Raw genomic sequence first — 139,960 nt, 5'->3', positions numbered from 1 at the left:
CTCCCACGCACAGTCTCAGCACTGCCCTCTTGGAGAAGGAAGGCCCTCCAGCCTGAGCTCAGCCTACTCACCGTTTCTCCTGCTCCCGGGGTCCGCCATCCTCCTCAGCCTCCGAATGGAAGCATCCGTATCTGGAGGAGGCCAGAAGGACATCATATGAGCTGTCCTGTGGATGCTACGTCTTGTCCTATCCAGAGTCCCTGACTGCTGACTAGAATGGAGCTCTGGAGGGGAGGGTACCGTCCGCTCTGCGCATTGGATCCCAGTCAGCTCCTACAGAAGTGCCTGCACCTAGTGGGGCTTCGTGCGTGTTTGAAGAATGATAGGGCCCGAGTCAGCTCCATCACACATATTGGTGTGGGTCTGGGCGTCCTGCTCATCCTGGGCATCGTTGACTGGTTTGAGCCAGGACTCAGACACACAGATAGAGCCTCCAGTCTCCTTTTCCAATGGGAAAACAGCCCAAGTCAACACCTGGCGACAGTGAGGGATGAGGCAGAAAGTTGATCATGGGCAAGAGGACAAAGATGACCCAGCAGAGACGCAGCCCTGCCAGCAGAGCTTTCCACAGGCCAGGGTGACTTTCCCTGCAGTGCCCCCACTGAGGACCTGGAGTGTTTCTACCCGGATCGGAGGAACAAAGTGAGAGGCCAGGACGTTTGGTGACTTTCCTGAGACTCAGAGCTTTCAGGGGCTGAATCACACTGGGCTGTGAAGGGCAGGGTGCTCACCTCATAAACAGTATTTCCAGGACCTACTGGGTGGTAGCAAAAGCTCTGTACGTGCTCAAGAATGTGAAGAGGTAGGAGGGGTCTCTACCCAGGAAAGCAGGTACCAGGTGCTCCACTCGCTGTTCCAGTAGCATCCAGCCTCCTTCGGTGGTCCCTTCCTCACGGTTCTCATTGTCGGGCATGGGTGAGATGTTCATACCCTGAGGTAGAACACAGGAGGGACACAGAGTCAGACACAGCACCATGGACATCAGGAGGCTTGGGGTCCAGAATGCAGACCAAACCCCCAAGCCGTCCGTGACTTGTGGCAAGAGTGAGACCTGGGTGCCCAGAGTCCGAAGAAGGATGTTGGCATTCACACGAGAATTTGAGGTGGGAAATGGCTGAACACGTTAGGATCTCCGATCTGACATCCCCACAGGTGAGGGAATTAAAAGCAAGAATGAACTACTGGGACCTCATGAAGATAAAACCTTCTGCACAGCAAAGGAAACAACCAACAAAACTCAAAGGCAACCAATGGATTGGGAAAAGATATTTGCATATGACATATCGGACAAAGAGCTGGTATCCAAAATGTCTAAAGAGCTCACCAAACTCCACACCTGAAAAACAAACAATCCACTGAAGAAGTGGGCAGAAAACATGAATAGACACTTCTCTAAAGAAGACATCCGGATGGCCAACAGGCACATGAAAAGATGCTCAACGTCGCTCCCCATCAGGGAAATACAAATCAAACCCACACTCAGCTATCACGTCACGCCAGTCAGAGGGGCCAAAATGAACAAATCAGGAGACAGGAACAGGACGACGTTGTCACTGCTCTAGTGCTGTGGGACGGTGGTCCCTTGGGGGTCTTGGGGATCTCGGACGAGCCCCCAAATGTTATGGCCAGAATCGTGATCCCCAAACACCGCCAGGGAGCCGAGTCCAATGTAAAAGCAAAGGAGCCTTTATTCCAGCTAGCTAGAGCTGACTTCCCTACCTGCACAGAGGCAGCGGTGAGATACCAGGGAGAGCAAGTTACCAAAGCAGAAAGGTTTTATTGGGGCTTAGGGGCAGTTGGTGAGGTAATGGCTATGGCCTCAGCCGATTGGCTGGGGAAGGGCCCCATTTCTGTTAGGTGGGGGAGGGGGTGGCTCAAGGGGAGCACCAACTCCCCTAGGGCAGTTGGTGAGGTAATGGCTATGGCCTCAGCCGATTGGCTGGGGAAGGGCCCCATTTCTGTTAGGTGGGGGAGGGGGTGGCTCAAGGGGAGCACCAACTCCCCTAGGGCAGTTGGTGAGGTAATGGCTATGGCCTCACCTGATTGGCTGGGGAAGGGTCCCATTTCTGTTAGGGGGGGGAGGGGGTGGCTCAAGGGGAGGAGGTGTGGTCAAGGTGAATGACACAGAACAAGATGAGGTCTGCCAGCATAGGCCAGCCCTTTCAGAATTACCCTCAGTGTTTTGTGGTGCATATCTAGGGATGCATTTTCTATGTTTTGTGGGACATAGGTTCTCACAGATCACTACTTAAAAATTCTTGCCTTTAAAAGAAGGAAGGAGTGAAAAGGTGGATATTTTAGGCATTCTAGACCAGGCTGATAACATGCTCCCATGTGCATTTCCTTGTTCTCTTTCCCTTTTATCACCCCTTGTGCTGCTGGCTGTGCAAGTACCTGATATCCTCAGGAGGGAGAAGGGAGAAAATGGAGGAACTCTGGGTTCTTCAGTGACCACATGAAGGACTTTAGTCTCCAATCTAAACACACACCCACCCTGAGTGCCCATGGAGGTCTGACTGGGTTGGTGGTTGGCGGGTGGAGGTAGGATCCTACGAAGGAAGGAACGAACTAACGAAGGAAGGAAGGAAAGCGTGGACCTGCGGTTGTGGGAAAGTGTCAAGGCAGGGCCAGGGAAGTGGTAGCCATGAGCAGGAAGAATCTTTCCTGCCTGTGAAAATGAAGTACAAGGGACCTGAGATTCCAGAGAAACATTCCAGGGAGAGTCAGGTTGGTGGGCCTGAGTTGCTGGAGGCCAGCAGGGGACGGTGTTGAAGGGATTGAGAGTGGAAGCAGCAGGTGAACACAGGCCTCCTGCCTCCCCCCTCCACACCTGCTCTCCTGCCCTGCCCAGCCCCGCCGCGCGCCCCGCCCCGCCTCTGGTGGCAGAGATGCACCCTCTGATGGGGAGGGGGAGATCTCACCCGGCTTGTGGCGAAAGGGGGTCCTCTATCGTGCGAGTCAGTGGGACTAGGGGGTAGGAGTCTGGATAAGGGCAAGTGCAACTCCCTGTTGAGCTCTTCGTTTCTGAAGGCAATGTGCATTCCATCAATGAACTCGGAGTCAGTGAGGCAGGAATAAGTGGCGCTTCTGTGTTTCAGAGGGTGGTGCAGACTCTTTCCTCCTTGGAGATGTGTGCTGAAGAGAACTGGGTGTTGTGGATGGCGTCCAAAGTCATCTCTTTGGGACATGTTGGGTGGGAAAGTCTTCTTCGCACTCTGGCGAGGAAGGTGGATGGAAAAGCTCCTTGTCCAAGGCAGACTTGTGGGTTTTGTTGTTCCTATCGGTGGGGCGTGGTGCTTCCCGTTTCCGTGGAGCACCTCCTGTCTTGCATTCGTTCCTTGTTTCAAGAGTTTCAGTCCTTGGCAATCACATCTCCTCCGGGACTCCCCAGGCAGCACGAGGGAGAAGTGACTCGGAGCCCACCGGGTCCCTAGAAACCAGTGCGTGTGCACTGGAGCAGGCAGTGCTCCTCTCTCAGCCTCTTTTGGAAATGAGGTCTTGAGCAAACGGTCTTTCATTGCATGGGTTGTACCTCTCCCCGGTTGTTGGGGGGGGGTGTGTGTGCGTGAGTGTGGTTTTGTGGCCCGTGTGGAGTCCAGACCGCTTCAGGGACCCAGTTCTTTGCAAGGAATGCGTTTTGTTGCATGGGAATATCTCAGTTCACTAGAGAGATCCAATCCTGTCTCAAAGGCTGATACCGTCCTGAAGGCAGCACCTTGACCTCACTGAAAGTAAAGGCCTAAGAGCAGAGGCTTTCCCACACTTCCATGTCGAGCTGACTGGTGCTTTATATTTTCAGGAAGATGGTGTGGTGTAGGCCACTTGGAGCAGCTCAGGCTCCTAAGCGTCTGTTGGGTCCCCGAGGGGTGAGTTGTGTCTCTCCGGAATGAAGGAGATTATGGTGACCTTGAGTATCATTACCTTCACGATTACCGTGATTATTCTGCCTGAGTCATCGCATGGATATTGTTCCGTGAGCTCGCCACGTGAGAGGTTTCCTTGGTAAAGTAGTCGCCGTGCGTGTCCTCGAAACTTGGTTGTGGTCCGAACACCTTTGATGCTTTGCAAGTCCTGAAGCGGCTCCACGGGTGTGCAGTCCCTGTTGCCATATAGGTGAGGAGGCAGAGTCTGTTGACCTGAAGCCCGTCCAAGTATCCGGGGAGATGTGCGACGGCCTCTCCCTGAGGCACTGGGTTCCTAGCCGGCACCACCCAGAATCAGGCAGGGAGGTTTTCTTGCTGCCAGCGGGAAGTCCTGAGGAGGGAGGGGGAGCCGGACACCGTCGGGGGAAGGAAGGGATCCCTCCCCTGCCTCACCAGCCTCAGCAGTTGCCTAGGTGCTGGCCACGAGGGAGGGGACTGCCTATGCGTGTTTGTTTTCTCGTTGGTCTTATCCCACCTTGGTAGGGCCCTTAGCCTGTTGCAGGCACTGTTCTGAGCACTTGAGAGATCTATGCTGACGACACAGAGTACCTCGGCAAGGACTCTGGTCCCCGTTCGTATTTCCAAGGGAAGATGTGAAAGAATGTGTGCCGGGGGTCCCTGCTGTGAAGGGGGAAGACTCGAGCCATGAAGCCAGGCAGTCGGGCTCCACTTGAGCTTGCTGCACCGCTGGCTTTCCCACTGCTGCCTGTGGAGAGGCAGGGAAAGCATTTGCACCTAGCGTGCGTGTCCTGCGAGCACAGGTGGGCTTGGAGACGTGCGTGTGCCCTCAAACGGGGAATCCAGCAAAATAGGCTCTGGGGCCTGAGTCACGCCCTCTGCGGGGAACCCTATCATTTCACATCCAGCGTGAGACACTTTGGAGAGTGACACGCGGAGCTCTTAGTGAGGGTGGCGGCACAGCGGGGGGCATGGGTCAGCGGGACCTTCCGAGGACCCCCGCCCCGGCCCCCCCCCGCCCCCGGTGCTGTGCTCCCCCTGAATCCCAGGCAGGGCTGGAAGGAGGAACAGGCTGTCGATGGCACCGTCCCTTCCGCAGGGAGGCTTCTTGGGAGCTGGTGACTGAGGTGACCTTTGCGAGTTCCCCCTCTGAATTGCAGGAGAAGCGGCCGAGGGCCCTCATTGCATGCGGTCCACACTCCCCGTCGCCCCGTGTGCCAGTCGCCAACGTCGCAGGCGCCCAGGTGGTGAACGTGGTCCCCGAGTAGGGGAACCCCAAGGCCGTGTCTGCGTCCTCAAATGCTGACGTTCTCTGCTTGTGTCCTGCGCCCCGGCTGGTCCGAGACCCTGAGCACAGGGCCTGCAGGAAGGGTGAAGGGTGCGAAGCTGTCTCCTGGTAGGGAGCTGCGGTGAGGTCGTGCCCGGTGGCCTGCGCTCAGCTGCAGGGCACCTTGGAACCCAAAGCCACGACGTTTCCCATGGGACACAGTGCGCTCAAGGGGAACCTGGGGAGTCATCAGGCCCTAAGGGTAGGCAGGCATGACCTTTATCCGTGGGCCTTTGGATCAGAGCGCCCGCTTTGCTACATATCGTCAGGGCAGCCTCTTTGGAAGACAGAGGGCAGGTTGTGGACAGTTGTAGAGCATCCTTCCTGGTGGTGTGTGTCGTAAGGGCTCTGACCTTGCGGAAATGGGCGGGGATGGATGGAGTGGACTCCTGAATGGAACCTTCCCCGGGCGCCTGGGTGGTTCAGTGGGTTGAGCTTCCGACTTGGGCTCAGGTCCCGCCCTCGCGGTTCCTGAGTTCCAGCCCCGCGCTGGGCTCTGTGCCCACAGCTCAGGCCCTGGGGCCTGTTTTCAGATTCTGTGTGTGTCTCTCTCTGCTTCTCTGCCCCTCCCCCACTGGCGGTCCCTGGCTTGCCGGCTTGCTCTCTGGCTCCCTGTGTCTCCAGAGTGAAGAAACATGAACAAATAGGAAATAGAACGTTCCCCAGGGCAGGTGCTGGCCACGGGCACAGCCATTCATTCGCTGTAGTCATGAACTCGACGGTGTTCCTTTAGTGTTATCATTTGAGGTTCTTTGTTTCTTTCATTCATTCTGAGACACGGAGAGAGAGTGGACGCATGCACGTGTGCCTGGGAGCAGGGATAGGGCAGACAGGGAGGGAGAGAGAGAGGAGGGCCAGCGGGCTCCGCATCGTTGGCGCCCATCTTGAGGTGGGGCTCCTTGTGGAGGCTCAGCCTCACAAACTGTGAGATCGTGACGTGAGCCGAGATCCAGAGCCACACGCTTTTGTTTCTTTTTAAATGTTCACGTCTGAGAGAAAGCGAGAGAGACAGAGAGAGCACAAGCGAGGGAGGGGCAGGGAGAGAGAGAGGAAACCCAGAAGGGAATCAGGTTCCAGGCTCTCAGCTGTCCGCACGGAGCACTAGGCGCGACTCAGCTCAGGAACCCTGAGAGCCTGACGTGACCCGAAGTCGGACCGTTACCCAGCTGAGTCATCCAGGCGGCCCACAGAGTTTGCAGTGTGTCTTTTCAAAAGAAAGAACAGCTACGTTTATATATAGATCTAGCTACCTGTGTGTCCGTATGGATACCTGTGTACATACACATACGTGTGTACATATACGTACACACATTCGTGTATGTGTATATATATGTATATGCATACACACTCGCGCACGCACGCACACACACACAGATGCACACAGAAACACATACACACGCACACACACACACACACACACACACATACACACACACACAAACCCCATGTAAACTGAGCCAAATGGTCTTCTCAGTGGAGACGCAGAGCCAGGAGGGAGGCATCAGCACAATGTTCAAAATGAAAGGGAAACGTCGTTCTCGTATGTATCAGTACGTGCCATGACAGGGAGACACACGTGCGGGTTCTGGAAGGACAGGAAGCTGCTCCCACGGACAATGCAGGCAAATGGTCCCTATGGAGCCAATGGAACCCTAGTGCACTTGTGGTAGGAGACCGATAAAGGAGGCCGAAAACTGGTGACCTTTCTAATGCTAGCAGAGGGCATTTGCATTTGTATAGCATGCGATCATTGACGTTGCCCCTGGGGGGAGAAGGGTTTTGCATCTCTAGTCTCCTAGGTTTGCGGCTTAGTTTTCTCTTCCCTTGTGCACTTGAAAGAGTCCTGACAGGTCCTGATGGTACACAGTAAGTCCAGGTCACCAGAGTCCAGAGTCCCTTGGTGGGGCTTGTGGGATGGTGTCCTTCCCATGACCATGAAGTCCACAGACCAGTGTTGTGCTTTGGCTGTAAGTCCTGTTTCTACCAGGTCCAGTCTGGGGGTGCCTCTTTGCAAGTCCTCAGGTGAGGACACGTGATGAAGGCTGCCCATTGGGACTGGCCTTCGATGATCCATATGTCCGTGACTCCCTGCTCTCCTTCCAGGGCTGCGTAGGTTCGTGCCCTTGATGCTCCTTTCGTAGAAAGCCTCGACTGCTTGGTCTCTCTACTCCTCCTCACCCTGGACGGTAGTCCAGTGGCTCCCCTTGAATCCTCAGGCATACGTTTCCTTGCCCACCTCTGCACACTGGCCCTCCAGAGCAGGGTCGGGTACGCCTTGCGCGTTCAGTCGATGCTTGCTGCACAATCGCATGGGTGATGGCCTCTCTCTCTCTCTCTCTCTCTCTCTCTCTCTCCAAAAGAAAGAAACGTTGAAAAGCAATTGAAACCCAAGGAAAGAAAAATGGCACGGAGGATTTGGGATCTGTGGCACCGTGTGAAGAAAACATGGGGGTTGGGAGGTAGTGGAGGTGGACAGGCGGTTCCACAGAGTTGAAGGACGTGCCACAGTCAGCGGTGGCAGGGTGGACTTGAGGGTGGGACCGCTGGTGGTGCAGTCCAGGTAGGGCCATGGGAAGGGCATGCAGAGCTGAAAAGCACTGGCCTTTCCAGGAGAAGGGAGGTGGAAGGAGTCTCGTGTGCCCAGTGTGTCTCCCTGTCCCTTAGGGCTGCCCTTGCGGTCACGGGTCACGAGCGAGGAGGGTGCACGGCTGTAGATGTCCCCGGTTGGCGGGAATGTGAGGCAGAGTGAAGAAGAAACACAGAGGCCTAGGATGCAAGAGGGATCACTGGGTTCACGTCCAGCCACCTCCCTGGGAAACCAGCTATGCAAAAGGTTCCTGGGTCTCTTGAGGGGTGACAGGGAGGTGTCCACCTTGGGAGGAGACACCTGCCAGTCCCTGTCCCACTGGCCTGGTCTCTGGAGCCCTCTGCCTGGCTCCCGGCTGTCAGGCTGGCGGGCAGTGGGTCAGAGCATCTGGTGGGCACAGGGAGGTGCGGTGGTGCAGACGGTGGCGCCAGGGAGCTGTGCCCCCTGCGGGGGGGTAGGGGTGGGGGTGGGGGTGGGGGGGATGGGGCGGCTTGGATCCTGGGCCCAAGCAGGTGTGCGGGAGCGCGCGCGCACGAGTGCGCGCATGCGCGTGGGCCGGGGCCGGAGCCCGGTGAGGGACACAGCTGAGGCTGCAGCGGTGCTGTGAGTCCTGGCTCCCAGCCCGCCTGCCGCCCCAAGCAAGCCCCCAAGTGTCTGGGCCAGCCAGGGACTGACGCCCACCTCAGCCCCCGACCGGGGACATGCTGCTGCCTGGCTCCTGCGACCCGGTAGCCATGGCATTGGCGGTAGGGGTAGCGGTAGTGCTCGCGGGAGCGCTGGCGGGAGCGCAGGCGGGGCCCCGCGTGGAGAAGACTGGGAGCCACGAGCCTCCAGCCTCGGAGGGTGGCGGCCCTGCTGCTCCTGCTGCTTTTGGAGCCACAGGCCTGGGAGCGGGACGCGCTTCCCGGGCGCCTCGGGGTTTGGCCGCGCTGGTGGAGTGCCAGCACTGGCTGGGGCAGAGCGCGATGCAATGCCCCCCGTCGCCCCCCAAAGACCATCTGGGAGAAGCCTAAAGGTGGAGCAGCTGAGACCCACAGCCTCCCTCCAGGACCTGCCTCAGTCGCGGTGCTGCCAAGGTAGGGACCCTAGCGACAAGGTCGCACGTGGCCTTCCCCCCTGCCCCTCTCTGTCTTCCCCTTCCATGAGCACCTCCCCCCCTCCCTGGTGCTCTGGGCTTCTTCTTGGGCTCCTTTGCGGCTGCGGTCTGGAGGCCTCAGGAGTGGGCTTTCTGGGTTGGACCCCGGTTCCCTGGAGGAGGAGGGCCCCAGATCGAGTAGGGGATTAGGCCCAGGCGGTGGGGAGTGTCTCAGGTCGAGAGGGGGGGCACCCTGAGTGCCCATGGAGGTCTGACTGGGTTGGTGGTTGGCGGGTGGAGGTGGGATCCTACGAAGGAAGGAAGTAACAACGAAGGAGGGAAGGAAAGCGTGGACCTGCGGTTGTGGGAAAGTGTCAAGGCAGGGCCAGGGAAGTGGCAGCAGTGAGCAGGAGGAATCATTCCTGCCTGTGAAAATGAAGTACAAGGGACCTGAGAGTCCAGAGAAACATTCCAGGGAGAGTCGGGGTGGTGGGCCTGAGTTGCTGGAGGCCAGCAGGGGACGGTGTTGAAGGGATTGAGAGTGGAAGCAGCAGGTGAACACAAGCCTCCTGCCTCCCCCCCTCCACACCTGCTCTCCTGCCCTGCCCAGCCCCGCCGCGCGCCCGCCGCGCCCAGCCGGGCCCGCCCCTGGTGGCAGAGTTGCACCCTCTGATGGGGAGGGGGAGATCTCACCCCGCTTATGACGAAAGGGGGTCCTCTATCATCGTGGGAGTCAATGGGACTAGGGGGTAGGAGTCTGGATTAGGGCAAGTGCAACTCCCTGTTGAGCTCTTCCTTTCTGAAGGCAATGTGCATTCCATCAGTGAACTGGGAGCCAGGGAGGCAGGAATAAGTGGCGCTTCTGTGTTTTAGAGGGTGGTGCAGACTCTTTCCTCCTTGGAGATGTGTGCTGAAGAGAACTGGGTGTTGTGGATGGCGTCCAAAGTCATCTCTTTGGGACATGTTGGGTGGGAACGTCTTCTTCGCACTCTGGCAAGGAAGGTGGATGGAAAAGCTCCTTGTCAAAGGCAGACTTGTGGGTTTTGTTGTTCCTATCCGTGGGGCGTGGTGCTTCCCGTGTCCGTGGAGCGCCTCCTGTCTTGCATTCGTTCCGTGTTTCAAGAGTTTCAGTCCTTGGCAATCACATCTCCTCCGGGACTCCCCAGGCAGCACGAGGGAGCAGTGACTCGGAGCCCACCGGGTCCCTAGAAACCAGGGCGTGTGTACTGGAGCAGGCAGTGCTCCTCTCTCAGCCTCCTTTGGAAATGAGGTCTTGAGCAAACGGTCTTTCATTGCATGGGTTGTACCTCTCCCCGGTTGTTGGGGGGGGGGGGGAGTGTGTGTGCGTGAGTGTGGTGCTGTGGCCCGTGTGGAGTCCGGACCGCGTCAGGGACCCAGTTCTTTGCAAGGAATGCGTTTTGTTGCATGGGAATATCTCAGTTCACTAGAGAGTTCCAATCCTGTCTCAAAGGCTGAAACCATCCTGAAGGCAGCACCTTGACCTCACGGAAAGCAAAGGCCTAAGAGCAGAGGCTTTCCCACACTTCCATGTCGAGCTGACTGGTGCTTTATGTTTTCAGGAAGATGGTGTGGTGTAGGCCACTTGGAGCAGCTCAGGCTCCTAAGCGTCTGTTGGGTCCCTGAGGGGTGAGTTGTGTCTCTCCGGAATGAAGGAGATTATGGTGACCTTGAGTATCATTACCTTCACGATTACCGTGATTATTCTGCCTGAGTCATCGCATGGATATTGATCCATGAGCTCGCCAAGTGAGAGGTTTCCTTGGTAAAGTAGTCGCCGTGCGTGTCCTCGAAACTTGGTTGTGGTCCGAACACCTTTGATGCTTTGCAAGTCCTGAAGCGGCTCCACGGGTGTGCAGTCCCTGTTGCCATATAGGTGAGGAGGCAGAGTCTGTTGACCTGAAGCCCGTCCAAGTATCCGGGGAGATGTGCGAGGGCCTCTCCCTGAGGCACTGCGTTCCTAGCTGGCACCACCCAGAATCAGGCAGGGAGGTTTTCTTGCTGCCAGCGGGAAGTCCTGAGGAGGGAGGGGGAGCCGGACACCGTCGGGGGAAGGAAGGGATCCCTCCCCTGCCTCACCAGCCCCAGCACTTGCCTAGGTGCTGGCCACGAGGGAGGGGACTGCCTATGCGTGTTTGTTTTCTCCTTGGTCTTATCCCACCTTGGTAGAGCGCTTAGCCTGTTGCAGGCACTGTTCTGAGCACTTGAGAGATCTATGCTGACGACACAGAGTACCTCGGCAAGGACTCTGGTCCCCGTTCGTATTTCCAAGGGAAGATGTGAAAGAATGTGTGCCGGGGGTCACTGCTGTGAAGGGGGAGGACTCGAGCCATGAAGCCAGGCAGTGGGGCTCCACATGAGCGTGCTGCACCGCTGGCTTTCCCACTGCTGCCTGTGGAGAGGCAGGGAAAGCATTTGCACCTAGCGTGCGTGTCCTGCGAGCAGAGGTGGGCTTGGAGACGTGCGTGTGCCCTCAAACGGGGAATCCAGCAAAATAGGCTCTGGGGCCTGAGTCACGCCCTCTGCGGGGAACCCTATCATTTCACATCCAGCCTGAGACACTTTGGAGAGTGACACGCGGGGCTCTTGGTGAGGGTGGCGGCACAGCGGGGGGCATGGGTCAGCGGGACCTTCCGAGGACCCCCGCCCCGGGCCCCCCCCCCCCCGCCCCCGGTGCTGTGCTCCCCCTGAAACCCAGGCAGGGCTGGAAGACGGAACAGGCTGTGGATGGCACCATCCCTTCCGCAGGGAGGCTTCTTGGGAGCTGGTGACTGAGGTGACCTTTGCGAGTTCCCCCTCTGAATTGCAGGAGAAGCGGCCGAGGGCCCTCATTTCATGCGGTCCACACTCCCCGTCGCCCCGTGTGCCAGTTGCCAACGTCGCAGGCGCCCAGGTGGTGAACGTGGTCCCCGAGTAGGGGAACCAAAAGGCCGTGTCTGCGTCCTCAAATGCTAACGTTCTCTGCTCGTGTCCTGCGCCCTGGCTGGTCCGAGACCCTGAGCACAGGGCCTGCAGGAAGGGTGAAGGGTGCGAAGCTGTCTCCTGGTAGGTAGCTGCGGTGAGGTCGTGCCCGGTGGCCTGCGCTCAGCTGCAGGGCACCTTGGAACCCAAAGCCACGACGTTTCCCATGGGACAAAGTGCGCTGCAAGGGGAACCTGGGGAGTCATCAGGCCCTAAGGGTAGGCAGGCATGACCTTTATCCGTGGGCCTTTGGATCAGAGCGCCCGCTTTGCTACATATCGTCAGGGCAGCCTCTTTGGAAGACAGAGGGCAGGTTGTGGACAGTTGTAGAGCATCCTTCCTGGTGGTGTGTGTCGTAAGGGCTCTGACCTTGCGGAAATGGGCGGGGATGGATGGAGTGGCCTCCTGAATGGAACCTTCCCCGGGCGCCTGGGTGGTTCAGTGGGTTGAGCTTCCGACTTGGGCTCAGGTCCCGCCCTCGCGGTTCCTGAGTTCCAGCCCCGCGCTGGGCTCTGTGCCCACAGCTCAGGCCCTGGGGCCTGTTTTCAGATTCTGTGTGTGTCTCTCTCTGCTTCTCTGCCCCTCCCCCACTGGCGGTCCCTGGCTTGCCGGCTTGCTCTCTGGCTCCCTGTGTCTCCAGAGTGAAGGAACATGAACAAATAGGAAATAGAACGTTCCCCAGGGCAGGTGCTGGTCACGGGCACAGCCATTCATTCGCTGTAGTCATGAACTCGACGGTGTTCCTTTAGTGTTATCATTTGAGCTTCTTTGTTTCTTTCATTCATTCTGAGAGACGGAGAGAGAGTGGACGCATGCACGTGTGCCTGGGAGCAGGGATAGGGCAGACAGGGAGGGAGAGAGAGAGGAGGGCCAGCGGGCTCCGCATCGTTGGCGCCCACCTTGAGGTGGGGCTCCTTGTGGAGGCTCAGCCTCACCAACTGTGAGATCGTGACGTGAGCCGAGATCCAGAGCCACACGCTTTTGTTTCTTTTTTAATGTTCACGTCTGAGAGAAAGCGAGAGAGACAGAGAGAGCACAAGCGAGGGAGGGGCAGGGAGAGAGAGAGGAAACCCAGAAGGGAATCAGGTTCCAGGCTCTGAGCTGTCAGCACGGAGCACTAGGCGCCACTCAGTTCAGGAACCCTGAGAGCCTGACGTGACCCGAAGTCGGACCATTACCCAGCTGAGTCATCCAGGCGGCCCACAGAGTTTGCAGTGTGTGTTTTCAAAAGAAAAAACAGCTACGTTTATATCTAGATCTAGCTACCTGTGTGTCCGTATGGATATCTGTGTACGTACACATACGTGTCTACATATACGTACACACATTCGTGTATGTGTATATATATGTATATGCATACACACTCGCGTGCGCGCGTACACACACACACAGACGCACACAGAAACACATACACACACACACACACACACACACACACACACACACATAGACACACACACAAACCCCATGTAAACTGAGCCAAATGGTCTTCTCAGTGGAGACGCAGAGCCAGGAGGGAGGCATCAGCACAATGTTCAAAATGAAAGGGAAACGTCGTTCTCGTATGTATCAGTACGTGCCATGACAGGGAGACACACGTGCGGGTTCTGGAAGGACAGGAAGCTGCTCCCACGGAGAATTCAGGCAAATGGTCCCTATGGAGCCAATGGAACCCTAGTGCACTTGTGGTAGGAGACCGATAAAGGAGGCCTAAAACTGGTGACCTTTCTAATGCTAGCAGAGGGCATTTGCATTTGTATAGCATGCGGTCATTGACGTTGCCCCTGGGGGGAGAAGGGTTTTGCATCTCTATTCTCCTAGGTTTGCAGCTTAGTTTTCTCTTCCCTTGTGCACTTGAAAGAGTCCTGACAGGTCCTGATGGTACACAGTAAGTCCAGGTCACCAGAGTCCAGAGTCCCTTGGTGGGGCTTGTGGGATGGTGTCCTTCCCATGACCATGAAGTCCACAGACCAGTGTTGTGCTTTGGCTGTAAGTCCTGTTTCTACCAGGTCCAGTCTGGGGGTGCCTCTTTGCAAGTCCTCAGGTGAGGACACGTGATGAAGGCTGCCCATTGGGACTGGCCTTCGATGATCCATATGTCCGTGACTCCCTGCTCTCCTTCCAGGGCTGCGTAGGTTCGTGCCCTTGATGCTCCTTTCGTAGAAAGCCTCGACTGCTTGGTCTCTCTACTCCTCCTCACCCTGGACGGTAGTCCAGTGGCTCCCCTTGAATCCTCAGGCATACGTTTCCTTGCCCACCTCTGCACACTGGCCCTCCAGAGCAGGGTCGGGTACGCCTTGCGCGTTCAGTCGATGCTTGCTGCACAATCGCATGGGTGATGGCCTCTCTCTCTCTCTCTCTCTGCAAAAGAAAGAAACGTTGAAAAGCAATTGAAACCCAAGGAAAGAAAAATGGCACGGAGGATTTGGGATCTGTGGCACCGTGTGAAGAAAACATGGGGGTTGGGAGGTAGTGGAGGTGGACAGGCGGTTCCACAGAGTTGAAGGACGTGCCACAGTCAGCGGTGGCAGGGTGGACTTGAGGGTGGGACCGCTGGTGGTGCAGTCCAGGTAGGGCCATGGGAAGGGCATGCAGAGCTGAAAAGCACCGGCCTTTCCAGGAGAAGGGAGGTGGAAGGAGTCTCGTGTGCCCAGTGTGTCTCCCTGTCCCTTAGGGCCGCCCTTGCGGTCACGGGTCACGAGCGAGGAGGGTGCACGGCTGTAGATGTCCCCGGTTGGCGGGAATGTGAGGCAGAGGGAAGAAGAAACACAGAGGCCTAGGATGCAAGAGGGATCACTGGGTTCACGTCCAGCCACCTCCCTGGGAAACCAGCTATGCAAAAGGTTCCTGGGTCTCTTGAGGGGTGACAGGGAGGTGTCCACCTTGGGAGGAGACACCTGCCAGTCCCTGTCCCACTGGCCTGGTCTCTGGAGCCCTCTGCCTGGCTCCCGGCTGTCAGGCTGGCGGGCAGTGGGTCAGAGCATCTGGTGGGCACAGGGAGGTGCGGTGGTGCAGACCGTGGCGCCCAGGAGCTGTGCCCCCTGCGGGGGGGTAGGGGTGGGGGTGGGGGGATGGGGCGGCTGGGATCCTGGGCCCAAGCAGGTGTGCGGGAGCGCGCACGAGTGCGCGCATGCGCGTGGGCCGGGGCCGGAGCTTGGTGAGGGACACAGCTGAGGCTGCAGCGGTGCTGTGAGTCCTGGCTCCCAGCCCTCCTGCCGCCCCAAGCAAGCCCCCAAGTGTCTGGGCCAGCCAGGGACTGACGCCCACCTCAGCCCCCGACCGGGGACATGCTGCTGCCTGGCTCCTGGGACCCGCTAGCCATGGCATTGGCGGTAGGGGTAGCGGTAGTGCTCGCGGGAGCGCTGACGGGAGCGCAGGCGGGGCCCCGGGTGGAGAAGACTGGGAGCCAGGAGCCTCCAGCCTCGGAGGGTGGCGGCCCTGCTGCTCCTGCTGCTCTTGGAGCCAGAGGCCTGGGAGCGGGACGCGCTTCCCGGGCGCCTCGGGGTTTGGCCGCGCTGGTGGAGTGCCAGCACTGGCTGGGGCAGAGCGCGATGCGATGCCCCCCGTCGCCCCCCAAAGACCATCTGGGAGAAGCCTAAAGGTGGAGCAGCTGAGACCCACAGCCTCCCTCCAGGACCTGCCTCGGTCGCGGTGCTGCCAAGGTAGGGACCCTAGCGACAAGGTCGCACGTGGCCTTCCCCCCTGCCCCTCTCTGTCTTCCCCTTCCATGAGCACCTCCCCCCCTCCCTGGTGCTCCGGGCTTCTTCTTGGGCTCCCTTGCGGCTGCGGTCTGGAGGCCTCAGGAGTGGGCTTTCTGGGTTGGACCCCGGTTCCCTGGAGGAGGAGGGCCCCAGATCGAGTAGGGGATTAGGCCCAGGCGGTGGGGAGGGTCTCAGGTCGAGAGGGGGGGCACCCTGAGTGCCATGGAGGTGTGACTGGGTTGGTGGTTGGCGGGTGGAGGTGGGATCCTACGAAGGAAGGAACGAACTAACGAAGGAAGGAAGGAAAGCGTGGACCTGCGGTTGTGGGAAAGTGTCAAGGCAGGGCCAGGGAAGTGGCAGCCATGAGCAGGAGGAATCATTCCTGTCTGGGAAAATGAAGTACATGGGACCTGAGATTCCAGAGAAACATTCCAGGGAGAGTCGGGGTGGTGGGCCTGAATTGCTGGAGGCCAGCAGGGGACTGTGTTGAAGGGATTGAGAGTGGAAGCAGCAGGTGAACACAGGCCTCCTGCCTCCCCCCCTCCACACCTGCTCTCCTGCCCTGCCCAGCCCCGCAGGGCCCGCCCCGCCCCTGGTGGCAGAGTTGCACCCTCTGATGGGGAGGGGGAGATCTCACCCCGCTTGTGGCGAAAGGGGGTCCTCTATCGTGGGAGACAATGGGACTAGGGGGTAGGAGTCTGGATTAGGGCAAGTGCAACTCCCTGTTGAGCTCTTCCTTTCTGAAGGCAACGTGCATTCCATCAATGAACTCGGAGCCAGGGAGGCAGGAATAAGTGGCGCTTCTGTGTTTTAGAGGGTGGTGCAGACTCTTTCCTCCTTGGAGATGTGTGCTGAAGAGAACTGGGTGTTGTGGATGGCGTCCAAAGTCATCTCTTTGGGACATGTTGGGTGGGAAAGTCTTCTTCGCACTCTGGCGAGGAAGGTGGATGGAAAAGCTCCTTGTCCAAGGCAGACTTGTGGGTTTTGTTGTTCCTATCCGTGGGGCGTGGTGCTTCCCGTGTCCGTGGAGCGCCTCCTGTCTTGCATTCGTTCCGTGTTTCAAGAGTTTCAGTCCTTGGCAATCACATCTCCTCCGGGACTCCCCAGGCAGCACGAGGGAGCAGTGACTCGGAGCCCACCGGGTCCCTAGAAACCAGTGCGTGTGTACTGGAGCAGGCAGTGCTCCTCTCTCAGCCTCCTTTGGAAATGAGGTCTTGAGCAAACGGTCTTTCATTGCATGGGTTGTACCTCTCCTCGGTTGTTTGGGGGAGGGGGAGTGTGTGTGCGTGAGTGTGGTGCTGTGGCCCGTGTGGAGTCCGGACCGCGTCAGGGACCCAGTTCTTTGCAAGGAATGCGTTTTGTTGCATGGGAATATCTCAGTTCACTAGAGAGTTCCAATCGTGTCTCAAAGGCTGAAACCATCCTGAAGGCAGCATCTTGACCTCACTGAAAGCAAAGGCCTAAGAGCAGAGGCTTTCCCACACTTCCATGTCAAGCTGACTGGTGCTTTATGTTTTCAGGAAGATGGTGTGGTGTAGGCCACTTGGAGCAGCTCAGGCTCCTAACCGTCTGTTTTGTCCCCGGGGGTGAGTTGTCTCTGTCAGTAATTCAGAATATTATGATTATCTTGAAGATCATTATTTTGTTGATTACCATGATTACTATATTCTGCATAATCCATGGCATGGCATTTGATAAGGAACTCGATACCCGGAACCTTTTCGTCACCAAAGCTCACTACAACAAGGAGTAAAACAATCACTGTTGTGCGATGGACAATGCACCTTACCTTTATTGTACTATTTTAGTGGTATGTCCATACGTTTAGAGTAATGAAAGTGTCCACTTAGATCTAAGGAGTTTTTTGTGACATCATGGTACTTCAAGAAACCATAAAAATAATGGAAAATCTAAGTTATCTAGTAATCTAAGCACTGTGTTCTTTTGGATATGAAATCCTAAGTAAAGAACTCATCTTGCAAAAACTGTCAAGACCTGACAATTCCTTATTATTCTAGTAGGTCTAGTGAATGGAATGGACTGAACTAAGGTCTCTGAAAAATAGGAAACTAGAATTTGAGATATTGAGTCACCTTACTCTCCCTTTCCCTGTTGACATGGTCTTATTTTATTCGGGGATGTCTTTTGACCTTTACCCTATTTCCCTCCTTCCTGCCCCCCCACCTTTGCAATCATCTTTATGTATTGATGGGCTTGTTTCATTCTGTTTTGAGGATATTTGTTTTTTGTTTTCTTAGTTTTTGTTTCAGATTTCCCATATATGTGCGAGCATTTATATGTGTTTTTCTCTGTGTGAGTTCTTTCACTTGGCATAATGCCCTCCAGGCTATTATAAACACTGTGGCATGATAACAGGTGTGAAGTCATTTTTGGGAGTTAGTGATTTCATGTGTTCTGAGTAGTACCTGGGGGGGGTGGGTAATTGAGGGAAGTTGCTGGATGATATGGATGTTCTCCTCTGAATTGTGTGAGGAAACTTTACATTGTTTGCGACTGCCTCTGCACCAAGTTCCAATGCCACCAACAGGGCCCAATGATTCGCTTTCTTCCACATTGTACCCGACGCTTGTGTTTTCTTGTCTTTTTGATAAGACCGTTCAGACAGGTTTCAGGTGATATCTCTTTGGCTTTGGACTTTCATTTCCCTAATGTGGAGTGACATGGAACTTCTCTTCATGTATGTGGTGGCCACCTGTATGTCTTCATTGGAAGAATGCCTCTTCCGGACTCTGCCAGGTCCGTCATTGCTCTTTGCTTTTGCATTGTTGCGCTGTAGGAGATCTTGATATCTTTTGTGTTTTAACCCTTGACCATGTATGTAGTTTCCAAGTATTTTCTCCCATTCACTATGTTGCCTTCCCATTCTGTGGAAGATATTGTTGCTGTGCAGAACTTGTTTTTTTAGTTTCATGTAGTCCCACTTGTTTAGTTTTCCTCTGTGGCTTTGGCTTCTGGTGTCAAATCTCTAAACTCAAGTCAAGACTGAGATCCAAACATTGTCGTGGGTTTGGCATTTGGCTTTGTCCAGCAAAGCCAAGGACAGCAGAAAGGGTTGCTTCAGACTCCACGCAAGTCAAGAGAGGTGAGGGAGTTTAAGGGACGTCTCCGCAAGCTCCTCTCAGGCTCCCACATTCATTAAGCCTACAAACGATGTACAACACGTCAGCGGGCCACATGCTAGAAAGAACGTATTGAAGATATTCTGCAAACCATATCTAGACAGGATAAAATATTCCATGCGACAACACGATCCAAGAACTTGGTGAGCCCATGCAGAACCCAACCCCTAGATACACATTCACTAGATCGGCCAAGTCTCGCCTGCCCCCCAGATACAAACCAACTAGGTAAGTGAGCTGCTGCTGGCTGTTTGCAGGAAGGCCAGAGAGCAGTGAGTGATCTGCTCTGCAAAGCGTTCCCTATAATCTCCCAACTCAGGACATCGTTGTGCGATTTCCCACACCTCCTGCCCAAGGTGTTATCCAGGACTTTCCGGTTTCAGGTCTCAAGTCTGTAATAGATTTTAACTTCATTTTTGTGTGTGGGGTTAAATAGGTGTCAAGTTGTTTTTCCGCGCCTGTTGTTTTTCTGTGCCCAGTGTTTCTGGGCACCACCTGTTGAGGAGACTGCCTTTGCCTCAGGTTATATTCTTGGTTCTTTTGTTGTGAAATAATTGGTTACATATGTGTGGGTTTCTTCCTGGGCCTTCAGTTCTGGTCCAGGGACCTCTGTCTCTGCTTTTACCCCAATACTGTACTGCTTGGGTTATTGTAGCTTTGATATCTAGTTTCAAATCAGAAAGCATGGTGCTTCCAGCTGTTTTCTTCCTTCTCAAAATGACCTGGTATTCAGAGCCTTTTGTGGTTCTGTCCACCTTGAAGGATTATTCTATTTTTGGGAACGTGCTTAAGCTTTGATAGGGATTGCACCTAGGGAATGTGTAGGTGGCTTTAAGTAGTGTGGACATTTTGATAATCTTAATTCTTGTGATCCACTAGCATAGAATGTCTTTCTGCTTATTTCTGTCTTTTCAAATTCTTTCTCCAGTGATTTCTTCTTTTCAGGAAAGAGGTCTCACCCCTTCATGGTTAAAGTCATTCTTTTCTTTTTTAAGTTTTCTATCTTTTTCTTGACAGAGAGAGATACATGGAAACACACACATACACACACACACACACACACACACACACACACAAACAGAGAAAGAGAGACAGAGAATGAGAGAGAGACAGAGAGAGCGCATATTAGTGGGGAAGAACTGAGAGAAAGGAGACACAGAATCTAAAGTAGGCTCCAGACTCTGAGTTGTCAGCACAGAGCCCCACACAGGGCTCAAAACAACATCATGAGATCACGACCTTAGCCAAAGTCAGATGCTTCACTGACTGTGCCACCCAGGTGTTTGTAGGCTAAATTTACTGTTAAGTTTTTTCTTCTCTTGCAGTGATTTTAAATTATTTTCTTAATTTCCCTCTCCGATACTTTAATATTCATGTATAGAATTGAAGGATGTTATGTACAACGACATAGATATCTTAACATGACTGAATTCATTTATTAGGTCTACCAGTAAGTTTGTGGAGTTTCTGCGGTCTCTCTAGAGCATATCATGCACTCCCAATAAGTGAAAAAGTACCTGGGAACATAGGATGATGTGATCGAATTTAGATGAGAGTAAGAAGATATATGGAGTGAGAGTATGCAAGTTTTCTGAAATGTTTTTTGGTTGATATAATCCAACAAGTCCATACACAAGGTTTGTTTGGATATATGTTTTGTTTAAACCAGACCCAGAGAGCTGTGACATAAATATATGCTTCCCAACACATATCCACAATGCGCCCTGTGCATTTGGGAGGTAGCCCCTTGTCTCTCTTTTCTGTCCTGGAACCCAGTGCCTGACTCCACCACTCAGTGAATTCATCTCAGAATACTGCATTTGGGAAGAGATCTACGTTTGTCATAGACTTCCTGAGAGCCACCTCAAAAACATTGGATTTTACAGAGTTGTGTCTGATCTGCGTGGAATCGTCTGAGGATGTGTCGGTTGGAATGGCACTTTCTTTGCTGGGAGATCAGGGAGCCCTGCAGTATTCCTGTGTGCCTTGTGATCGGTCACCAGAGGGTGCTGTGTGGCTGCTCATGACAGGGACACTGCTCCCCAAAGATGGGGCTGGCAGGTGGCGGGTGTCACTGCTGGAGGAGCCTGAAGGGTGGAGGGGCTTGACTCGCTATCAGAAGCCTGACTGAGTCTCCATCCTGCAGTCTCCTTGAGTTCCTGATGTGCTGTGTAAAGGACTCTCTGGCTTGCCGAGGTCCAGGTGGTTCTTGCTGTTGCCACTCAGTCGTCAGGATGAACACATTCAGGTCATGGTCTTTAACTCATTCACCTGACCTGCACTTAAGGTGCTTTCCTGAGAGTAAGCAACCCAGCCTGGGAGGAGAGCCAGCAAGCAGACAGCAGTGGCCCAGCCTGTATCCTCCACTGGCCTGAAAGCAGGGACTGGCTGCTCTACTGAGAAGCAGAGCTATGGAACAGGAGGTGCACAGGCAGTTGGGGTTTGTCATGGGATGGGGCCTGCATGGGTGTGTTCCAGGGCATGGGGCAGGTATGCTGTGCAGGAGGTCAGAATGAGGGAGTGTGGTTTCTTTCCTGCCCCATGGGTCACTCCTAGGTACCCTGATGGCCTCAGTGCTGGCTTGTCGTCCTGATTGTTCAGGGATCCACTCAGTCCCAGGGGTCCCTGCTTTCCACATAAGACCCCAACGGAATCAAGAGTCTGTAGATATTGGAACCTGGAGGCTACGCCCGAAAAATGCATATAAAGTATGTCCCCAAAGTTGTGCTAGGTGTACACACCTACAGAAAGGGAGAGTTTCGGTACACATGTACCTTTCTGTACAATGATGAGAGTCAAAATATTGCAATTGGCCCAGTCATTCAGCTTCTGGAGACGCAGAGTAAAGGATGATGTGTGGCCCTTGAGAATGCAGAAGGGGACAGGACTGTGCCTGTCCACTGTGGGGACATCCCATAGTACAAGACCATAGTCCTGGAGGGATGCCCAACCTGTCACACCACTCATGAACACAAACACAGACACCTGCTGCACTCAAAGCCAAAGGACTCTGAAGATGACACCGTATCTTCTGGGCCAATATTTCTTGAAAGAGTATACATTTTTTCTGCCTATGTACTTGTTGTTTCCTATTTATTTATTTATTTGGAGAGAGCGAGAAGAAGAATCCTGACCAGGGCTTCAAGCTGTCATTGTAGAGCCTGACTTGGGACTTGATCTCAAGTACCGTGCGATCATGACCCGAGCCAAATTGGACTCGGAAACTTGCCCATTGAGCCACGTTGGTGCCTGTCCTCATTATTAAATCTTCATTTTACTGAATACATGTCACCTGTAGGAAACCTTTCAGAACTTTATACTTTATTGCCTAATAGATTAGCATAAATGGAATATTGACGGTTTCATTTGGGTGTTTTTATAATATGCACGTTAGACCAATATCACCATGGCCAGTCGAGGAAAATGAAAGATTTTCAAGGTATTCGCTCTGGTCCAGACATTTCTCTTCTGGCTTCTGCTCTTGTGTCAAACCTCAGAGGGTCCCCATGCCAGATAATGAAGATATTTCAAGTGGGGGCTTCACCTAATCTTTGTTCTTTGAGGACTATTCCTCTGTCATAAAAAATATTAGTGCCATTGAATATTTAAGCAATTATTAATCAGTCTCCTGTCATGTAGCCAGACACAACAGGCCATGTTGTGTGTTTGCACACACATGGAAATCCCAGAGGACCTGAAGCAGCAGAAACCGAGATCGCTGGTTGCAGAGACTGGGGTGAGGGAATGAGCCGTGGGTGACTAGTAGTCCACGTGTCTCTGTGATGGAAATGTTCTAGGAGTACATAGTGGTCACGGGTGTAAAATCCTGCGAATGTACGTACTGACACTTGAAGTTGTAATTTCAAAGGATCAGAGTAAATTGTTTGGAACTTAGTTTATCTTTTATTTATAGAACACTAATATATAAGGACAGTAAATACCTCTATAAGAACTACAGAAATGACAAAGAACGCAATGACAGGGTCAGGGAATTCATCCTTTGGGGCTGCAGCGGACATGAGCCGCCGTTGGGGAGCAGAGGCTGGTTGCTCACCGGCAGGAGGTGGTTGTTTCAGCCCTTCCGTTACCCCGCCGGCTGGGGCTGAGGGCTGCTCATGCTCTGGGCCAACCAAAGGGGCAGGTGGCTCTTCCAGCTCCTGACTGTCAGCCAGAGCTGGGAGTACCTCCTGCCCTGTTGGGGACGCTGCAGTGAGGGTCTCCGATTCTCGTACGCGCTGAGCTCCAAGAGAACTAGTGGGTTCAGGCAGCCTGGGCTGCGTGGCTGCAGTGGGCACCACAGAGATAGCGGGGGCTCGCTCCTGAGGGACGTCTGAACGTGGCTCTGGAGCTGGTGCCATGGCTTCAAAAATAGAAAGTGTCATCACCGTGATTGCCATTCCATGGCAGGAAACCTCTCCCGCAGACATTGTCATCTGAGTCAAAGAACCCACCAGGAGGAAATCTCCCAGACGGCAGGCTAATGGAACAGTGATCTGAGACTAGTCCCTATGCCTGGCCCACCTGCAGTCTCAGGAAACATGTTCTCTGTGGCATACCACGTCCCTTCCACATGCCCACATCTCCCACCCAGAGTCCTCCTCGCCCAGAGACTCTGGCTCATTGGGCTCACGGTGTTTCCGCCATGAGTAGAGAAGGCGGGCGCGGCGCTGCAGCTCGGACCCCGGCATGTGGACCCCTACAAACGCCCACAGCAGCTTCAAGCTGGTGAAATCTGGAGGCCGGAAAAAGTCCTCGGGGTAGTGATCCAGCCAGGTGCCCAGGATGGAGGAGATGGCCCTGGGGATACAAAAGTAGCCAGAACAATCACCATGGGGTGTTCCTCCCACTGATGTCTCAGGACAGGCCCGTGGGACCTGGCCTTTATGCCTCCTGGTCTTGGACGTCCAGAGGGTGGTTCTGTACGTTGTCCACCTGTGATTTGGCAGTCCCGCCTACGAGTGACCTGGTCACTGAAGAGGGACCGTCAAGATTCTGTTTGACAGGAACCCCTTAACCAATGATGTGGTCGTCTCTGTCCTTCTTGGGGAAGCCAGCCAGACTCTTCGCTGTGTCCCGCTGCCTACCTCCCACTGGAATTCAAGTCCGTGCGTGAGTGGAGGGGTGGTGTCGGGGTGAGTCAGTGCCTTCACTGCATACCCTAGCGCTCCATGAAAATCTGCACAAATACGGGACAAGAGGACTCTGTCTCTTACCTGGGCTTGCTGGGACCCTCCTGATGCCCTCACGTGACGACCTGTGCCTCTGTGCTGCCTCATGCACTCAGTGCACATGTGGGTGTCCTCCCGCTGACACCGTTCTCCCATCGAGAGGGTGATATGTGCTCCTTGAGCCCTTAATGTGTCTCCTGTACCCTGGCTAAGCACGCACCGTGGATGTTCCCCAAGGTGGTGAGCGTGATGCTCCCCAAAACCGTTATTCTGGGTCCCCTGATGGGGGTCTAGGCAAGGCTGTGAGTGGGAAGGGATGGGGCTGGACTTTCTAAGGGGCTGACGCGGTCCTCTGGCGCCCTCTGCTGCCTCCCTGTGCCCACAGCCCATCCTGGACCAGACAGGACAGAACCCCTTTCCTTGCTTCCAAGAGAAAGCCCTCAGAACTTTGCCCTCTCACAGGACTCTCAGACGTGTGGGATGCTGGGTCCTACAGCCCCTCCCACGCACAGTCTCAGCACTGCCCTCTTGGAGAAGGAAGGCCCTCCAGCCTGAGCTCAGCCTACTCACAGTTTCTCCTGCTCCCGGGGTCCGCCATCCTCCTCAGCCTCCGAATGGAAGCATCCGTATCTGGAGGAGGCCAGAAGGACATCATATGAGCTGTCCTGTGGATGCTATGTCTTGTCCTATCCAGAGTCCCTGACTGCTGACTAGAATGGAGCTCTGGAGGGGAAGGTACTGTCCGCTCTGCGCATTGGATCCCAGTCAGCTCCTACAGAAGTGCCTGCACCTAGTGGGGCTTCGTGCGTGTTTGAAGAATGATTGGGCCCCAGTCAGCTCCATCACACATATTGGTGTGGGTCTGGGCGTCCTGCTCATCCTGGGCATCATTGACTGGTTTGAGCCAGGACTCAGACACACAGATAGAGCCTGCTATTCCTTTTCCAATGGGAAAACAGCCCAAGTCAACACCTGGCGACAGTGAGGGATGAGGCAGAAAGTTGATCATGGGCAAGAGGACAAAGATGACCTAGCAGAGACACAGCCCTGCCAGCAGAGCTTTCCGCAGGCCAGGGTGACTTTCCCTGCAGTGCCCCCACTGAGGACCTGGAGTGTTTCCACCCGGATCAGAGGAACAAAGTGAGAAGCCAGGACGTTTTGTGACTTTCCTGAGACTCAGAACTTTCAGGGGCTGAATCACACTGGGCTGTGAAGGGCAGGGTGCTCACCTCATAAACAGTATGTCTAGGACCTGCTCGGTGGTAGCAAAAGCTCTGTACGTGCTCAAGAATGTGAAGAGGTAGGAGGGGTCTCTACCCAGGAAAGCAGGTACCAGGTGCTCCACTCGCTGTTCCAGTAGCATCCAGCCTCCTTCGATGGTCCCTTCCTCACGGTTCTCATTGTCAGGCATGGGTGAGATGTTCATACCCTGAGGTAGAACACAGGAGGGACACAGAGTCAGACACAGCACCATGGACATCAGGAGGCTTGGGGTCCAGAATGCAGACCAAACCCCCAAGCCGTCCGTGACTTGTGGCAAGAGTGAGACCTGGGTGCCCAGAGTCCGAAGAAGGATGTTGGCATTCACACGAGAATTTGAGGTGGGAAATGGCTGAACACGTTAGGATCTCCGATCAGACATCCCCACAGGCGAGGGAATGAAAAGCAAGAATGAACTACTGGGACCTCATGAAGATAAAAAGCTTCTGCACAGCAAAGGAAACAACCAACAAAACCCAAAGACAATCAATGGATTGGGAAAAGATATTTGCAAATGACATATCGGACAAAGGGCTAGTATCCAAAATGTATAAAGAGCTCACCAAACTCCACACCTGAAAAACAAACAATCCATTGAAGAAGCGGGCAGAAAACATGAATAGACACTTCTCTAAAGGAGACATCCGGATGGCCAACAGGCACATGAAAAGATGCTCAACGTCGCTCTCCATTAGGGAAATACAAATCAAAACCACACTCAGCTATCACGTCACGCCAGTCAGAGTGGCCAAAATGAGCAAATCAGGAGACTATAGATGCTGGAGAGGATGTGGAGAAATGGGAACCCTCTTGCACTGTTGGTGGGAATGCAAACTGCTGCAGCCGCTCTGGAAAACAGTGTGGAGGTTCCAAACAATCAAAAATAGACCTACCCTATGACCCAGCAGTAGCACTGCTAGGAATTTACCTAAGGGATACAGGAGTGCTGATGCAGAGGGACACTTGTGCCCCAATGTTTATAGCAGCACTCTCAACAATAGCCAAATTATGGAAAGAGCCTAAATGTCCATCAACTGATAAGTGGATAAAGAAATTGTGGCTTATATACACAATGGAGTACTATGTGGCAATGAGAAAGAATGAAATATGGCCCTTTGTAGCAACGTGGATGGAACTGGAGAGTGTTATGCTAAGTGAAATAAGCCATACAAGGAAAGACAGATACCATATGTGTCCACTCTTTTGTGGATCCTGAGAAACTTAACAGGAACACATGGAGGAGGGGAAGAAAAAAAAAGAGCTTAGAGTGGGAGAGAGCCAAAGCATAAGAGACTCCTAAAAACTGAGAACAAACTGAGAGCTGATGGTTGGTGGGAGGGAGGGGAGCGTGGGTGATGGGTACTGAGGAGGGCACGTGTTGGGATGAGCACTGGGTGTTGTATGGAAACCAATTTGGCAATAAATTTCATATATATTTTTTTTAAAAACCATCAAGGAAAAAGAATCTCAGGTCAGATTGTTAGAAGAGTGTACGGCACCTCCCCACATGAACAGCAGTGTCCCTGTGATTTCTAACAGCACAGTCCATTCTGGGGATCCGAAGAGAGGGACAGTACCTGGCAGAGGTTGGATCAGGATAATAGGACATGTAGGATGTTCAGTGCAGCACTGTGACATGGCAAGAGAAGGGAATCCTGTCACAATCCCACATTTGTGAAGGGTTGAATGGGTGAGGTGAGTGGTCACATTTCCAGAATGTTGTCTAGGTGGTAAGGCCCTTGCTCCTGATCTGGAGGGGCCCCAGGAGCATGTTGCTTGGCCACCAAAGTGCAGAGCATTAGGCATAATGCAATGAGCCCCATGTCCTTTGGGTAAAAATCTCCCTGCTCCTCACGAACGTGTGTCAGACATGGAGAAGGTGTGGAAGGATGGTCGGGCGAACCGGGAGACCTGGGAACGTTCGTCCCGGGGAGGACCGGCCCCCATGTCCCCCTTTCCCCGAAACTGAACATGAGGGGATGGGGGTGCCCAGGGAAGGCTCTGAGCTGAGACATGACCTGACCTGGCCTGCTCTAGGCTGCTCTGTGTTACCTTATGTGACCTCCTGGAAAACATCCTGAGGCATCGCCAGCGTGGGTTAAGGAAACCTCTCCAACATCTGAGTAATCCTGCGCACTGGGGTTTCTGGCATCCAGAGCCCCGGTACCTGGGAAAACAACAAGAGAACATCCCAAAGTCTCTGTGTCTGGAGGCAAGTGAGCCTGGTATGGGACCTTCCTAGAACATGGGTACCAGGTTACAGGAGTTCCAAGCTTTCCTGGGGCCTACTGTGAGCAAAGTGATGTCACTGCCTAGGATCCACCTCCTGAGTCCCCCTCTGGGATAACACCTTTGCAAATAGTCCTCTCTTTGCTGACTGCTCACCCCCATTCTCCATGAAATGTCACATCGGTGCAGAGTTCCACCAATGCACCCCTCTCCACAGTCCCCTGGGAAGGTCTGGGGCAGGCAGGGTCCCAGCTGTGAGACCTATCTGGGTTGAGACAGAACTCTTCTTTCTTACCTCTTTCTGGTCCCAGATTCGCGACTGTGCTTCTCAGGGATGGTCCGTGTCTTTTCCGCCCAATGGAGATCATTCTAGCATGTCCTCAGGATGTCCTCAGGATGTCCTCAGGCATATGTGGGATGATACCTGTGAAATTGGAGCAGCGGTGTCACCTGTTGGAAGTTTATCCAACCACATTGACTTCAACTTCTCACCTCCTCTGATTCTGCTGCTCCTCTGATACCAGCCCACAGTCCTTCCAGGTGTGCGTACGTGCGTGAGTGTGTGTGTGTATGTGTGTTTACCAGTGCTTGTTTTCTGTGGTCCCAGAAGGTCACATGCCCACCTAGGGAAGGATGGCCAAACATTTCCTAGGAGCTTAGGTTCTCTACTTTCTAAAGCAATGCCTACAGAAGGGATTGGAGTTGGGGCCTAGGAGGACAGAACTCTCTTTTACGTAGACTTTGTCAGTAGTGTGCCACGAGCCATTCCCTGCCTTTCCACTGGGTGCATACAATGGGGACAGGGTGGCACTCAGTGGGTTGCCCTGGCCTGGGGGTCTTCCTCAGGGAAGAACGTGCTGGGATGTCTTCTGTGACGCTCCTCTTCAGCCTCACCCCCACGACACTTCCATGTCTGCACCCAGTGACAGTAACACACCCTTTTCCAGACCCCCTCCGAAATCCTGGGTCAAATCTAGGACCCCATTTTGAGGACATGAAGTTGGGGTCATGCCTGGTTCTGACTTTCTACCCGTCTGTGATTCTGGGCAAGGCACTGACCCTAGCAGGGTCTTCACTTTCTCCTCCTCTCAGTGGCTCCCTGGGATGCCCTCATCCTGTCAACACATCCTTGTGGGATTTCCTTCCTGGAGTGTGGTATGGACGTAGTGTTTGATTTCTGTTGCAAAGCACATGGCACCGTGACCCCAGACCAAACAAGTTTAGGTGATAAAATGTGCATGGCACGGCCACATGCTCACTGTCACTCTCTGTGTTGTCTCTCAGCTCCTCACAGTAGGGACCAACCCTCATGTTGAGTCGTGACACAGACCGGTACACACAGCCTAGCCCTGAGAGACAACAACAGACAGGGAAGAACTATGGCACTCGATGTTGACTGAATCCTGCCACCACCCTGAAGTGGGCTCAGGGGTTGAGTGAATCAGGTTCTGTCTGAGTGATGACAGCATCCCCAACCTCCTGAGAGGCTCTGGCAGGAGCGCTCAGCTGAGCCCTGCTGAATTCCTGGTCCCCTGGGCCTGTGAGGGGGGAAGTTTATGGGGAAGCCACTAACGGTGGGGGAATATTGTCCCACGGCACTAGAGCAGAGTAGTGACAACGTCCTCCTGCCCCAGGCCCTGGCTCTCCTCACCCTCCCTCTCTGCTGTCCTCCCTAGCTCTTTCCGGTCTCCCTGGTCTCCTTTCACACGTCCCCTCTGAAACAACGACCCCTGCCTCCGAGTGTCCGCCACACTGTGCCTTCTGCCAGGCTCCATACCCTCGGACTAGTGCAGGGCTGACTCGTTCTTGCATTGCGGCAGGAAATAGTAACGTTTTCTCAGCACAGCCTTGTCAGACCCTCCCCTGGTGGAGCTCAGGACCCAGTTGTCGCACCTTGAATTTTTCTATGGAGTCCTTGCTCATGTCATTCCCATTTTTGTTTCCTGTTCTTTCCATCTTCCTGGCTAGTCCTTGAACTCCTAGAGGGAAGATGTGGCTGCCTTACCAGCACTGGCACTATGTGAATGCTCAGCTGCTCATTCCCGGGGGCTGACTGAGGAGGTAAAGGGATCCCAGCCACCAGTTAGCAGCTCAGTCATTGTAGCCTAATTTACCTGGGTCATTTTCCAATACTTATTTTCTCGTATATGTTCAGTCCAGTCTAGTCGTAATTTGGGGCGTGAAATCACACTCCAAGATCAAGAGTCTCATGCCCTACTGACTGAAACAGCCAATTTTCATGGAACTAGACTGATCTCTAAGTTATCTTGCGGGTTAACATTTCGTACGTGTATTAGGTTATGCTGAATTACCAGAGAACGCGCCACATTTCAAAAAGCATGTCCCCATAGATTTCCTCACATGACAGAGCTGGGTGTGTGTTTAGATTGGAGACTAAAGTACTTCATGTGATGAATGAGGACCCCAGAGTTCCTCCATTTTACCCTTCTCCCTCCCGAGGATATCAGGTACTTGCACAACCAGCAGCACAAGGGGCGATAAAGGGGAAAGAGAACAAGGAAATGCACCTGGGAGCATGTTATCAGCCTGGTCTAGAGTGCCTAAAATATCCACCTTTTCACTCATTCCTTGCTTTAAAGGCAAGGATTTTTAAGTAGTGATCTGTGAGAACCTATGTCCCACAAACCATAGAAAATGCATCCCTTGATATACACCACAAAACATTCGAAGGTAATTCCTGAGCTGAAGGAAAATATTCTCCCTCCGGGACACATTGTATGAAGGAAATAAGAAGAGCAAACATCTATGTGTGTGTGTGTGTGCGATGTGTACATGTTCATGAATATCACGTTGTATCGCTATCTCTGAATATCTTTAAGAAGTGAAGGATCATTGACTTTTAAAAGGAGAATTTGGAAAACAATAAGTAAAAAATTGTAATTAGTGAGCTTACAGACATATAGTATTAAGATATGTGAGAGTATCGGGGCGCCAGGGTGGCTCTGTGGGTTGAGTGTCCGCCGTCTTCTCAGATCATGGTCTCACGGTTCGTGGGTTCGAGCCCCGCATGGGCTGTGTGCTGACAGGCTGTTTCCGATTCTGTGTCTCCCTGTCTCTCTGCCCCTCCGCCACTCACGCTTTGTCTCCCTCTATCTCAAAAATAACCATTTAAAAACATTTAAACAAATTGCATTAAGATCTATGCCAGTAGGAAGTAAACGACTGGTGGTTGAGAAGTCAATGAAGTGCCTCCTACGATGGATTGTTTTCAAGTAGGAAAACGCTCATAAACCACATGACTGCAAGTGTAGTGTGAATATTGAACCTGCAGCCCAGTTAGCCAGACAAATGGAAAGAATTCCATATATCTGTGTTCAGTTACACTTCGCCATCCATAGCCGGGTGTGGTATGCCTTGCCTTGCACGTTCAGTCGATGCTTGCTGCACAATCGCATGGGTGATGACCTGTCTCTCTCACCATAAGAAAGGAACATTGAAACGCAATGAAAAGCAAGAAAAGGAAAATGGCATGGAGGAGTTGGGATCTGAGGCACACTGTGAAGAAACCATGGGGGTTGGGAGGTAGTGGAGGTGGACAGGCGGTTCCACAGAGTTGAAGGACGTGCCACAGTCAGCGGTGGCAGGGTGGACTTGAGGGTGGGACCGCTGGTGGTGCAGTCCAGGTAGGGCCATGGGAAGGGCATGCAGAGCTGAAAAGCACCGGCCTTTCAAGGAGAAGGGAGGTGGAAGAGGTCTCGTATGCCCAGTGTGTCTCCCTGTCCCTCAGGGCTGCCCTTGCCGTCATGGGTCACGAGCGAGGAGGGTGCACGGCTGTAGATGTCCCCGGTTGGCGGGAATGTGAGGCAGAGTGAAGAAGAAACACAGAGGCCTAGGATGCAAGAGGGATCACTGGGTTCACGTCCAGCCACCTCCCTGGGAAACCAGCTATGCAAAAGGTTCCTGGGTCTCTTGAGGGGTGACAGGGAGGTGTCCACCTTGGGAGGAGGCACCGGCCAGTCCCTGTCCCACTGGCCTGGTCTCTGGAGCCCTCTGCCTGGCTCCCGGCTGTCAGGCTGGCGGGAAGTCGGTCAGAGGATCTAATGGGCACAGGGAGGTGCGGTGGTGCAGACCGTGGCGCCCAGGAGCTGTGCCCCCTGCGGGGGGGTATGGGTGGGGGTGGGGGTGGGGGGATGGGGCGGCTTGGATCCTGGGCCCAAGCAGGTGTGCGGGAGCGCGCGCACGAGTGCGCGCATGCGCGTGGGCCGGGGCCGGAGCCCGGTGAGGGACACAGCTGAGGCTGCAGCGGTGCTGTGAGTCCTGGCTCCCAGCCCGCCTGCCGCCCCAAGCAAGCCCCCAAGTGTCTGGGCCAGCCAGGGGCTGACGCCCACCTCAGCCCCCGACCGGGGACATGCTGCTGCCTGGCTCCTGCGACCCGGTAGCCATGGCATTGGCGGTAGGGGTAGCGGTAGTGCTCGCGGGAGCGCTGGCGGGAGCGCAGGCGGGGCCCCGCGTGGAGAAGACTGGGAGCCAGGAGCCTCCAGCCTCGGAGGGTGGCGGCCCTGCTGCTCCTGCTGCTCTTGGAGCCAGAGGCCTGGGAGCGGGACGTGCTTCCCGGGCGCCTGGGTGTTTGGCCGCGCTGGTGGAGTGCCAGCACTGGCTGGGGCAGAGCGCGATGCGATGTCCCCCCCCCCCCCGGCCCCCCCCAAAGACCATCTGGGAGAAGCCGAAAGGTGGAGCAGCTGAGACCCACAGCCTCCCTCCAGGACCTGCCTCAGTCGCGGTGCTGCCAAGGTAGGGACCCTAGCGACAAGGTCGCACGTGGCCTTCCCCCCTGCCCCTCTCTGTCTTCCCCTTCCATGAGCACCTCCCCCCCTCCCTGGTGCTCCGGGCTTCTTCTTGGTCTGCTTTGCGGCCGCGGTCTGGAGGCCTCAGGAGTGGGCTTTCTGGGTTGGACCCCGGTTCCCTGGAGGAGGAGGGCCCCAGATCGAGTACGGGATTAGGCCCAGGCGGTGGGGAGTGTCTCAGGTGGAGAGGGGGGGGCACCCTGAGTGCCCATGGAGGTCTGACTGGGTTGGTGGTTGGCGGGTGGAGGTGGGATCCTTCGAAGGAAGGAACGAAATAACGAAGGAAGGCAGGAAAGCGTGGACCTGCGGTTGTGGGAAAGTGTCAAGGCAGGGCCAGGGAAGTGGCAGCAACGAGCAGGAGGAATCATTCCTGCCTGGGAAAATGAAGTACATGGGACCTGAGATTCCAGAGAAACATTCCAGGGAGAGTCGGGGTGGTGGGCCTGAATTGCTGGAGGCCAGCAGGGGACTGTGTTGAAGGGATTGAGAGTGGAAGCAGCAGGTGAACACAGGCCTCCTGCCTCCCCCTCCACACCTGCTCTCCTGCCCTGCCCAGCCCCGCCGCGCGCCCCGCCCCGCCCCGCCCCTGGTGGCAGAGTTGCACCCTCTGATGGGGAGGGGGAGATCTCACCCCGCTTGTGGCGAAAGGGGGTCCTCTATCATCGTGGGAGTCAATGGGACTAGGGGGTAGGAGTCTGGATTAGGGCAAGTGCAACTCCCTGTTGAGCTCTTCCTTTCTGAAGGCAATGTGCATTCCATCAATGAACTCGGAGCCAGGGAGGCAGGAATAAGTGGCGCTTCTGTGTTTTAGAGGGTGGTGCAGACTCTTTCCTCCTTGGAGATGTGTGCTGAAGAGAACTGGGTGTTGTGGATGGCGTCCAAAGTCATCTCTTTGGGACATGTTGGGTGGGAAAGTCTTCTTCGCACTCTGGCGAGGAAGGTGGATGGAAAAGCTCCTTGTCCAAGGCAGACTGGTGGGTTTTGTTGTTCCTATCCGTGGGGCGTGGTGCTTCCCGTGTCCGTGGAGCGCCTCCTGTCTTGCATTCGTTCCGTGTTTCAAGAGTTTCAGTCCTTGGCAATCACATCTCCTCCGGGACTCCCCAGGCAGCACGAGGGAGCAGTGACTCGGAGCCCACCGGGTCCCTAGAAACCAGTGCGTGTGTACTGGAGCCGGCAGTGCTCCTCTCTCAGCCTCCTTTGGAAATGAGGTCTTGAGCAAACGGTCTTTCATTGCATGGGTTGTACCTCTCCTCGGTTGTTTGGGGGGGGGGGAGTGTGTGTGCGTGAGTGTGGTGCTGTGGCCCGTGTGGAGTCCGGACCGCTTCAGGGACCCAGTACTTTGCAAGGAATGCGTTTTGTTGCATGGGAATATCTCAGTTCACTAGAGAGTTCCAATCCTGTCTCAAAGGCTGAAACCATCCTGAAGGCAGCATCTTGACCTCACTGAAAGCAAAGGCCTAAGAGCAGAGGCTTTCCCACACTTCCATGTCGAGCTGACTGGTGCTTTATGTTTTCAGGATGATGGTGTGGTGTAGGCCACTTGGAGCAGCTCAGGCTCCTAACCGTCTGTTTTGTCCCCGGGGGTGAGTTGTCTCTGTCAGTAATTCAGAAGATTATGATTATCTTGAAGATCATTATTTTCTTGATTACCATGATTACTATATTCTGCATAATCCATGGCATGGCATTTGATAAGGAACTCGATACCCGGAACCTTTTCGTCACCAAAGCTCACTACAACAAGAAGTAAAACAATCACTGTTGTGCGATGGACAATGCACCTTACCTTTATTGTACTATTTTAGTGGTATGTACATACGTTTAGGGTAATGAAAGTGTCCACTTAGCACTGAGGAGTTTTTTGTGACATCATGGCACTTCAAGAAAACATAAAAATAATGGAAATTCTAAGTTATCTAGTAATCTAAGCACTGTGTTCTTTTGGATACGAAATCCTAAGTAAAGAACTCATCATGCAAAAACTGTCAAGACCTGATAATTCCTCATTATTCTAGTAGGTCTAGTGAATGGAATGGACTGAACTAAGGTCTCTGAAATAGAGGAAACTAGAATTTGAGATATTGAGTCACCTTTACTCTCCCTTTCCCTGTTGACATGGTCTTTTTTTATTCGGTGTTGTCTTTTGACCTTTACCCTATTTCCCTCCTTCCTGCACCCCCACCTTTGCAATCATCTTTATGTATGGATGGGCTTGTTTCATTCTGTTTTGAGGATTTTTGTTTTTTGTTTTCTTAGTTTTTGTTTCAGATTTCCCATATATGTGCGAGCATTTATATGTGTTTTTCTCTGTGTGAGTTCTTTCACTAGGCATAATGCCCTCCAGGCTATTATAAACACTGTGGCATGATAACAGGTTTGAAGTCAGTTTTGGGAGTTAGTGATTTCATGTGTTCTGAGTAGTACCTGGGGGGGGGTAATTGAGGGAAGTTGCTGGATGATATGGATGTTCTCCTCTGAATTGTGTGAGGAAACTTTACATTGTTTGCGACTGCCTCTGAACCAAGTTCCAACGCCACCAACAGGGCCCAATGATTTGCTTTCATCCACATTGTACCCGATGCTTGTGTTTTCTTGTCTTTTTGATAAGACCGTTCAGACAGGTTTCAGGTGATATCTCTTTGGCTTTGGACTTTCATTTCCCTAATGTGGAGTGACATGGAACTTCTCTTCATGTATGTGGTGGCCATCTGTATGTCTTCATTGGAAGAATGCCCCTTCAGGACTCTGCCAGGTCCGTCCTTGCTCTTTGGTTTTGCATTGTGGCGCTGTTGGAGTTCTTGATATCTTTTGTGTTTTAACCCTTGACCACATATGTAGTTTGCAAGTATTTTCTCCCATTCACTATGTTGCCTTCCCATTCTGTGAAAGATATTGTTGCCGTGCAGAACTTGTTTTTTAGTTTCATGTAGTCCCTCTTGTTTAGTCTTCCTTTGTAGCTTTGTCTTCTGGTGTCAAATCCCAAAACTCAAGTCAGACTGAGATCCAAACATTGTCGTGGGTTTGGCATTTGGCTTTGTCCAGCAAAGCCAAGGACAGCAGAAAGGATTGCTTCAGACTCCACGCAAGTCAAGAGAGGTGTGAGGGAGTTTAAGGGACGTCTCCGCGAGCTGCTCTCAGGCTCTCATAGTCATTAAGCCTACAAACGATGTGCAACACATCAGTGGGCCACATGCTAGAAAGAACGTATTGAAGATTTTGTGCAAATCACATCTAGACAGGATAAAATATTCCACGCGACAACACGATCCAAGAACTTGGTGAGCCCATGCAGAACCCAACCCCTAGATAGACATGCACTAGATCAGCCAAGTCTCGCCTGCCCCCCAGATACACACCAACTAGGTAAGTGAGCTGCTGCAACTGTTTGCAGGAAGCCCAGAGAGCAGTGATCTGCTCTGCAAAGCTTTCCCTATAACCTCCCAACTCAGGACATCGTTGTGCGATTTCCCACACCTCTTGCCCAAGGTCTTATCCAGGTATTTGTGGTTTTAGGTCTCAAGTCTGTAATACATTTTAACTTCGTTTCTGTGTGTGATGCTAAATAGGTGTCACGTTGTTTTTCCGCGCCTGTTGTTTTTCTGTGCCCGGTGTTTCTGGGCACCACCTATTGAGGAGACTGCCTTTGCCTCAGGTTATATTCTTGGTTCTTTTGTTGTGAAATAATTGGTTACATATGTGTGGGTTTCTCCCTGGGCCTTCAGTTCTGGTCCAGTGACCTGTGTGTCTGCTTTTACCCCAATAGTGTACTGCTTGGGTTATTGTAGCTTTGATACCTAGTTTCAAATCAGAAAGCATGGTGCTTCCAACTGTTTTTTTTCCTTCTCACAATGACTTTGGTATTCAGAGCCTTTTGTGGTTCTGTCCACCTTGAAGGATAATTCTATTTTTGGGAACGTGCTTCAGCTTTAATAGGGATTGCACCTAGGGAATGTGTAGGTGGCTTTAAGTAGTGTGGACATTTTGATAATCCTAATTCTTGGGATCCACTAGCATAGAATGTCTTTCTGCTTATTTCTGTCTTTTCAAATTCTTTCTCCAGTGATTTCTTCTTTTCAGGAAACAGGTCTCACTCCTTCATGGTTAAAGTCATTCTTTTCTTTTTTAAGTTTTCTGTGTTTTTTCTTGAGAGAGAGAGATACATGGAAACACACACATACCACACACACACACAGAGACAGAGAGAGAGACAGAGACAGAGAGAGAGAGAGAGAACACATATGAGTGGGGAAGAACTGAGAGAAAGGAGACACAGAATCTAAAGTCGGCTCTAGACTCTGAGTTGTCAGCACAGAGCCCCACACAGGGCTCAAAACAACATCATGAGAACACGACCTTAGCCAAAGTCAGATGCTTCACTGACTGTGCCACCCAGGTGTTTGTAGGCTAAATTTACTCTTAAGTTTTTTCTTCTGTTGCAGTGATTTTAAGTTATTTTCTTAATTTCCCTCTCCGATACTTTATTATTCATGTATAGAATTGAAGGATGTTATGTACAAAGACATAGATACCTGAACATGACTGAATTCATTTATTAGGTCTACCAGTAAGGTTGTGGAGTTTCTGCAGTCTCTCTAGAGCACATCATGGACTCCCAATAAGTGAAAAAGTACCTGGGAACATAGGATGATGTGATCGAATTTAGATGAGGGTAAGAAGATATATGGAGTGAGAGTATGCAAGTTTTCTGAAATGTTTTTTGGTTGATATAAACCAACAAGTCCATAAAGAAGGTTTGTTTGGATATATGTTTTCTTTAAACCAGAACCAGGGAGCTGTGACATTGACATATGCTTCCCAACACATTCCCACAATGCGCCCTGTGCATTTGGGAGGTAGCCCCTTGTCTCTCTTTTCTGTCCTGGAACCCAGTGCCTGACTCCACCACTCAGTGAATTCATCTCAGAATACTGCATTTGGGAAGAGACCTACGTTTTTCATAGACATCCTGAGAGGCGCCTCAAAAACATTGGATTTTACAGAGTTGTGTCTGATCTGCCTGGAATCGTCTGAGGATGTGTCGGTTGGAATGGCACTTTCTTTGCTGGGAGATCAGGGAGCCCTGCAGTATTCCTGCGTGCCTTGTGGTCGGTCACCCATGGGTGCTGTGTGGCTGCTCATGACAGGGACACTGCTCCCCAAAGATGGGGCTGGCAGGTGCCGGGCGTCATTGCTGGAGGAGCCTGAAGGGTGGAGGGGCTTGACTCGCTATCAGAAGCCTGACTGAGTCTCCATCCTGCAGTCTCCTTGAGTTCCTGATGTGCTGTGTAAAGGACTCTCTGGCTTGCCGAGGTCCAGGTGGTTCTTGCTGTTGCCACTCAGTCGTCAGGATGAACACATTCAGGTCATGGTCTTTAACTCATTCACCTGACCTGCACTTAAGGTGCTTTCCTGAGAGTAAGCGACCCACCCTGGGAGGAGGGCCAGCAAGCAGACAGCAGTGGCCCAGCCTGTATCCTCCACTGGCCTGAAAGCAGGGACTGGCTGCTCTACTGAGAAGCAGAGCTATGGAACAGGAGGTGCACAGGCAGTTGGGGTTTGTCATGGGATGGGGCCTGGATGGGTGTGTTCCAGGGCATGGGGCAGGGATGCTGTGCAGGAGGTCAGAATGAGGGAGTGTGGTTTCTTTCCTGCCCCATGGGTCACTCCTAGGTACCCTGATGGCCTCAGTGCTGGCTTCTCCTCCTGATTCTTCAGGGATCCACTCAGTCCCAGGGGTCCCTATTTTTCACATAAGACCCCAATGGAATAAAGAGTCTGTAGATATTGGAACCTGGAGGCAGCGCCCGAAAAATGCGTATAAATTATGTCCCCAAAGTTGTGCTAGGTGTACACGCCTACAGAAAGGGAGAGTTTCGGTACACATGTACCTTTCTGTACAATGATGAGAGTCAAAATATTGGAATCGGCCCAGTCATTCAGCTTCTGGAGACGCAGAGTAAAGGATGATGTGTGGCCCTTGAGAATGCAGAAGGGGACAGGACTGTGCCTGTCCACTGTGGGGACATCCCATAGTACAAGACCATAGTCCTGGAGGGATGCCCAACCTGTCACACCACTCATGAACACAAACACAGACACCTGCTGCACTCAAAGCCAAAGGACTCTGAAGATGACACCGTGTCTTCTGGGCCAATATTTCCTGAAAGAGTATACATTTTTTTTCTGCGTATGTACTTGTTGTTTCCTATTTATGTATTTATTTGGAGAGAGCGAGAAGAAGAATCCTGACCAGGGCTTCAAGCTGTCATTGTAGAGCCTGACTTGGGACTTGATCTCAAGTACCGTGCGATCATGACCCGAGCCAAATTGGACTCGGAAACTTGCCCATTGAGCCACGTTGGTGCCTGTCCTCATTATTAAATCTTCATTTTACTGAATACATGTCACCTGTAGGAAACCTTTCAGAACTTTATACTTTATTGCCTAATAGGTTAGCATAAATGGAATATTGACGGTTTCATTTGGGTGTTTTTATAGTATGCACGTTAGACCAATATCACCATGGCCAGTCGAGGAAAATGAAAGATTTTCAAGGTATTCGCTCTGGTCCAGACATTTCTCTTCTGGCTTCTGCTCTTGTGTCAAACCTCAGAGGGTCCCCATGGCAGATAATGAAGATATTTCAAGTGGGGGCTTCACCTAATCTTTGTTCTTTGAGGACTATTCCTCTGTCATAAAAAATATTAGTGCCATTGAATATTTAAGCAATTATTAATCAGTCTCCTGCCATGTAGCCAGACACAACAGGCCATGTGGTGTGTTTGCACACACATGGAAAACCCAGAGGAGCTAAAGCAGCAGAAACCGAGATCGCTGGTTGCAGAGACTGGGGTGAGGGAATGAGCCATGGGTGATTAGTAGTCCACGTGTCTCTGTGATGGAAATGTTCTAGGAGTACATAGTGGTCACGGGTGTAAAATCCTGCGAATGTACGTACTGACACTTGAAGTTGTAATTTCAAAGGATCAGAGTAAATTGTTTGGAACTTAGTTTATCTTTTATTTATAAAACACTAATATATAAGGACAGTAAATACCTCTATAAGAACTACAGAAATGACAAAGAACGCAATGAAAAGGTCAGGGAATTCATCCTTTGGGGCTGCAGCGGACATGAGCCGCTGTTGGGGAGCAGAGGCTGGTTGCTCAGCTGTAGCAGGTGGTTCCTCCAGCCCTTCCGTGACCCCACCGGCTGGGGCTGGGGGCTGCTCATGCTCTGGGGCCACCAAAGGGGCAGGTGGCTCTTCCAGCTCCTGACTGTCAGCCAGAGCTGGGAGTACCTCCTGCCCTGGTGGGGACACTGCAGTGAGGGTCTCCGATTCTCGTACGCGCTGAGCTCCAGGAGAACTAGTGGCTTCAGGCAGCCTGGGCTGCGAGGCTGCAGTGGGCACCACAGAGATAGCGGGGGATCGCTCCTGAGGGACGTCTGAACGTGGCTCTGGAGCTGGTGCCATGGCTTCAAGAATAGAAAGTGTCATCACTGTGATTGCCATTCCATGGCAGGAAACCTCTCCCGCAGACATTGTCATCTGAGTCAAAGAACCCACCAGGAGGAAATCTCCCAGATGGCAGGTTAATGGAGCAGTGATCTGAGACTAGTCCCTACGCCTGGCCCGCCTGCAGTCTCAGGAAACATGTTCTCTGTGACATACCCCGTCCCCTCCACATGCCCACATCTCCCACCCAGAGTCCTCCTCACCCAGAGACTCTGGCTCATTGGGCTCACGGTGTTTCCGCCATGAGTAGAGAAGGCGGGCGCGGCGCTGCAGCTCGGAGCCCGGCATGTGGACTCCTACATATGCCTGCAGCAACTTCAAGCTTGTGAAATCTGGAGGCTGGAAAAAGTCCTCGGGGTAGTGATCCAGCCAGGTGCCCAGGATGGAGGAGATGGCCCTGGGGATACAAAAGTAGCCAGAACAATCACCATGGGGTGTTCCCCCCACTGATGTCTCAGGACAGGCCTGTGGGACCTGGCCTCTATGCCTCCTGGTCCTGGACGTCCAGAGGGTGGTTCTGTACGTTGTCCACCTGTGATTTGGCAGTCCCGCCTACGAGTGACCTGGTCACTGAAGAGGGACCGTCAAGATTCTCTTTGACGGGAACCCCTTAACCAATGATGTGGTCGTCGCTGTCCTTCTTGGGGAAGCCAGCCAGACTCTTCGCTGTGTCCCGCTGCCTACCTCCCACCGGAATTCAAGTCCGTGCGTGAGTGGAGGGGTGGTGTCGGGGTGAGTCAGTGCCTTCACTGCATACCCTAGCGCTCCACGAAAATCTGCGCAAATACGGGACAAGAGGACTCTGTCTCTTACCTGGGCTTGCTGGGACCCTCCTGATGCCCTCAACGTGACGACCTGTGCCTCTGTGCTGCCTCATGCACTCAGTGCACGTGTGGGTGTCCTCCCGCTGACACCGTTCTCCGATCGTGTGGGTGATATGTGCTCCTTGAGCCCTCACTGTGTCTCCTGTACCCTGGCTAAGCACGCACCGTGATTGTTCCCCAAGGTGGTGAGCGTGATGCTCCCCAAAACCGTTATTCTGGGTCCCCTGATGGGGGTCTAGGCAAGGCTGTGAGTGGGAAGGGATGGGGTTGGATGGACTCTAAGGGGCTGACGCGGTCCTCTGGCGCCCTCTGCTGCCTCCCTGTGCCCACAGCCCATCGTCGACCAGACAGGACAGAACCCCTTTCCTTGTTTCCAAGAGAAAGCCCTCAGAACTTTGCCCTCTCACAGGACTCTCAGACATGTGGGATGCTGGGTCCTGCAGCCCCTCCCACGCACAGTCTCAGCACTGCCCTCTTGGAGAAGGAAGGCCCTCCAGCCTGAGCTCAGCCTACTCACAGTTTCTCCTGCTCCCGGGGTCCGCCATCCTCCTCAGCCTCCGAATGGAAGCATCCGTATCTGGAGGAGGCCAGAAGGACATCATATGAGCTGTCCTGTGGATGCTACATCTTGTCCTATCCAGAGTCCCTGACTGCTGACTAGAATGGAGCTCTGGAGGGGAGGGTACTGTCCGCTCTGCGCATTGGATCCCAGTCAGCTCCTACAGAAGTGCCTGCACCTAGTGGGGCTTCGTGCGTGTTTGAAGAATGATAGGGCCTGAGTCAGCTACATCACACATATTGGTGTGGGTCTGGGCGTCTTGCTCATCCTGGGCATCATTGACTGGTTTGAGCCAGGACTCAGACACACAGATAGAGCCTCCAGTCTCCTTTTCCAATGGGAAAACAGCCCAAGTCAACACCTGGCGACAGTGAGGGATGAGGCAGAAAGTTGATCATGGGCAAGAGGACAAAGATGACCCAGCAGAGACGCAGCCCTGCCAGCAGAGCTTTCCACAGGCCAGGGTGACTTTCCCTGCAGTGCCCCCACTGAGGACCTGGAGTGTTTCCACCCGGATCGGAGGAACAAAGTGAGAGGCCAGGACGTTTGGTGACTTTCCTGAGACTCAGAGCTTTAAGGGGCTGAATCACACTGGGCTGTGAAGGGCAGGGTGCTCACCTCATAAACAACACTTCCAAGACCTTTTGGGTGGTAGTAAAGGTTGTGTACGTGCCCAAGAAGGTGGAGACATATGTGGGGTCTCTCCCCAGGAAGGCGGGCACGAGGTGTTCCACTCGCTGCTTCAGCAGGGCTGCATCGATGGTCCACAGCACACAGTTCTCATTATCATCCCCGCGTGTGACCTTTGTACCCTGAGGTAGAACACAGGAGGGACATAGAATCAGACACAGCACTATGGCCAACAGGAGGGTTGGAGTCCAGAATGCAGACCAAACCCCCAGACGCCACTGACTTGTGGAAAGCCTGAGACGTGGTTGCCCAGAGTGGGAAAAGGATCTTGGCATTCACACGAGAATTTGAGGTGGGAAATGACTGAACACATTAGGATCTCAGGTCAGATTGTTAGATGAGTATGGACAGCAGCTCCCTGCATTAACAGCAGTGTCCCTGTGATTTCTAACCGCACAGTCCATTCTGGGGATCCCAAGACAGGGACTTTACCTGGCAAAGGTTGGATCAGGATAATAGAACATGTAGGATGTTCAGTGCAGCACTGTGACATGGCAAGAGAAGGGAATCCTGTCACAGTCCCACATTTGTGAAGGGCTGAATGGGTGAGGTGAGTGGTCTCATTTCCAGAATGTTGTCTAGGTGTTAAGGCCCTTGCTCCTGACTGGCGGGGCCCCAGGGGCGTGTTGCTTGGCCACCAAAGTGCAGAGCAGTAGACATAATGCAATGAGCCCCATGTCCTTTGGGTAAAATATCTCCCTGCTCCTCATGAACGTGTGTCAGACGTGGAGAAGGTGGGGAAGGATGGTCGGGCGAAACGGGCCACCTGGGAACGTTCGTCGGGGAAACGTGTACAACAATGCCAATATATTCTAGACAGAATGGGACGTGAAATGGTCTCACGCCTCCTTTCTGATCTTCCTCCAAATAAGTGGAGAGTGACGTTGCGTCTGGCCGTGGCAGGGGCTGGGCCCTGCTGGCATGTTTGAGGAGCAGATGGGGTTCCAGGTTCATCTGGGACCAGGAGTCTCCGAGCGCTACCAGGGGAGCAGCAGTGTGTTTTCTGGGCCCTGGGATTCTTTGCATTGCCTGTGGCCCCTTGGTGTTGGGTTTCCCTGGTACCTGCACTCACCCTGAGCCAGCGCGGCTTCGTGCTGATGGCATGGGGCTTCCTCCTTTCCTTCAGGGAAGTAGAGCAGGGGCTCTCATTCAGCTTCTCCTCCATCTGTGGCATGTGGCTCTGTCAAGACAGTGCCCAGCAGGCTGCAGGCAGGCAGGCAGGCAGGAGTCCTCAAAGCCGTGTCTGCTTGCTTTCGCTTGTCCTCAGACCCATATGAATTCATTCTAGATATGACACCACAGTGTGCACTCACCTCCCCCACGGAGGAGAAGCAAGGTGGCTTGAGGGCCTTGGATTCAACCTGTTACAGGTTAGAGGCACCTCAGAGATCCCTTTTCCCTCCTTCCCAGCATGACATGTGCATGGCCATGATGGGTCCACCAGGTGGTCCACTGCCATCGAACCTGCTCCGGTCCCGGGGAGGACCGGCCCCCATGTCCCCCTTTCCCCGAAACTGAACATGAGGGGATGGGGGTGCCCAGGGAAGGCTCCGAGCTGTGACCTGACCTGACCTGGCCTGCTCTAGGCTTCTCTGTGTTACCTTATGTGACCTGCTGGAAAACATCCTGAGGCATCGCCAGCGTGGGTTAAGGAAACCTCTCCAACATCTGAGTAATCCTGCGCACTGGGGCTTCTGGCATCCAGAGCCCCGGTACCTGGGAAAACAACAAGAGAACATCCTAAAGTCTCTGTGTCTGGAGGCAAGTGAGCCTGGTATGGGACCTTCCTAGAACATGGGTGCCAGGTTACAGGAGTTCCAAGCTTTCCTGGGGCCTATTGTGAGCAAAGTGATGTCACTGCCTAGGATCCACCTCCTGAGTCCCCCTCTGGGATAACACCTTTGCAAATAGTCCTCTCTTTGCTGACTGCTCACCCCCATTCTCCATGAAATGTCACATCGGTACACAGTTCCACCAATGCACCCCTCTCCACAGTCCCCTGAGAAGCTCTGGGGGCAGCCAGGGTCCCAGCTGTGAGACCTATCTGGGTTGAGACAGAACTCTTCTTTCTTACGTCTTTCTGGTCCCAGATTCGCGACTGTGCTTCTCAGGGATGGTCCGTGTCTTTTCCGCCCAATGGAGATCATTCTGGCATGTCCTCAGGATGTCCTCAGGATGTCCTCAGGCATATGTGGGATGATACCTGTGAAATTGGAGCAGCGGTGTCACCTGTTGGAAGTTTATCCAACCACATTGACTTCAACTTCTCACCTCCTCTGATTCTGCTGCTCCTCTGATCCCAGCCCACAGTCCTCCCGGGTGTGCGTACGTGCGTGAGTGTGTGTGTGTGTGTGTGTGTGTTTACCAGTGCTTGTTTTCTGGGGTCCCAGAAGGTCACATGCCCACCTAGGGAAGGATGGCCAAACATTTCCTAGGAGCTTAGGTTCTCTACTTTCTACAGCAATCCCTACAGAAGGGATTGGAGTTGGGGCCTAACAGGACAGAACTCTCTTTTATGTAGACTTTGTCAGTAGTGTGCCACGAGCCATTCCCTGTCTTTCCACTGGGTACATACAATGGGGACAGGGTGGCACTCAGTGGGTTGCCCTGGCCTGGGGGTCCTCCTCAGGGAAGAACGTGCTGGGATGTCTTCTGTGATGCTCCTCTTCAGCCCCACCCCCACGCCACCTCCATGTCTGCACCCAGTGACAGTAACACACCCTTTTCCAGAGCCCCCCGCGAAATCCTGGGGTCAAATCCAGGACCCCATTTTGAGGACATGAAGTTGGGGTCATGCCTGGTTCTGACTTTTTACCCGTCTGTGATTCTGGCCAAGGCACTGACCCTGGCAGGGTCTTCACTTTCTCCTCCCCTCAGTGGCTCCCTGGGATGCCCACATCCTCTCAACACATCCAGCTTTGCAGAAGCCTCCTGGGTCTCTTGAGGGGAGAAAGGGAGTAGTCCACCTTTGGAGGAGACACCTGCCAGTCCCTGTCCCACTGACCTGGTCTCTGGAGCCCTCTGCCTGGCTCCTGGGTGTCAGGCTGGCGGGTAGGCGGTCAGAGCATCTGGTGGGCGCAGCGAGGTGCAGTGGTGCAGACCCTTTCACCCAGGAGCTGTGCCCCCTGAGGGGGGCGGGGGTGGGGGGATGGGGGGATGGGGCGGCCTGGTTGCGGGACCAAGCAGGTGTGCGGGAGGGCGCGCACAAGTGTGCGCATGCGCTTGGGCCAGGGGCGGAGCCCGTTGAGGGGCACAGGTGAGGCTGTAGTGGTGTTCTGTGTCCTGGCTCCCAGCCTGTCTGCCGCCCCGAGCCCCCAAGTGTCTGGGCCAGTCAGGGGCTGACGCCCCACACCCCCCCTCCCCCGACCGGGGACATGCTGCTGCCTGTCGCCTGTGACCCGGTAACCTTGGCGGTTGCCCTAGGGCAGCCCTAGCGCTAACGGTAGTGCTCGCGCCCCCCACGCGATTAAGACTGGGAGCCATGAGCCTCCAGCCTAGGAGGGTGGTGGCCCTGCTGCTCCTGCTGCTCCTGGACCAGAGGCCAGGGCGCGCGACACGATCCCGGGTCGCCTTGGTTTTGGTTGCTCTGCTGGAGTGCCAGCCCTTGCAGGGACAGAGCGCGATGCGATGCCCCCCGGCGCCCCCGAAAGACCATCTGGGAGAAGCCTAAAGGTGGAGCAGCTGAGACCCACAGCCTCCCTCCAGGACCTGCCTCGGTCGCGGTGCTGCCAAGGTAGGGGTCCTAGTGACAAGGTCCCATGTGGCCTTCCACCCTGCCCCTCTCTGTCTTCCCCTTCCATGACCACGCCCCCTCACTCGTGCTCCGGGTTCTTTTTGGGCTCCTTTGCGGCTGCGGTCTGGAGGACTCAGGAGTGAGCTTTCTGGGTTGGACTCGGGTTCCCTGGAGGAGGAGGGCCCAGATCCATTAGGGGGTTAGGCTCCGGCGGTGGGGCGTGCCTCAGGTCGGGTGGGGGGCAACCTGAGTGCCCATGGAGGTCTGACTGGCTTGGTGGTTGGAGCGAACGAAAGAACGAACAAACGATGGAAGGAAAGGGTGGACCTGCGGTTGTGGGAAAATATCAAGGCAGGGCCAGGGAAGTCGCATCCATGAGCAGGAGGAAACATTCCTGCCTGTGAAAATGAAGCACAAGGGACCTGAGATTCCAGAGGAACATTCCACGGAGAGTCAGGGTGGTGGGCCTGAGTTGCTGGAGGCCAGCAGGGGACGGTGTTGAAGGGATTGAGAGTGGAAGGAGCAGGTGAACACAGGCCTCCTGCCTCCCACCTCCACACCTGCTGCCCTGCCCCGCCCAGCCCCGCCCCGCCCCTGGTGGCAGAGTTGCACCCTCTGATGGGGAGGGGGAGATCTCACCCCACTTGTGGCTAAAGGGGATCCTCTATCATGGGAATCAATGGGACTACAGGATAGGGGTCTGGATTAGGGCAAGTGCAACTCCCTGTTGAGCTCTTCATTTCTGAAGGCAATTTGCATTCAATCAATGAACTCACAGCCAGGGAGGCAGGAATAAGTGGCGCTTCTGTGTTTAGAGGGTGGTGCAGACTCTTTCCTACATGGACGTGTGTGCTGAAGAGACTGGGTGTTGTGGATGGAGTCCAAAGTCATCTTTTTGGGACATGTTGGGTGGGAACGTCTTCTTCGCACTGTGGCGTGGAAGGTGGATGGAAAAGCTCCTTGTCCAAGGCAGACTGGTGGGTTTTGTTGTTCCTATCCGTGGGGCGTGGTGCTTCCCGTTTTCCGTGGAGCGCCTCCTGTGTTGCATTCGTTCTGTGTTTCAAGAGTTTCAGACCTTAGGAATCACATCTCCTCCGGGACTCACCAGGCAGCATGAGGGAGAAGTGACTCAGAGTCCACCGGGTCCCTAGAAACCAGTGCATGTGTACCTGAGCAGACGGTGCTGGTCTCTCAGCCTCCTTTGGAAATGAGGTCTTGAGCAAACGCTCTTTCATTGCATGGGTTCCACCTCTGTCAGGTTGTTGGCGTTTGTGGTTGTGCATCTGTGTAAGTGTCTGCGATGCCGTGTCCTGTATTTGTCCGGACCGCGACAGTGTCCCAGTCCTTTCCAGAGACACAGTTTTGTTGCATAGGAAATTCTCATTTCAATAGTGTGTCCCAATGCTGTTACAACAGATGAAAACTTCCTGCAGGCAGCACCGTGACCTCACCGAAAGCAAAAGTCTCAGAACTGAGGCTTTCCCAAACTTACATATCAAGCTGACTGGTGCTTCATGTTTTCAGTAAGATGGTGTGGTGTAGGCCACTTTGAGCACCTGAGGCTCCTAGGCATCGGTTTTGTCCTCGGGAGGTGAGTTGTCTCTGTCAGCATTTCAGGAGATTATGATTCTCTTGACTATCATTATTTTCTTGATTACCATGATTACTATATTGTGCATAACCCATCGCATGGAATTTGATAAGGAACTCGATACCTGAAACCTTTTCGTCACCAAACGCTCCCTACAACAAGGAGAAAAACAATCACTTTTGTGCGATGGACAATGCACCTTACCTTTATTGTACTGTTTTAGTGCTATGTACATATGTTTAGAGTAATGAAAGTGTCCACTTAGATCTAAGGAGTTTTTTGTGACAGCATAAACCATAAAAATAATGGAAAATCTAAGTTACCTAGTAATGTAAGCACTCTGTCCTTTTGGATACGAAATCTTAAGTAAAGTACTCATGTTGCAAAAATTGCCAAGTCCTGATAATTCGTTACTATTCACGTAGGTCTAGTGAATGGAATGGACTGAACTAAGGTCTCTGAAATACAGGAAGCTAGAATTTGAGATATTGAGTCACCTTTACTCTGTCTTTCCCTGTTGGCAACGTCTTTTTTTATTCAGTGATGTCTCTTGACCATTAACCTATTTCCCTCCTTCATGCTCCCCCCCCCCACCTTTGCAATCATCATTATGTATTTATTGATGGGCTTGTTTCATTCTGTTTTGAGGATTTTTGGTTTTTGTTTTCTTAGTTTTGGTTTCAGATTCCCCATATACGTGCGAGCATTCTGTATGTGTTTTTCTCCGTGTGAGTTCTTTCACTTGGCATAATGCCCTCCAGGCTATTATAAAACACTGTGGCATAATAACAGGTGTGAAGGTATTTTTGGGAGTTAGTGATTTCATGTGTTCCGAGTCGTACCTAGGGGGGTAATTGAGGGAAGTTGCTGGATGATATGGATGTTCTCTTCTGAATTGTGTGAGGAAACTTTATATTGTTTGCAACTGCCTCTGCACCAAGTTCCAATGCCACCAACAGGGCACAATGATTCGCTTTCTTCCATATTGTACCCGACGCTTGTGTTTTCTTGTCTTTTTGATAAGACCGTTCAGACAGGTTTCAGGTGATATCTCTTTGGCTTTGGACTTTCATTTCCCTAATGTGGAGTGACATGGAACTTCTCTTCATGTATGTGGTGGCCATCTGTATGTCTTCATTGGAAGAATGCCTCTTCAGGACTCTGCCAGTTCCATCATTGCTCTTTGCTTTTGCATTGTTGCGCTGTAGTAGATCTTGATATCTTTTGTGTTTTACCCCTTGACCATATATGTAGTTTGCAAGTATTTTCTCCCATTCACTATGTTGCCTTCCCATTCTGTGAAAGATATTGTTGCTGTGCAGAACTTTTTTTTTAGTTTCACGTAGTCCCACTTGTTTAGTTTTCCTTTGTAGCTTTGGCTTCTGGTGTCAAATCCCTAAACTCAAGTCAAGACTGAGATCCAAACATTCTCGTGGATTTGGCATTTGGCTTTGTCCAGCAAAGCCAAGGACAGCAGAAAGGATTGCTTCAGACTCCACGCAAGTCAAGAGGTGAGGGAGTTTAAGGGACGTCTCCGCGAGCTGCTCTCAGGCTCCCGTAGTCATTAAGCCTACAAACGATGTGCAACACGTCAGCGGGCCACATGCTAGAAAGAACGTATTGAAGACATGGTGCGAACCACATCGAGACAGGATATAATATTCCACGCGACAACACGGTCCATGGACTTGGTGAGACCACGCAGAACCCAACCCCTAGATACACATGGCCCTAGATCGGCCAAGTCTCGCCTGCCCCCCAGATACACACCAACTAGGTAAGTGAGCTGCTGCAACTGTTTGCAGGAAGGCCAGAGAGCAGTGATCTGCTCTGCAAAGCGTTCCCTATAATCTCCCAACTCAGGACATCGTTGTGCGATTTCCCACACCTCTTGCCCAAGGTCTTATCCAGGACTTTCTGGTTTCAGATCTCAAGTCTGTAATACATTTTAACTTCGTTTCTGTGTGTGATGCTAAATAGGTGTCACGTTGTTTTTCTGCGCCTATTGTTTTTCTGTGCCCGGTGTTTCTGGGCACCACCTATTGAGGAGACTGCCTTTGCCTCAGGTTATATTCTTGGTTCTTTTGTTGTGAATTAATTGGTTACATATGTGTGGGTTTCTCCCTGGGCCTTCAGTTCTGGTCCAGTGACCTGTGTGTCTGCTTTTACCCCAATACTGTACTGCTAGGGTTATTGTAGCTTTGATATCTAGTTTCAAATCAGAAAGCATGGTGCTTCCAGCTGTTTTCTTCCTTCTCACAATGACTTTGGTATTCAGAGCCTTTTGTGGTTCTGTCCACCTTGAAGGATTATTCTGTTTTTGGGAACGTGCTTCAAGTTTGAAAGGATTGCACCTAGGGAATGTGTAGATGGCTCTAAGTAGTGTGGACATTTTGATAATCTTAATTCTTGGGATCCACTAGCATAGAATGTCTTTCTGCTTATTTCTGTCTGTTCAAATTCTTTCTCCACTGATTTCTGGTTTTCAGTAAAGAGGTCTTTCATCTTCTTGGTTAAATTCATTCTTTTCTTTTTTAATATTTTTATGTTTATTTATTCTTGACACAGAGAGATACATGGAAACACACACACATACACACACAGAAAGAGAGAGAGAGAGCACGTGTAGGAGTGAGGAAGAGCTGAGAGAAAGGGAGACACAGAATCTGAAGCAGGCTCCAGACTCTGAGCTGTCAGCACAGAGCCCATCAGAAGTCTCAGAACACAAATCATGAGGTCACGACCTGAGCCAAAGTCAGATGCTTCACTGACTGTGACACCCAGGTGCCTGTAGAGTGATTTATTGTCAAGGATTTTCTTCTTTTGGAGTTATTTTAAGTTATTTTCTTAATTTTTCACTCTGATAGTTTGTGATTCATGTACAGAAATGAAGCACATTATGGAAAACGACATACATATCTTAACATGACTGAAATCATTTATTAGGTCTACTAGTAATGTTGTAGAGTCACTGCGGTCTCTCTAGAGCATATCATGCACTCCCAGTAAGTGAAAAAGTATCTGGGAATATAGGATGATGTGATCGAAAGTAGATGAGAGTAAGAAGGTATATGGAGTGAGAGTGTGCAAATTTTCTGAAATGTTTTGTGGTTTATATAATCCAACAAGTCCATAAAGAAGGTTTCTTTGGATATATGTTTTCTTTCAACCAGACCCAGGGAGCTGTAACATAAATATATGGTTCCCAACACATTGCCACAACACGCCCTGTGCATCTTGGGAGCTGGCCACCTTGTCTCTCTTTTCTGTCCTGGAACCCAGTGCCTGACTCTACTGCTCAGTGAATTCATCTCAGAATACTGCAGTTGGGAAGAGACCTACATTTTTCATAGACTTCCTGAGAGGCGCCTCAAAAGCATTGGATTTTACAGAGTTGTGTCTGATCTGCCTGGAATCCTCTGAGGATGTGTCGGTTGGAATGGCACTTTCTTTGCTGGGAGATCAGGGAGCCCTGCATTATTCCTGTGTGTCTTGTGGTCACCCGTGGGTGCTGTGTGGCTGCTCATGACAGGGACACTGCTCCCCAAAGATGAGGCTGGCAGGTGGCGGGCGCCAATGCTGGAGGAGCCTGAAGAGTGGAGGGGCTTGACTCGGTATCAAAGCCTGACTGAGTCTTCATCCTACAGTCTCCCTGAGCTCCTGATGTGCTTTGTAAAGGACTCTCTTGCTTGCCGAGGTGCAAGTGGTTCTTGCTTTTGCCACTGAATCCTCAGGATGAACCCATTCAGGTCATGGTCTTTAACTCATTGACCTGAGCTGCACTTAAGGTACTTTCCTGAGTGTAAGCGACCCAGCCTGGGAGGAGGGCCAGGAGGCAGACAGCAGTGGCCCAGCCTGCATCCTCCACTGACCTGAAAGCAGGGACTGGCTGCTCTTCTGAGAAGCAGAGCTATGGACCAGGAGGCACACAGGCCACTGGGGTTTGTCATGGGATGGGGCCTGGATGAGTGTGTTCTAGGGCATGGGGAGGGATGCTGTGCAGGAGGTCAGAATGAGGGAGTGTGGTTTCTTCCCGGCCCCATGGGTCACTCCTAGGTACCCTGATGGCCTCAGTGCTGGCTTGTCCTCCTATTCTTCAGGTATCCACTCAGTCCCGGGGGTCCCTGATTTTCATATATGAACGCAACAGAGTAAAGAGTCTGTAGATGTTGGAAACTGGAGGCAGCCCCCGAAAAATGCCAGAAATTATGTCCCCAAAGTTGTGCTAGGTGTACACGCCTACAGAAAGAGAGAGTTCCGGTACACATGTGCCCTTGTGTACAATGATGAGAATCAAAATATTGGAATTGGCCCCGTCATGCAGCTTCTGGAGACGCAGAGTAAAGGATGATGTGTGGCCCCTGAGAATGCAGAAGGGGACAGGACTGTGCCTGTCCACTGTGGGCACATTCCGTAATACAAGACCATAGTCCTGGATGGATGCCCAACCTGCACACCACTCGTAGACACAAACACAGACACCTGCTGCACTCAAAGCCAAAGGACTGTGAAGATGACACCATGTCTTAGGGGCTATTATTTTCAAAGAATGTATATTTTTTCTCCGTCTGTATTTGTTGTTTCCTCTTTATTTATTTGGAAAGAGGGAGAAGGAGAATCCTGACCAGGGCTTCATGCTTTCATTGCAGAGCCTGACTTGGGACTTGATCTCAAGAACCATGAGATCATGACCTGAGCCGTATTCCACTCAGACACTCGACTGTTTGAGCCACCTTCGTGCCTGTCCTCATTATTTAAATCTTCCTTTTACTAAATAAACATCACCTGTAGAAAACCTTTAACAACGTTACACTTTATTGCCTAATAGATTAGCACAAATGGAATATTGACCGTTACATTTGGGTATTTTTATAATATGCACATTAGACCAATATCACCATGGCCTGTCCAGGAAAATGAAAGATTTTCAAGGTATTCGCTCTGGTCCAGACATTTCTGTTCTGGCTTCTGCTCTTGTGTCAAAGCTCAAAGGGTCCCCATGCCAGACAATGAAGATATTTCAAGTAGGGGCCTTCACCTAATCTTTGTTCTTTGATAAAATGTCCATATCATAGAAATTCCAGAAGAGTCAAGAGAAAAAGGGGCTGAGGGTGTACTTGAACAAATAATAGCTGAGAACTTCTCCAATCTGGGGAAAGAAATATACCACTTCTTCTTTATCCATTCACCTGTCTGTGGATACTTGGACTGCTTCCATATCTTAGCTCTTGTAAATAACGCTGCAATAAACGTAGGGGTGCATGTATCCCTTTGAGTTAGTGCTTTTGTATTTTTCGGGTAAATACCCAGTGGTGTGATTCCTGCATTGTAGGGTAATTCTATTCTAATTTCTTGAAGGACCTCCATACTCTATTCCTCGGTGACTCCACCCATTTGCATTCCCATCGACAGTGCACGAGGGTTCCTTTTTCTCTATATCCTCACAGACACTTGTTGTTTCTGGTGTTTTGGTTGAGGTAGGAAGAGTTTTGTTTCTGTGGGTGTGAGTGGTCTTTTCATACTATTTCATGGCCATGAAACGTTCCCAGAGAGGGGATTTATGATAGATTTATTCTCAATCTTCTTCCCATGAGTGGACGCACTCAGAAAATTTATGGCCTTTCCCAGCAGTTGCTGCTTTGAGTCACATCAGAGAAGCTCTGAGAAGATTCTTCTGTTGAATCTCCTATGTCTTTAGATCATAATAATCTCCACACCCACTCTGGGGTTCTGAGTGGTTTTCTGAGTCAGCCCCTCCCCTTTCCTTTCCTCCAACATCCTCACCTCAGTAACAGACTAGCCTCCTTACAAAGTCGACAAGTAAGGACCTTTAGGTGGTCACCCCAGCATAGACCTTAGATTCTCGTGTTGCCGTCTGTTTGCTTAAAAGTGGAAATTAGACAGCTGGAAATATGGAAGGTGTGGCAAGGCTAAGAGTAATTCCACTCTTATTTCTGTAAGGAATGACTCCTCCAGTCTTCCAGGGAAATCAACAAAGACTAAGCACATGAGAACAGGCAAAAGCTATGGACTCGGTGCCTGGGACAGCAAGGGAGTCTGCCGCGATCTCTCGTATTTGGCAGAGACTCCAAGTCAGGCAGAGGAATAGGAAAGCTTCAAGGCAGAAAACAAGGGAAGGCTTCTAGGATGCCCCGACTTAAGTGGAGGCTGTTGTCATGGAGAAACTGTAGGTGAGGTAACTAGAGGTGGGCCATACTATGGGACGGATTAGGGGACTATAAGTGGCTTTCTCCAGTTGATTCTAAATTGAAAGCGGGGACACAATGTATACAAGCTTCTGCCAGTCTGACTTCGAGATAGTAGCCTGGCCATTGTAGATAACAGGTTGGTTTCCTGAGCAAATAATTGCCACAGATTGCGGGTCCTATTTTGTCTTTGAATTCAAGTTCTACCACAGGTAGAGGGGAGCACAGGGCCTCACTGCACTGATCCTATTTGAAAGTGCCCAGGGCCCTGGCTGCTGGTAACTTAGGGCCTTCACTTAATAGTGCCATTCAGTTGTCCTGCCTCCCTTTAAGTCTCTGCTGCTGACAATTTGCCATAGAGGCCTGGCCTGCCTCTCCTATTCCCAGTGACACCTGCCATACCTCCTAAATGTGTCATGCAATTTAGTTTTCTTCCTGGCCAGTTACAACTTGACATCCGTTTGGTTCTTTATTCTAATTATCCATTACTCCCCCCTCACTGGATTGAAGTTTATACTTCAATCGAGAGGGTAAGCTACTATGTCTGTTTTGTTCACTGCTATGATCCCCAAGGACACAAGAATACTCAACTGAAAGAAGGTGTAGACACATATTGGTGGAATAAATGAAATGCATGTCCATCATTCAGGCAGACTCCATGCGAGGAGAGATGAGCTTTGCACGGGGGACTCCAGGTCGAGCCCAGTCGCTCGTGTATTTGCTTCCTGTGACAACCCAAAAGCCCAGGTTCTGGGATCTTCCCTCATCAGGGGCAGCTGAGTAGGCCTGGGGCATGTCTAGTCCTGTCCCAGACAACAGATCAGAGAATTTCTTGCAACTGCAAGTCGCATCCTCCTTGAGAGTTGTTGTACTAGAGTCGTCTTCACCTTGTTACTTTTTCAGAAATTTGTGCGCTCTCATGGTCTTTCCTTGGGGAAACAGCCTGGCCTGCCAGCCCTTACCCTATTACCAATTCCTGGAAGCAACCAGCCATCATCTAGAACCATGTAGAAGACACACAGGAGAGATACCAGGCTAGGAGGAAAGCATCGCAAAGTTTCACCTTTATTGTTTTTAATTTTTCTTAATGTTTATTTATTTTTGAGAGAGACAGAGACAGGGCATGAGTGGGGGAGGGGCAGAGAGAGAGAGAGGGAGACACAGAACCCAAAGCAGGCTCCAGGCTTTAGCTGTGTCCCCCGCCTGTGCTTGGATCCCGGTGCCCGCGGGCACGTGCCAAAGAGGGCGTGCCAGGCACGTGCGCACTTCCAGGCGGGGGGCGGGGGGGGGTGGTGGCAGAACGCAGAGAGGGCTGAGGTGTAAGTGCTCTAGGTACTGGCTCTGCGACCTCAAGCCGCCCGGATACCCCAACTCCCACCACCCCGGGCCGGCTGGGAGCTAAGGCCCTCCCTGCGTTCTCGACCGTCTCACGGGGGACATGCTGCTGACTGGCGCCTGCCACCCGGTAGCAGGGCATACCCGCAGAGGACTCGGAGCCATGAATACCCTTCACTTGCTCCTTACGGTAGATGTCTTCTCACAATCCTGCATATTCTGCTTTGTGAATAGTTTGTACATTGTGTGTTGCTATTATTTATGATATCTTGGAGAAATCTAGATGGCTATGCTTATTACTTTCATTATACACATGGGAGGAGTATTTATGAGTGCATGGAGGGCCTACCGTTTGCCCAGAATCTGGTAGAGAACCCTGGCTATTGAAGATGCCCATTCGGTAGCAGAGAGCAGCTGACGTGACCTCTCCTAACAAATATAGTTTCTTTTTCAGTAGATGGTCAATCCCTAAGAAGCCATGATAGTACCTTTGTAGAATGAGTAGGCCTACGTTTTGAGTGGACGGTGGTTTTCTCCCCCTAGTTTATATACTTAAATCTTGTTTTAGAGTGGGGCTTGTTTGCTTTAGAGAGATTTTGGAAAACTAAATACTGTGCAAATGTCAGATACTACATACTTAGGTTCTTTGTTCTCGACGGGTTTGAAAGCACTGCTTCTACTTGGATGATAGATGATCATAGTAAAGTGAGTCATGTGTTGCAGAGAAGTAGGAAAGCTTGTTTCAGGGCACCCATTTAGAGATGGAATTCCTGGCTGGGTGTGAGATTCAGTGGACTATACGCTGATCTGGTCAGGCATTTTGATGCATTCAATCTCACTGACTTCATAAAGCCATCTTATAAATTCAGTAGGGAAGACAGACGATCTTGTTTTAGAAATAAGACAGCTGAGGTGCAGACTGACTGGCACCATGGCTGATAAGTGGCAGTCAGCTTGAGAACCCAGCTGTGTTCTGATTCATCTTTCCTCAGTGGGATGAATCCACCCTTACCCCTTGATGCGGGTATGTTTTCCTAGTGGACCCTAACACAAATGCCTTCCTTCTGCCTCTCCCCATACCACCCATCCATTTGCTCACGAAGTCACTTCTGAGAGCCTTCGTTGGTAGACATTCACTTGGCGGAACCGGCTCTCAATCCTGGGTGGTTTCTAGCAGGGATCTTCCTTTCCACCTCTGGCCTACGGTACCTGATCTTCAGTCCTACCATGAAGCTCTTGGATTGGTGTGCAAGCTGACTTTGACACCTGGGATTCAGTTAACAAGCGTTTAGTGAAGGAAAGACTCGATGATGAAAATTCCCAGAACTTCTTAGTCCTCATTCAGTGTGTTCAGCTGACTCATGAAATATGTCATTCTGTGTTCTTCCAATTATCCAGCTGTAAAAAGGAATAATACCCCATTCTAACTTTAGGGAAGTATTATCTGTGTGTATTATTATATAACATTTCTTATACAAGAAAGCTGTGGTAAAAGTCCAGCTACCAAAAATAATGAAGAAGTTACCTGGATGTTTGCAAATGTCAAAAGCTTAAACTAGCTTCAAGTAGCGGTAAACGAAACTATGTTTTAATGGTAAATAGCTCAGCTTCAAAAGTGTTTATCTCTTCTGCTTCAGGAAATGTGGCCACAAAATGTTCTGTTTGGTAAAGATTATTTTTATTTATTTTGAGAGAGAGAGAGAGAGAGAGAGAGAGAGAGAGAGAGAGAGAGAGAGAGAGAGAGAGAGAGAGAATGAATGTGCACAAGCAAGGGAGGGCAGAAAGAGAGAGAGAGAGAATCCCAAGCAGGCCCCACACTGTCAGCACGGAGCCCAACACGGGACTCAATTTCAGGAACTGTGAGATGATGACGTGTGCTGAGATCAAGAGTCGGTTGCTTAACCGACTGAGCCACCCAGGTGCCCCCACAATAACATTTTCTGAAGAGAATGTTTTCTAAAGGAACAAATGGAGGTTGATACTTTTCAAACTAGGTTTTGTTTGACTAGCTTAATGAAAAATGGTAAAAAGGTGATTAGCAAATAACTGTGAACAAAAGCAATGACCAAGGAGGCTCCAGTGAGGTTATTGAAGATCTCAGCAAAAACACCAGAAATAACATTTTGAGATCAGAGGGAGAATGGGATGGAAATAGTGTCCTAACATCTGAGGGCATTGGGAGGGTGTGAAGAGGAGTGTGTTCTCCTCACAAGTTTCTTGTGAAGCTCTTCTAACTTCCCAGCTGTTTGCTGTGTCTGCTTCCTTCCGGCAAAAAAGTGATGTGTGCGTGCAGTGCCCTGATAGTCCTTAGTCGATTTTTGTGGTCTGAGAAGAGTAGATTTTGTACAAATTCTTTTTAACTTAACCTTATTTTTCTCAACGTGAAAGAATTTTACATGATTCCAAAGTCAAACTGTGAATAAAAAAGTATACACAGAGAAATGTGCCATCACTCTCTCTCCCATCTCCTAACGCAGCCCCCATGGGGTAAGCGTTCTCATTAGTTTTTACTATACCTTTCCTGTAATTCATTTATTAAGAAATTAACCAAATGTAGAATTTTCCTTTTCCGTAACAAGGAGCATAGTGGATGCACACTTTTGCCTATTGTCTTTTGAGTAACACTGCATCTTAGAAATCATTCCATACTGTTTCCGAGAGACCTCGGGACAAGAGACGTCTTGTTGGCCACGTCGTGTACATTTCTCGTCGTGTATTTTACCAGCCTGCTGTATGTGTGTCATTGCCAAGATTTTGCTATTAGAAATAATGCCATGATCAATAAGCCTTTGCATATTATGTTTCATATTTGGAGAGAGATAGTCAGTGGTTAAAGAGAAATACATTCATCGTTTTCCAGGCACTGCTAGATTTCCTTCCCAATCGTCATGTCTGATAGTGCCTGGGAGCTGTTCTGTACGTAACAGTTTGGTGCTTTTCGATACCCTGTCGTAGTTCTGAAGTTTCACACGTACCGCCATAGGTCCCATACACACATCTGTGCATGTCACATGCCCCACCACACGGGCAGCTGAGTGTCGAGAGCAGAGAGAGCCTCCTTTCACAGAGTCTGTCAGGCTTAGAGAGAGAGCTGGGAGCAGGATCCTGATGTCTTGGTCTGGATCTCTCTCTGCCACCCTGTAGTCATGGGGCAGGATGGGGAGAGCTGAGTGTCAAGTACTAAGAAGGTGTGCCTGTCTCCAATAGTGATGGAGAATAAAGAAGGAACATTGAACATGCCACCTGGAAGAATGCCCTGGTTGCTCAGCTTATAATGGAGGACTCTAGTGAAATAAATTGTAGTTTAGGGCAGACACTTGAAATTTCTCTTTCTTGCCAAAATAAATTAATTTCTTCAGCTGTCTGAATTTCCTTTCTTAAACTGGACAGGAACTAACAGAGTCTAAATTAAACTCATTTTCCATTCATACAGCTGGGTCACTTTGGGCTGCCCGAGTGTGCTTCTGGGTGTCCTAAAGCACATTTAAACCACCCCCCCCCGACCCCGGTGTTTCACGCTGTTTTCATAACCCATCTGATTTAGCCAGTGTAACACATAATATTTGCTTTCGCCTCTCCACTCTAGAGTCAGAGTCTATGTCTGAAACGTCTTGAGAGCTATTCGGGAAGCCTGTTGCGGGAAGGCATCGCCATACACCTGCTAGCACTGGGCAAGGCAGAGGGCAGATGGCGGGGGGTCAGGCTGGGGAGTTGGGTGAGACAGACCCTGCCTTGCCCAAAGAAAGCTTTGTTTTCGTGACGCCTTTCCCTGTGTTCCCACTGGTAGCTTTGCACTACTATTTGGGAGGTATTGTTTATACATAGGGTCCAATGAACTGGATCATGAATGTAGGGAGTTGTGAATTAAAAAAAAAGTGGTAGAACAAGCCGAAGAATTTTAGAAATACCTTGTTTAGGTCCAGGACAGTGTTTCTCCTTGGACCTGTCACTGAGCACTTGGTGCCGTCGGCTTGCTCTCACTTGTTGGAGGCGTGTGAGGCAGTGTGTCCACCAGGGCAGCATTTGCACCTGCTGTGCCCCCCATAAGGTCAAGTGTGACACTTCCTTGGAAAGCACTCGGGAAGCTCTTAGTGTCTTTCCTCATCACCCTCCCTGTTTCTCATCCCTGGGAATGAGGGCAGGGGGCAGTACTGATGCTGGCAAGTGAATCCTGCTTTACACAGTCTGCCAGATGTGGATCCTCATGGGAGGAGCCATGATTTGAATATGCCTTTTGGAATATTCTGAAATAGAAAGATCTGGAAAGGTCAAAACTGTGGGAAATACCTTTCAAACACGAAAGTTGGGGAGAAATTGAAATAATTATAATATCTTAGTTCTAGCATATTTTAGATTTTGGAGTATCGTAATATGTGAATTTTAAATTTTGTTAACTTGATTTATTTATTTTGAGAGAGACAGTGAAGGGGGGGGGGCAGAGAGAGAGAGAGAGGGAGAGACAGACTCTCAAGTAGGCTCTGTGCTGATGTGGGGCTTGAAACCACAAAACCGTGAGATCATAACCTGAGCCAAACCCAGAAGTTGGGCACTTAACCAACTGAGCCACCCAGGTGTCCCCATACTGTGTGAATTTTCAAAAACAGATTGTCTTTAGTTTACTTCTGAATGAAATGGTCATGCCTGTGTATGTAGGGAAATAGAAAGCTAGAAAAATTACAGGCAAAGATTTGTTTTCCTATGTTTTCTTCTTCCCTTTTAAGAAATATAAAGAAATAAAAAGTCATCGTAGAGGGTGAATCTCCCTCTGATTCATGGTCTCCACCAACCCTCTTTTCCCTGCTTTCCTCTGCTTTCCCTTGGATCCTGGGCCCAAGCAGGTGTGCCCAGGGTAGGTTCTGATACGCGCATGCGCATGGCCAGGGGCGGAGCCCGGTGAGGGACACAGCTGAGGCTGCAGCAGTGCTGTGAGTCCTAGTTCCCAGCCCGCCTGCCGCCCCAAGCCCCCAAGTGTCTGGGCCAGCCAGGGGCTGACGCCCACCCCACCCCCCCGACCTGGCACATGCTGCTGCCTGGAGCCTGCGAACCGGTAGCCATGGCATTGGTAGGGGTAGCGGTAGTGCTCGCGGGGAGCGACGCGGGAGCGCGGGCGAGGCCCGCGTGGAGAAGACAGGGACCCAAGAGCCTCCAGCCTCAGAGGGTGGGGGCCCTACTGCTCCTGCTGCTCCTGGAGCCAGAGGCCAGGGCGCCGGACGCGCTTCCCTGACGCCTCGGGCTTTGGCCGCGCTGGTGGAGTGCCAGCACAGGAAGGGGCAGAACTCGATGCGATGCGCACCCCGTCCCTGGGCCCCCGAAAGAGCATCTGGGAGAAGCCTAAAGGTGGAGCAGCTGAGACCCACAGCCTCCCTCCAGGACCTGCCTCAGTCGCGGTGCTGCCAAGGTAGGGATCCTAGTGACAAGGTCCCACGTGGCCTTCCCTCCTGCCCCTCTCTGTCTTCCCCTTCCATGACCACCCCTGCCTCCCTCCTGCTCCGGGCTACTTCTTGGGCTCCTTTGTGGCTGCGGTCTGGAGGACTCAGAAGTGAGATTTCTGGGTTGGACACGGGTCCCCTGGAGGAGGAGCGCCCCAGATGGACTAGGGGGTTAGGCTCCGGCGGCGGGGAGTGGCTCAGGTCAAGAGGGAGGGCGCCCTGAGTGCCCATGGAAGTCTGACTGTGTTGGTGGTTGGAGGGTGGAGGTGGGAATGAACGAACGAAGGAAGGAAAGCGTGGACATGTGGTTGTGGGAAAATGTCAAGGCAGGGCCAGGGAAGTCACAGCCATGAGCAGGAGGAATCATTCCTGCCTGTGAAAATGACGCACAGGGACCTGAGATTCCAGAGAAACATTCCAGGGAGAGTCAGGGTGGTGGGCCTGAGTTGCTGGAGGCCAGCCAGGGAACTTGTTGAAGTAATTGAGAGTGGAAGCAGCAGGTGAGCACAGGCCTCCTGCCTCCCGCCCTCCACACCCCCTGCCCTGCCCCGACCCACCCTGCCCCGCCTCTGCTGGCAAAGTTGCACCCTCTTAAGTGGGGGGGGGGGATCCCACCACACTTTTGGCTAAAGGGGGTCCTCTATCATGGGAGACAATGGGACTGTGGGGTGTGGAGTGTGAAGTAGGGGTAGTGCAACTCCCTGTTGAGCTCTTCATTTCTGAAGTCAATTTGCATTCAATCAACGACCTCGGAGCAAATGGGCCAGGAATAAGTGGCGCTTCTTTCTTTGAGAGGGTGGTCCAGACTCTTTCCTACTTGGACGTGTGTGCTGAAAAGAACTGGGTGTTGTGGACGGAGTCCAAAGTCATCTCTTTGGGACATGTTGGGTGGGAACGTCTTCTTCGCACTCTTGCGAGAAAGGTGGATGGAAAAGCTCCTTGTCAAAGGCAGACTGGTGGGTTTTGTTGTTCCTATCCGTGGGGCGTGGTGCTTCCCGTGTCCGTGGAGCGCCTTCTGTCTTGCATTCGTTCCGTGTTTCAAGATTTTCAGTTCTTGGCAATCACATCTCCTCCGGGACTCCCCAGGCAGCACGAGGGAGCAGTGACTCGGAGCCCACCGGGTCCCTAGAAACCAGGGCGTGTGTACTGGAGCAGGCAGTGCTCCTCTCTCAGCCTCCTTTGGAAATGAGGTCTTGAGCAAACGGTCTTTCATTGCATGGGTTGTACCTCTCCCCGGTTGTTGTGGGGGGGGGGGGGAGTGTGTGTGCGTGAGTGTGGTGCTGTGGCCCGTGTGGAGTCCTGACCGCGTCAGGGACCCAGTTCTTTGCAAGGAATGCGTTTTGTTGCATGGGAATATCTCAGTTCACTAGAGAGTTCCAATCCTGTCTCAAAGGCTGAAACCATCCTGAAGGCAGCACTTTGACCTCACTGAAAGCAAAGGCCTAAGAGCAGAGGCTTTCCCACACTTCCATGTCGAGCTGACTGGTGCTTTATGTTTTCAGGATGATGGTGTGGTGTAGGCCACTTGGAGCAGCTCAGGCTCCTAAGCGTCTGTTTGGTCCCCGAGGGGTGAGTTGTGTCTCTCCGGAATGAAGGAGATTATGGTGACCTTGAGTATCATTACCTTCACGATTACCGCGATTATTCTGCCTGAGTCATCGCATGGATATTGATCCATGAGCTCGCCATGTGAGAGGTTTCCTTGGTAAAGTAGTCGCCGTGCGTGTCTTCGAAACTTGGTTGTGGTCCCAACACCTTTGATGCTTTGCAAGTCCTGAAGCGGCTCCACGGGTGTGCAGTCCCTGTTGCCATATAGGTGAGGAGGCAGAGTCTGTTGACCTGAAGCCCTTCCAAGTATCCAGGGAGATGTGCGAGGGCCTCTCCCTGAGGCACTGGGTTCCTAGCCGGCACCACCCAGAATCAGGCAGGGAGGTTTTCTTGCTGCCAGCGGGAAGTCCTGAGGAGGGAGGGGGAGCCGGACACCGTCGGGGGAAGGAAGGGATCCCTCCCCTGCCTCCCCAGCCCCAGCAGTTGCCTAGGTGCTGGCCACGAGGGAGGGGACTGCCTATGCGTGTTTGTTTTCTCCTTGGTCTTATCCCACCTTGGTAGAGCGCTTAGCCTGTTCCAGGCACTGTTCTGAGCACTTGAGAGATCTATGCTGACGACACAGAGTACCTCGGCAAGGACTCTGGTCCCCGTTCGTATTTCCAAGGGAAGATGTGAAAGAATGTGTCCCGGGGGTCAGGGCTGTGAAGCGGGAGGACTCGAGGCATGAAGCCAGGCAGTGGGGCTCCACATGAGCGTGCTGCACTGCTGGCTTTGCCACTGCTGCCTGTCGAGAGGCAGGGAAAGCATTTGCACCTAGCGTGCGTGTCCTGTGAGCAGAGGTGGGCTTGGAGACGTGCGTGTGCACTCAAACGGGGAATCCAGCAAAATAGGCTCTAGGGCCTGAGACACGCTCTCTGTGGGGAACCCTATCATTTCACATCCAGCCTGAGACACATTGGAGAGTGACACGCGGGGCTCTTGGTGAGGGTGGCGGCACAGCGGGGGGCATGGGTCAGTGGGACCTTCCTAGGACCCCCGCCACGGCCCCCACCCCCGGTGCTATGCTCCCCCTGAAACCCAGGCAGGGCTGGAAGGAGGAACAGGCTGTGGATGGCACCATCCCTTCCGCAGGGAGGCTTCTTGGGAGCTGGTGACTGAGGTGACCTTTGCGAGTTCCCCCTCTGAATTGCAGGAGAAGCGGCCGAGGGCCCTCATTTCATGCAGTCCACACTCCCCGTCGCCCTGTGTGCCAGTTGCCAACGTCGCAGGCGCCCAGGTGGTGAACGTGGTCCCCGAGTAGGGGAACCCCAAGGCCGTGTCTGCGTCCTCAAATGCTAACGTTCTCTGCTTGTGTCCTGCGCCCTGGCTGGTCCGAGACCCTGAGCACAGGGCCTGCAGGAAGGGTGAAGGGTGCGAAGCTGTCTCCTGGTTGGTAGCTGCGGTGAGGTCGTGCCCGGTGGCCTGCGCTCAGCTGCAGGGCACCTTGGAACCCAAAGCCACGACGTTTCCCATGGGACACAGTGTGCTGCAAGGGGAACCTGGGGAGTCATCAGGCCCTAAGGGCAGGCAGGCATGACCTTTATCCGTGGGCCTTTGGATCAGAGCGCCCGCTTTGCTACATATCGTCAGGGCAGCCTCTTTGGAAGACAGAGGGCAGGTTGTGGACAGTTGTAGAGCATCCTTCCTGGTGGTGTGTGTTGTAAGGGCTCTGACCTTGCGGAAATGGACGGGGATGGATGGGGTGGACTCCTGAATGGAACCTTCCCCGGGCGACTGGGTGGTTCAGTGGGTTGAGCTTCCGACTTGGGCTCAGGTCCCGCCCTCGCGGTTCCTGAGTTCCAGCCCTGCGCTGGGCTCTGTGTCCACAGCTCAGGCCCTGGGGCCTGTTTTCAGATTCTGTGTGTGTCTCTCTCTGCTTCTCTGCCCCTCCCCCACTGGCGGTCCCTGGCTTGCTGGCTTGCTCTCTGGCTCCCTGTGTCTCCAGAGTGAAGAAACATGAACAAATAGGAAATAGAAAGTTCCGCAGGGCAGGTGCTGGCCACGGGCACAGCCATTCATTCGCTGTAGTCATGAACTCGACGGTGTTCCTTTAGTGTTATCATTTGAGGTTCTTTGTTTCTTTCATTCATTCTGAGAGACGGAGAGAGAGTGGACGCATGCACGTGTGCCTGGGAGCAGGGATAGGGCAGACAGGGAGGGAGAGAGAGAGGAGGGCCAGCGGGCTCCGCATCGTTGGCGCCCACCTTGAGGTGGGGCTCCTTGTGGAGGCTCAGCCTCACAAACTGTGCGATCGTGACGTGAGCCGAGATCCAGAGCCACACGCTTTTGTTCCTTTTTTAATGTTCACGTCTGAGAGAAAGCGAGAGAGACAGAGAGAGCACAAGCGAGGGAGGGGCAGGGAGAGAGAGAGGAAACCCAGAAGGGAATCAGGTTCCAGGCTCTGAGCTGTCAGCACGGAGCACTAGGCGCGACTCAGCTCAGGAACCCTGAGAGCCTGACGTGACCCCAAGTCGGACCGTTACCCAGCTGAGTCATCCAGGCGGCCCACAGAGTTTGCAGTGTGTATTTTCAAAAGAAAAAACAACTACGTTTATATGTAGATCTAGCTACCTGTGTGTCCGTATGGATACCTGTGTACATACACATACATGTCTACACATACGTACACAAATTCGTGTATGTGTATATATATGTATATGCATACACACTCGCGCGCGCGCACACACACACAGACACACACACAGAAACACATACACACACACACACACACACACACACACACACACACACCATGTAAACTGAGCCAAACGGTCTTCTCAGTGGAAACGCAGAGCCAGGAGGGAGGCATCAGCACAATGTTCAAAATGAAAGGGAAATGTCATTCTCGTATGTATCAGTATGTGCCATGACAGGAAGACACACCTGAGAGTTCTGGTAGGACAGGAAGGTGCTCCCAGGGAGAATGCAGGCAAATGGTCCCTATGGAGCCAATGGAACCCTAGTGCACTTGTGGTAGGAGACCGATAAAGGAGGCCGAAAACTGGTGACCTTTCTAATGCTAGCAGAGGGCATTTGCATTTGTATAGCATGCGATCATTGACGTTGCTCCTGGGGTGGAGAAAGGTTTTGCATCACTATTCTCCTAGGTTTGGGGCTTAGTTTTGTCTTCCCTTGTGCTCTTGAAAGAGTCCTGACAGGTCCTGATGGTACACAGTAAGTCCAGGTCACCTGAGTCCAGAGTCCCTTGGTGGGGCTTGTGGGATGGTGTCCTTCCCATGACCATGAAGTCCACAGACCAGTCTTGTGCTTTTGCTCTAAGTCCCGTTTCTACCAGGTCCAGTCTGGGGGTGCCTCTTTGCAAGTCCTCAGGTGAGGACACGTGAGATGAAGGCTGCCCATTGGGACTGGCCTTCGATGATCCATATGTCCGTGACTCCCTGCTCTCCTTCCAAGGCTGCGTAGGTTCGTGCCCTTGATGCTCCTTTCGTAGAAAGCCTCGACTGCTTGGTCTCTCTACTCCTCCTCACCCTGGACGGTAGTCCAGTGGCTCCCCTGAATCCTCAGGCATACGTTTCCTTGCCCACGTCTGCACACTGGCCCTCCAGAGCAGGGTCGGGTACGCCTTGCACGTTCAGTCGATGCTTGCTGCACAATCGCATGGGTGATGGCCTCTCTCTCTCTCTCACCAAAAGAAAGAAAGGTTGAAAAGCAACTGAAACCCAAGAAAAGAAAAATGGCACGGAGGAGTTGGGATCTGAGGCACACTGTGAAGAAAACATGGGGGTTGGGAGGTAGTGGAGGTGGACAGGCGGTTCCACAGAGTTGAAGGATGTGCCACAGTCAGCGGTGGCAGGGTGGACTTGAGGGTGGGACCGCTGGTGGTGCAGTCCAGGTAGGGCCATGGGAAGGGCATGCAGAGCTGAAAAGCACTGGCCTTTCAAGGAGAAGGGAGGTGGAAGGAGTCTCGTGTGCCCAGTGTGTCTCCCTGTCCTTTAGGGCTGCCCTTGCGGTCACGAGCGAGGAGGGTGCACGGCTGTAGATGTCCCCGGTTGGCGGGAATGTGAGGCAGAGTGAAGAAGAAACACAGAGGCCTAGGATGCAAGAGGGATCACTGGGTTCACGTCCAGCCACCTCCCTGGGAAACCAGCTATGCAAAAGGTTCCTGGGTCTCTTGAGGGGTGACATGGTGGTGTCCACCTTGGGAGGAGACACCTGCCAGTCCCTATCCCACTGGCCTGGTCTCTGGAGCCCTCTGCCTGGCTCCCAGCTGTCAGACTGGCGGGCAGTCCGTCAGAGCATCTGGTGAGCACGGGGAGGTGGGGTGGTGCAGACCCTAGCGGCCAGGAACTGTGCCTCGTGCGGGGGGTGCAGGTGGGGGGTTGGGGCGGCTTGGATCCTGGGCCCAGGCAGGTGTGCGGGAGCCTGCACAGGAGTGAGCACATGCACGTGGGTTAGGGGCGGAGTTCGGTGAGGGACACACCTAAGGCTGCAGTGGTTTTGTGAGTCCTGGCTCCCAGCCCACCTGCCGCCCCAAGCCCCCAAGTGTCTGGGCCAGCCAGGGACTGACGCCCACCTCAGCCCCCTTCTGGGGACATGCTGCTGCCTGGCGCCTGCGACCCCATAGCCATGGCATTGGCGGTAGTCGTCGCAGTAGTGCTCGCGGAAGTGCTCATGGAAGCATAGACAGGGGCCCGCATGGAGAAGACTGGGAGCCATGAGCCTCCAGCCTCAGAGGGTGGCGGCTCTACTGCTCCTGCTGCTTTTGGAGCCAGAGGCCTGGGAGCGGGACGCGCTCCCGGGGCACCTAGGTCTGTTCCCGAGCTGGTGGAGTGCCAGCACTGGGAGGGGAAGAGCGGGATGCAATGCCCCCGGCGCCCCCCAAAGTCCATCTGGGAGAAGCCTAAAGGTGGAGCAGCTGAGACCCACAGCCTCCCTCCAGGACCTCCCTCAGTTGCGGTACTGCAAAAGTAGGGACCCTAGCGACAAGGTCCCAGGTGGCCTTCCCCCTTGCCCTTCTGTGTCTTCCCCTTTCCATCCACATCCCCCTTCCCTCCTGCTCTGGGCTTCTTCTGGGCTCCTTTGCAGCTGCGGTCTGGAGGACTCAGTAGTGAGCTGTCTGGGTTGGACCTGGGTTCCCTGGAAGAGGATGACCCCAGATCGAGTAGGGGGTTAGGCTCCAGTGGTGGGGAGTGGCGCAGGTCGAGGGGGGGGGCGCCCTGAGTGCCCTTGGAGGTCAGACTGGATTGGTGGCTGGAGGGTGGATGTGCGAATGACCGAACTAACGAAGGAACGAAGGAAAGCGTGGACCTGCGGTTGTGGGAAAATATCAAGGCAGGGCCAGGGAAGTCGCTGCCGTGAGCAGGAGGAATCATTCCTGTCTGTGAAAATGAAGCACAAGGGACCTGAGATTCCAGAGAAACATTCCAGGCAGAGTCAGGGTGGTGGGCCTGAGTTCCTGGAGGCCATCCAGGGAAGGTGTTGAAGCCATTGAGAGTGGAAGCAGCAGGTGAACACAGGCCTCCTGCCTCCCCCCTCCACACCAGCTGCCCTGCCCTGCCCGGCCCCTGGTGACACAGTTTCACCCTCTGATGGGGCGGGGGAGATCCCATCCCGCTTGTGGCTAAAGGGGGTCCTCTATCATGGGAGTCAATGGGACTCTGGCGTTTGGGGTCTGAGGTGGGGGTAGTGCAACTCCCTGTTGAGCTCTTCATTTCTGAAGGCAGTTTGCGTTCAATCAATGAACTCGGAGGCAATGGGCCAGGAATAAGTGGCGCTTCTGTGTTTTAGAGGGTGGTGCAGACTCTTTCCTACTTGGAGATGTGTGCTGAAGAGAACTGGGTGTTGTGGATGGCGTCCAAAGTCATCTTTTTGGGACATGTTGGGTGGGAACGTCTTCTTCGCACTCTGGCGAGGAAGGTGGATGGCAAGCTCCTCGTTCCAGGCAGACTTTGGGTTTTGTTCTTCATATCCGTGGGGCGTGGCGCTTCATGTGTCCATGGAACGCCTCCTGTGTTGCATTCCTTCTGTGTTTCAAGAGTTTCAGTCCTTCGGAATCACATCTCCTCCAGGATTCACCAGGCAGCATGAGGGAGAAGTGACTCTCAGCCCACCGGGTCTCTAGAAACCAGTGCATGTGTACCTGAGCAGACGGTGCTGGTCTCTCAGCCTCCTTTGGAAATGAGGTCTTGAGCAAACGCTCTTTCATTGCATGGGTTCCACCTCTGTCAGGTTGTTGGCGTTTGTGTTTGTGCATGTGTGTAAGTGTCTGCGGTGCCGTGTCCTGTATTTAGTCCGGACCGCGGCAGGGTCCCAGTTCTTTCCAAAGACACAGTTTTGTTGCATAGGAAGTTCTCATTTCAACAGTGTGTCCCCATGCTGTCACAACAGATGAAAACTTCCTGCAGGCAGCACCGTGACCTCACTGAAAGCAAAAGTCAGAGAACTGAGGCTTTCCCAAACTTACATATCAAGCTGACTGGTACTTTATGTTTTCAGTAAGATGGTGTGGTGTAGGCCACTCTGAGCAGCTGAGGCTCCTAAGCATCTGGTTTGTCCTCGGGGGGTGTTGTCTCTGTCAGCATTTCAGGAGATTATGATTCTCTTCAGGATCATTATTTTCTTGATTACCATGATTACTATATTCTGCATAACCCATCGCATGGAATTTGATAAGGAGCTCGATACCCGGAACCTTATCGTCACCAAACGCTCGCTACAACAAGGAGAAAAACAATCACTTTTGTGCAATGGACAATGCACCTTACCTTCATTGTACTGTTTTAGTGCTATGTACATATGTTTAGAGTAATAGAAAGTGTCCACTTAGATCTAAGGAGGTTTTTGTGACATCATGGTACTTCAAGAAACCATAAAAATAATGGAAAAATCTAAGTTACCTAGTAATCTAAGCACTCTGTCCTTTTGGATACGAAATCCTAAGTAAAGAACTCATCTTGCAAAAACTGCCAAGACCCGATAATTCCTTATTATTCTAGTAGGTCTAGTGAATGGAATGGACTGAACTAAGGTCTCTGAAATACAGGAAGCTAGAATTTGAGATATTGAGCCACCTTTACTCTCCCTTTCCCTGGTGACATGGTCTTTTTTTATTTGGTGATGTCTTTTGACCTTTACCCTATTTCCCTCCTTCCTGCCCCCCCCCCACCTTTGCCATCATCTTTATGTATTGATGGGCTTGTTTCCTTCTGTTTTGAGGATTTTTGTTTTTTGTTTTCTTAGTTTTTGTTTCAGATTCCCCATATATGTGCGAGCATTCTATATGTGTTTTTCTCCGTGTGAGTTCTTTCACTTGGCATAATGCCCTCCAGGCTATTATAAAACACTGTGGCATAATAACAGGTGTGAAGGTATTTTTGGGAGTTAGTGATTTCATGTGTTCCGAGTAGTACCTAGGGGGGTAATTGAGGGAAGTTGCTGGATGATATGGTTGTTCCCCTCTGAATTGTGTGAGGAAACTTTATATTGTTTGCGACTGCCTCTGCACCAAGTTCCAATGCCACCAACAGGGCCCAATGATTCGCTTTCTTCCACATTGTACCTGACGCTTGTGCTTTCTTGTCTTTTTGATAAGACCATTCAGACAGGTTTCAGGTGATATCTCTTTGGCTTTGGACTTTCATTTCCCTAATGTGGAGTGACATGGAACTTCTCTTCATGTATATGGCGGCCACCTGTATGTCTTCATTGGAAGAATGCCTCTTCAGGACTCTGCCAGGTCCATCATTGCTCTTTGGTTTTGCATTGTGGCGCTGTAGGAGTTCTTGGTATCTTTTGTGTTTTAACCCTTGACCACGTATGTAGTTTGCAAGTATTTTCTCCCATTCACTACGTTGCCTTCTCATTCTGTTGAAGATATTGTTGCTGTGCAGAACTTGTTTTTTTAGTTTCATGTAGTCCCACTTGTTTAGTTTTCCTTTGTAGCTTTGGCTTCTGGTGTCAAATCCCTAAACTCAAGTCAAGACTGAGATCCAAACATTGTCGTGGGTTTGGCATTTGGCTTTGTCCAGCAAAGCCAAGGACAGCAGAAAGGCTTGCTTCAGACTCCACGCAAGTCAAGAGAGGTGAGGGAGTTTAAGGGACGTCTCCGCGAGCTGCTCTCAGGCTCCCGTAGTCATTACGCCTACAAACGATGTACAACACGTCAGCGGGCCACATGCTAGAAAGAACGTATTGAAGACATGGTGCGAACCACATCGAGACAGGATAAAATATTCCACGCGACAACACGGTCCAAGGACTTGGCGAGCCCATGCAGAACCCAACCCCTAGATACACACGCGCTAGATCGGCCAAGTCTCGCCTGCCCCCCAGATACACACCAAGTAGGTAAGTGAGCTGCTGCAACTGTTTGCAGGAAGGCCAGAGAGCAGTGATCTGCTCTGCAAAGCTTTCCCTATAACCTCCCAACTCAGGACATTGTTGTGCGATTTCCCACACCTCGTGCCCAAGGTCTTATCCAGGTATTTGTGGTTTTAGGTCTCAAGTCTGTAATACATTTTAACTTCGTTTCTGTGTGTGATGCTAAATAGGTGTCACGTTGTTTTTCCGCCCCCGTTATTTTTCTGTGCCCAGTGTTTCTGGGCACCACCTATTGAGGAGACTGCCTTTGCCTCAGGTTATATTCTTGGTTCCTTTGTTGTGAATTAATTGGTTACATATGTGTGGGTTTCTCCCTGGGCCTTCAGTTCTGGTCCAGTGACCTGTGTGTCTGCTTTTACCCCAATACTGTACTCCTTGGGTTGTTGTAGCTTTGATATCTAGTTTCAAATCAGAAAGCATGGTGCTTCCAGCTGTTTTCTTCCTTCTCACAATGACTTTGGTATTCGGAGCCTTTTGTGCTTCTGTCCACCTTGAAGGATTATACTATTTTTGGGAACGTGCTTAAGCTTTGATAGGGATTGCACCTAGGGAATGTGTAGGTGGCTTTAAGTAGTGTGGACATTTTGATAATCCTAATTCTTGGGATCCACTAGCATAGAATGTCTTTCTGCTTATTTCTGTCTTTTCAAATTCTTTCTCCAGTGATTTCTTCTTTTCAGGAAAGTGGTCTCACTCCTTCATGGTTAAAGTCATTGTTTTCTTTTTTAAGTTTTCTATCTTTTTCTTGACAGAGAGAGATACATGGAAACACACACATACACACACACACACACACACACACACAAACAGAGAAAGAGAGACAGAGAATGAGAGAGAGACAGAGAGAGCGCATATGAGTGGGGAAGAACTGAGAGAAAGGAGACACAGAATCTAAAGTAGGCTCCAGACTCTGAGTTGTCAGCACAGAGCCCCACACAGGGCTCAAAACAACATCATGAGATCACGACCTTAGCCAAAGTCAGATGCTTCACTGACTGTGCCACCCAGGTGTTTGTAGGCTAAATTTCCTCTTAAGCTTTTTCTTCTCTTGGAGTGATTTTAAATTATTTTCTTAATTTCTCTCTCTGAGACTTTGTTATTCGTGTATAGAATTGAAGCACATTATGTACAACCACATACATATCTTAACATGCCTGAATTCATTTATTAGGTCTACCAGTAATGTTGTCGAGTCACTGCCGTCTCTCTAGAGCATATCATGCACTCCTAGTAAGTGAAAAAGTACCTGGGAACATAGGATGATGCGATCGAATTGAGATGAGAGTAAGCAGATATATGGAGTGAGAGTGTGCAAATTTTGTGAAATGTTTTGTGGTTGATACAATCCAACAAGTCCATGAACATGGTTTGTTTGGATATACTTTTTCTTTAAACCAGACCCAGAGAGCTGTGACATAAATATATGCTTCCCAACACATTGCCACAACACGCCCTGTGCATCTTGGGAGGTAGCCACCTTGTCTCCCTTTTTTGTCCTGGAACCCAGTGCCTGACTCCACCACTCAGTGAATTCATCTCAGAATACTTCATCTGGGAAGAGACCTATGTTTTTCATAGACTTCCTGAAAGGCACCTCAAAAACATTGGATTTTACAGAGTTGTGTCTGATCTGCCTGGAATCGTCTGAGGATGTGTCGGTTGGAATGGCACTTTCTTTGCTGGGAGATCAGGGAGCCCTGCAGTATTCCTGTGTGCCTTGTGGTGGGTCACCAGAGGGTGCTGTGTGGCTGCTCATGACAGGGACACTGCTCCCCAAAGATGGGGCTGGCAGGTGCCGGGCGTCACTGCTGGAGGAGCCTGAAGGGTGGAGGGGCTTGACTCGCTATCAAAAGCCTTGACTGAGTCTCCATCCTGCAGTCTCCTTGAGCTCCTGATGTGCTGTGTAAAGGACTCTCTGGCTTGCCGAGGTCCAAGTGGTTCTTGCTGCTGTTGCCACTCAGTCGTCAGGACGAAGACATTCAGGTCCTGGTCTTTAACTCATTGATCTGATCTGCACTTAGAGGTACTTTCCTGAGAGTAAGCGACCCAGCCTGGGAGGAGGGCCAGCAAGCAGACAGCAGTGCTCCAGCCTGCAGCCTCCCCTGGCTGGAAGCAGGGACTGGCTGCTCTACTGAGAAGCAGAGCTATGGAACAGGAGGTGCACAGGCAGCTGGGGTTTGTCATGGGATGGGGCCTGAATGAGTGTGTTCCAGGGCATGGGGCAGGGATGCTGTGCAGGAGGTCAGAATGAGGGAGTGTGGTTTCTTTCCTGCCCCATGGGTCACTCCTAGGTACCCTGATGGCCACAGTGCTGGCTTGTTCTCCTGATTCTTCAGGGATCCACCTAGTCCCAGGGGTCCCTGATTTTCACATAAGACCCCCACGGAATAAAGAGTCTATAGATATTGTACGCTGGAGGCAGCCCCCGAAAAAATGCCTATAAATTAGGTCCCCAAAGTTGTGCTTGGTGTACACGCCTACAGAAAGGGAGAGTTTGGTACACATGTGCCCCTGTGTACAGTGATGAGAGACAAAATATTGCAATTGGCCCAGTCATTCAGCTTCTGGAGACGCAGAGTAAAGGATGATGTGTGGCCCTTGAGAATGCAGAAGGGGACAGGACTGTGCCTGTCCACTGTGGCAACATCCCATAGTACAAGACCATAGTCCTCGATGGATGCCCAACTTGTCACACTACTCGTGAACACAAACACAGTCACCTGCTGCACTCAAAGCCAAAGGAGTGTGAAGATGACACCATGTCTTGGGGGCCATTACTTCTTCAAAGAATATACATTTTTTTGCCGTATGTATTTGTTGTTTCCTATTTATTTTTTTGGAAAGAGCAAGAAGGGGAACCTGACCAGGTATGGCTTCAAGCTGTCATTGCAGAGCCTGACTTGGGACTTGATCTCAAGAATCATGAGATCGTGACCGGAGCCAAATTCCACTCGGAAACTCGCCCATTGAGACACCTTGGTGCCTGTCCTCATTCTTTAAATCTTCATTTTACTGAATACATGCCACCTGTAGGAAACCTTCCAGAACTTTATACTTTATTGCCTAATACATTAGTGTCAATGGCATATTGAAGGTTTCATTTGGGTATTTTCATAATATGTACGTTAGACCAATACCACCATGGCCAGTCGAGGAAAATGAAAGATTTTAAAGGTATTCGCTCTGGTCCAGACATTTCTCTTCTGGCTTCTGCTCTTGTGTCAGACCTCAGAGGGTCCCCATGCCAGATAATGAAGACATTTCAAGTGGGGGCTTCACCTAATCTTTGTTCTTTGAGGACTATTCCTCTGTCATAAAAAATATTAGTGCCATTGAATATTTAAGCAATTATTAATCAGTCTCCTGTCATGTAGCCAGACACAACAGGCCATGTTGTGTGTTTGCACACACATGGAAATCCCAGAGGAGCTAGAGCACCAGATACCGAGATCGCTGGTTGCAGAGACTGGGGTGAGGGAATGAGCCGTGGGTGACTAGTAGTCCACGTGTCTCTGTGATGGAAATGTTCTAGGAGTACATAGTGGTCACGGGTGTAAAATCCTGCGAATGTACGTACTGACACTTGAAGTTGTAATTTCAAAGGATCAGAGTAAATTTTTTGAAACTTAATTTATGTGTTAAGTGTAAGCCAATAGTACATAAGTACACTAAATATATCTATGCCCAATCCTAACATGACAAAGAACGCAATGTCAAGGTGAGGGAATTCATCCTGTGGGGCTGCAGCCGACATGAGCCGCTGTTGGGGAGCTGAGGCTGGTTGCTCAGCTGCAGCAGGTGGCTGCTCCAGCCCTTCCGTGACCCCACCGGCTGGGGCTGGGGGCTGCTCATGCTCTGGGGCCACCAAAGGGGCAGGTGGCTCTTCGAGCTCCTGACTGTCAGCCAGAGCTGGGAGTACCTCCTGCCCTGGTGGGGTCGCTGCAGTGAGGGTCTCCGATTCTCGTACGCGCTGAGCTCCAGGAGAACTGGTGGCTTCCGGCAGCCTGGGCTGCGAGGCTGCAGTGGGCACCACAGAGATAGCGGGGGCTCGCTCCCGAGGCACGTCTGGACGGGGCTCTAGAGCTGCTGCCAAAGCTTCAAGAATAGAAAGTGTCATCACCGTGATTGCCATTCCATGGCAGGAAACCTCTCCCGCAGACATTGTCATCTGAGTCACAGAACCCAGCAGGAGGAAATCTCCCAGACGGCAGGCTAATGGAACAGTGATCTGAGACTAGTCCCTACGCCTGGCCCACCTACAGTCTCAGGAAACACGTTCTCTGTGGCATACCCCGTCCCCTCCACACGCCCACATCTCCCACCCAGAGTCCTCCTCGCCCAGAGACTCGGGCTCATTGGGCTCACGGTGTTTCCGCCATGAGTAGAGAAGGCGGGCGCGGCGCTGCAGCTCGGAGCCCGGCATGTGGACCCTTACGTACGCCCGCAGCAGCTTCAAGCTGGTGAAGTCTGGAGGGCGGAAAAATTCCTCGGGGTAGTGATCCATCCAGGTGCCCAGGATGGAGGAGATGGCCCTGGGGATACAAAAGTAGCCAGAACAATCACCATGGGGTGTTCCCCCCACTGATGTCTCGGGACAGGCCTGTGGGACCTGGCCTCTATGCCTCCTGCTCCTGGACGTCCAGAGGGTGGTTCTGTACGTGGTCCACCTGTGATTTGGCAGTCCCGCCTACGAGCGACCTGGTCACTGAAGAGGGACCGTCAAGATTCTGTTTGACGGGAACCCCTTAGCCAATGATGTGGTCGTCTCTGTCCTTCTTGGGGAAGCCAGCCAGACTCTTCGCTGTGTCCCGCTGCCTACCTCCCGCTGGAATTCAAGTCCGTGCGTGAGTGGAGGGGTGGTGTCGGGGTGAGTCAGTGCCTTCACTGCATACCCTAGCGCTCCACGAAAATCTGCGCACATACGGGACAAGAGGACTCTGTCTCTTACCTGGGCTTGCTGGGACCCTCCTGATGCCCTCAACGTGACGACCTGTGCCTCTGTGCTGCCTCATGCACTCAGTGCACATGTGGGTGTCCTCCCGCTGACACCGTTCTCCCATCGTGTGGGTGATATGTGCTCCTTGAGCCCTCACTGTGTCTCCTGTACCCTGGCTAAGCACGCACCGTGATTGTTCCCCAAGGTGGTGAGCGTGATGCTCCCCAAAACCGTTATTCTGGGTCCCCTGATGGGGGTCCAGGCAAGGCTGTGAGTGGGAAGGGATGGGGTTGGACTCTGTAAGGGGCTGACGCGGTCCTCTGGCGCCCTCTGCTGCCTCCCTGTGCCCACAGCCCATCGTCGACCAGACAGGACAGAACCCCTTTCCTTGTTTCCAAGAGAAAGCCCTCAGAACTTTGCCCTCTCACAGGACTCTCAGACGTGTGGGATGCTGGGTCCTGCAGCCCCTCCCACGCACAGTCTCAGCACTGCCCTCTTGGAGAAGGAAGCACTGCCCTCCAGCCTGAGCTCAGCCTACTCACAGTTTCTCCTGCTCCCGGGGTCCGCCATCCTCCTCAGCCTCCGAATGGAAGCATCCGTATCTGGAGGAGGCCAGAAGGACATCATATGAGCTGTCCTGTGGATGCTACGTCTTGTCCTATCCAGAGTCCCTGACTGCTGACTAGAATGGAGCTCTGGAGGGGAGGGTACCGTCAGCTCCTACAGAAGTGCCTGCACCTAGTGGGGCTTCGTGCGTGTTTGAAGAATGATTGGGCCCGAGTCAGCTCCATCACACATATTGGTGTGGGTCTGGGCGTCCTGCTCATCCTGGGCATCGTTGACTGGTTTGAGCCAGGACTCAGACACACAGATAGAGCCTCCAATCTCCTTTTCCAATGGGAAAACAGCCCAAGTCAACACCTGGCGACAGTGAGGGATGAGGCAGAAAGTTGATCATGGGCAAGAGGACAAAGATGACCCAGCAGAGACGCAGCCCTGCCAGCAGAGCTTTCCACAGGCCAGGGTGACTTTCCCTGCAGTGCCCCCACTGAGGACCTGGAGTGTTTCCACCCGGATCGGAGGAACAAAGTGAGACGCCAGGACGTTTGGTGACTTTCCTGAGACTCAGAGCTTTCAGGGGCTGAATCACACTGGGCTGTGAAGGGCAGGGTGCTCACCTCATAAACAGTATTTCCAGGACCTGCTGGGTGGTAGCAAAAGCTCTGTACGTGCTCAAGAATGTGAAGAGGTAGGAGGGGTCTCCACCCAGGAAAGCAGGTACCAGGTGCTCCACTCGCTGTTCCAGTAGCATCCAGCCTCCGTCGATGGTCCATTCCTACAGAAAGGGAGAGGTTCGGTACACATGTGCCCTTCTGTACAGTGATGAGAGAGAAAATATTGGAATTGGCCCAGTCATTCAGCTTCTGGAGACGCAGAGTAGAGGATGATGTGTGGCCCCTGAGAATGCAGAAGGGGACAGGACTGTGCCTGTCCACTGTGGCGACATCCCATAGTAAAGACCATAGTCCTGGATGGATGCCCAACCTGTCACACTACTCGTGAACACAAACACAGTCACCTGCTGCACTCAAAGCCAAAGGAGTGTGAAGATGACACCATGTCTTGGGGGTCATTAGTTCTTCAAAGAATATACATTTTTTTTGCCGTATGTATTTGTTGTTTCCTATTTATTTTTTTGGAAAGAGCAAGAAGGGGAATCCTGACCAGGGATGACTTCAAGCTGGCATTGCAGAGCCTAACTTGGGACTTGATCTCAAGAACCATGAGATCGTGACCGGAGCCAAATTCGAGTCGGAAACTCGCCCATTGAGCCACCTTGGTGCCTGTCCTCATTATTTAAATCTTCATTTTACTGAATACGTGCCACCTGTAGGAAACCTTCCAGAACTTTATACTTTATTGCCTAATAGATTAGTGTCGATGGCATATTGAAGGTTTCATTTGGGTATTTTCATAATATGCACGTTAGACTAATATCACCATGGCCAGTCGAGGAAAAGGAAAGATTTTCAAGGTATTCGCTCTGGTCCAGACATTTCTCTTCTGGCTTCTGCTCTTGTGTCAGACCTCAGAGGGTCCCCATGCCAGATAATGAAGACATTTCAAGTGGGGGCTTCACCTAATCTTTGTTCTTTGAGGACTATTCCTCTGTCATAAAAAAATATTAGTGCCATTGAATATTTAAGCAATTATTAATCAGTCCCCTGTCATGTAGCCAGACACAACAGGCCATGTTGTGTGTTTGCACACACGTGGAAATCCCAGAGGAGCTAGAGCACCAGATACCGAGATCGCTGGTTGCAGAGACTGGGGTGAGGGAATGAGCCGTGGGTGACTAGTAGTCCACGTGTCTCTGTGATGGAAATGTTCTAGGAGTACATAGTGGTCACGGGTGTAAAATCCTGCGAATGTACGTACTGACACTTGAAGTTGTAATTTCAAAGGATCAGAGTAAATTTTTTGAAACTTAATTTATGTTTTGAGTATAAACCAATAGTATGTAAGGACACTAAATACCTCTATACCCACTACTAAAATGACAAAGAACACAATGACAAGGTGAGGCAATTCATCCTGTGGGGCTGCAGCCGACATGAGCCGCTGTTGGGGAGCTGAGGCTGGTTGCTCAGCTGCAGCAGGTGGCTGCTCCAGCCCTTCCGTGACCCCACCGGCTGGGGCTGGGGGCTGCTCATGCTCTGGGGCCACCAAAGGGGCAGGTGGCTCTTCGAGCTCCTGACTGTCAGCCAGAGCTGGGAGTACCTCCTGCCCTGGTGGGGTCGCTGCAGTGAGGGTCTCCGATTCTCGTACGCGCTGAGCTCCAGGAGAACTGGTGGCTTCCGGCAGCCTGGGCTGCGAGGCTGCAGTGGGCACCACAGAGATAGCGGGGGCTCGCTCCCGAGGCACGTCTGGACGGGGCTCTAGAGCTGCTGCCAAAGCTTCAAGAATAGAAAGTGTCATCACCGTGATTGCCATTCCATGGCAGGAAACCTCTCCCGCAGACATTGTCATCTGAGTCACAGAACCCAGCAGGAGGAAATCTCCCAGACGGCAGGCTAATGGAACAGTGATCTGAGACTAGTCCCTACGCCTGGCCCACCTACAGTCTCAGGAAACACGTTCTCTGTGGCATACCCCGTCCCCTCCACACGCCCACATCTCCCACCCAGAGTCCTCCTCGCCCAGAGACTCGGGCTCATTGGGCTCACGGTGTTTCCGCCATGAGTAGAGAAGGCGGGCGCGGCGCTGCAGCTCGGAGCCCGGCATGTGGACCCTTACGTACGCCCGCAGCAGCTTCAAGCTGGTGAAGTCTGGAGGGCGGAAAAATTCCTCGGGGTAGTGATCCATCCAGGTGCCCAGGATGGAGGAGATGGCCCTGGGGATACAAAAGTAGCCAGAACAATCACCATGGGGTGTTCCCCCCACTGATGTCTCGGGACAGGCCTGTGGGACCTGGCCTCTATGCCTCCTGCTCCTGGACGTCCAGAGGGTGGTTCTGTACGTGGTCCACCTGTGATTTGGCAGTCCCGCCTACGAGCGACCTGGTCACTGAAGAGGGACCGTCAAGATTCTGTTTGACGGGAACCCCTTAGCCAATGATGTGGTCGTCTCTGTCCTTCTTGGGGAAGCCAGCCAGACTCTTCGCTGTGTCCCGCTGCCTACCTCCCGCTGGAATTCAAGTCCGTGCGTGAGTGGAGGGGTGGTGTCGGGGTGAGTCAGTGCCTTCACTGCATACCCTAGCGCTCCACGAAAATCTGCGCACATACGGGACAAGAGGACTCTGTCTCTTACCTGGGCTTGCTGGGACCCTCCTGATGCCCTCAACGTGACGACCTGTGCCTCTGTGCTGCCTCATGCACTCAGTGCACATGTGGGTGTCCTCCCGCTGACACCGTTCTCCCATCGTGTGGGTGATATGTGCTCCTTGAGCCCTCACTGTGTCTCCTGTACCCTGGCTAAGCACGCACCGTGATTGTTCCCCAAGGTGGTGAGCGTGATGCTCCCCAAAACCGTTATTCTGGGTCCCCTGATGGGGGTCCAGGCAAGGCTGTGAGTGGGAAGGGATGGGGTTGGACTCTGTAAGGGGCTGACGCGGTCCTCTGGCGCCCTCTGCTGCCTCCCTGTGCCCACAGCCCATCGTCGACCAGACAGGACAGAACCCCTTTCCTTGTTTCCAAGAGAAAGCCCTCAGAACTTTGCCCTCTCACAGGACTCTCAGACGTGTGGGATGCTGGGTCCTGCAGCCCCTCCCACGCACAGTCTCAGCACTGCCCTCTTGGAGAAGGAAGCACTGCCCTCCAGCCTGAGCTCAGCCTACTCACAGTTTCTCCTGCTCCCGGGGTCCGCCATCCTCCTCAGCCTCCGAATGGAAGCATCCGTATCTGGAGGAGGCCAGAAGGACATCATATGAGCTGTCCTGTGGATGCTACGTCTTGTCCTATCCAGAGTCCCTGACTGCTGACTAGAATGGAGCTCTGGAGGGGAGGGTACCGTCAGCTCCTACAGAAGTGCCTGCACCTAGTGGGGCTTCGTGCGTGTTTGAAGAATGATTGGGCCCGAGTCAGCTCCATCACACATATTGGTGTGGGTCTGGGCGTCCTGCTCATCCTGGGCATCGTTGACTGGTTTGAGCCAGGACTCAGACACACAGATAGAGCCTCCAATCTCCTTTTCCAATGGGAAAACAGCCCAAGTCAACACCTGGCGACAGTGAGGGATGAGGCAGAAAGTTGATCATGGGCAAGAGGACAAAGATGACCCAGCAGAGACGCAGCCCTGCCAGCAGAGCTTTCCACAGGCCAGGGTGACTTTCCCTGCAGTGCCCCCACTGAGGACCTGGAGTGTTTCCACCCGGATCGGAGGAACAAAGTGAGAGGCCAGGACGTTTGGTGACTTTCCTGAGACTCAGAGCTTTCAGGGGCTGAATCACACTGGGCTGTGAAGGGCAGGGTGCTCACCTCATAAACAGTATTTCCAGGACCTGCTGGGAGGTAGCAAAAGCTCTGTACGTGCTCAAGAATGTGAAGAGGTAGGAGGGGTCTCCACCCAGGAAAGCAGGTACCAGGTGCTCCACTCGCTGTTCCAGTAGCATCCAGCCTCCGTCGATGGTCCATTCCTACAGAAAGGGAGAGGTTCGGTACACATGTGCCCTTCTGTACAGTGATGAGAGAGAAAATATTGGAATTGGCCCAGTCATTCAGCTTCTGGAGATGCAGAGTAGAGGATGATGTGTGGCCCCTGAGAATGCAGAAGGGGACAGGACTGTGCCTGTCCACTGTGGCGACATCCCATAGTAAAGACCATAGTCCTGGATGGATGCCCAACCTGTCACACTACTCGTGAACACAAACACAGTCACCTGCTGCACTCAAAGCCAAAGGAGTGTGAAGATGACACCATGTCTTGGGGGTCATTAGTTCTTCAAAGAATATACATTTTTTTGCCGTATGTATTTGTTGTTTCCTATTTATTTTTTTGGAAAGAGCAAGAAGGGGAATCCTGACCAGGGATGACTTCAAGCTGGCATTGCAGAGCCTAACTTGGGACTTGATCTCAAGAACCATGAGATCGTGACCGGAGCCAAATTCGAGTCGGAAACTCGCCCATTGAGCCACCTTGGTGCCTGTCCTCATTATTTAAATCTTCATTTTACTGAATACGTGCCACCTGTAGGAAACCTTCCAGAACTTTATACTTTATTGCCTAATAGATTAGTGTCGATGGCATATTGAAGGTTTCATTTGGGTATTTTCATAATATGCACGTTAGACCAATACCACCATGGCCAGTCGAGGAAAAGGAAAGATTTTAAAGGTATTCGCTCTGGTCCAGACATTTCTCTTCTGGCTTCTGCTCTTGTGTCAGACCTCAGAGGGTCCCCATGCCAGATAATGAAGACATTTCAAGTGGGGGCTTCACCTAATCTTTGTTCTTTGAGGACTATTCCTCTGTCATAAAAAATATTAGTGCCATTGAATATTTAAGTAATTATTAATCAGTCTCCTGTCATGTAGCCAGACACAACAGGCCATGTTGTGTGTTTGCACACACATGGAAATCCCAGAGGAGCTAGAGCACCAGATACCGAGATCGCTGGTTGCAGAGACTGGGGTGAGGGAATGAGCCGTGGGTGACTAGTAGTCCACGTGTCTCTGTGATGGAAATGTTCTAGGAGTACATAGTGGTCACGGGTGTAAAATCCTGCGAATGTACGTACTGACACTTGAAGTTGTAATTTCAAAGGATCAGAGTAAATTTTTTGAAACTTAATTTATGTGTTAAGTGTAAGCCAATAGTACATAAGTACACTAAATATATCTATGCCCAATCCTAACATGACAAAGAACGCAATGTCAAGGTGAGGGAATTCATCCTGTGGGGCTGCAGCCGACATGAGCCGCTGTTGGGGAGCTGAGGCTGGTTGCTCAGCTGCAGCAGGTGGCTGCTCCAGCCCTTCCGTGACCCCACCGGCTGGGGCTGGGGGCTGCTCATGCTCTGGGGCCACCAAAGGGGCAGGTGGCTCTTCGAGCTCCTGACTGTCAGCCAGAGCTGGGAGTACCTCCTGCCCTGGTGGGGTCGCTGCAGTGAGGGTCTCCGATTCTCGTACGCGCTGAGCTCCAGGAGAACTGGTGGCTTCCGGCAGCCTGGGCTGCGAGGCTGCAGTGGGCACCACAGAGATAGCGGGGGCTCGCTCCCGAGGCACGTCTGGACGGGGCTCTAGAGCTGCTGCCAAAGCTTCAAGAATAGAAAGTGTCATCACCGTGATTGCCATTCCATGGCAGGAAACCTCTCCCGCAGACATTGTCATCTGAGTCACAGAACCCAGCAGGAGGAAATCTCCCAGACGGCAGGCTAATGGAACAGTGATCTGAGACTAGTCCCTACGCCTGGCCCACCTACAGTCTCAGGAAACACGTTCTCTGTGGCATACCCCGTCCCCTCCACACGCCCACATCTCCCACCCAGAGTCCTCCTCGCCCAGAGACTCGGGCTCATTGGGCTCACGGTGTTTCCGCCATGAGTAGAGAAGGCGGGCGCGGCGCTGCAGCTCGGAGCCCGGCATGTGGACCCTTACGTACGCCCGCAGCAGCTTCAAGCTGGTGAAGTCTGGAGGGCGGAAAAATTCCTCGGGGTAGTGATCCATCCAGGTGCCCAGGATGGAGGAGATGGCCCTGGGGATACAAAAGTAGCCAGAACAATCACCATGGGGTGTTCCCCCCACTGATGTCTCGGGACAGGCCTGTGGGACCTGGCCTCTATGCCTCCTGCTCCTGGACGTCCAGAGGGTGGTTCTGTACGTGGTCCACCTGTGATTTGGCAGTCCCGCCTACGAGCGACCTGGTCACTGAAGAGGGACCGTCAAGATTCTGTTTGACGGGAACCCCTTAGCCAATGATGTGGTCGTCTCTGTCCTTCTTGGGGAAGCCAGCCAGACTCTTCGCTGTGTCCCGCTGCCTACCTCCCGCTGGAATTCAAGTCCGTGCGTGAGTGGAGGGGTGGTGTCGGGGTGAGTCAGTGCCTTCACTGCATACCCTAGCGCTCCACGAAAATCTGCGCACATACGGGACAAGAGGACTCTGTCTCTTACCTGGGCTTGCTGGGACCCTCCTGATGCCCTCAACGTGACGACCTGTGCCTCTGTGCTGCCTCATGCACTCAGTGCACATGTGGGTGTCCTCCCGCTGACACCGTTCTCCCATCGTGTGGGTGATATGTGCTCCTTGAGCCCTCACTGTGTCTCCTGTACCCTGGCTAAGCACGCACCGTGATTGTTCCCCAAGGTGGTGAGCGTGATGCTCCCCAAAACCGTTATTCTGGGTCCCCTGATGGGGGTCCAGGCAAGGCTGTGAGTGGGAAGGGATGGGGTTGGACTCTGTAAGGGGCTGACGCGGTCCTCTGGCGCCCTCTGCTGCCTCCCTGTGCCCACAGCCCATCGTCGACCAGACAGGACAGAACCCCTTTCCTTGTTTCCAAGAGAAAGCCCTCAGAACTTTGCCCTCTCACAGGACTCTCAGACGTGTGGGATGCTGGGTCCTGCAGCCCCTCCCACGCACAGTCTCAGCACTGCCCTCTTGGAGAAGGAAGCACTGCCCTCCAGCCTGAGCTCAGCCTACTCACAGTTTCTCCTGCTCCCGGGGTCCGCCATCCTCCTCAGCCTCCGAATGGAAGCATCCGTATCTGGAGGAGGCCAGAAGGACATCATATGAGCTGTCCTGTGGATGCTACGTCTTGTCCTATCCAGAGTCCCTGACTGCTGACTAGAATGGAGCTCTGGAGGGGAGGGTACCGTCAGCTCCTACAGAAGTGCCTGCACCTAGTGGGGCTTCGTGCGTGTTTGAAGAATGATTGGGCCCGAGTCAGCTCCATCACACATATTGGTGTGGGTCTGGGCGTCCTGCTCATCCTGGGCATCGTTGACTGGTTTGAGCCAGGACTCAGACACACAGATAGAGCCTCCAATCTCCTTTTCCAATGGGAAAACAGCCCAAGTCAACACCTGGCGACAGTGAGGGATGAGGCAGAAAGTTGATCATGGGCAAGAGGACAAAGATGACCCAGCAGAGACGCAGCCCTGCCAGCAGAGCTTTCCACAGGCCAGGGTGACTTTCCCTGCAGTGCCCCCACTGAGGACCTGGAGTGTTTCCACCCGGATCGGAGGAACAAAGTGAGAGGCCAGGACGTTTGGTGACTTTCCTGAGACTCAGAGCTTTCAGGGGCTGAATCACACTGGGCTGTGAAGGGCAGGGTGCTCACCTCATAAACAGTATTTCCAGGACCTGCTGGGAGGTAGCAAAAGCTCTGTACGTGCTCAAGAATGTGAAGAGGTAGGAGGGGTCTCCACCCAGGAAAGCAGGTACCAGGTGCTCCACTCGCTGTTCCAGTAGCATCCAGCCTCCGTCGATGGTCCATTCCTACAGAAAGGGAGAGGTTCGGTACACATGTGCCCTTCTGTACAGTGATGAGAGAGAAAATATTGGAATTGGCCCAGTCATTCAGCTTCTGGAGACGCAGAGTAGAGGATGATGTGTGGCCCCTGAGAATGCAGAAGGGGACAGGACTGTGCCTGTCCACTGTGGCGACATCCCATAGTAAAGACCATAGTCCTGGATGGATGCCCAACCTGTCACACTACTCGTGAACACAAACACAGTCACCTGCTGCACTCAAAGCCAAAGGAGTGTGAAGATGACACCATGTCTTGGGGGTCATTAGTTCTTCAAAGAATATACATTTTTTTGCCGTATGTATTTGTTGTTTCCTATTTATTTTTTTGGAAAGAGCAAGAAGGGGAATCCTGACCAGGGATGACTTCAAGCTGGCATTGCAGAGCCTAACTTGGGACTTGATCTCAAGAACCATGAGATCGTGACCGGAGCCAAATTCGAGTCGGAAACTCGCCCATTGAGCCACCTTGGTGCCTGTCCTCATTATTTAAATCTTCATTTTACTGAATACGTGCCACCTGTAGGAAACCTTCCAGAACTTTATACTTTATTGCCTAATAGATTAGTGTCGATGGCATATTGAAGGTTTCATTTGGGTATTTTCATAATATGCACGTTAGACCAATACCACCATGGCCAGTCGAGGAAAAGGAAAGATTTTAAAGGTATTCGCTCTGGTCCAGACATTTCTCTTCTGGCTTCTGCTCTTGTGTCAGACCTCAGAGGGTCCCCATGCCAGATAATGAAGACATTTCAAGTGGGGGCTTCACCTAATCTTTGTTCTTTGAGGACTATTCCTCTGTCATAAAAAATATTAGTGCCATTGAATATTTAAGTAATTATTAATCAGTCTCCTGTCATGTAGCCAGACACAACAGGCCATGTTGTGTGTTTGCACACACATGGAAATCCCAGAGGAGCTAGAGCACCAGATACCGAGATCGCTGGTTGCAGAGACTGGGGTGAGGGAATGAGCCGTGGGTGACTAGTAGTCCACGTGTCTCTGTGATGGAAATGTTCTAGGAGTACATAGTGGTCACGGGTGTAAAATCCTGCGAATGTACGTACTGACACTTGAAGTTGTAATTTCAAAGGATCAGAGTAAATTTTTTGAAACTTAATTTATGTGTTAAGTGTAAGCCAATAGTACATAAGTACACTAAATATATCTATGCCCAATCCTAACATGACAAAGAACGCAATGTCAAGGTGAGGGAATTCATCCTGTGGGGCTGCAGCCGACATGAGCCGCTGTTGGGGAGCTGAGGCTGGTTGCTCAGCTGCAGCAGGTGGCTGCTCCAGCCCTTCCGTGACCCCACCGGCTGGGGCTGGGGGCTGCTCATGCTCTGGGGCCACCAAAGGGGCAGGTGGCTCTTCGAGCTCCTGACTGTCAGCCAGAGCTGGGAGTACCTCCTGCCCTGGTGGGGTCGCTGCAGTGAGGGTCTCCGATTCTCGTACGCGCTGAGCTCCAGGAGAACTGGTGGCTTCCGGCAGCCTGGGCTGCGAGGCTGCAGTGGGCACCACAGAGATAGCGGGGGCTCGCTCCCGAGGCACGTCTGGACGGGGCTCTAGAGCTGCTGCCAAAGCTTCAAGAATAGAAAGTGTCATCACCGTGATTGCCATTCCATGGCAGGAAACCTCTCCCGCAGACATTGTCATCTGAGTCACAGAACCCAGCAGGAGGAAATCTCCCAGACGGCAGGCTAATGGAACAGTGATCTGAGACTAGTCCCTACGCCTGGCCCACCTACAGTCTCAGGAAACACGTTCTCTGTGGCATACCCCGTCCCCTCCACACGCCCACATCTCCCACCCAGAGTCCTCCTCGCCCAGAGACTCGGGCTCATTGGGCTCACGGTGTTTCCGCCATGAGTAGAGAAGGCGGGCGCGGCGCTGCAGCTCGGAGCCCGGCATGTGGACCCTTACGTACGCCCGCAGCAGCTTCAAGCTGGTGAAGTCTGGAGGGCGGAAAAATTCCTCGGGGTAGTGATCCATCCAGGTGCCCAGGATGGAGGAGATGGCCCTGGGGATACAAAAGTAGCCAGAACAATCACCATGGGGTGTTCCCCCCACTGATGTCTCGGGACAGGCCTGTGGGACCTGGCCTCTATGCCTCCTGCTCCTGGACGTCCAGAGGGTGGTTCTGTACGTGGTCCACCTGTGATTTGGCAGTCCCGCCTACGAGCGACCTGGTCACTGAAGAGGGACCGTCAAGATTCTGTTTGACGGGAACCCCTTAGCCAATGATGTGGTCGTCTCTGTCCTTCTTGGGGAAGCCAGCCAGACTCTTCGCTGTGTCCCGCTGCCTACCTCCCGCTGGAATTCAAGTCCGTGCGTGAGTGGAGGGGTGGTGTCGGGGTGAGTCAGTGCCTTCACTGCATACCCTAGCGCTCCACGAAAATCTGCGCACATACGGGACAAGAGGACTCTGTCTCTTACCTGGGCTTGCTGGGACCCTCCTGATGCCCTCAACGTGACGACCTGTGCCTCTGTGCTGCCTCATGCACTCAGTGCACATGTGGGTGTCCTCCCGCTGACACCGTTCTCCCATCGTGTGGGTGATATGTGCTCCTTGAGCCCTCACTGTGTCTCCTGTACCCTGGCTAAGCACGCACCGTGATTGTTCCCCAAGGTGGTGAGCGTGATGCTCCCCAAAACCGTTATTCTGGGTCCCCTGATGGGGGTCCAGGCAAGGCTGTGAGTGGGAAGGGATGGGGTTGGACTCTGTAAGGGGCTGACGCGGTCCTCTGGCGCCCTCTGCTGCCTCCCTGTGCCCACAGCCCATCGTCGACCAGACAGGACAGAACCCCTTTCCTTGTTTCCAAGAGAAAGCCCTCAGAACTTTGCCCTCTCACAGGACTCTCAGACGTGTGGGATGCTGGGTCCTGCAGCCCCTCCCACGCACAGTCTCAGCACTGCCCTCTTGGAGAAGGAAGCACTGCCCTCCAGCCTGAGCTCAGCCTACTCACAGTTTCTCCTGCTCCCGGGGTCCGCCATCCTCCTCAGCCTCCGAATGGAAGCATCCGTATCTGGAGGAGGCCAGAAGGACATCATATGAGCTGTCCTGTGGATGCTACGTCTTGTCCTATCCAGAGTCCCTGACTGCTGACTAGAATGGAGCTCTGGAGGGGAGGGTACCGTCAGCTCCTACAGAAGTGCCTGCACCTAGTGGGGCTTCGTGCGTGTTTGAAGAATGATTGGGCCCGAGTCAGCTCCATCACACATATTGGTGTGGGTCTGGGCGTCCTGCTCATCCTGGGCATCGTTGACTGGTTTGAGCCAGGACTCAGACACACAGATAGAGCCTCCAATCTCCTTTTCCAATGGGAAAACAGCCCAAGTCAACACCTGGCGACAGTGAGGGATGAGGCAGAAAGTTGATCATGGGCAAGAGGACAAAGATGACCCAGCAGAGACGCAGCCCTGCCAGCAGAGCTTTCCACAGGCCAGGGTGACTTTCCCTGCAGTGCCCCCACTGAGGACCTGGAGTGTTTCCACCCGGATCGGAGGAACAAAGTGAGAGGCCAGGACGTTTGGTGACTTTCCTGAGACTCAGAGCTTTCAGGGGCTGAATCACACTGGGCTGTGAAGGGCAGGGTGCTCACCTCATAAACAGTATTTCCAGGACCTGCTGGGAGGTAGCAAAAGCTCTGTACGTGCTCAAGAATGTGAAGAGGTAGGAGGGGTCTCCACCCAGGAAAGCAGGTACCAGGTGCTCCACTCGCTGTTCCAGTAGCATCCAGCCTCCGTCGATGGTCCATTCCTACAGAAAGGGAGAGGTTCGGTACACATGTGCCCTTCTGTACAGTGATGAGAGAGAAAATATTGGAATTGGCCCAGTCATTCAGCTTCTGGAGACGCAGAGTAGAGGATGATGTGTGGCCCCTGAGAATGCAGAAGGGGACAGGACTGTGCCTGTCCACTGTGGCGACATCCCATAGTAAAGACCATAGTCCTGGATGGATGCCCAACCTGTCACACTACTCGTGAACACAAACACAGTCACCTGCTGCACTCAAAGCCAAAGGAGTGTGAAGATGACACCATGTCTTGGGGGTCATTAGTTCTTCAAAGAATATACATTTTTTTGCCGTATGTATTTGTTGTTTCCTATTTATTTTTTTGGAAAGAGCAAGAAGGGGAATCCTGACCAGGGATGACTTCAAGCTGGCATTGCAGAGCCTAACTTGGGACTTGATCTCAAGAACCATGAGATCGTGACCGGAGCCAAATTCGAGTCGGAAACTCGCCCATTGAGCCACCTTGGTGCCTGTCCTCATTATTTAAATCTTCATTTTACTGAATACGTGCCACCTGTAGGAAACCTTCCAGAACTTTATACTTTATTGCCTAATAGATTAGTGTCGATGGCATATTGAAGGTTTCATTTGGGTATTTTCATAATATGCACGTTAGACCAATACCACCATGGCCAGTCGAGGAAAAGGAAAGATTTTAAAGGTATTCGCTCTGGTCCAGACATTTCTCTTCTGGCTTCTGCTCTTGTGTCAGACCTCAGAGGGTCCCCATGCCAGATAATGAAGACATTTCAAGTGGGGGCTTCACCTAATCTTTGTTCTTTGAGGACTATTCCTCTGTCATAAAAAAATATTAGTGCCATTGAATATTTAAGCAATTATTAATCAGTCCCCTGTCATGTAGCCAGACACAACAGGCCATGTTGTGTGTTTGCACACACGTGGAAATCCCAGAGGAGCTGAAGCAGCAGAAACCGAGATCGCTGGTTGCAGAGACTGGGGTGAGGGAATGAGCCGTGGGTGACTAGTAGTCCACGTGTCTCTGTGATGGAAATGTTCTAGGAGTACATAGTGGTCACGGGTGTAAAATCCTGCGAATGTACGTACTGACACTTGAAGTTGTAATTTCAAAGGATCAGAGTAAATTTTTTGAAACTTAATTTATGTTTTGAGTATAAACCAATAGTATGTAAGGACACTAAATACCTCTATACCCACTACTAAAATGACAAAGAACACAATGACAAGGTGAGGCAATTCATCCTGTGGGGCTGCAGCCGACATGAGCCGCTGTTGGGGAGCTGAGGCTGGTTGCTCAGCTGCAGCAGGTGGTTGCTCCAGCCCTTCCGTGACCCCACCGGCTGGGGCTGGGGGCTGCTCATGCTCTGGGGCCACCAAAGGGGCAGGTGGCTCTTCGAGCTCCTGACTGTCAGCCAGAGCTGGGAGTACCTCCTGCCCTGGTGGGGTCGCTGCAGTGAGGGTCTCCGATTCTCGTACGCGCTGAGCTCCAGGAGAACTGGTGGCTTCCGGCAGCCTGGGCTGCGAGGCTGCAGTGGGCACCACAGAGATAGCGGGGGCTCGCTCCCGAGGCACGTCTGGACGGGGCTCTAGAGCTGCTGCCAAAGCTTCAAGAATAGAAAGTGTCATCACCGTGATTGCCATTCCATGGCAGGAAACCTCTCCCGCAGACATTGTCATCTGAGTCAAAGAACCCAGCAGGAGGAAATCTCCCAGACGGCAGGCTAATGGAACAGTGATCTGAGACTAGTCCCTACGCCTGGCCCACCTACAGTCTCAGGAAACACGTTCTCTGTGGCATACCCCGTCCCCTCCACACGCCCACATCTCCCACCCAGAGTCCTCCTCGCCCAGAGACTCGGGCTCATTGGGCTCACAGTGTTTCCGCCATGAGTAGAGAAGGCGGGCGCGGCGCTGCAGCTCGGAGCCCGGCATGTGGACCCTTACGTACGCCCGCAGCAGCTTCAAGCTGGTGAAGTCTGGAGGGCGGAAAAATTCCTCGGGGTAGTGATCCATCCAGGTGCCCAGGATGGAGGAGATGGCCCTGGGGATACAAAAGTAGCCAGAACAATCACCATGGGGTGTTCCCCCCACTGATGTCTCAGGACAGGCCTGTGGGACCTGGCCTCTATGCCTCCTGCTCCTGGACGTCCAGAGGGTGGTTCTGTACGTGGTCCACCTGTGATTTGGCAGTCCCGCCTACGAGCGACCTGGTCACTGAAGAGGGACCGTCAAGATTCTGTTTGACGGGAACCCCTTAGCCAATGATGTGGTCGTCTCTGTCCTTCTTGGGGAAGCCAGCCAGACTCTTCGCTGTGTCCCGCTGCCTACCTCCCACTGGAATTCAAGTCCGTGCGTGAGTGGAGGGGTGGTGTCGGGGTGAGTCAGTGCCTTCACTGCATACCCTAGCGCTCCACGAAAATCTGCGCACATACGGGACAAGAGGACTCTGTCTCTTACCTGGGCTTGCTGGGACCCTCCTGATGCCCTCAACGTGACGACCTGTGCCTCTGTGCTGCCTCATGCACTCAGTGCACATGTGGGTGTCCTCCCGCTGACACCGTTCTCCCATCGTGTGGGTGATATGTGCTCCTTGAGCCCTCACTGTGTCTCCTGTACCCTGGCTAAGCACGCACCGTGATTGTTCCCCAAGGTGGTGAGCGTGATGCTCCCCAAAACCGTTATTCTGGGTCCCCTGATGGGGGTCCAGGCAAGGCTGTGAGTGGGAAGGGATGGGGTTGGACTCTGTAAGGGGCTGACGCGGTCCTCTGGCGCCCTCTGCTGCCTCCCTGTGCCCACAGCCCATCGTCGACCAGACAGGACAGAACCCCTTTCCTTGTTTCCAAGAGAAAGCCCTCAGAACTTTGCCCTCTCACAGGACTCTCAGACGTGTGGGATGCTGGGTCCTGCAGCCCCTCCCACGCACAGTCTCAGCACTGCCCTCTTGGAGAAGGAAGCACTGCCCTCCAGCCTGAGCTCAGCCTACTCACAGTTTCTCCTGCTCCCGGGGTCCGCCATCCTCCTCAGCCTCCGAATGGAAGCATCCGTATCTGGAGGAGGCCAGAAGGACATCATATGAGCTGTCCTGTGGATGCTACGTCTTGTCCTATCCAGAGTCCCTGACTGCTGACTAGAATGGAGCTCTGGAGGGGAGGGTACCGTCAGCTCCTACAGAAGTGCCTGCACCTAGTGGGGCTTCGTGCGTGTTTGAAGAATGATTGGGCCCGAGTCAGCTCCATCACACATATTGGTGTGGGTCTGGGCGTCCTGCTCATCCTGGGCATCGTTGACTGGTTTGAGCCAGGACTCAGACACACAGATAGAGCCTCCAATCTCCTTTTCCAATGGGAAAACAGCCCAAGTCAACACCTGGCGACAGTGAGGGATGAGGCAGAAAGTTGATCATGGGCAAGAGGACAAAGATGACCCAGCAGAGACGCAGCCCTGCCAGCAGAGCTTTCCACAGGCCAGGGTGACTTTCCCTGCAGTGCCCCCACTGAGGACCTGGAGTGTTTCCACCCGGATCGGAGGAACAAAGTGAGAGGCCAGGACGTTTGGTGACTTTCCTGAGACTCAGAGCTTTCAGGGGCTGAATCACACTGGGCTGTGAAGGGCAGGGTGCTCACCTCATAAACAGTATTTCCAGGACCTGCTGGGTGGTAGCAAAAGCTCTGTACGTGCTCAAGAATGTGAAGAGGTAGGAGGGGTCTCCACCCAGGAAAGCAGGTACCAGGTGCTCCACTCGCTGTTCCAGTAGCATCCAGCCTCCGTCGATGGTCCATTCCTACAGAAAGGGAGAGGTTCGGTACACATGTGCCCTTCTGTACAGTGATGAGAGAGAAAATATTGGAATTGGCCCAGTCATTCAGCTTCTGGAGACGCAGAGTAGAGGATGATGTGTGGCCCCTGAGAATGCAGAAGGGGACAGGACTGTGCCTGTCCACTGTGGCGACATCCCATAGTAAAGACCATAGTCCTGGATGGATGCCCAACCTGTCACACTACTCGTGAACACAAACACAGTCACCTGCTGCACTCAAAGCCAAAGGAGTGTGAAGATGACACCATGTCTTGGGGGTCATTAGTTCTTCAAAGAATATACATTTTTTTTGCCGTATGTATTTGTTGTTTCCTATTTATTTTTTTGGAAAGAGCAAGAAGGGGAATCCTGACCAGGGATGACTTCAAGCTGGCATTGCAGAGCCTAACTTGGGACTTGATCTCAAGAACCATGAGATCGTGACCGGAGCCAAATTCGAGTCGGAAACTCGCCCATTGAGCCACCTTGGTGCCTGTCCTCATTATTTAAATCTTCATTTTACTGAATACGTGCCACCTGTAGGAAACCTTCCAGAACTTTATACTTTATTGCCTAATAGATTAGTGTCGATGGCATATTGAAGGTTTCATTTGGGTATTTTCATAATATGCACGTTAGACTAATATCACCATGGCCAGTCGAGGAAAAGGAAAGATTTTAAAGGTATTCGCTCTGGTCCAGACATTTCTCTTCTGGCTTCTGCTCTTGTGTCAGACCTCAGAGGGTCCCCATGCCAGATAATGAAGACATTTCAAGTGGGGGCTTCACCTAATCTTTGTTCTTTGAGGACTATTCCTCTGTCATAAAAAAATATTAGTGCCATTGAATATTTAAGCAATTATTAATCAGTCCCCTGTCATGTAGCCAGACACAACAGGCCATGTTGTGTGTTTGCACACACGTGGAAATCCCAGAGGAGCTGAAGCAGCAGAAACCGAGATCGCTGGTTGCAGAGACTGGGGTGAGGGAATGAGCCGTGGGTGACTAGTAGTCCACGTGTCTCTGTGATGGAAATGTTCTAGGAGTACATAGTGGTCACGGGTGTAAAATCCTGCGAATGTACGTACTGACACTTGAAGTTGTAATTTCAAAGGATCAGAGTAAATTTTTTGAAACTTAATTTATGTTTTGAGTATAAACCAATAGTATGTAAGGACACTAAATACCTCTATACCCACTACTAAAATGACAAAGAACACAATGACAAGGTGAGGCAATTCATCCTGTGGGGCTGCAGCCGACATGAGCCGCTGTTGGGGAGCTGAGGCTGGTTGCTCAGCTGCAGCAGGTGGTTGCTCCAGCCCTTCCGTGACCCCACCGGCTGGGGCTGGGGGCTGCTCATGCTCTGGGGCCACCAAAGGGGCAGGTGGCTCTTCGAGCTCCTGACTGTCAGCCAGAGCTGGGAGTACCTCATGCCCTGGTGGGGTCGCTGCAGTGAGGGTCTCCGATTCTCGTACGCGCTGAGCTCCAGGAGAACTGGTGGCTTCCGGCAGCCTGGGCTGCGAGGCTGCAGTGGGCACCACAGAGATAGCGGGGGCTCGCTCCCGAGGCACGTCTGGACGGGGCTCTAGAGCTGCTGCCAAAGCTTCAAGAATAGAAAGTGTCATCACCGTGATTGCCATTCCATGGCAGGAAACCTCTCCCGCAGACATTGTCATCTGAGTCAAAGAACCCAGCAGGAGGAAATCTCCCAGACGGCAGGCTAATGGAACAGTGATCTGAGACTAGTCCCTACGCCTGGCCCACCTACAGTCTCAGGAAACACGTTCTCTGTGGCATATCCCGTCCCCTCCACACGCCCACATCTCCCACCCAGAGTCCTCCTCGCCCAGAGACTCGGGCTCATTGGGCTCACGGTGTTTCCGCCATGAGTAGAGAAGGCGGGCGCGGCGCTGCAGCTCGGAGCCCGGCATGTGGACCCTTACGTACGCCCGCAGCAGCTTCAAGCTGGTGAAGTCTGGAGGGCGGAAAAATTCCTCGGGGTAGTGATCCATCCAGGTGCCCAGGATGGAGGAGATGGCCCTGGGGATACAAAAGTAGCCAGAACAATCACCATGGGGTGTTCCCCCCACTGATGTCTCAGGACAGGCCTGTGGGACCTGGCCTCTATGCCTCCTGCTCCTGGACGTCCAGAGGGTGGTTCTGTACGTGGTCCACCTGTGATTTGGCAGTCCCGCCTACGAGCGACCTGGTCACTGAAGAGGGACCGTCAAGATTCTGTTTGACGGGAACCCCTTAGCCAATGATGTGGTCGTCTCTGTCCTTCTTGGGGAAGCCAGCCAGACTCTTCGCTGTGTCCCGCTGCCTACCTCCCACTGGAATTCAAGTCCGTGCGTGAGTGGAGGGGTGGTGTCGGGGTGAGTCAGTGCCTTCACTGCATACCCTAGCGCTCCACGAAAATCTGCGCACATACGGGACAAGAGGACTCTGTCTCTTACCTGGGCTTGCTGGGACCCTCCTGATGCCCTCAACGTGACGACCTGTGCCTCTGTGCTGCCTCATGCACTCAGTGCACATGTGGGTGTCCTCCCGCTGACACCGTTCTCCCATCGTGTGGGTGATATGTGCTCCTTGAGCCCTCACTGTGTCTCCTGTACCCTGGCTAAGCACGCACCGTGATTGTTCCCCAAGGTGGTGAGCGTGATGCTCCCCAAAACCGTTATTCTGGGTCCCCTGATGGGGGTCCAGGCAAGGCTGTGAGTGGGAAGGGATGGGGTTGGACTCTGTAAGGGGCTGACGCGGTCCTCTGGCGCCCTCTGCTGCCTCCCTGTGCCCACAGCCCATCGTCGACCAGACAGGACAGAACCCCTTTCCTTGTTTCCAAGAGAAAGCCCTCAGAACTTTGCCCTCTCACAGGACTCTCAGACGTGTGGGATGCTGGGTCCTGCAGCCCCTCCCACGCACAGTCTCAGCACTGCCCTCTTGGAGAAGGAAGCACTGCCCTCCAGCCTGAGCTCAGCCTACTCACAGTTTCTCCTGCTCCCGGGGTCCGCCATCCTCCTCAGCCTCCGAATGGAAGCATCCGTATCTGGAGGAGGCCAGAAGGACATCATATGAGCTGTCCTGTGGATGCTACGTCTTGTCCTATCCAGAGTCCCTGACTGCTGACTAGAATGGAGCTCTGGAGGGGAGGGTACTGTCCGCTCTGCGCATTGGATCCCAGTCAGCTCCTACAGAAGTGCCTGCACCTAGTGGGGCTTCGTGCGTGTTTGAAGAATGATAGGGCCCCAGTCAGCTCCATCACACATATTGGTGTGGGTCTGGGCGTCCTGCTCATCCTGGGCATCGTTGACTGGTTTGAGCCAGGACTCAGACACACAGATAGAGCCTCCAGTCTCCTTTTCCAATGGGAAAACAGCCCAAGTCAACACCTGGCGACAGTGAGGGATGAGGCAGAAAGTTGATCATGGGCAAGAGGACAAAGATGACCCAGCAGAGACGCAGCCCTGCCAGCAGAGCTTTCCACAGGCCAGGGTGACTTTCCCTGCAGTGCCCCCACTGAGGACCTGGAGTGTTTCCACCCGGATCGGAGGAACAAAGTGAGAGGCCAGGACGTTTGGTGACTTTCCTGAGACTCAGAGCTTTCAGGGGCTGAATCACACTGGGCTGTGAAGGGCAGGGTGCTCACCTCATAAACAGTATTTCCAGGACCTGCTGGGTGGTAGCAAAAGCTCTGTACGTGCTCAAGAATGTGAAGAGGTAGGAGGGGTCTCCACCCAGGAAAGCAGGTACCAGGTGCTCCACTCGCTGTTCCAGTAGCATCCAGCCTCCTTCGGTGGTCCCTTCCTCACGGTTCTCATTGTCGGGCATGGGTGAGATGTTCATACCCTGAGGTAGAACACAGGAGGGACACAGAGTCAGACACAGCACCATGGACATCAGGAGGCTTGGGGTCCAGAATGCAGACCAAACCCCCAAGCCGTCCGTGACTTGTGGCAAGAGTGAGACCTGGGTGCCCAGAGTCCAAAGAAGGATGTTGGCATTCACACGAGAATTTGAGGTGGGAAATGGCTGAACACGTTAGGATCTTCGATCAGACATCCCCACAGGCGAGGGAATTAAAAGCAAGAATGAACTATTGGGACCTCATGAAGATAAAAAGCTTCTGCACAGCAAAGGAAACAACCAACAAAACTCAAAGGCAACCAATGGATTGGGAAAAGATATTTGCAAATGACATTACGGACAAAGGGCTAGTATCCAAAATGTCTAAAGAGCTCACCAAACTCCACACCTGAAGAACAAACAATCCACTGAAGAAGTGGGCAGAAAACATGAATAGACACTTCTCTAAAGCAGACATCCGGATGGCCAACAGGCACATGAAAAGATGCTCAACGTCGCTCCCCATCAGGGAAATACAAATCAAAACCACACTCAGCTATCACGTCACGCCAGTCAGAGTGGCCAAAATGAGCAAATCAGGAGACTATAGATGCCGGAGAGGATGTGGAGAAACGGGAACCCTCTTGCACTGTTGGTGGGAATGCAAACTGCTGCAGCCGCTCTGGAAAACAGTGTGGAGGTTCCAAACAATTAAAAACAGACCTACCCTATGACCCAGCAGTAGCACTGCTAGGAATTTACCCAAGGGATACAGGAGTGCTGATGCAGAGGGGCACTTGTGCCCCAATGTTTATAGCAGCACTCTCAACAATAGCCAAATTATGGAAAGAGCCTAAATGTCCATCAACTGAGAAGTGGATAAAGAAATTGTGGCTTATATACACAATGGAGTACTACGTGGCAATGAGAAAGAATGAAATATGGCCTTTTGTAGCAATGTGGATGGAACTGGAGAGTGTTATGCTAAGTGAAATAAGCCATACATGGAAAGACAGATACCATATGTGTCCACTCTTTTGTGGATCCTGAGAAACTTAACAGGAACACGTGGAGGGGGGGAAGAAAAAAAAAGAGCTTAGAGTGGGAGAGAGCCAAAGCATAAGAGACTCCTAAAAACTGAGAACAAACTGAGAGCTGATGGGGGGTGGGAGGGAGGGGAGCGTGGGTGATGGGTACTGAGGAGGGCACGTGTGGGGATGAACACTGGGTGTTGTATGGAAACCAATTTGGCAATAAATTTCATATATATTTTTTGAAAAAAACCATCAAGGAAAAAGAATCTCAGGTCAGATTGTTAAATGAGTATGCACGGCACCTCCCCACATGAACAGCCTTGTCCCTGTGATTTCTTTTTTTTTTCAATTTTTTAAAAAAATTTTTTTTTCAACGTGTATTTATTTTTGGGACAGAGAGAGACAGAGCATGAACGAGGGAGGGGCAGAGAGAGAGGGAGACACAGAATCGGAAACAGACTCCAGGCTCTGAGCCATCAGCCCAGAGCCTGACGCGGGGCTCAAACTCACGGACTGCAAGATTGTGACCTGGCTGAAGTCGGACGCTCAACCGACTGCGCCACCCAGGCGCCCCATTGTCCCTGTGATTTCTAACAGCACAGTCCATTCTGGGGATCCGAAGAGAGGGACAGTACCTGGCAGAGGTTGGATCAGGATAATAGGACATGTAGGATGTTCAGTGCAGCACTGTGACATGGCAAGAGAAGGGAATCCTGTCACAATCCCACATTTGTGAAGGGTTGAATGGGTGAGGTGAGTGGTCACATTTCCAGAATGTTGTCTAGGTGGTAAGGCCCTTGCTCCTGATCTGGAGGGGCCCCAGGAGCCTGTTGCTTGGCCACCAAAGTGCAGAGCATTAGGCATAATGCAATGAGCCCCATGTCCTTTAGGTAAAAATCTCCCTGCTCCTCACGAACGTGTGTCAGACGTGGAGAAGGTGTGGAAGGATGGTCGGGCGAACCGGGACACCTGGGAACGTTCGTCGGGGAAACGTGTACAACAATGGCAATATATTCTAGACAGAATGGGACGTGAAATGGTCTCACACCTCTTTTCTGATCTTCCTCCAAATAAGTGGAGAGGGACGTTGTGTCTAACCGTTGCAGGGGCTGGGCCCTGAGGGCATGTTTGGGGAGCAGATGGGGTTCCAGGTTCATCTGGGACCAGGAGTCTGTGAGAGCTACCAGGGGAGCAGCAGTGTGTTTTCTGGGCCCTGGGTGTTGGGTTTCCCTGGTACCTGCACTCACCCTGAGCCAGCGCGGCTTCGTGCTGATGGCATGGGGCTTCCTCCTTTCCTTCAGGGAAGTAGAGCAGGGGCTCTCATTCAGCTTCTCCTCCATCTCTGGCATGTGGCTCTGTCAAGACAGTGCCCAGCAGGCTGCAGGCAGGCAGGCAGGCAGGCAGGTGTCCTCAAAGCCGTGTCTGCTTGCTTTCGCTTGTCCTCAGGCCCATATGAATTCATTCCAGATATGACACCACAGTGTGCACTCACCTCCCCCACGGAGGAGAAGCAAGGTGGCTTGAGGGCCTTGGATTCAACCTGTTACAGGTTAGAGGCACCTCAGAGATCCCTTTTCCCTCCTTCCCAGCATGACATGTGCATGGCCATGATGGGTCCACCAGGTGGTCCACTGCCATCGAACCTGCTCCGGTCCCGGGGAGGACCGGCCCCCATGTCCCCCTTTCCCCGAAACTGAACATGAGGGGATGGGGGTGCCCAGGGAAGGCTCCGAGCTGTGACCTGACCTGACCTGGCCTGCTCTAGGCTGCTCTGTGTTACCTTATGTGACCTCCTGGAAAACATCCTGAGGCATCGCCAGCGTGGGTTAAGGAAACCTCTCCAACATCTGAGTAATCCTGCGCACTGGGGTTTCTGGCATCCAGAGCCCCGGTACCTGGGAAAACAACAAGAGAACATCCTAAAGTCTCTGGGTCTGTAGGCAAGTGAGCCTGGTATGGGACCTTCCTAGAACATGGGTGCCAGGTTACAGGAGTTCCAAGCTTTCCTGGGGCCTATTGTAAGCAAAGTGATGTCACTGCCTAGGATCCACCTCCTGAGTCCCCCTCTGGGATAACACCTTTGCAAATAGTCCTCTCTTTGCTGACTGCTCACCCCCATTCTCCATGAAATGTCACATCGGTACACAGTTCCACCAATGCACCCCTCTCCACAGTCCCCTGGGAAGCTCTGGGGCAGCCAGGGTCCCAGCTGTGAGACCTATCTGGGTTGAGACAGAACTCTTCTTTCTTACCTCTTTCTGGTCCCAGATTCGCGACTGTGCTTCTCAGGGATGGTCCGTGTCTTTTCCGCCCAATGGAGATCATTCTAGCATGTCCTCAGGATGTCCTCAGGATGTCCTCAGGCATATGTGGGATGATACCTGTGAAATTGGAGCAGCGGTGTCACCTGTTGGAAGTTTATCCAACCACATTGACTTCAACTTCTCACCTCCTCTGATTCTGCTGCTCCTCTGATCCCAGCCCGCAGTCCTCCCGGGTGTGCGTACGTGCGTGAGTGTGTGTGTGTATGTGTGTTTACCAGTGCTTGTTGTCTGGGGTCCCAGAAGGTCACATGCCCACCTAGGGAAGGATGGCCCAACATTTCCTAGGAGCTTAGGTTCTCTACTTTCTAAAGCAATCCCGACAGAAGGGATTGGAGTTGGGGCCTAGGAGGACAGAACTCTCTTTTACGTAGACTTTGTCAGTAGTGTGCCACGAGCCATTCCCTGCCTTTCCACTGGGTACATACAATGGGGACAGGGTGGCACTCAGTGGGTTGCCCTGGCCTGGGGGTCCTCCTCAGGGAAGAACGTGATGGGATGTCTTCTGTGACGCTCCTCTTCAGCCTCACCCCCACGCCACCTCCATGTCTGCACCCAGTGACAGTAACACACCCTTTTCCAGACCCCCTCCAAAATCCTGGGTCAAATCCAGGACCCCAATTTGAGGACATGAAGTTGGGGCCATGCCTGGTTCTGACTTTCTACCCGTCTGTGATTCTGGGCAAAGCACTGACCCTGGCAGGGTCTTCACTTTCTCCTCCCCTCAGTGGCTCCCTGGGATGCCCTCATCCTGTCAACACATCCTTGTGGGATTTCCTTCCTGGAGTGTGGTATGGATGTAGTGTTTGATTTCTGTTGCAAAGAAGATGGCACTGTGAACCCAGACCAAACAAGTTTAGGTGATAAAATGTGCATGGCACGGCCACGTGCTCACTGTCACTCTCTGTGTTGTCTCTCAGCTCTTCACAGTGGGGACCAACCCCCGTGTAGAGTCGTGACATGGACAAGTACCCACAGCCTAGGCCTGAGAGAAAACAACAGACAGGGAAGAACTAAGGCACTCGATGTGGACTGAATCCTGCCACCACCCTGAAGTGGGCTCAGGGGTTGAGTGAAGCAGGTTCTGTCTGAGTGATGACAGCAGCCCCAACCTCCTGAGAGGCTCTGGCATGAGCGCTCAGCTGAGCCCTGCTGAATTCCTGGTCCCCTGGGCCTGTGAGGTGGGAAGTTTATGGGGAAGCCACTAAGGGTGGGGGCATATTGTCCCACGGCACTAGAGCAGAGTAGTGACAACGTCCTCCTGCCCCAGGCCCTGGCCCTCCTCACCCTCCCTCTCTGCTGTCCTCCGTAGCTCTTTCCGGTCTCCCTGGTCTCCTTTCACACGTCCCCTCTGAAAAAATGACCTCTGCCTCCGAGTGTGTGCCCCACTGTGCCTTCTGCCGGGATACATTCCATCGGACTTGAGCAGGGCTGACTCGTTCTTGCACTGCGGCAGGAAATATTAACGTTTCCTCAGCACAGCCTTGTCAGACCCTTCCCTGGTGGAGCTCAGGACCCAATTGTCGCACCTTGAATTTTTCTATGGAGTCCTTGCTCATGTCATTCCCATTTTTGTTTGCTGTTCTTTCCATCTTCCTGGCTAGTCCTTGAACTCCTAGAGGGAAGATGTGGCTGCCTTACCAGCACTGGCACTATGTGAATGCTCAGCTGCTCATTCCCGGGGGCTGACTGAGGAGGTAAAGGGATCCCACCCACCAATTAGCAGCTCAGTCATTGTAGCCTAATTTACCTGGGTCATTTTCCAATACTTATTTTCTCGTATATCTGTTGAGTCCACTCTAGTCGTAATTTGGGGCGTGAAATCACACTCCAAGATCAAGAGTCTCATGCCCTACTGACTGAAACAGCCAATTTTCATGGAACTAGACTGATCTCTAAGTGATCTTGCGGGTTAACATTTCGTACGTGTATTAGGTTATGCTGTCTTACCAGAGAACGCACCACATTTCAAAAAGCATGTCCCCATAGATTTCCTCACATGACAGAGCTGGGTGTGTGTTTCGATTGGAGACTAAAGTCCTTCATGTATTCATTGAGGACCCCAGAGTTCCTCCATTTTGTCCCTTCTCCCTCCCGAGGATATCAGGTAATGGCACAACCAGCAGCACAAGGGGCGATAAAGGGGAAAAAGAACAAGGAAAATGCACCTGGGAGCATGTTATCAGCCTGGTCTAGAGTGCCTAAAATATCCACCTTTTCACTCATTCCTTGCTTTAAAGGCAAGGATTTTTAAGTAGTGGTCTGTGAGAACCTATGTCCCACAAACCATAGAAAATGCATCCCTAGATATGCACCAGAAAACATACAAAGGTAATTCCTGAGCTGAAGGAAAATATTCTTCTTCCGGGACACATTGTATGAAGGAAATAAGAAGAGAAAACATCTATGTGTGTGTTTGTGTGCGATCTCTACATATTAATGAATATGACGTTGTATCGCTATCCCTGAATATCTTTAAGAAGTGAAGGATCATTGACTTTTAAATAGAAGAATTAGGAAGACAACAAGTAAAAAATTGCAATTAGTGAGCTTACACACATATACTATTAAGATGTATGAGAGTATCGGGGCGCCAGGGTGGCTCCGTGGGTTGAGCGTCCGCCTTCGTCTCAGAACATGATCTCACGGTTCGTGGGTTCGAGCCCCGCATCGGGCTCTGTGCTGACAGGCTGTTTCCGATACTGTGTGTCCCTCTCTCTCTGCCCCTCCCCCACTCACGCTTTGTCTCCCTCTGTCTCAAAAATAAATAACCATTCAAAAACATTTAAAGAAATTCCATTAAGATCTAGGCCAATAGGAAGTAAACGACTGGTGGTTGAGAAGTCAATGAAGTGCCTCCTACGATGGATTGTTTTCAAGTACGAAAACGCTCATAAACCACATGACTGCAAGTCTAGTGTGAATATTGAAACTGCAGCCCAGTTAGCCAGACAAATGGAAAGAATTCCAAATATCTGTGTTCACTTACACTTCGCCGTCCAGAGCAGGGTCTGGTACTCCTTGCACGTTCAGTCGATGCTTGCTGCACAATCGCATGGGTGATGGCCTCTCTTTCTCTCACCAAAAGAAAGAAGCGTTGAAAAGCAATTGAAACCCAAGAAAAGAAAAATGGCACGGAGGAGTTGGGATCTGAGGCACACTGTGAAGAAAACATGGGGGTTGGGAGGTAGTGGAGGTGGACAGGCGGTTCCACAGAGTTGAAGGACATGCCACAGTCAGCGGTGGCAGGGTGGACTTGAGGGTGGGACCGCTGGTGGTGCAGTCCAGGTAGGGCCATGGGAAGGGCATGCAGAGCTGAAAAGCACCGGCCTTTCAAGGAGAAGGGAGCTGGAAGGAGTCTCGAGTTCCCAGTGTGTCTCCCTGTCCCTTAGGGCTGCCCTTGCGGTCATGAGTCACGAGCGAGGAGGGTGCACAGCTGCAGATAGATGTCCCCGGTTGGCGGCAACGTGAGGCAGAGTGAAGAACACACACAGAGGCCTAGGATGAAAGAGGGAGCACTGGGTTCACGTTGAGCCACCTCCCTGGGAATCCAGCTTTGCAGAAGCCTCCTGGGTTTCTTGAGGGGAGAAAGGGAGTTGTCCACCTTTGGAGGAGACACCTGCCAGTCCCTGTCCCACTGACCTGGTCTCTGGAGCCCTCTGCCTGGCTCCTGGGTGTCAGGCTGGCGGGTAGGCAGTCAGAGCATCTGGTGGGCGCAGCGAGGTGCAGTGGTGCAGACCCTGTCGCCCAGGAGCTGTGCCCCCTGAGGGGGGGCGAGGGTGGGGGGATGGGGGGATGGGGCGGCCTGGTCGCGGGACCAAGCAGGTGTTCGAGAGGGCGCGCACAAGTGTGCGCATGCGCTTGGGCCAGGGGCAGAGCCCGTTGAGGGGCACAGGTGAGGCTGTAGTGGTGTTCTGTGTCCTGGCTCCCAGCCTGTCTGCCGCCCCGGGCCCCCAAGTGTCTGGGCCAGTCAGGGGCTGACGCCCCACACCCCCCCTCCCCCGACCGGGGACATGCTGCTGCCTGTCGCCTGTGACCCGGTAACCTTGGCGGTTGCCCTAGGGGTAGCCCTAGCGCTAAGGGTAGTGCTCGCGCCCCCCACGTGATTAAGACTGGGAGCCATGAGCCTTCAGCCTAGAAGGGTGGTGGCCCTGCTGCTCCTGCTGCTCCTGGACCAGACGCTTGGGCGCGCAACGCGCTCCCGGGTCGCCTCGGTTTTGGTTGCTCTGCTGGAGTGCCAGCCCTTGCAGGGGCAGAGCGCGATGCGATGCCCCCCGGCGCCCCCGAAAGACCATCTGGGAGAAGCCTAAAGGTGGAGCAGCTGAGACCCACAGCCTCCCTCCAGGACCTGCCTCAGTCGCGATGCTGCCAAGGTAGGGATCCTAGTGACAAGGTCCCATGTGGCCTTCCACCCTGCCCCTCTCTGTCTTCCCCTTCCATGACCACGCCCCCTCACTCGTGCTCCGGGTTCTTCTTGGGCTCCTTTGCAGCTGCGGTCTGGAGGACTCAGGAGTGAGCTTTCTGGGTTGGACCCGGGTTCCCTGGAGGAGGAGGGCCCAGATCCATTAGGGGGTTAGGCTCCGGCGGTGGGGCGTGGCTCAGGTCGGGGGGGGGGGCAACCTGAGTGCCCATGGAGGTCTGACTGGCTTGGTGGTTGGTGGGTGGAGGTGGGAAGGAACGAACGAAAGAACGAACAAAGGATGGAAGGAAAGCGTGGACCTGCGGTTGTGGGAAAATATCAAGGCAGGGCCAGGGAAGTCGCATCCATGAGCAGGAGGAAACATTCCTGCCTGTGAAAATGAAGCACAAGGGACCTGAGATTCCAGAGAAGCATTCCAGGGAGAGTCAGGGTGGTGGGCCTGAGTTGCTGGAGGCCAGCAGGGGACGGTGTTGAAGGGATTGAGAGTGGAAGCAGCAGGTGAACACAGGCCTCCTGCCTCCCCCCCTCCACACCTGCTCTCCTGCCCTGCCCAGCCCCGCCGCGCCCCGCCCCGCCCCTGGTGGCAGAGTTGCACCCTCTGATGGGGAGGGGGAGATCTCACCCCACTTGTGGCTAAAGGGGATCCTCTATCATGGGAATCAATGGGACTACAGGATAGGGGTCTGGATTAGGGCAAGTGCAACTCCCTGTTGAGCTCTTCATTTCTGAAGGCAATTTGCATTCAATCAATATACTCACAGCCAGTAAGCCAGGAATAAGTGGCGCTTCTGTTTTTTAGAGGGTGGTGCAGACTCTTTCCTCCTTGGAGATGTGTGCTGAAGAGAACTGGGTGTTGTGGATGGCGTCCAAAGTCATCTCTTTGGGACATGTTGGGTGGGAACGTCTTCTTCGCACTCTGGCGAGGAAGGTGGATGGAAAAGCTTCCTGTCAAAGGCAGACTTGTGGGTTTTGTTGTTCCTATCCGTGGGGCTTGGTGCTTCCCATGTTCCGTGCAGCGCCTCCTGTGTTGCATTTGTTCTGTGTTTCGAGAGTTTCAGACCTTAGGAATCACATCTCCTCCAGGATTCACCAGGCAGCATGAGGGAGAAATGACTCTGAGCCGACCGGGTCTCTAGAAACCAGTGCATTTGTACCTGAGCAGACCGTGCTGGTCTCTCAGCCTCCTTTGGAAACGAGGTCTTGAGCAAACGCTCTTTCATTGCATGGGTTCCACCTCTGTCAGGTTGTTGGCGTTTGTGTTTGTGCATCTGTGTAAGTGTCTGCGATGCCGTGTCCTGTATTTAGTCCGGACCGCGACAGTGTCCCAGTCCTTTCCAGAGACACAGTTTTGTTGCATAGGAAATTCTCATTTCAATAGTGTGTCCCAATGCTGTTACAATAGATGAAAACTTCCTGCAGGCAGCACCGTGACCTCACCGAAAGCAAAAGTCTAAGAACTGAGGCTTTCCCAAACTTACATATCAAGCTGACTGGTGCTTCATGTTTTCAGTAAGATGGTGTGGTGTAGGCCACTTTGAGCAGCTGAGGCTCCTAGGCATCGGTTTTGTCCTCGGGAGGTGAGTTGTCTCTGTCAGCATTTCAGGAGATTATGATTCTCTTGACTATCATTATTTTCTTGATTACCATGATTACTATATTGTGCATAACCCATCGCATGGAATTTGATAAGGAACTCGATACCTGAAACCTTTTGGTCACCAAACGCTCCCTACAACAAGGAGAAAAACAATCACTTTTGTGCGATGGACAATGCACCTTACCTTTATTGTACTGTTTTAGTGCTAGGTACATATGTTTAGAGTAATGAAAGTGTCCACTTAGATCTAAGGAGTTTTTTGTGACAGCATAAACCATAAAAATAATGGAAAATCTAAGTTACCTTGTAATGTAAGCACTCTGTCCTTTTGGATACAAAATCTTAAGTAAAGTACTCATCTTGCAAAAACTGCCAAGTCCTGATAATTCCTTATTATTCTAGTAGGTCTAGTGAATGGAATGGACTGAACTAAGGTCTGTGACATACAGGAAGCTAGAATTTGAGATATTGAGTCACCTTTACTCTCTCTTTCCTTGTTGACATGGTCTTTTTTTATAATCTAAGTTTTTTTTTTAATTTTTTTTTCAACGTTTTTATTTATTTTTGGGACAGAGAGAGACAGAGCATGAACGGGGGAGGGGCAGAGAGAGAGGGAGACACAGAATCGGAAACAGGCTCCAGGCTCTGAGCCATCAGCCCAGAGCCCGACGCGGGGCTCGAACTCACGGACCGCGAGATCGTGACCTGGCTGAAGTCGGACGCTTAACCGACTGCACCACCCAGGCGCCCCTCTTTTTGTAATTTAAATGTTAGTTAGGAGGTGCCTAAATTGCTCAGTTGGATAAGCATCCGACTTCAGCTCAGGTCATGATCTCACAGTTTGTGGGTTCGAGCCCCAAATTGGGCTCTGTGCTGACAGCTCAGAGCCTGGATCCTGCTTCTGATTCTGTGTATCTCTCTCTCTCTCTCTCTCTCTTTCTCTCTCTCTCTGTGCCCCTCTCCCACTCATATTCTGTCTCTCTCTCTCTCTCTCTCAAAAATAAATACACATTTAAAATTTTTTCTTAAATAAAAAAAAGTTAGTTAACATGTTTTCAGAAGTAGAATTCAGTGATTCATTACTTACATATAACACCCAGTGTTCATCACAAGTGCCCTCCTTAATAACCATCACTCATCTAGCTCATCTCTCACCCACCTCTGTCCATCAATCTGCAGTTTGTTCTCTATCATTGTCTCCCTTTCTTCTCCTCCCCACCTTCCCATATGTTAAATTCCATGTATGAGTGAAATCATATGATACTTGTCTTTCTCAGATGACTCATTTCGCTTAGCATAATACATTCTAGTTTCATCCACGTGTTGCAAATGGCAAGACTCCATGCTTTTTGATGGCTGAGTAATATTCTCATCAAGATAACAAGCATTTGCACAGTGAAGGAAACAATCAACAAAACTCAAAGCAGCCTGCAGAATGGGAGAAAATATTTGCAAGCGACATATCTGATAAAGGGTTAGGATCCAAAATCTAGACACGACTTATCAAACTCAACACCCAAAATTCAAACAGCCCAGTTATGAAATGGGCAGAAGATATGAATAGACACTTTTCCAAAGAAGACTTCCAGATGGCAAACAGACACATGGAAAGATGCTCAACATCACTCATCATTAGGAAATGCAAAGCAAAACCATGATGAGATTCCACCTCACACCTGTTAGAATGGCTAAAATTAACAACAGAAAAGACATCAGTTGTTGGTGAGGATATGGAGAAAGGGGAACACTCTTGCGCTGCAGGTTGGAATGCAAACTCGTGCAGCCACTTAGGTATGGTTTATTTAAGGAAAATGTTAGAGAGTATTCCTTCTATGGTTACTTGTTGTTCTCATTTCTGTGTACTATTTAGGGCACTGTCATCAGGTGAAGATTATTCTTTATGATGACTAGAGTAAAAAAGGTTGACAACCAATATAAATGGATATTTAAAGATATGGACTTGAATTTACCCTGTTAAAATGAAAACAATACAATAACAAAAACAAACAAAAACAAAAACAGTTTACTCAACCAAATGACCTAATTCACATTGAGATTCCACTCTGAAAATAATGTTCATATGTAGAAAAATAACCTAGGCTGTGATTGCCTTCGAATGCCAGGATTTTTATTTTCTTCCTTATCCTTATTTTGTCTTTCTAAATAGCACATCAAGCTACTGGAAAATGTAACATGGTTTGTAAGCTGCTTAGAGTTTGGATTCAGGATCCACAAGATAGTGTGTGCCAAGGTTAGGCAAGGACCTTAGGCAAGGACCATCTCCTCCTGCAGTTCCATCCTGGTCATGGAAATGTTGTGGTGAAATGCTGGCTTCCAGGCTGAGATATTCCCTGTTGTCCACCTGGACAAATCTATTCTTTTCTCAGACCTCGATGGCAGGGCCACTTAGGGTCATAGTCCAGGCTAGGATTAGGAAAAGGACCCAGGAGGCACTGGGAGTTGAACTACCAGCAGCACAGTGGTCTCCAAGGTGGGCTGGGTTGAGGGCGCATGGTCTGATACGAGTCAGGCTTAAGATTTGAATTCCAGAGCCACAGGATTGTGTGGACCAGGGTTAGACAAAGTCTTGGGATCCCCTCCAGCAGCTCTATTCCAGCCATGGAAATGTCATGGCAATATTCTGGCTTCCACACTGAGATATTCCCCGTTGGCCACTGGGACAACATCTATTCTTTTCCCAAACTTCCATGTGGGCCCCCGTAGGACCAGAGCACTGCCAAATGTTCAGGTTAGGTCCCAGGAGGCACCAGGGCCTAAAAGCTCAGTAGTGCAGTGGTCTCCCCAGAACACTGAGTTGAAGGCACATGGTAGGGTGCGGGTCAGGCTTAATCTTTGGGTTCCAGGGCAGGTCTTATCCATGGCAAAGCTTAGATTTGCCTTCATGATGCCCTGTGAACAGTTCCTTCCCTGCTTTGGAAATTGCATAGCGATTTTCCAAATCCCATGTTGAATATTCTTGCACTGTTTGTGGGCCCCAAAACTGTTCTGCTCTTAGACCAAGGAATTGTACCCCCATCATGAAAGAGCATTGGCTAGTGTTATGGTTAGGTCCTGGAAGTTTTCAGGTACAGAACCATACTAGTCCAGTGATCTTCCAGAAGGGCATATTTGAGTGTGACTATTAGTGTGCTGGACAGGCACAGGATTTGGGTGCAGTGGATGGCCCCATTATGTGTTCCATGCTTAGCACTTTGCCCCACTTTCAGGCTTTAGAAAACCCATGGTCAACTCCAGTGTTACTCGCTGAGTATTTCAACACCCATCATGTGGTCCAAATCTGTTCTTTTGGTAAAAGGCGGGCCCTCTTAGAAGCAGAGCCATGGCTAAGGTTAAGGATGGCTCCCTGGAAGTGCCAGAGACACAAACAACAACAATGTGGTCATCTGCCTTGAAGGCTGAGTTGAGGGTGCATGGTTGGGTACATGTCAACTTTTGGGTTTAAATACAGGAGCCAGAAGATTTGTGGGCCAAAGTTATGTAAGGTCTCGGCATCATCTCGTGCAGATCCACCCCTCCTTTGGAAATGTCACGGTGAAATTCTGACTTTCACCCTGAGATATTCCCCATTGGTCATTGAACCTAAATCTGTTCTTTTTGCACATGTCCGTGTTGGGCTCCCTTATGGCCAGAGCCTTGGCTGGGATTATCATAAGGTCCCTGGAGGCTCCAAGGGCTGAAACCCCAACAGCACAGGGTTCTTCTCCCTGGGGACTGTGGTGAGGGCGCATGTCAGGGTGTGAGTCAGGTTTTGCCTTTGTGTTCAAGGACCAGCCCAAGGTATGTGCCAAGCTTAGCTTTGGCCTCAGGATCCCCCTTGGGAATCTCCATCCTTGTTTTGCAAATGGTCTGATGAGTTTACAAGTTCCATGCTGAATAATCTTGCACTGGTTATGGGCACCAAATCTATTTTCTATTCTCAGACCTACAGATTGGTCCCCCATAGGGAAAGAGCCTTGGCTAGGGTCAGGGTTAGGTCCAGGAAACTTCAGGAACAGAACCTACACCAATACAGGGATTTCCCAGGAGGGGTGAGTAAGTGCACCTGTTAGGGTGCGTAACAATAATAGGCTTTGGGTGCAGTGAACAGCCAATTGTGTGTTCCAGGCTTAGATTTAGGCACTGGATCCTCTTTGAAGCTCCATTCAGGGCCTGGAAATCCCAAGGTCAAATTCAGCATACCTCACTCAATATTTCAGCACCCATCATGAGTCCCAAGTCTGTTCTTTTTTCAGACCTAGGACGTGATCCCTCTCAGAAGCAGAGACATGGCTAGGGTTAGGGTTGGCTCACAGGAAGTGCTAGGGGCACAACCACCAACAGTGCCTTGAATTTGCTGGAGGGCTGAGTTGAGTGCTCAAGGGAGGCTGTGGGTCAGGCTTAGTCTTCGGGTTCAAGGGCCAGCCTATGATGTGGGCCAAGCTCAGGTTGGGCTTCAGGATCCCCCTTGTGCAGCTCCATCCTTACTTTGGATATGACATGGTGATTTCACAACATCCATGCTGAATAATCTGCATCTGTTATGGGCCCCATATCCATTCCTTTCAGACCTGCAAATTTGGCCCCCATAAGTAAAGATCCTTGGCTAGGGTCAGGGTTAGGTCCCAGGAGGTTTCAGGGACAGAACTGATACCAGTGCACAGATCTCCCTGGAAGGCTGAATTGACCATGCCTGATAGAGTGTGGGAGAGGCATGAGGATTGGGTGCATTGGACAGCCAATTTTGAATGCCAGGCTCAGCATTTTTTGTAAACATAACCCAATTCTTGTCCTTAATGAAGAACTCTTGCTTTAGGTATATCAAGTTTAATGACATTGTTTATTATCCATCAAGATCTTCTCAGGGTCTATACAAATTCAGTCTTTCAGAGTACTATCTCTGGCTTGGAGATGTCCAATGTGGATCAGCCCTTGTGACTGTGGGGTAGGTTGAGCCAAATGAACCCTGACCTTCTGGTTTCAGGACTACTTCGACATGTAGAGCCATAGGGCCTTGGCAGTGGTCCACCCGAGACCAGTTTGTTTGGAGGCTGGGCCAGACAGTATTAGAAGGGAGCTGGCATCCTTGCTGCACCTAGGGGACATGAAGAAACACATCTCCATGCCACATTGGTTTCACTCCCATTGTGGAAATATTGAATGCCCTTTGGTCATGGCTGTAGCCATTCCATCACCCTTACTGTGTCTCTGACTCTGCCTTCATTCATGCTTAGGAGCCATGGAGCTGGCACACACTCAGTGGGCTCCTAGGGATGGATGTTGTGTTCTCACTGTCCCGTGCTCAGTGACAGCCATCAGCATCGTATATACCAAATGAGAATAGCCCTCCTATTCCTGAGCTTAGTGCTTGGCTGTTTTTAGCAAGGGGTGGGGGGAGTGTAGACAGCTTGACCCATTGCTCTGCCTGATTGAGGTTTCTTCCCCCTGAAAGGCAGACAGTTCACACAAGAGCAGTAGCTGGTGAGCTGGTGAGCTCCAGAAGCTGGTGAGCCCAGAAACTTCCCTTGACAGGAAGTGGGCACCAATGCCTCTCTCCACACTTTGGAGCCACATCTGGGGCACCTCCCAGCTAAAACACTGTCAGAGCTCACTCCAGTCAATGATGGAGAAAGCAAGAAAGGCAGACCAAGTCCCAGGGCTCTCTAGGTCCTTCTGAAGGCAGAAGTCAGGCCTGGTGCCAACACAGCTCCCAAATGGAGATTCTAGGGAGCATATTTCCCTAAGACCTCTGGTGTTTCTTCTTCTTCCCACAGCCATGTTACCAGAGCTCTTGCTGGGCACTCACTTTTCCATAGAATTCCCCTTCCAATCTTTGAAGAGTTCTGGTTTTCCTTATTCAACTTCACACATCTTTGCTCCTTCTCTAAAAACAAGGTTCTTCCCACAATCCGTTCAGAGTCAATGTCTCCAGGTCCTATCCTCTGCCTTCCACCTGGGAGTCTGGTCCAGTCCTTGTGACTGGTGGAGAGATTTTGCCACAGGGCTCCTATTCAAAAGCCTTGTGACTGGCTTTCAGAAGGATACAGCCATTCAGGGCATTTTTAGCGGCCAAGCAAAGGATGTTTCATATGTAGGCTGGGCCAGAGGTCTGGCCAGGGAGCTGGTATCTTTCTGGGCTGAGAGCAAATGAAACAAGACATCTTCTTTCCAAGTGTATCCCCATTCCCACTGGAAGTGTTGAGCTTTGGCTCTCCTTGCATTTCCTTTTCCTTTCTGTATTTTGATAATTTTTTCTCCCTTAGGAGCCACGGGGCCATCACTCACTCAGCTGGCACTACTGGGTAGGCTACAAACTCCCACTATGCTCCTGTGCTAAGTGAGAGCTATCAGGCTTTGTTCTACCAAAGGAAAGAAAACCTTTACTCCCTTGGTGCTTGGTGGTTGGCCTGCTGTGCTATGTAAGGTAAAGGGGAGCCAGCTTGCCTGACTGACCTGGACGATTGAGTTTTCTTCATTCTGAGAAGCAGAAAGTTAGCACATGGGCAACATGAATGGGAGGGGGTCAGCACTAGAAGAGCCCTTGCCAGGATGGAGGGAACCAAATCCTTGTTCCAGAATCCTGAGCAAGAGCCAGCAGAACCCAACAGCTACAGCTCAAACACTGCTGCCTCGCTCAACTGATTGAAAAAGGGGGAGGGATACCCAAAGCCATAATTCACTGGTTCCTATGGAAAAAAATGCAGGCTTCTTGCTGACAGGGCTCCCAGATGTAGTCCTTCAGAGGCTTCTTTTGTCCTAAGCCCACAGGCATTTCTTATTCCGGATATAACTTGGTTGAGAGGAGACTGCACTGGGTACTTCATTCTCAACATTCTCCAAATCTCATGCGTGATGAAGAACTCTCGCAGTCTGTGTCTCCATCTCCACCACTTAACCCTTTTTGTGAAGAAACATTCTGCATATAATTTATTCAGAGCCAGTTTCTCAGAGCAATGTCCTCTTGTTTCAGCTTGGGAATTTGGTGGTATCTTTGTGATGTTGATATAGGTATTGCTCTGGGTCCTTCTTAATTTCATTTTATAATTACGTGGCCACCCCAAACCTAAGGTGTGTAAAGATGCCCACGGAGAATCCTTGAGGGTAGTTTAAGCCAGCCAGTGTTTAGGGGAGGATCCTGCATCCTGGGTGGGACAAGAGGAAGGGATGTTAGAGATATCTCCTTCCTCAATTAGACCTGTGCCCATTTGAATGGAGAACTTTGGCCTTGTAGTCATTCCTCTCCCATTGCTGCTTTTCTAACTTGCTCTCTGTTCACACAGAAAGACAATGTGGCTGTCTATACCCAGCCATGTTCCAAGGATTGGAAGTCAGTTTCAGTCAGTTCCTGAGCCAGTGGAGGACTCTCAGAGTCTGATGTCTCAGAGAACAACTGACCCTCATGTCCTCAAACTCTTCTTGCTTAGCGGGCTATTATAGGAATAGTGAATAACTGCTCTTCTTTTGAATCAAGGGATTCCCTGGAATCCTTTCAGAGCCAGTGTCTCAGAGTCATATCTTTTCCTATTAAGCAGGGAGTCTGGAACAATTTTGGTGAGTGTGCAATAGGTTTGGTCACAGGGACTTTGGGAGTTGTGTTTCAGAATTTGTAGACATCGCCAGGCCTAGAGCATTTGCAGGTGCCCACTGGAAAATGCTTGTGTGTAGGCTAAGCCAGAGGTTTTAGGAAGGGAACCATCCTACTATCTGCATCAAGACTTAATTAAGAAAGATATCTCCTTTGCAGATGGATGCTATTCTCTTTGGAGATGAAGAACTTTGTCACTGCTTGTACTCATACACATCCCATTGCTGATTTTCTAGCTAGGTCTCAGTTCATGTTCCAGGACCATAGGGCTGTTATTAACACAGCCATGACTATATGAATGGTGCCAGGTTCCCAGTCAGTTTCTGTAAATTGAAGGTTCTCTGGGTCTAATATCTAAGAGGAAACCTGGCCCTTCTGTCCCTGAGCACATGGTGTTGCTTAGCTGGCTAGTGTATGCACAAGCATCACTATCCAGTTGCCCTCCCTCCCCTCACTAATATAGATCCATTCATTTTGAAGAACAGGCAGTTTTCATGTGGGCATGATGCTCCAAGATCTGATCACCACATAAAGTCCCCTTGGATGGAATCCTGTACCATGTACTGCTTCCAAACACTTACCCATCGGCTGGGAGTACATCCCTGCTACAGCTGTATCACCACTGCCCCTATGTCCTGATGGCAAGGATAGAGCACATAAGTAGAACCAGGTCTTTCCCTCTGATTCTGAAAAAACAAGATCGGAAGGCTTCTTGATGACAGGGCTTTCAGGTGGAACTTATACATGGCACTGTTGGCCAAATCCTGCTGGCGTTTCTCTTTCCTGAGTCAGTCAGTGAACTGGGGAAGACTGTGCTAGTCACATAACTTCCTATATTATCTCATTCTTATCTCTGATGCAGACTTCTTGGATTCCCTCTATGTGTTTTCACCCCTTTGCTCTATTTTAGTGCTGAGCCCATGCTGGGGTCCATTCCATGTGATTGTCTTACTGTCATATCCTGGGCTCTCCACTGGGGTTCTGGTCCATTTATTGTGAGTGTGGCATATGTTGTCCCAAAGGGCCCCAGGGTCTTTACAGGATAGACTTCCCTATATGCTTGTTCATCTCTGCATGAGTCTCAAACTCAGGTTTCTGGCCAAGTAGGCCTATGTTTTTCTTTTTGTTTTGCCATGAACAGATCCTCAGAGCCTCTTGGGTTTTGAAACATCTTGAAAAGACAAGAATAACTATAAAATGGGAAGGTGTTACAGTGTCTGAATGATGCTCAGGTCAGTATCTATTTATTTTAAACCAGTGCAACCTTAGTAATATGGGAATAGACAAAGCAACCCTGTTCTAGTTCGTTCCTCTGCATTTCTCCAGGCATACTGCACACTGGCCAGCATCTTGACTAAGTATCTCCTCACATAGTTTATTCCTGGTCCTCTTACACATCACAACATGCATATCCATTTCATGTGAGGGTAAACATGTGAAAGCACTTTAATCCTCCAAATGTGGGCTGGGAGAGGTGAACTGGTAAGGAGGCAAACACTAAGTATTGCTCTAATGGGTTCCACCCTATCTGCCAAGCCCTGCCTTCTGCCACTGTCCTTGAGGCTGTTGTGGAACTAGTCCTGCCAGCCAGAACTATCACTGTTGTTACTGTTGAGTATGTTGAAGGAGGACAGTACTGCATAGGCCAATGCCATGGCTGCCACACCATGACCACAGGATGGCTTTGCTGGGCCACTGAGGCTGCTATGGAACTGCCTGATGCACAGGGTTGTTCATGCCTTGGCACCTGACGCAGAAACCTCATTGTGGTGGTGACCTGCACCCACCACTGATGCCTGTGGTCCTGCTGAGCCCTCTGTGCCCCCAGATGGAAGGTAAATCCAAGTCTGAATAAGTGCAAGTGCTGCCATTAGCAGTGGCTGGGCTGCCTTGCTTGCTTGCCAGTGGAAGTGGGCTGCCCACTTCCAACATGCACAGGCTTGGGTGAAAATCTATGCCTGGGCGCCAGTTGAGTTAGTGACAGCTCCAACACTCCTAAGTCTAAACAGGTACATAGTTAGACATAGAACCATGGAAAGCAAGTGTCCATTATGAGGGCCAATATTTCCAATGGGAATGGGAACAATCTGGAAAGGGGATGTGTAACTTCATGTCCCCTCAGCCAAGAAAGGAGGCCAGCTCCCTTCCCAGTCCTCTGGCCTAGTCGAAGTGCAAAGGTTCCAACCTGGGCTCTTCCATTTCCCTAGGCATCTGAATGCCTGAATGGTTTTGACACCAACTTCCCAGGGGCCCTGTTACCAAACCTATTCCACAGTCACAAGGATGGGACTAGGATCCCCAACTGAACACCAATTTGCCAGGCTACGTTTACTCAGACTTGTGCAGGGATGACTCGTTCTTGCACTGCTGCAGGATATATTAACGTTTCCTCAGCACAGCCTTGTCAGACCCTCCCCTGGTGGAGCTCAGGACCCAGTTGTCACACCTGGATTTTTTTTCTATGGAGTCAGTGCTCATGTCATTCCCATTTTTGTTTCCTGTTCTTTCCATCTTCTTGGCTAGACCTTGAACTCCTAGAGGGAAGACGTGGCTGCCTTACCAGCACTGGCACTATGTGAATGCTCAGATGCTCATTCCCAGTGGCTGACTGAAGAGGTAAGGGGATCCATCCCACCATTTAGCAGCTCAGTCATCGTAGCCTAATTTACCTGGGTCATTTTTCAATACTTATTTTATCGTATATTTGTTCACTCCAGTATAGTCATAATTTTGGGTGTGAAATCACACTCCAAGATCAAGAGTCTCATGCCCTACTGACTGAAAGAACCAATTTTAATGGAACTAGACTGATTTCTAAGTTATCTTGCAGGTTAACATTTTGTACATATATTAGGTTATGCTGAATTACAAGAGAACGTGCCACATTTCAAAAGCATGTCCCCATAGATTTCCTCACATGACGGTGCTGGGTGTGTGTTTAGATTGGAGACTAAAGTCCTTCATGTGGTCATTGAGGAACCCAGAGTTCCTCCATTTTACCCTTCTCCCTCCCGAGGATATCAGGTACTTGCACAACCAGCAGCACAAGGGGCGATAAAGAGGAAAGAGAACAAGGAAATGCACCTGGGAGCATGTTATCAGCCTGGTCTAGAGTGCCTAAAATATCCACCTTTTCACTCATTCCTTGTTTTATTTATTTTTTTTTAATTTTTTTTTTCAACGTTTTTATTTATTTTTGGGACAGAGAGAGACAGAGCATGAACGGGGGAGGGGCAGAGAGAGAGGGAGACACAGAATCGGAAACAGGCTCCAGGCTCCGAGCCATCAGCCCAGAGCCCGACACGGGGCTCGAACTCACGGGCCGCGAGATCGTGACCTGGCTGAAGTCGGACGCTTAACGACTGCGCCACCCAGGCGTCCCATGAATATGACGTTTTATCACTATCTCTGAATATCTTTAAGAAGTGAAGGATCATTGACTTTTAAATAGAAGAATTAGTAAAACAGTAGGTTAAAAATCATAATTTGTGAGCTTACAGACATATAGTATTAAGATATATGACAGTATCGGGGCGCCAGGGTGGCTCAGTGGGTTGAGCGTCCGCCTTCATCTCAGATCATGATCTCACGGTTCGTGAGTTCGAGCCCCGCATCGGGCTCTGTGCTGACAGCCTGTTTCCGATTCTGTGTCTCCCTCTCTCTCTGCCCCTCCCCCACTCACGCTTTGTCTCCCTCTGTCTCAAAAATACATAACCATTAAAAAACATTTAAAGAAATTACATTAAGATCTATGCCAGTAGGAATTAAACGACTGGTGGTTGAGAAATCAATGAAGTGCCTCTTAAGGTTGATTGTTTTCAAGTACGAAAACTCTCATAAACCACATGACTGCAAGTATAGTGTAAATATTGAAACTGCAGACCAGTTAGCCAGTTAAATGGAAAGAATTCTACATATCTGTGTTCACTTACACTTCAGCACCCCACTCTTTCTTTCTGGTGAGGTCATGATCTCTCGGTAGTGAGAATGCTGAGAGAGGAAGTTGGAAGGAGCCCCCTTGTGTCTGGGTGCTGGTGACATGGAGGGAGCTATTGTGGGCCTCCATGTTTTCCTAGGTGTCCACGGTCCAGGAATATTACAGCCCTCCCTAATTCCCCTGCACAAACCGGGCTAGGAGAAGAAGTTCTGGCTGCCGCAACTTCCTGTGAGATGTGGCCTGAGATCTCGACAGAGTTGACCTAAGATCTCATGAGATTTGCCCCTCAAACTCATGACATCTGTCAACAGGACAGAGTTGGCCGTTTGCTCTGAGATTAGAAGAAACACAGAGTGCCCTCAAGGTTCCACAGCCTGGGAGAATCAACGAGGGCTTATTGTGTGTCCGGGGGAGCCAGGTGCTGTGCACTTTCCTTTCCCCCCGCACCTCCTCACCTCCTGTTTCAATCCCCTCTAGCTTCACAGAAAGCAAGGGCCACCAGGCCAAGTCTTCCCTATTTTAGTGGTGGTTGTTACCCCGGCTGCTCTTGGAACGCTGGATGAGTTGGAAAGGATGAGCCAGGGACCTCATATCGTTTGGGTGGTGGCCTTGGGTTGTTTGTGGGACCCTGGGTGTTGGTAGCAGTCCACAAAGCAGGAGTGTCCCAACCCTGCCTATTTACACTGCACAAAGGTGACTACACTAAGGAGTTGTCGTGCCTGCCCCCTTCTGGCTATATTTGGCCTGACATCTCGTGAGATTTGGCCTGGGGATCTCACAAGATTTGTCAACCGAGCAGAGGTGGCTGCATCTTTTAGAGTCACGACAGACACAGACTGCGCTAAGTGTCCATGGCCTAGGACAGCGCTCAGGGATACTTTTTCTGTGTTCACATGAGTCCATTTCTGGGCACTGTGCTTCACCCCACTCCTCCTCCTCTGCTGTGTCTTGTGCCTCTAGTTTACTGGGAGTAATGGGTCAATCTGGTCCAGCAGCCCCTGTTTCTGTGGCCAGGTGTTTCACCCACCACATCTAGGGTGCTGAGACAGACAGGAAATACGAACACGACCCCTCGTGTCTTGATGATGGTGACATGGCAGGGTCTACTGTGGGACCACAGGTTTTCCAAGGTGTCCCCAACCCAGGCAGAGCACAAGTCGACTTCTTTATCCTGCACAAAAGAGGTTAGGCTACCTAGTTCCCGCTCCTGCCAAGTTCCCAGGAGGTTGGAAAAGATCTTGCCAAATTTGGCCATGGATCTCATGAGATCTGCCCCGAGATCACGGGAGACTTGTCAACAGGGACAAGGTGGCTGTGTTCTCTGGCGGCAAGAGAGACACAGAATGCCCTCAAGTTCCTGCACCCTGGGAGGTGCAATGGCAGGCTGCCTGTGTGTTCAGAAGAGGCGGCTCCTGTGCACTTTGTTTCTCTCTGCACCTCCTGACCTCCTGTTTGCATCACCTCTCACTTAGCATGAACAATATGCAGTCCAGCTGTTACAGCACATACTCGGCACCCAGGAAGAGCCAAGCCACACTCATTCAGGCAATGAGAAAACACTGTTTATGGGGCAACGTTGCCGGCCCAGTGGAGTTCCCTCCAAAGGGTGAGCCCCCGCACCTCGGCCTTTGCCTCCTTTTCCGGCGGTGATGTCAGGGGCTTGAGAGACAAAAGAAAAATGGGAGGGGGTACTTATCAGTGGTGTGCTCTACGGGTAGTTGGTGGAGGCAGGAGGCAAAAAAGATCACAGAAGCTATTAGAAAGCATGGGGAGTATCCAGCCTCAGTCATCAGGCTGGCCCCTTTTATCTTTTTTTTTTTTCCCAAGGTTTTCTTCTCACAGTCATTCTTTCCTATTTCAGTAGTCCGTGTTACCGCCACTGCTCCTAGAATGCTGAGAGGCTTGGGGAGTACTGGTGAGACACCTCGGGACACTTTGGTGGTGGTGCCTGGAGACATTTGTGGAAGTCCAGGAGTTCCTAGGTGTCCCCAATCCATGAATGTCCCTGTCCTGCACAAACCAGACTAGGTGAGTGAGTTCCCACTCCTGCTGAGTTCCTGTGAGATTTGTCCCAAGATCTCCTGAGAGGTGCAGTTAGATCTCGCATGATCTGGCCTTATATCTCACGAGAATTGTCCCTAGATCACGGGATACTTGTGACCAGGGGACTGTGGCTTCGTTTTACAGACTCAGGATAGACACAGACTATGCTCAAATGTCCAATGTCTGGGACAGCTCTCAGGTAGCCTCTTAGTGTGATCACAGAAGCCACTTTCTGTGCACGTTGTTTCTCCCTTCCCCTCCTGCCGTCAGGTTTCTCTGTCCTGTAGTTCGGTGTGACAAATGGGCCTCCGGTCCATTTGTTCTTACTTCATTGGTCCGTGTTTAGCTGTAGTGTACCTTAAGGCTGGGAGTGGCAGAAAGTACGAGCGAGGCCATTCATGTGAATTGCTTCTGGTGTCTGTTGGCTTTTGTACACCCCTGGATGTCGCAGCGGTCCCCATGCAGAAATGGCCCAGCCCTGGCGGTGTGCCTTGCAGGTACAGCCAAGACCAGGAAGTTCCTCCTGCTGCCAATTTCCTGTGAGATGTGACTCAAGATCTGGTGAGCTTTGGACACACGTGTTCTGAGATATGACCTTAGATCTCAGGAGATTTTCCCTTCATCAAGCACTAGTGGTCACCAGGGAAGAGTGCCTGTGAATTCAGGGGCAGGACGACACAGACTGCCCTGAAATGTCCAAAGCCTGGGAAAGTTCTCAGGGACTCGGTTCGTGTGCTCATGGCCAGTTCCTATGTGCGTTGTCTCTCCATACTCCTCCTGCATTCTGGTTTGTGTCCCCTGTATTTGTGTGTGGAAAATGGGCTGTCTGGTTCATCCCTTCCTATGTCTTGGTCTGCATCTCACCCTCCTGCACCTAGGACACTGAAAGGCTGGGGGTATGAGCCAGGCACCTGATGTGGAAGTGCTGGTGGCATCTTTGAGCTTTGGCGCAACCACCGTTGTTCTTAGTGGTCCTCAATCCAGGAATGTCCCAGACCTGCCAGCATACTCTGTGTGCATTAGGCAAGGCTAGGAGTTCCTGTTTCTGCTGACTTCCTGGAGATTTGGCCAAATTTCTTGCAAGAGTTGACCTTAGTTCCCTCGCGATTTCCCCCTAGATCATGGGAGATTTGTCAACAGGGAATCGTGACTCCTTTTGAGGAGGGCAGGACATATGATCCTCTCAATCGATGAAGAAGGAATTAACAAAAGACAGCATTCTTTCTCAAATCGAAACCCTCAATAAATTAGGAGCTGAAGAAACATCACTCAACATCCCAAAGACCATGTGTGAAAGACCCACAGCGAATATCATCCTCAATGGGGAAAAACTGATAGCCTTTTCTGGGCTTGAGTTGATTTTCTTGCAGAGTCCAGAAGGAATATCTCCAGTGCTTGCTCCCTGAGTCTCACAACTCATGTTAAAACCTGGAGTAAACGTCTCTGATTGGGACTGGCTGGCATCTTAGCTCTTAGGGAAACTAAGAAACCTGGTATGTGAACATTCAGGTTTCAAAATGTGGGAAATTCCTCATACATGCAAAGGGATTTCAGACACTGAATGGACAGGATATGACAAAAGATCCTCCAATGCCCAACACCATGGAGACAGCCTTGTGGAGAACATTCTAAACCCAGTGCCAATCGCTCCCCGACCCTCTCCCAAACACACACCCGTGCACAATACAACTCAGACATTGATACTGCCCAGAGCATAGGGTCAGGGCATAGAATCCTTAGTGTGGATGGTTGATTCAACCTTCAGTATTATTTAAATTATTTACAATGAAACTTGAAAACTTTTAAAGTTCACATTTCTCGGAATAGAGCAATTATTCTAAAGCCATGGTACCGAACAGGCATTAGAGCGTGTTTTCAATCATCTGTATCCGTCAATCACCACTCTAGGAGCCTCCTACTATTGTAACAGATTCCCACAAACTCACTTGCTTAAAACCACACCAACTAATTGTTACGCTCTGGACACGAAAAGTCCACAGTGAGTCTCCCGGCACTAAAGTCAACATGGCAGCAGGACTGAATTTCTTTCTCTGGACTCCATGGAAGAATCTGTTTGTTGTCCCTTCCAGCCTTTAGAGGATGCCCACCTTTTTCTCTTGGAGCCCGTGACATCTCCAAAGCCGGCCATGTCTGATCAGTTACTCTCACATCACATGATCTTGACACTGACTCTCCCTCTTTCACTGACATGGACCCTTGTGATTACATTGGCCCCTCCAGGCTAATCTCCCGAGCTCAAATTCCTTCATCTTATCACAGCTACAAAGTCTCTATCACCGTGTAAAGTAACGTATTCCCAAACTCATGGGGTGAGCATGTGGACATTTGTGGGAAGCTCTAGTCTACCATAGCTACTACCCCCATCAGTGAACACATCTCTAAAGCATGTCAATCAGTGCAATCTCCTCATTCCTTAAATCAGCACATTACCACCCGTCAGTCTACTGCTTTTGAGAGCCAACCTGTCAGCAGCTGACACCAACTCATGTATGTCCCCGACATCCACCGTTTCCAGAACTCCACACTTCCCAAAAATTCTACATAAGATCAGCAGTGTGGCCACTTCAGAGAGACCGTGAGTGACTGACAGGGCTTGCCCTTCCTGAAGGAAGCAATACATTCAGCTCTGTGCTTGCTGCTGCAGAAATTATGAGCAGAGCTTGTCATTTTTCAAACTATTTCAGTATGCCATGTATACATTTCCCAGAACATAACTGAATGAAAGGGAAAAGGGAAAGAAAGACCGTGCACGTGCCAGTGTTGAGGCATTTGAATTGGGGAGAGAGAAGGAGGAACCCTGTGGTGGGAGGAATCTGAGGATCCAGTGCCTTGAAGGTTCTCAGGGATAAGAGCTGTGTGCTGCAAGCAGATTTCATGGGGGGACAGGGCTGGAGGAGTGTGTGTGGATTGACTGTGTCCTGTTAAAAAGTCACACATTGGGGCGCCTGGGTGGCTCAGTCGGTTGAGCGGCCGACTTTGGCTCAGGTCATGATCTCATGGTCCGTGAGTTCGAGCCCCGCGTCGGGCTCTGTGCTGACAGCTCAGAGCCTGGAGCCCGTTTCAGATTCTGTGTCTCCCTCTCTCTCTGCCCCTCCCCTGTTCATGCTCTCTCTGTCTCAAAAATAAATAAACATTAAAAAAAAATTAAAAAAAAAAGTCACACATTGAACTCTAATGCCTAATGTAACTCTAATGTGACTGACTTTGCAGAAAGGCCTTTACAGAAGATATAAGGTTAAATGAAGTTAGGGCCATGGGGCCCTTGATCCAATAGGTTTAATGTCCCCAAAACAGTGAGCTTGAGCTCCCCACCTCCCACCCGTGCACAAGCACCCAGAAAAGGACACGTGAGACCACAGGGCAAAGAGGGCCCTGTGTGAGGATGGGAACAGAGCTCTCACTGACACCTGAATTGGTGAGAACTTCCCATTCTGATGTTAGATTTCCAGCCTCCAGAATTGTGACAAACAGATGTCTGGTAAACCCAGACATGGTGTTCTGTGGTATTCTGTGAAGGTAGCCTAAGCTGATTAAGGCGGGTGACACTCGGGCATCGGCCTCAGCAGCTTATCCTACCTGGGCATTTCCAGAATCTAACTCAGTTTTGTCTATGTTCCGGAACTGGCACTCACAATCCACTTCCCCCCTGTGAAGGATGATCTGTGAATTTACTTTTTTTCAGTTAGCTCCATGCCCAGTGTGGGGCTTGAACTCACTGACCCCAAGATCAAGATTCCCATGCTCTACCAATGGAGCCAGCCAGGTGTGACTGACCTGTGACTTGTCACATGGTTGATGATTTCATAGCACAATTTCTTACATGTAGGAATGACCTAGACCGAAGATCTTCTTGGATTTTCTTGTCATCCACTTTGACCTCAAATATCAACCTAGAATGACCTGGGAAATCTAGGTCCAGATTCTGCAGGGTGACTCCTTGACCCCACATGGCATGCTCTTCCTTTTCTCTTGGGAAATTTCTGTGCTTCTGACTCTCCAGAACCACAAGACACGTATTTGACTGCTGTGGAGAGAGCTGGGCTTAGTCTTGGGGAGACACAGTTGAAAAGGAAAGAATCCCCAGAATCAGGGTATGTTGTGGTGTATGGAATTATAGAGGATGTTCCTGTGGGAGGAACAGAAGCTGAGCATGAGAGCCCCTCTCCCACTCCGCTTTTCGGCGGGCCCAAACCTTCCTTTTGTGGGAGCAGCAGATGAGACACTTCCAGCAATAGTCAAAAACCATCATAATAATTTATAGAAGCAAGGATTCCGTGCAGCCTCTAGATTTGAAGGCCTGGAGGCTCTTACATAGATGGCAAGCCAGCACAGCAGAAGAGGACCTCAAAGTCCGAGAAGTGTGAGTTCACCAAGCGGATAAGGAGCCCTTTGCAGATAGGTGGAGTGTGCTTAGTGGAGGTAATCTCGCAAACGAAAACTAAGGTGGGAAGAACATGCACAGGCCAACGGCACCGCGGCCTGAGGGAGAAGACAGTCTGTGCCAGCACAGGTGTATCTGCACATGGCCACCAGCTCCATTTGGGCAGGCACAGGTACTCTGCTCATCTAGGTTTGCCTGGCTCCACCTTGAAATTGTCTTTCACACAGGCCAACACAGGAAAGGCTGTGTCAGCGTGAGGGGAAGATGAGGGAAAACTTTGCACCAGCAAGAGAAGCACTCATTTTTCTCCCTGTTTGATCAGATCCTGGGGAGCTCAGCATTCATGGCCACCTGCCCCCCGACCCTTCCCCCACAGGCCTGGGCACGACAGGCTTTAGGCCACTGTTGGGGGAAGGGTGACCAAAAGTCAGGAAGCCCTGGGCATTCAGGATGACACCTGCCTGCAAAATCTCCACGCACTGAACATCTGGGTTCCTGCTTCTACACTGTGGGTTCCGAGAGCAGGACCACGGTGCCCCTCGTAGCCTCTTGGGGGAGGTGCACAAGGATCCCAGGATTGAGGCAAGGGCAGGTCCAAAGGATACCATCCCACCTTCCCCTTTAGGCCCAGCTGAGAGTTGACAGCAGGAGGTGAACAGGGTTCCAGGCACACCTCATTCTTCCCTTGAGTTCCTCCACGACTGCACCTTGGATGAGATTTGTGCAATCCAAATCAGCCTTTGGAGGGAACAAAGCCATGTCTTGAAAACAAAGCCAAACAACTATTCTGAAGACACTAGAAGCATCTGGGCAATTTTATGGTCATCAGCAGAGCACTTCTGGGGTCTGATTTGCCTATGTCTTGATTGCGCCTCTAGGTACTGTCTTACTTTTCCATATATATACATATACATATACGTATGTATATGTATATATATTTACATAATTAATTGCTCTAGTAACAAACCCTCTAGCTTCATTGCCCTCTTTTAGCTTCTCTCGGTCTTTTTTCTTGCTACCATTCTCCTTTCAGCATGGATTGGGTCATTATTATGGCTGAACTGCCAGAATCTTTGTCCCTTTCATAGGCTTCATGGGGTAGTGCATCTTCGTGAGATCTGCGAGATCATTTTGCTGTCCATTGGTGTGGTATTTGTGGTGTACTCTCCTATGATCCTGTTGCCAAAGATTGATTCTAGAGCTGCTTTCTGTTAAGTGGGCTGGGTTGTTGGTACACTACTAAGAAAGAATGAGTTCAGCGGTAAGTATATTTTGTCATGAAGCCTTTGGCTTACCTCCTATGTCTTCCCATTATGTCTTACTTGAACATTCAGGACACTCTGTTCTATAGGCGTGATCTGACTGGCTCTATCAGAACCCTCCTGTGGACCTTGTCATATGCAGATAAGATAAGCCAAGAGAGTCACATTGAGTTTTCAGTGGCATTAAAATCTTTTGACAAGGGCTCCTGGTAACCCACAAATCCTCACAACAGTTGTGGAGATGTGTAATGTAATGTATATATTTTTCAAACTGTAAATGGGGTACCTAGGTGGTTCAGTCCGTTGAGTGTTTGACCTTGGCTCAGGTGGTGATCTTGCGGTTTGTGTGTTGGAGCAACCGAGTTGGGTACTGTGCTGGGCCTGGAGCATGCTTCAGATTCTGTGTCTCCCTCTCTCTCTGCCCCTCCCCTGTTCGTGCTCTGTCCATCTGTCTGTCTCTCTCAAAAATAAAACGTTAAAAAAAAAACCCTGAAATTGAGGTCAATGTATTTATTGTAATTCTATTTCACATTAGCATTCTTTATCTCATCTAGTTAAACTTGTCAACATCTGTTTGGGTGGTGTCTCAGTCCGCTCAGCCTGCTCTAACAAAATCGAACACAGAAATTTCTTTCTTATGGCTCTGAGGGCCAGGAAGTCTAAGATCAAGGCCCCAGCATGGTTGAGTCCTATGAGGGCCATCTTCTTGATTCATAGCCAAACACCTTAGGGCTGTGTCCTCACTTGGTAGAAGGAGCAAGGGGTCTCTGTGGCGTCTCTTTTACAAGAGCACTAATCCCATTCATGAGGACCTTATGGTCTAATCAACTTCCAGAGGCCCACCCGCTAATACCATCACATCAGGCATCAGGATTCCAACATATGGATTTTGAGGGGAAATGAACATATGGATGTTAGCAGATGATGACATGACCATGTGTTGTAGAATCTCCACTTTGTGTGCCTTGGCTGGGAGTCTTTGAGGAAATTACTGAAGCTCTCATTGACTCAGTTGATTCACTTGTAAAAGGAGAAGTGCCTTAGTGTTGTGGGAGGCCATGGGAAAGTCCCCCACTTGAACCTTAACTCTTTGTGTTGGCTGGATCAACAGATTGTGAGCTTGGCTCTAAGCAGGCCCTCTGGCGTGTTGATTTCTTAACAGATGCACAGTGGCTCTGAGGGGATGAAGACTTGGCAGTCTAGTCAGCGACTAACCTGGATGCGGCAGGTTCCTGAAAGTACCACATGATCTCTGCTTGTTTCCCTCCTCTCTTCCTTTGCCATTTGAACACCCACCATACATGAAGAGGCTCAGGTGATTGATGTCTGAGAACAGGATGCTGACTGTTCCCTCAGGTAAGAGTTAAGTGCCAGACCTGGGCAAACCATTTTGAGTACCTCCTAGCTCATGTATTTTAATTGCCTCTTTGTGGAGTGTAAACCTCTTAGACCTTAACCTAGAGGATCTTGGTGCAGAAAAGCTTAGCAGATGGAGGGGAAAATGGAAACAGAGTTGGATATAGATGTTAGCCTCAGGGGAAAGAATGTGGTTTGAGTTGGGAAATGAGGAGGTGGGTAAAGGGAAGGTGCATATATGTATCAGGTGGCCCTCCTGCCATCTCACTCCCTCTATCTCCATAGTAAAGAAACATGAACAAATATTAACAGAAAGTTCCCCAGGGCAGGTGCTGGCCCCGGTCACAGCCATTCATTCGCTTTGTAATTAACTCGATGGTGTTACTTTAGCATTATTGAGTATTTGAGTATTATTATTTGAGGAGCACTGGGTTCATGTACAGCCACCTCCCTGGGAAACCAGCTTTGCAAAAGCTTCCTGGGTCTCTTGAGGGGTGACAGGGAGGTGTCCACCTTGGGAGGAGACACCTGCCAGTCCCTGTCCCACTGGCCTGGTCTCTGGAGCCCTCTGCCTGGCTCCCGGCTGTCAGGCTGGCGGGCAGTCGGTCAGAGCATCTGGTGGGCCCAGGGAGGTGCGGTGGTGCAGACGGTGGCGCCCAGGAGCTGTGCCCCCTGCGGGGGGTAGGGGTGGGAGTGGGGGTGGGGGGATGGGGCGGCCTGGATCCTGGGCCCAAGCAGATGTGCGGGAGCGCGCGCACGAGTGCGCGCATGCGCGTGGGCCAGGGCCAGAGCCCGGTGAGGGACACAGCTGAGGCTGCGGCGGTGCTGTGAGTTGGCTCCCAGCCCGCCTGCCGCCCCAAGCCCCCAAGTGTCTGGGCCAGCCAGGGACTGACGCCCACCTCAGCCCACGACCGGGGACATGCTGCTGCCTGGCGCCTGCGACTCGGTAGCCATGGCATTGGCGGTAGGGGTAGCGGTAGTGCTCACGGGGCGCTCGCGGGAGCGTGGGCGGAGCCCGCGTGGAGAAGACTGGGAGCCATGAGCCTCCAGCCTCGGAGGGTGGCGGCCCAGCTGCTCCTGCTGCTCCTGGAGCCAGAGATCAGGGCGCGGGACGCGCTTCTCAGGCGCCTCGGTCTTTGGCCGCACTGGTGGAGTGCCAGCACTGGCTGGAGCAGAGCACGATGCGATACCCCCTGGCGCCCCGGAAAGACCATCTGGGAGAAGCCTAAAGGTGGAGCAGCTGAGACCCACAGCCTCCCTCCAGGACCTGCCTCAGTCGCGGTGCTGCCAAGGTAGGGACCCTAGTGACAAGGTCGCACGTGGCCTTCCCCCCTGCCCCCTCTGTCTTCCCCTTCCATGAGCACCCCCCCACCTCCCTGGTGCTCCGGGTTTCTTCTTGGGCTCTTTTGCGGCTGCGGTCTGGAGGCCTCAGGAGTGGGGTTTCTGGGTTGGACCCCGGTTCCCTGGAGGAGGAGGGCCCCAGATCGAGTAGGGGGTTAGGCTCAGGCGGTGGGGAGTGGCTCAGGTTGAGAGGAGAGGGGCGCCCTGAGTGCCCATGGAGGTCTGACTGGGTTGGTGGTTGGCGGGTGGAGGTGGGATCCTACGAAGGAAAGAACGAACTAATGAAGGAAGGAAGGAAAGTGTGGACCTGCGGTTGTGGGAAAGTGTCAAGACAGGGCCAGGGAAGTGGCAGCAATGAGCAGGAGGAATCATTCCTGCCTGGGAAAATGAAGTACAAGGGACCTGAGATTCCAGAGAAACATTCCAGGGAGAGTCAGGGTGGTGGGACTGAGTTGCTGGAGGCCAGCAGGATATGGTGTTGAAGGGATTGAGAGTGGAAGCAGCAGGTGAAAACAGGCCTCCTGCCTCCCCCCTCCACACCTGCTCTCCTGCCCTGCGAACCCCCACCGCGCCCGGCCCTGCCCCGCCCCTGGTGGCAGAGTTGCACCCTCTGATGGGGAGGGGGAGATCTCACCCCGCTTGTGGCGAGAGGGGGTCCTCTATCATCGTGGGAGTCAATGGGACTAGGGGGTAGGAGTCTGGATTAGGGCAAGTGCAACTCCCTGTTGAGCTCTTCCTTTCTGAAGGCAATGTGCATTCCATCAGTGAACTGGGAGCCAGGGAGGCAGGAATAAGTGGCGCTTCTGTGTTTTAGAGGGTGGTGCAGACTCTTTCCTCCTTGGAGATGTGTGCTGAAGAGAACTGGGTGTTGTGGATGGCGTCCAAAGTCATCTCTTTGGGACATGTTGGGTGGGAACGTCTTCTTCGCACTCTGGCGAGGAAGGTGGATGGAAAAGCTCCTTGTCCAAGGCAGACTTGTGGGTTTTGTTGTTCCTATCCGTGGGGCGTGGTGCTTCCCGTGTCCGTGGAGCGCCTCCTGTCTTGCATTCGTTCCGTGTTTCAAGAGTTTCAGTCCTTGGCAATCACATCTCCTCCGGGACTCCCCAGGCAGCACGAGGGAGCAGTGACTCGGAGCCCACCGGGTCCCTAGAAACCAGTGCGTGTGTACTGGAGCAGGCAGTGCTCCTCTCTCAGCCTCCTTTGGAAATGAGGTCTTGAGCAAACGGTCTTTCATTGCATGGGTTGTACCTCTCCCCGGTTGTTGGGGGGTGGGGGGGAGTGTGTGTGCGTGAGTGTGGTGCTGTGGCCCGTGTGGAGTCCGGACCGCGTCAGGGACCCAGTTGTTTGCAAGGAATGCGTTTTGTTGCATGGGAATATCTCAGTTCACTAGAGAGTTCCAATCCTGTCTCAAAGGCTGAAACCATCCTGAAGGCAGCACCTTGACCTCACGGAAAGCAAAGGCCTAAGAGCAGAGGCTTTCCCACACTTCCCTATCGAGCTGACTGGTGCTTTATGTTTTCAGGAAGATGGTGTGGTGTAGGCCACTTGGAGCAGCTCAGGCTCCTAAGCGTCTGTTTGGTCCCCGAGGGGTGAGTTGTGTCTCTCCAGAATGAAGGAGATTATGGTGACCTTGAGTATCATTACCTTCATGATTACCGTGATTATTCTGCCTGAGTCATCGCATGGATATTGATCCATGAGCTCGCCATGTGAGAGGTTTCCTTGGTAAAGTAGTCGCCGTGCGTGTCCTCGAAACTTGGTTGTGGTCCGAACACCTTTGATGCTTTGCAAGTCCTAAAGCGGCTCCACGGGTGTGCAGTCCCTGTTGCCATATAGGTGAGGAGGCAGAGTCTGTTGACCTGAAGCCCGTCCAAGTATCCAGGGAGATGTGCGAGGGCCTCTCCCTGAGGCACTGGGTTCCTAGCCGGCACCACCCAGAATCAGGCAGGGAGGTTTTCTTGCTGCCAGCGGGAAGTCCTGAGGAGGGAGGGGGAGCCGGACACCGTCGGGGGAAGGAAGGGATCCCTCCCCTGCCTCACCAGCCCCAGCACTTGCCTAGGTGCTGGCCACGAGGGAGGGGACTGCCTATGCGTGTTTGTTTTCTCCTTGGTCTTATCCCACCTTGGTAGGGCGCTTAGCCTGTTCCAGGCACTGTTCTGAGCACTTGAGAGATCTATGCTGACGACACAGAGTACCTCGGCAAGGACTCTGGTCCCCGTTCGTATTTCCAAGGGAAGATGTGAAATAATGTGTGCCGGGGGTCACTGCTGTGAAGGGGGAAGACTCGAGGCATGAAGCCAGGCAGTCGGGCGCCACATGAGCGTGCTGCACCGCTGGCTTTCCCACTGCTGCCTGTGGAGAGGCAGGGAAAGCATTTGCACCTAGCGTGCGTGTCCTGCGAGCAGAGGTGGGCTTGGAGACGTGCGTGTGCCCTCAAACGGGGAATCCAGCAAAATAGTCTCTGGGGCCTGAGTCACGCCCTCTGCGGGGAACCCTGTCATTTCACATCCAGCCTGAGACACTTTGCAGAGTGACACGCGGGGCTCTTGGTGAGGGTGGCGGCACAGCGCGGAGCATGGGTCAGCAAGACCTTCCTAGGACCCCGTCTTCTTCATACTCTGGCGAGGAAGGTGGACTCGAAAGCTCCTCGTTCCAGGCCGACTTTGGGTTTTGTTCTTCATATCCGTGAGGTGTGGCGCTTCATGTGTCCATGGAACGCCTCCTGTGTTGCATTCGTTTTGTGTTTCAAGAGTTTCAGTCCTTAGGAGTCACATCTCCTCCAGTATTCACCAGGCAGCCTGAGGGAGAAATGACTCTGAGCCCGCCGGGTCTCTAGAAACCAGTGCATGTGTACCTGAGCAGACGGTGCTGGTCTCTCAGCCTCCTTTGGAAATGAGGTCTTGAGCAAACGCTCTTTCATTGCATGAGTTCCACCTCTGTCAGGTTGTTGGCGTTTGTGTTCGTGCATGTGTGTAATTGTCTGCGGTACCATGTCTTGTATTTAGTCCGGACCACGGCAGGGTCCCAGTTCTTTCCAAAGAAACAGTTTTGTTGCATAGGAAATTCTCATTTCAATAGTGTGTCCCAATGCTGTTACACCGGATGAAAACTTCCTGCAGGCAGCACCGTGACCTCACCGAAAGCAAAAGTCTGAGAACTGAGGCTTTCCCAAACTTACATATCAAGCTGACTAGTACTTTATGTTTTCAGTAAGATGGTGTGGTGTCGGCCACTTTGAGCAGCTGAGGCTCCTAAGCATCTGTTTTGTCCCCGGGGGGTGAGTTGTCTCTGTCAGCAATTCTGGAGATTATGATTGTCTTGAAGATCATTATTTTCTTGATTACCATGATTACTATATTCTGCATAACCCATCGCATGGAATTTGATAAGGAGCTCGATTCCCGGAACCTTTTTGTCACCAAACGCTCGCTACAACAAGGAAAAAACAATCACTTTTGTGTGATGGACAATGCACCTTAACTTCATTGTACTCTTTTAGTGGTATGTACATATGTTGAGGGTAATGAAAGCGTCCACTTAGATCTAAGGAGTTTTAGTGACATCATGGTACTTCAAGTAACCATAAATGTAATGGAAAATCTAAGTTACCTAGTAATCTAAGCAATCTGTCCTGTTGGATACGAAATCCTAATTAAAGAACTCAAGTCCTGGTAAAGAACTGCCAAGTCCTTGTAATTGGTTACTATTCACGTAGGTCTAGTGAATGGAATGGACTGAAGTAATGTCTCTGAAATAGAGGAAGGTAGAATTTGAGATACTGAGTCACCTTTACTCTCCCTTTCCCTGTTGACATGGTCTTTTTTTATTCGATGATGTGTCTTGACCTTTACCTATTTCCCTCCTTCCTGCACCCCCCCCCCCCCGTTGCAATCATCTTTATGTATGGATGGGCTTGTTTCATTATGTTTTGAGGATTTTTGTTTTTTGTTTCCTTAGTTTTTGAGTCAGATTCCCCATATATGTGCAAGCATTCTGTATGTGTTTTTCTCTGTGTGAGTTTTTTCACTTGGCAAAATGCCCTCCAGGCTATTATAAACACTGTGGCATAATAACAGGTGTGAAGGTATTTTCGGGAGTTAGTGATTTCATGTTCAGAGTAGTACCTAGGGGGGTAATTGAGGGAAGTTGCTAGATGATATGGATGTTCTCCTCTGAATTGTGTGAGGAAACTTTACATTGTTTGCGACTGCCTCTGCACCAAGTTCCAATGCCACCAACAGGGCCCAATGATTCCCTTTCTTCCACATTGTACCCGATGCTTGTGTTTTCTTGTCTTTTTGATAAGACCATTCAGACAGGTTTCAGGTGATATCTCTTTGGCTTTGGACTTTCATTTCCCTAATGTGGAGTGACATGGAACTTCTCTTCATGTATGTGGTGGCCATCTGTATGTCTTCATTGGAAGAATGCCTCTTCAGGACTCTGCCAGTTCTATCATTGCTCTTTGGTTTTGCATTGTCGCTCTGTAGGAGTTCTTGATATCTTTTGTGTTTTAACCCTTGACCATGTATATAGCTTGCAAGTATTTTCTCCCATTAACAATGTTGCCTTTCCATTCTGTGGAAGATATTGTTGCTGTGCAGAACTTGTTTTTTTTTTGTAGTTTCATGTAGTCCCACTTGTTTAGTTTTCCTTTGTAGCTTTGGCTTCTGGTGTCAAATCCCAAAACTCAAGTCAAGACTGTGATCCAAACATTCTCATGGGTTTGGCATTTGGCTCTGTCCAGCAAAGCCAAGGACAGCAGAAAGGATTGCTTCACACTCCATGCAAGTCAAGAGAGATGAGAGGGAGTTTAAGGGACGTCTCTGCGAGCTGCTCTCAGGCTCCCGTAGTCATTAAGCCTACAAACGATGTGCAACACACCAGCGGGCCACATGCTAGAAAGAACGTATTGAAGACATGGTGCGAACCATATCTAGACAGGATAAAATATTCCACGTGACAACACGGTCCAAGGACTTGGTGAGCCCATGCAGAACCCAACCCCTAGATACACACGCACTAGATCAGCCAAGTCTCGCCTGCCCCCCAGATACACACCAACTAGGTAAGTGAGCTGCTGCTGGCTGTTTGCAGGAAGGCCAGAGAGCAGTGATCTGCTCTGCCAAGCGTGCCCTATAATCTCCCAACTCAGGAGATCGTTGTGCGATTTCCCACACCTTCTGTCCAAGTTCTTATCCAGGTATTTATGGTTTCAGGTCTCAAGTCTGTAGTACATTTCAACTTCGTTTCTGTGTGTGATGCTAAATAGGTGTCAGGTTGTTTTTCCGCGCCTGTTGTTTTTCTGTGCTCAGTGATTCTGGGCACCACCATTGAGGAAGACTGCCTTTGCCTCAGGTTATATTCTTGGTTCTTTTGTTGTGAATTAATTGGTTACATATGTGTGGGTTTCTTCCTGGGACTTCAGTTCTGTTCCAATGACCTGTGTGTCTGCTTTTACCCCAAGACTGTACTACTTGGGTTATTGTAGCTTTGAGATCTAGTTTCAAATCAAAAAGCATGATGCTTCCAGATGTGGTCCTCGTTCTCTTAATGACTTTGGTATTCAGAGCCTTTTGTGCTTCTGTCCACCTTGAAGGATTATTCTATTTTTGGGAAAGTGCTTCAACTTTGTAAAGGATTGCACCTAGGGAATGTGTAGGTGGCTTTAAGTAGTGTGGACATTTTGAGAATCTTAATTCTTGGGATCCACTAGCATAGAATGTCTTTCTGCTTATTTCTGTCTGTTCAAATTCTTTCTCCACTGATTTCTGGTTTTCAGTAAAGAGATCTTTCATCTTCTTGGTTAAATTCATTCTTTTCTTTTTAAGTTTTTTATGTTTATTTATTCTTGACACAGAGAGATACATGGAAACACACACACATACACACACAGAAAGAGAGAGAGAGAGCACGTGTATGAGTGGAGAAGAGCTGAGAGAAAGGGAGACACAGAATCTGAAGCAGGCTCCAGACTTTGAGCTGTCAGCACAGAGCCCAACAGAAGTCTCACAACACAAATCATGAGGTCACGACCTGAGCGAAAGTCAGATGCTTCACTGACTGTGACACCCAGGTGCCTGTAGGGTGATTTATTGTCAAGAATTTTCTTCTTTTGGAGTGATTTTAAAATTATTTTCTTAATTTCTCGCTCTGATAGTTTGTGATTCATGTACAGAAATGAAGCACATTATGTACAACGGCATACATATGTTAACAGGACTGAAATCATTTATAAGGTCTACTAGTAATGTTGTAGAGTCACTGTGGTGTCTCTAGAGCATATCATGCACTCCCAGTAAGTGAAAAAGTATCTGGGAATATAGGGTGATGTGATCGAATTTAGATGAGAGTAAGCAGATATATGGAGTGAGAGTGTGCAAATTTTCTGAAATGTTTCCTGGTTGATATAATCCACCAAGTCCATAAAGAAGGTTTGTTTGGATATATGTTTTCTTTCAACCAGACCCAGGGAGCTGTAACATAAATATATGGTTCCCAACACATTGCCACAACACGCCCTGTGCATCTTGGGAGCTGGCCACCTTGTCTCTCTTTTCTGTCCTGGAACCCAGTGCCTGACTCCACCGCTCAGTGAATTCATCTCAGAATACTGCAGTTGGGACGAGACCTACATTTTTCATAGACTTCCTGAAAGGCACCTCAAAAACATTGGATTTTACAGAGTTGGGTCTGATCTGCCTGGAATCCTCTGAGGATGTGTCAGTTGGAATGGCACTTTCTTTGCTGGGAGATCAGGGAGCCCTGCAGTATTCCTGTGTGTCTTGTGGTCACCCGTGGGTGCTGTGTGGCTGCTCATGACAGGGACACTGCTCCCCAAAGATGAGGCTGGCAGGTGCCGGGCGCCACTGATGGAGGAGCCTGAAGGGTGGAAGGGCTTGACTCGGTATCAAAGCCTGACTGAGTCTCCATCCTGCAGTCTCCCTGAGCTGCTGATATGCTGTGTAAAGCACTCTCTTGCTTGCCGAGGTTCAAGTGGTTTGGCTGTTGCCACTGAATCCTCAGGATGAACCCATTCAGGTCATGGTCTTTAACTCATTGACCTGACCTGCACTTAAGGTACTTTCCTGAGAGTAAGCGACCCAGCCTGGGAGGAGAGCCAGCAAGCAGACAGCAGTGGCCCGGCCTGCATCCTCCACTGGCCTGAAAGCAGGGACTGGCTGCTCTTCTGAGAGGCAGAGCTATGGACCTGGAAGTGCACAGGCCACTGGGGTTTGTCATCGGATGGGGCCTGGATGGGTGTGTTCTAGGACATGGGGCAGGGATGCTGTGCAGGAGGTCAGAATGAGGGAGTGTGGTTTCTTCCCTGCCCCGTGGGTCACTTCTAGGTACCCTGATGGCCTCAGTGCTGGCTTGTCCTCCTATTCTTCAGGGATCCACTCAGTCCCGGGGGTCCCTGATTTTCACATAAGACCGCAACGGAGTAAAGAGTCTGTAGATATTGGAAACTGGAGGCAGTGCCCGAAAAATGCCTATAAATTACGTCCCCAAAGTTGTGCTAGGTGTACACGCCTAAAGAAAGAGAGAGTTCCCGTACAGATGTGCCCTTTTGTACAATGATGAGAGTCAAAATATTGGAATTGGCCCAGTCATTCAGCTTCTGGAGACGCAGAGTACAGGATGATGTGTGGCCCCTGAGAATGCAGAAGGGGACAGGACTGTGCCTGTCCACTGTGGGGACATACCATAGTACAAGACCATAGTCCTGGATGGATGCCCAACCTGCTCACCACTCGTAGACACAAACACAGACACCTGCTGCACTCAAAGCCAAAGGACTGTGAAGATGACACCATGTCTTACAGGCTATTATTTCTTCAAAGAATGTATATTTTTTCTCTGTCTGTATTTGTTGTTTCCTCTTTATTTATTTGGAAAGAGCGAGAAGTGGAATCCTGACCAGGGCTTCAAGCTGTCATTGCAGAGCCTGACTTGGGACTTGATCTCAAGAACCATGAGATCATGAACTGAGCCAAATCGACTCAGAAACTCGCCCATTGAGCCACCTTGGTGCCTGTCCTCATTATTTAAATATTCCTTTTACTAAATAAACATCACCTGTAGAAAACCTTTAACAACGTTATACTTTATCGCCTAATAGATTAGTATAAATGGAATATTGACTGTTACATTTGGGTATTTTTATAATATGCACATTAGACCAATATCACCATGGCCTGTCCAGGAAAATGAAAGATTTTCAAGGAATTCTCTCTGGTCCAGACATTTGTCTTCTGGCTTCTGCTCTTGTGTCAAACCCCAGAGGGTCCCCATGCCAGACAATGAAGATATTTCAAGTAGGGGCCTTCACCTAATCTTTGTTCTTTGTTCTTTGATAAAATGTCCGTATCATAGAAATTCCAGAAGAGTCAGAGAAAAAGGGGCTGAGGGTGTACTTGAACAAATAATAGCTGAGAACTTCTCCAATCTGGGGAAAGAAACATGCATTGAAATCCAAGAGCTACAGAGAACTCCCTTCAGACATAACTTGAATCGATCTTCTGCACGACATATCATAGTGAAAGTGGAAAAAGAAGGATAAAGAGAATCCTGCAAGCAGCTAGGGATAAATGGGCCCTAACATACAAAGGTCGACACAGAAGGGTAGTAGCAGACCTATCTATTGAAACTTGGCAGTCCAGAAAGGAATGGCAGAAAGTCTTCAATGTGATGAACAGGAAAAATATGCAGCCGAGAATCCTTTATCCAGCAAGCCTGTCATTCAGAATAGAAGGAGAGATAAAGGTCTTCGCAAACATACAAAAACTGAAAAATTCATCACCACTAAACCATCCCTACGAGAGATCCTAAGGGGGATTCTGTGAGGGAAATGTTGCAAGGACCACAAAATACCAGAGACACCACTACAAGCATGAAAACATCAGATGTCACAATGACTCTAAACCCATGTCTTTCAGCAGTAACACTGAATGTAAATGGACTAAATGCTCCAACCAAAAGACATAGGGTATCAGAATCTATAAAAGAAACAAGACCCATCTATTTGCTGTCTACAAGAGACTCACTTTAGACCTAAGGACACCTTCAGATTGAACGTGAGGGGATGGAGAACTATCTATCATGCTACTGGAAGTCAAAAGAAAGCTGGAGTAGCCATACTTTTATCAGACCAACTAGTCTTTACATTAAAGGCTGTAACAAGAGATGAGGAAGGACATTATATAATAATTACAGGGTCTATCCATCAAGACGTTCTAACAATTAAAAATGTCTATGCGGTGAATATGGAAGCCCCCAAATATATAAAACAATTAATCACGAACATAAGCAACCTCATTGATAAGACTGTGGTCATTGCAGGGGCTTTCATACTCCACTGACAACATTGGATAGATCATGTAGACACAGATCATTAAAGAAACAAGGGCCCTGAATGATACATTGGATCAGATGGACTTGGCAGATCTATTTAGAACTCTGCATCCCAAAGCAACAGAATATACTTTCTTCTCGACCGCACATGGAACATTCTCCAAGATAGATCACACACTGGGTCACAAAACAGCCCTTCATAAGTATAAAAGAACTGAGATCATACCATGCACACTTTCAGACCACAATGCTATGAAACTTGAAATCAACCACAGGAAAAAGTCTGAAAAACCTTCAAAAGCATGGAGTTGAAAGAACACCCTACTGAAGAATGAATGGGTTAACCAGGCAATTAGAGAAGAAATTAAAAAATATATGGAAACAAATGAAGATGAAAATACAACAATCCAAACTCTATGGGGTGCAGCGAAGGCAGTCCTGAGAGGAAAACACACTGCAATCCAGGCCTATCTCAAGAAACAAGGAAAATCCCAAATACAAACTCTAACAGCACACTTAAAGGAAATAGAAGCAGAACAGCAAAGGCACTCCAAACCCAGCAGAAGAAGAGAAATAATAAAGATCAGAGCAGATATAAAAAATAGGAAAAAAAGAAAAACAACTGTAGAGCAGATCAATGAAACCAAGAGTTGGTTTTTTTTTGTTGTTTTTTTTTTTTTTTTTTGAAAAAAAATAAACAAAATTGATAAACTTCCAGCCAGGCTTCTGAAAAAGAAAAGGGAGATGACCCAAATAAATAAAATAATGAATGAAAATGGCATTATTACAACCAATCCCTCATAAATACAAGCAATTTATCAGGGAAACCTATGAAACATTATATGGCAACAAACTGGACAACCTGGAAGAAACGGACAAATTCCTAAGCACCCACACACTTTCAAAACTCAAACAGGAAGAAACAGAAAACATGAACAGACCCATACCCAGCGAAGAAATTTAATCAGTTAAAAAATATCTCCCGGGGCGCCTGGGTGGCGCAGTCGTTTAAGCGTCCGACTTCAGCCAGGTCATGATCTCGCGGTCCGTGAGTTCGAGCCCCGCGTCGGGCTCTGGGCTGATGGCTTGGAGCCTGGAGCCTGTTTCCGATTCTGTGTCTCCCTCTCTCTCTGCCCCTCCCCCGTTCATGCTCTGTCTCTCTCCGTCCCAAAAGTAAAAATAAAAATGTTGGAAAAAAAAAATATCTCCCAACAAGTAAGAGTCCAGGACCAGATGGCTTCCCAGGGGAATTCAACCAGGCATTTTTTTTCATGTGACATTTATTGTCAAATTGGTTTCCATATGACACCCAGTGCTCATCCCAACAGGTACCGTCCTCAGTACCCATCACCCACCCTCCCCACCCTCCCACCCCCATCAACCCTCAATTTCTTCCCAGTTTTTAAGAGTCTCTTATGGTTTGGCTCCCTCCCTTTTTGTTTTTTTCTTTCCCCTCCCCCATGGTCTTCTATTCAGTTTCTCAGGCATACACATTTTCAATAAAATAGTTGACTGAATCCAAGACTGCACTACAAAACTAAACTGAGATCAATTAGTATTTATCCCAGAAATGCAAAGATGTTTTATTTTTTTAATTTATTTTTTTAATTTATTTTTTAATATGAAATTTATTGTCAAATTGGTTTCCATACAACACCCAGTGCTCATCCCAACAGGTGCCCTCCTCAATACCCATCAGCAGGCATGTAAAGCAGAGATAATATCTATCATTCTCAAGCTGTTCCAGAAAATAGAAAGGGAAGGAAAACTTGCAGACCCATTCTATGAAGCCAGCATTACTTTCATTCCCAAAACGGGCAGAGACCTAGCAAAAAAAAGAGAACTACAGGCCAATATCCCTGATGAATATGGATGCAGAAATTCTCAACAAGATACTAGCAAATCGAATTCAACAGCATGGAAAAAGAATTATTCACCATGATCAAGTGGGATTCATTCCTGGGCTGCCGGGCTCGTTCGATGTTCCCAAGTCAATCAGTGTGATACATCACATTAATAAAAGAAAAGATAAGAACCATATGATCCTGTCAGTCGATGCGGAAAAAGCATTTGATGAAATTCAGCATCTTTTCTTAATCAAAACCGTCAAGAAAGCTGGGATAGAAGGAACATACTTAAACATCACAAAAGCCATTTATGAAAAGCCCACAGCTAATATCATCCTCAGTGGGGAAAAACTGAGAGCTTTCCACCTGAGATCAGGAACACGACAGGGATGTCCACTGTCACCAGTGTTGTTTAACATAGTGTTGGAAGTTCTAGCATCAGCAGTCAGACAACAAAAGGAAATCAAAGGGATCCAAATTGGCAAAGATGAAGTGAAGCTTTCACTTTTTGCAGATGCCATGATATTATACATGGAAAACCCGATAGACTCCACCAAAAGTCTGCTAGAACTGATACATGAATTCAGCAAAGTCGCAGGATACAAAATTAATGTACAGAAATCAGTTGCATTCTCATACACTAATAGTGAAGCAACAGAAAAACAAATAAAGAAACTGATCTCATTCCCAACTGAGCCAAGAATCCTAAAATACCTAGGAATAAACCTAACGAAAGATGTAAAAGATCTGTATGCTGAAACTATAGAAAGCTTATGAAGGAAATTGAAGAAGATACAAAGAAATGGAAAAATACTCTGTGCCCATGGATTGGAAGAATTAATATTGTTAAAATGTCAATACTACCCAAAGCAATCGACACATTCAACGCAATCCCAATCAAAACGGCACCAGCATTCCTCTCAAAGCTAGAACAAGCAGTCCTAAAATGTGTATGGAACCACAAAAGACCCCGAATAGCCAAAGTAATGTTGAAAAAGAAAACCAAAGCAGGAGGCATCACAATCCCAGACTTTAGCCTCGACTACAAAGCTGGCATCCTCAAGACAGCATGGTATTGGCCCCAAAACAGACACATAGACCAATGGAATAGAATAGAAACCCCAGGGTGAGACCTACAAAAGTATGGCCAACTAATCTTTGACAAGGCAGGAAAGAATATCCAATGGAAAGAAGACAATCTCTTTAACAAATGGGGCTAGGAGAACTGGACAGCAACATGCAGAAGAATGAAACTCGACCAACTAGACCACTTTCTTACACCGTTCCCAAAAATAAACTCAAAATGGATGAAGGACCTGAATGTGAGACAGGAAACCATCAAAACCCTAGAGGAGAAAGCAGGAAAAAACCTCTCTGACCTCAACTGCAGCAGTTTCTTGCTTGACGCATCTCCAAAGGCAAGGGAATTCAAAGCAAAAACGAACTATTGGGACCTCATGAAGCTAAAAAGCTTCTGCACTGCCAAGGAAACAATCAACAAAACTAAAAGGCAACTGATGGAATGGGAAAAGATATTTGTAAATGACATATCGGATAAAGGGCTAGTATCCAAGATCTATAAAGAACTCACCAAATTCCACACCCCAAAAACAAATAATCCAGTGAAGAAAGGGGCAGAAGACATGAATAGACACTTTTCTAAAGAAGACATCCAGATGGCCAACAGGCACATGCAAAGATGCTCAACGTCGCTCCTCATCAGGGAGATACAAATCAAAACCACACTCAGATACCACCTTACGCCGGTCAGAGTGGCTAAAATGAACAAATCGGGAGACTATAGATGCTGGCAAGGATGTGGAGAAAGGGAACCCTCTTGCACCGTTGGTGGGAATGCAAACTGGGGCAGCCGCTCTGGAAAACAGTGTGGAGGTTCCTCAAACAATTAAAAATCGATCTACCCTACGACCCACAATACCACTGCTAGGAATTTACCCAAGGGATACAGGAGTGCTGATGCATAGGGGCACTTGTACCCCCATGTTTATAGCGGCACTTTCAACAATAGCCAAATTATGGAAAGAGCCCAAATGTCCATCAACTGACGAATGGATGGAGAAGTTGTAGCTTATATATACAATGGAATACTACTTGGCAATGAGAAAGAAGGAAATCTGGCCTTTTGTAGCAACGTGGATGGAGCTGCAGAGTGTTATGCCAA

The 139,960-nt window shown here is 51.2% G+C and overlaps 4 protein-coding genes and 1 long non-coding RNA gene across 15 annotated transcripts in view; 1 reads left to right on the top strand and 4 right to left on the bottom strand.

Annotated features, from left to right (window-relative positions):
* The window catches only part of LOC123383567 (ral guanine nucleotide dissociation stimulator-like), a 30,316-nt gene extending 2,425 nt beyond the window's left edge, over nucleotides 1-27,891 (bottom strand). Inside the window, exons 1-5 of one of the 5 annotated variants that reach the window (XM_045051467.1) lie at nucleotides 27,171-27,387; nucleotides 25,088-25,287; nucleotides 24,429-24,488; nucleotides 23,321-23,487; nucleotides 22,571-23,050 (exon numbers count right to left, since the gene is read on the bottom strand). In XM_045051467.1, the coding sequence (XP_044907402.1) occupies nucleotides 22,608-23,050; nucleotides 23,321-23,487; nucleotides 24,429-24,488; nucleotides 25,088-25,287; nucleotides 27,171-27,308 (1,008 nt within the window). In that variant the 5' untranslated portion in view covers nucleotides 27,309-27,387 and the 3' untranslated portion in view covers nucleotides 22,571-22,607. Of the gene's footprint in view, nucleotides 132-731; nucleotides 932-1,719; nucleotides 1,802-22,570; nucleotides 23,051-23,320; nucleotides 23,488-24,428; nucleotides 24,489-25,087; nucleotides 25,641-27,170; nucleotides 27,388-27,642 lie in introns of those variants that run through there. The other 4 variants (XM_045051469.1, XR_006593387.1, XM_045051466.1 and 1 more) reach the window with 4 other exon arrangements.
* An 11,260-nt stretch (nucleotides 27,892-39,151) lies between these two features.
* On the bottom strand, nucleotides 39,152-43,712 carry LOC123383566 (ral guanine nucleotide dissociation stimulator-like). 3 transcript variants are annotated; one of them, XM_045051465.1, is made up of 6 exons: nucleotides 43,343-43,712; nucleotides 42,814-42,944; nucleotides 41,670-41,863; nucleotides 41,010-41,069; nucleotides 39,872-40,065; nucleotides 39,152-39,628 (listed from the first exon to the last, which is right to left on the bottom strand). In XM_045051465.1, the coding sequence occupies exons 2-6, from the start codon at nucleotides 42,913-42,915 to the stop codon at nucleotides 39,186-39,188; spliced, it is 993 nt and encodes a 330-aa protein (XP_044907400.1). In that variant the 5' UTR covers nucleotides 42,916-42,944; nucleotides 43,343-43,712; the 3' UTR covers nucleotides 39,152-39,185. The 3 variants fall into 3 exon arrangements, with proteins under 3 accessions (XP_044907400.1, XP_044907398.1, XP_044907399.1); XM_045051463.1 differs by having other exon boundaries at nucleotides 42,814-42,921; XM_045051464.1 differs by lacking the exon at nucleotides 41,010-41,069 and having other exon boundaries at nucleotides 42,814-42,921.
* Nucleotides 43,713-72,992: 29,280 nt separating this feature from the next.
* On the bottom strand, nucleotides 72,993-89,504 carry LOC123383565. Of its 5 annotated transcripts, XM_045051458.1 has the most exons (17): nucleotides 89,069-89,504; nucleotides 87,467-87,624; nucleotides 86,831-86,890; nucleotides 85,718-85,884; nucleotides 85,272-85,447; nucleotides 83,671-83,828; nucleotides 83,035-83,094; nucleotides 81,922-82,088; nucleotides 81,476-81,651; nucleotides 79,875-80,032; nucleotides 79,239-79,298; nucleotides 78,126-78,292; nucleotides 77,680-77,855; nucleotides 76,077-76,234; nucleotides 75,441-75,500; nucleotides 74,328-74,494; nucleotides 72,993-74,057 (listed from the first exon to the last, which is right to left on the bottom strand). In XM_045051458.1, exons 1-17 carry the CDS (start codon nucleotides 89,315-89,317, stop codon nucleotides 73,594-73,596), a joined length of 2,781 nt encoding a protein of 926 aa, XP_044907393.1. In that variant the 5' UTR covers nucleotides 89,318-89,504; the 3' UTR covers nucleotides 72,993-73,593. The 5 variants fall into 5 exon arrangements, with proteins under 5 accessions (XP_044907393.1, XP_044907397.1, XP_044907395.1 ...); XM_045051462.1 differs by lacking the exon at nucleotides 75,441-75,500; XM_045051460.1 differs by lacking the exon at nucleotides 79,239-79,298.
* LOC123383564 lies at nucleotides 89,414-98,304 on the bottom strand. The gene is made up of 9 exons (XM_045051457.1): nucleotides 98,097-98,304; nucleotides 97,564-97,671; nucleotides 95,086-95,285; nucleotides 94,426-94,485; nucleotides 93,313-93,479; nucleotides 92,867-93,042; nucleotides 91,264-91,421; nucleotides 90,628-90,687; nucleotides 89,414-89,681 (listed from the first exon to the last, which is right to left on the bottom strand). The coding sequence occupies exons 1-9, from the start codon at nucleotides 98,232-98,234 to the stop codon at nucleotides 89,414-89,416; spliced, it is 1,335 nt and encodes a 444-aa protein (XP_044907392.1). The 5' UTR covers nucleotides 98,235-98,304.
* Nucleotides 98,305-108,353: 10,049 nt separating this feature from the next.
* LOC123383568 lies at nucleotides 108,354-125,801 on the top strand. Its single transcript, XR_006593388.1, has 4 exons — nucleotides 108,354-113,468; nucleotides 114,760-114,852; nucleotides 118,035-118,201; nucleotides 125,043-125,801. It is a non-coding gene; the product is annotated as an uncharacterized LOC123383568 (long non-coding RNA).
* Nucleotides 125,802-139,960: the final 14,159 nt, after the last annotated feature.

The sequence above is a fragment of the Felis catus genome (genome assembly GCF_018350175.1).
Source record: "Felis catus isolate Fca126 chromosome A2 unlocalized genomic scaffold, F.catus_Fca126_mat1.0 chrA2_random_Un_scaffold_43, whole genome shotgun sequence".
In the NCBI taxonomy this organism is placed as follows: Eukaryota; Metazoa; Chordata; class Mammalia; order Carnivora; family Felidae; genus Felis; species Felis catus.
This window is presented reverse-complemented; position numbering and strand designations above follow the sequence as displayed.

Bases quoted from the DNA above. Each gene is read 5' to 3' on its own strand.
- LOC123383566 (XM_045051463.1), bottom strand. From the start codon at position 43,480: ATGTTCTCTTGTTGTTTTCCCAGGTACCGGGGCTCTGGATGCCAGAAG. The intron at 42,922-43,342 runs GTAACACAGAGA...CTGTCTTGACAG, and splicing joins TTTCCAGCAGGTCACATAAG to AGCCACATGCCACAGATGGA. The intron at 41,070-41,669 runs GTGAGCACCCTG...GGCCTCCTCCAG, and splicing joins TTGGAAGTGTTGTTTATGAG to ATACGGATGCTTCCATTCGG.
- LOC123383565 (XM_045051458.1), bottom strand. From the start codon at position 89,317: ATGACAATGTCTGCGGGAGAGGTTTCCTGCCATGGAATGGCAATCACG. The intron at 81,652-81,921 runs GTGAGCCCAATG...CTATTCTTGAAG, and splicing joins CTACTCATGGCGGAAACACC to CTTTGGCAGCAGCTCTAGAG. The intron at 74,495-75,440 runs GTGAGTAGGCTG...TTGTATCCCCAG, and splicing joins CCCCGGGAGCAGGAGAAACT to GGCCATCTCCTCCATCCTGG.
- LOC123383564 (XM_045051457.1), bottom strand. From the start codon at position 98,234: ATGTTCTCTTGTTGTTTTCCCAGGTACCGGGGCTCTGGATGCCAGAAA. The intron at 91,422-92,866 runs GTACTCCCAGCT...CCCTTTCTGTAG, and splicing joins CGACCCCACCAGGGCATGAG to GAATGGACCATCGACGGAGG. The intron at 90,688-91,263 runs GTGAGCACCCTG...GGCCTCCTCCAG, and splicing joins CTGGAAATACTGTTTATGAG to ATACGGATGCTTCCATTCGG.